Here is a 107,191-nt window from a genome sequence, read left to right as displayed (position 1 = left end):
CTGACTGCCATTCTGGGGTCAATAAGGAATTTTTTGTCCTAGCTTGTTGCAAAATTGTGCTTCAAACTGGGGTTTTTTTTTTTTTTTTTTTTCTCTTTTGGATCAACAGCAAAAAACAGGTGTGAGGAAGGCTGAACTTGATGGACGCAAGTCTCTTTTCAGCTATCTAACTATGTAACTATGTAACTATATATAAAAAGGAAGAAATAAATGTATCTGAATCAAACATACAGAGTAGTGAAATATAGTAAATATATGTGCAACATTATTTCGCGTAGAAAACATAATTTCTAAAATCAATAACCTTCAATATGTAATCATAAATAGGTAATCGGGGGGTATATTAGAAGGATATATGGAATGCATAAAAAATAAATAAATAAAACTTAAATCCCAAAGCTAGGAGAAAAAACAAGAGAGTTGGGTAATAATAAACAATACGGCGGCAATATTCATATTCAAAGTTGTTGAGGATAGTGGAACCTGAGTAGTGCAAGATAAAGAAGTTCATGAATAAACAAATATACATAATAGAAATGTATGATAAAAATCTATAAAAAATTATTATTATTATTATAAACAAATTTTAATGGAATCAATCCATAAAAACCAGAGTGTCCAGATCTGTATTTAAACCACTGAGGTTTTTAGTTTAGAAATCCATTCTGTTTCTTTCATGGCTACTCGTTTTTCAATATCGCCTTCTCTCCAATTGGTGGGGGGCTATATCGATACCGATGCAACTGAAATTTTCACATTTGAATTCTTTACAATTATTACAATGCCTTGGTACGCTATGCTTCATATTTTTTCTATTGTGTTCCAATAACCCTACGTGCAGTTTACGTATAGAGTAATGCCCTTCGGCTTATGTAATGCCCCTGGCATTCATGAACGATGTTCTTAGAGATTAGTTACAAATGTTCGTAATCGTTTATTTAGACCATCTACTAATCTATTCTAGGAACATCAAGGAACATCACAACCATGTTAGATTGGTCCTTTCTAAATTATTGGAGAATGGATTGGATTGGAGTCCTGAAGCTAGGAATGCTTTTGAGGAGTTAAAAAAAGGCTTTTTCATCAGCACCCGTATTGAGACATCCCGATCCCTCTCGCCCTTTCCTGTTAGAGGTGGATGCGTCTGAGACTGGTATAGGGGCAGTACAATCACAAAGACCCTCGGATGATCAACCTCTACATCCCTGTGGGTTTTGTTTTTTAAAAACTGACAAACTGAAAAAAGATATGACATAGGGGACAGAGAACACGGCCCTCAAAGAGTGGCGACATGTATTGGAGGGGTCTGTTATACCAGTCACCATACTTACCGACCATAAAAATCTTTCCTATTTCAGGGAGGCAAAGAGAATGACAGACAAGTTCGTTGGTCCTTGTTTTTAACACGCTTTAATTACATTGTGACATATAGACCTGGATCCAAAAATACTAAAGCTGATGCCTTATCCCGAGAATATGAACATCTATCCCCCACCTGTGACGGATCGACGGGCACCCCGCCTGAGTACCTCCGCCAATTGATGCGCCTAGTGCTCGCTGAGGACTCCAAGCACTCCAACCGACACCATCAGCACTGCAGACCCCACTTCCTGCGATACAGCTACGCCGGGGTCCTGCCGTCTCCACCCACCCTGGATCCACGACCAGGATCCAGCTCCCAGTGGGTAAACCTCTCCTAACTCCAGAGAGCGTAGCAAGAACAAATCAAGCTATTGCCAGAGCTTACTCTGGGGAGTAAGTGATTATAGCAATCCCCAGAGTGTAGGTATCCCTTCCCCCAAACATGAGCCAAGGCTTCAAGAAAGGTCCAAGATGATCTGATTTTAATGACCACACACTGGCTTTTATGCAAGTCCCCATGCAAGGGGACATCCCACAGGGTGGGACACAGTACAACCAATCACAGACAATACAAACAAAACACTCCCACAGTGACATCACAATCCCTCCTCTCTATCCTGGAGATAATTGGGAAGTAATCAAATTATCTCCCAGGACAGAGGCAAGACTCCATTAACCACATGGTTAAAAAAAGACATAAAATTACACAATGTTACAATTACTACATAAAACATATACATGCAACATATCCCCAGATAGCTTAGATCTGAGTGCACATTATTATTGAATGGCGCTCAGATCACATACATACAGTTCAACCGCCATGGAGCCAAAGTCTTTTCCATAGTCTTTCGTTACACGAATAGGCTCCATGGCATAGCTATCTGGGGTAGCACTACTCACATACTGAAAGTCAGAAATATGCAGAAATACACAAATAAACCTTTCTGCAGGGGAAAATACAGCTATCAGCACAGGGGCCATAGTCAGAAGGTAGGAGGCTAGCCAGTAGTCCCCTCCAGGCACAAGTGGCGAAGGGCACTTCGTTACACCACCGAAACTCAAATGTCCTCCATAATACCAGCCGATCACATTGTAGCCGCTGTTCATGCTAGGATCTATTCTGGTTTACTGGAAGAATTATCCAAACTCCAACACCACACTTCTTTACCCATCCCTCGGTGTAGATTATACGTACCTCTTGCTTACAGGGAAAAGGTCTTGTCCTTGATGCACATTTCGAAAATAGCAGGTTATCCCGGTATCCACAAAACTGAATCACTCCTTGAAAAACAATTCTGCTGGCCTTCTTACAAAAAGGATGTCAGGGAATTCGTTCTGGCCTGTAAAATCTGTTCATCCACTAAAATGCCTGTGTGGCTTTCTCATGCCGTTACCCATTCCCGAAAAACTAGTATTGCCATGGATTTTATAGTAGACCTACCTCCTTCCAGAAACCACTGTGTCATATTAACTATTATCAATAGATTTTCTAAAATGACACATCTTGTGCCTTTAAGTAAATTGCCGTCTTCCTCTGAATTGGCTACACAAATTATAAGAGAGGTAGTTCGATTACATGGCATTCCTAATGACATAACTTTGGATAGAGGTCCACAATTTGTCTCTCGGTTCTGGAAGGCATTTTGTAACCATTTAGGTATTCACCTGAATCTTTCTTCTTTATACCATCCTCAATCTAATAGCGTTACCAAAAGGATGAATCAGTCACTTGAACAATATATATGCTGTTTTATTTCCGATCATCAAGATGATTGGGTAGAATTACTTCCTTAGGCTGAATTAGCCCACAATAACGTGGTTCACGAGTCTACGCAACACAGTCCCTTTTTTTTTCAATTATGGCTTTGACCCTACTGCTCTTCCAAGTTCCCTTTCTTCCACTGGGGTGCCAAGTGTTGACAGCACTATGAACAGTATTAAAGGGACACTCCAGTGCCAGGAAAACAAATTGTTTTCTTTGCAATGCAGGTCCACCCTTCCTCACCACCCCCCATCCCATGTTGCTGATATCATGTTGGTGATATGTTAGTAGCATCCATTCGAAAGGTGATATGCCGGATCCTGTGCATGGACTCTGTTCCCATCTGACTCCTCGCCTGCATTGTGGGATTTCTATCCTCCTCCATTTGGGCGATTTATCCCGGCCATCTGCACTACAAGGCTATGCCACGTTTGACAGCAAGGTGTTTACGCTCTGTTTGGTCCTACGACCACTGGATGCTCCTCTCAGCTGAAGTATGGGTGGAACTCCACAGCTGGCTGCTTCAGATGCAAGCCTGGAATGGCAAGGCAATATTTGTCCCTTCACTGGATTTTGTGGAATCAGACACTAGCCTCAGGGGCTTGGGAAGTCACAGCACAGATTGCTCCACGGAAGACTGCTGACAAGACTGCTCAATTTCCAAGGCATTGCAGTCCCTCAGGGGCCCACTGCATGTGGATCTACTTGCCTCCAGGACCAACCGACAACTAGGTATTTCAGTTAGCTCCCGGATCTGGACTGCAAGGCGGTGGATGTGTTCCTTCTACTTTTAGTGAGCTAAGAGGCCTCCGCCTTTCCACCATTCTCCATGCTGGCGAGAGTACACACGCTTTCACAGAGTGTCTTTCCTTCTCATTTTTCCCCTCTGGCAGAGCCAAGAGTGGATTCCATAACTGTTAGAACTGTCACATGACCATTGTCTCCTCTTACAATCATTTCCCCTCCTACTGACAGAACCTTGTATGGAGTGGCACCCTATTGTGATAAAGCAGAGGCTGGATCTAGTGGCTCCGACACTTTTTCTGGGGATCCTGGTCGGTGCACGGATTATCGACTAAGGATCTTTTATAGGACTCATGGCCTCTCAACACCAAACAATGATACATCTCGGCTTGGAATTCTTTGAGTAGTTGGTGTTGGGAGAGGGGTTAAGATCCCTTTACAACAACTGTTTCTGTCATCCTGAACTATCTGTCCCGTCTCTTTTCGCTGGTTGTTCATTTCGGTTTATCAACGTGGTGCGCTCGGCAATCTCAGCGGCAGGCGTTCCCATTCAAGGTATCCCAGTGGGTCAGCATCTCTACTATGTCTCATTTCCTTCCGACACGTTTCAGACGTTCAGGCTTTCGACATGGATGGTTTTTCCTTCTCTCTATTCGGTCTCCTATTCTATCTCGTGCCGTATTTAATCAGACTCTACGCCCTTTTTTTCCTTTATCTATCCATACTTTCTGTGACAAAAGCAACTTCGCCACTGGTTTATGGAGAGGACTAATGGTCAGCCTTTTGCCTTGTGATTATGGCCCTTGTGACTTGTTTGGCTCTAAGGCACTGTTTCTGCCTCTTTAAATACTGTTGGAACTGATCTACACTTTTGAAGTGGCTGCCATTCGACATTCGAACATGTGGCGGCGGCGGCCATTTTATTCATTTGAACGAGATTAGTGGTGTTTTGTCGTTAATGGAACTCAAATCGGACACGCGACGGCACGAACACCGCTGAAATTTTTACCTTCTCTGGACTTTGACTCTTCAACTGGAGTCGAACGGCGTTCGACAATTTGAACGGCACTTCAACATGGACTTTGTGCACGAATGGCACCCATTTGTGTGTTCAAAGTGAACTTAAACATTGAAAATAGACTGGCCGCACAGCCTAATCCTCTGGAACTGTTTTTGGCATGAAAATGTGCGTGCGGTCGGTCAAAAGAGACTTCCAGGAATTTCCTGAACCCCTGCTCTGATCTGGGTGATTTTGGGGTATGTTGTTTACCCAGATCAGGGCTATCAGGGGATGTAAGATTTATCAAGAGATATGTTTTTCTGCCTGTAGATAATTAGGTTATTGTATTAGCTACTTTAATTATATCACAGAACAGGTGTTCGAGCAAATTGGAAAAGCTGCAAATCGGGGTAACACGTTAATTATTGGAGATTTTAATTACCCAGACATAAATTGGGACAGGGGGACTAGTACTTCAGCTAGGGGAATCAGGTTTTTGAATGTGTTAAATGACACCTTTATGTCACAACTGGTACAAGCACCAATTAGAAAGGATGTTTGTCTGGATCTCGTTATAACAAACAATGTTAATCTTTTGACAAACATTCAAGTAGGGGAGCATTTGGGAAATAGTGATCACAATATGGTAATTTTTGAAATAAACTCAAAAAAGAAAAAGCACGTGGGGTATACTAAACCGTATTATTTTTAAAAAGCTAATTTCAATGAGATTAGGGCAGCTCTACAACATATCGACTGGCATAAACTCCTTAGTGGAAAAAACACTGAGGATAAATGGAAACTATTCAAACAAATATTAGAATGGTACATTTCTCAGTATGTCCCATTAGGTAATAAATATAAAAGCAACTGTGACGAGACCAATCTCGCCACTGTGCATTGTAGGAGCCTGGTTGCCCGCCTGCTGCCTTTAGACTATGGCCCCATGTTGAAACGGCTTGATTTTCCCCTGCAGAGACACAAAAGCCGGGTCATTAGGTACTTGCTCTATTTGAACAGTGATACCCCATATAGCTATGCCATGGAGCCCATTCGTATAACGAAAGACTTTAGCTCCATGGCAATTGAACTGTATGTATGTGATCTGAGCGCCATTCAGTAATAATGTGCACTCAGATCTAAGCTATCTGGAGATATGTTGAATGTACCTGTTTTATGCAATGGCTGCACAGTTATATATTTTTATGTATTTTATTGTCTTTTGCTACCATGTGGCTAATGGAGTTTTCCCTCTGTCCTTGGAGATAATTGGATTACTTCCCAATTATCTCCAGGATAGAAGACTCTGTGGAACTGGTTTTGGGCAGAAAAGCCATGCTTCATTTGGTCACAAAGGACTTCGATCTAACTTTTGACCCACTGGACCAATTTGTATGATTTTGACGTATGTTTGTATTTGGAGTATGCTGAATCTGAAAATGTAAGTGTGAATGTGATGCATACTTTTAAAGTTATGAATATTGTGTAAAACTGTGTATTTTCCTGCCTGTGATAATTACATTACCTATTGTGTAAGATAATTGTATCACAGGCAGAGGGGAGGATTTTGTGTGGGAGTGTCTGAGTGTATTGTACGTGTTTATTGGTTGTTTTACAAAACCCTGTGGGTGGTACTAATATGTAAGAATGTGTATATAAGAACAATAAACCCACAGCTCTGTCTGTTCCTGCTTGACCCTCAAAACGGAGCCTTGTCTCGTTCTTGGGGGGATTTATTGTATGCTGTTCCAGTTCGACTGCTAGGAGTGTAAACCTTTCGCATGGTTTTTCCTATTTGGCTGTTTACAGCATTCGTATGGTTCCGGTTCGGCTGTTTACAGCATTCCTATGGCTTCCTGTTCGGGTGATTGCTGTCTTCAGTAGCTGCCTGCATATCTGCAAGGGAATATCTCTTGAACAGCGGTTTAGCCCCTTTCATGCCTGGGGGTGCCATTACAGAAACAAATTAAAACCAATGTGGCTTAATAGAGAAGTAAAACAAGCGATTAAAAATAAGAAAAAGGCATTTAAAGCATTCAAATCGGACAAATCAGAGGCATTCTATTTGAGATATAAGGAAGCCAATAAAAGGCTTGCAAAAAGGCAATTAAAGTGGCTAAACTAGAAAATGAGAAATTGATAGCCAAAGAATGCAAAACCAACCCTAAAAAGTTTTTCAAGTACATCAATTCTAAAAAAGCAAAAAATGAAAGTGTAGGTACACTGGGAACAGGGATGGGTCTGTTAGTTAATGAAGAACAGGAAAAGGCAGAAATTTTAAAAAACTATATTTCTTCAGTATATATTAATGAGGATCCTATGGCAAAAGATATGCAAACGATTGCTGCAAAAAAGTTGCAGATAACTTGTGATTGGATAACTCGAGACAAGGTGGTACAGCTATTAAAGAAAATTAATGTAAATAAAGCCCCGGGGCCTGACGGTATTCACCCACGAGTACTTAAGGAGCTAAGTAGGGAAATAATTGAACCTCTGTATTTAATCTTTCAAGATTCTTTTGTTTCAGGTATTGTACTGGAGGATTGGAGGAATGCAGATGTTGGTCCTATATTTCAAAATCCTTGCCTGGAAATTATAGACCTGTGAGCTTCTGTGACTGGTAAAATATTTTTAGGGCTATTAAGGGATAATATTCAGGAATTCATTGGGAAGAACTTTGTTATTAGCAATAATCAGCATGGTTTTATAAAGCATAGGTCATGTCAAACTAACCTAATTGCATTCTACAAAGAAGTAAGTAGAAGTATAGATCAGGGTGTTGCAGTGGATGTGATCGACTTGGATTTTGCCACGGCATTTGATACGGTTCCTTACAATAGGTTAGTCTTCAAACTAAAAGAAATTGGTCTGGATGATTATTCTTGGGTAGAACATAAGGATAGGATACAACGAGTTGACATAAATGGTAAATTTTCAGGCTGGACAAAAGTGGTAAGGGTTCTGTTTTAGGACCGCTTCTTTTTAACATATTTATAAATGATCTTGAAATGGACATTGAACGCCATGTTTCCGTGTTTGCAGATCACACAAAACTTTGTAAAGTAATAAAATGTGAACAGGATATTGCTTTGCTGCAGAGGGATTTGGATAGATTGGGGGATTGGGCACTAAAATGGCAGATGAAATTTAACGTAGAGAAATGCAAAGTTATGCACTTCGGGGGCAAGAATGCACAAGCAACTTATACGCTAAATGGTAGTGAATTAGGGATAATAATGGAGCATTTTAGTTACGAAGAAAGGTTAAAAAACTTAAATCTCTTTAGTTTGGAAAAACGGCGCCTCAGAGCGGATATGATAAAATTACACAAATATATTCGGGGCCAGTACAAACCATTATCTGGAAATCTATTTATAAACAGGGCTATACATAGGACACAAGGTCACACATTTAGGCTTGAAGAAAGAAGATTTCATCTAAGGCAAAGAAAAGGTTTTTTTACAGTAAGAGCAATAAGGATATGGAATTCTTTGCCTGAAGAGGTGGTTTTATCAGAGTCCATACAGATGTTTAAACCGCAATTGGGTAAATACTTGCAGAAACATAACATACAGGGATATCATTTCTAATAAGTGGGGAAATAGCTGCTTGATCCAAGGAGACATCTGACTGCTATTTTGGGGTCAAGAAGGAATTTTTCCCTAGTTTGTTGCAAAATTGAAAGCGCTACAGACTAGGTTTTCTGCCTTCTCTTGGATCAACAGCAAAAACATAACAGCAAAAACATATGCCTCGGTACCCAACTAGGTCCACCTGGGCGGCACCTTTGCTGTAAAACTTGTATAAAAGACCAGTGTGTGCCATTAAACCTTCTGTTCCTGTTTGACCCTCAACACATAGTCTTGTCTCGTGATTGGAGGGGAACTGCTGTAATCACCCTGGGGATTGCTATGCTTTGTATACTCCTGTGGCAAATCCAGCCACTGTTCATTGTCCTTTTATGTATATGTAATGTTATGCATACGTGTATACCTTTAAGAACCAAGCGTATGTATTCTGTGTAACATGGTTCAAAGGAATCCTAGCGTTCATATGCTGCCGGCATACGAAAACCGCCAGCATTCATGTAATCGTTTCACGAACGGTGAATTTCAATACCCTTCGTGAAACGAACAAACTACCGAATGGAGACCACACACAGGAGGTCGTGTGGCGCCCATTAAGGATTGCAACATTGTTGCAATCGGCAATTAAGAGGAACACCGAATACCCTGGCAGAAACGCACGAATATGCCTTTCTGCAGGGAAAATAAAAGGTTTAACCTGCAGGGCCATAGTCACAGGGCAGGAGGCTAACAACCAGGCTTCTCCAGGTCACAGTGGCGAGGTTGGTTTCGCCACACTTCTCCCCTTTACCAACTAGACTAACAGGGTACCTGACCTCCTGCCGGTCAGTGCCCTTGTTAGTCCAGCAGCCCACCCACAAGACAGAAACAGCAGTACAGCCCACCCACAATAAATGGTTACTACACCTGGGTAAGGGAGAATCTTGTCCATGTCCAGGTGCCTTACCACAGCTGGTAGGCTGCCTTGGTGGGTTGCTGAGGGGGCAGAGACCAGCAGTACTCTGTCCTGGTGCCAGCACTACAACGGGAGTAGTCTGGTTGGAGCCTGGTTGCTGGAGACTGACTGTCTCCCCTTTAGGTGCATAGCTCTGCTGCCGGAGGGGGAGACCGACTGTCTCCCCTTTGGATACACCGCTCAGTGGCTGGGGGACAGGACCGACCGTCCCTACCCCTTGTGCTGTAAGTGCAGAGACTACGGTCCCATCTGCACAGTTGTGGGGCTTAACATCTCCCCTTGGTGGGTTAGGCTGCCGCTGGAGAGAGGGTGTAACAAGCTCCTCTCTCTGAACTGTAAACTGCCGCTGGAGAGAGGGGTTAGCAGGCTCCTCTCCCTGGCACTCTCTCTGGTGGAAAGGGGGACCAGCTGTCTCCCCTTTCATTCTCTTGTCCTCCTGCTGGGGTGCGAGACTGACGGTCTCTGTTCCCTGCAGGACACTCAGTCGCTGAGGAGGAAGGACGGCACCTTCAGCTCCCTGGGATACACACTGCCGCTGGGGAGGACGTACGACACCATCAGCTCACTGGGGTACACACTGCCGCTGGGGAGGAAGGACGGTACCTTCAGCTCCCTGGGGTACACACTGCCGCTGGGGAGGACGGACGACACCATCAGCTCCCTGGGGTACACACTGCCGCTGGGGAGGAAGGACGGCACCTTCTGCTCCCTGGGGTACACACTGCCGCTGGGGAGGAAGGACGGCACCTTCTGATCCCTGGGACACACACTGCTGCTGGGGAGGAAGGACGACACCTTCAGCTCCCTGGGGATACACACTGCCGCTGGGGAGGAAGGATTGCACCTTCTGCTCCCTGGGACACACACTGCCGCTGGGGAGGACGGACGACACCATCAGCTCCCTGGGGTACACACTGCCGCTGGGGAGGAAGGACGGCACCTTCAGCTGCCTGGGACACACACTGCTGCTGGGGCAGAAGGCCGGCACCTCCGGCTCTCCGGAACGCACTCTGCAGCTGGGGAGGGCGGACGATACCCCTGGCTCGGTCTGCCAGGAACTGCAGGTATTCCGCTGCCAACTTTCTCACGAACTGTACGTATTTCTCCTCTGGGTTGGGGCCAGCCGCATGGGAACCTCTCTGTCAAACTCCTCCTGAGTGTAGTCAGACGCCATGCTTGCTCTGCCGACGTTGGTTCCTTTGTAGATAGGGGCGCTGTACGGGTACTGGCATTGCCCTCACTTTGTAATCCAGGAATGGTGTTGCCCTATAGCTGTCCTTCTGGGCTGTGGAAATGATCCCGCCGCTTGCCACCAATTGTAACGGACCGTTTTGCACACAAGAGGATAAAAACCAGTTTAGGCGATAATCCCCTTTCAGATAGACCAGCAGCTACTGCAATCACCAACCTCCCGAACTCCAAACTGCACGTATTCACCAACTCTCGAACAGCAGACACACGAACCCTGGAAGCAGCCGAACAGGAAAAGCAATACGAACAGCTTACACTCCTGGCAATCGACATACAGTCAAATTCCCCCCAAGAAAGAGACAACACTTCAGCTTCAGGGTTAAACAGCAACAACACTGATTTATTCACACAACAGGCTATAAAGGCTTCTCCCATGCAAGGGAGGGATTTACAACAATTACACAATACACCAATCACACATGAGTTACCTCCCACAATGCCTCACAGGGACCCCTCTGGCCTGGAGATAATTGGGGAAGGAATCTAATTATCTCCCAGGACAGAGGCAAAACTCCATTACCCACATGGGACACAAAATACAGTGAAACACCTTAAAATACACAAAGTTACCTTTTATACATAAAACACAGACATGTCACACATCCCCAGATAGCTCAGGTCTGAATGCACATTATTAGGTGAATGGCACTCAGACCACACAAATACAGTTTAATCGCCATGGAGCCAAAGTCTTTAATCCCACGAATAGGCTCCATGGCATGGCTATCTGGGTTAACACATATTCTCATATACAAAATACCGAATGCCGGTGTTCAGTTAAACTTGTACGAATAGGAACCAGGCGACAGATGGCTCAGCGGTGTTCGTGCAAATAAGTGTCCGTTTTTAGTTCTATAGAATCCTCGCCGAACACCGCTGGTCTTTCGCACGATCAAAATGGCCGCCGCCTCGTGGTTGGCAACCGAACAAAGACCACCCTGGATTCGTCAATTAAGCTGCGGTTAACCGCAGCTTCAGGGAGGTAAATTGAAGGCACACTCCAACTCCCAGGCGGTCACGCATTCCTCAGTTTGTTCGGTAGATCGCACGAATATGCCTTTCTGCAGGGAAAATAAAAGGTTTAACCTGCAGGGCCATAGTCACAGGGCAGGAGGCTAACAACCAGGCTTCTCCAGGTCACAGTGGCGAGGTTGGTTTCGCCACAAAAATCACCCAATATTCCACGAGTAGAAATATCCCTGGGATCGCCAAATAATCCACACATGAGCCAAAGCTTAATGCTGGAACAAGACTGACTTTTAATGACACACACTCTGCTTTTATGCAATTCTCCCCTGCAAGAGAGACGCCCACAGACAATTATGAATTACCCAATCACACAATGGTTACATCCCACACATCTCCTCCCCTTAGCCTGAGAGGTAACCCAATTATACGTACAGTTTAAAACATACTTTTCACCTAACATTCATAACTCTAAAACCATACATCACATTCACATAAAAATTACATATTCAATCCATCCATTCAGGGGAACAACATATTAAAACATGGCATGAATCAGACCAGGGGTTCAAAAGTTAGTAAAAGTATATTTTGGTCCCTGGCTGGCAGCATGGCAATCTGGTTTAAACAGGTTTTACAGAGGCCTCTATCCTGGAGACAATGGGGAAAGTAATCCAATTATCCAGGGCTAGAGGCAGACTCCATTGAGCACATGGTTGTAAAAAGACATAAAACACTTTAAAATACATAAAGTCACCTTTTACACATAACACACAGACATTTCACATATCCCCAGATAGCTGGGATCTGAGCGCACAAAACTACCGAATAGCTCTCAGATCCTATTCACACAGTTCAATTGCCATGGAGCTAAAGTCTTTCCCATAGTCTTTCATTATATGAATGGGCTCCAAGGCATAGCTATCTGGGGTATCACCGTTCACACAGGGCAAGTACCGAATGACCCCACTGTATTTAAAGGGCCAGAATGAGTGACATACACTCTGGTATGGCCGAATACTGTTTTTAAAGGGCCCAATCTCCCAGGGCCATAGTCCAAAGGCAGCAGGCGGGCAGCCAGGCTTCTCCAATGCAATGTGGCGAGATTGCTCTCGTCACAGATACCTGTCTGGAAGGAGAGCTGCAGAGGAATAGTCAGAGGGGGCGATACCTGCCTGGAAGAAGGGCTGCAGCAGGGGCGGATCAGCGGGTGGCTGCAATCAGTAGGTTAAAGTCAGCGGGTGCGGGTCACTAGGCGGGTACAGTCAGTAGGTTAGTCAGTGGGTGGGTGCAGTCAGTATGTTAGTCAGCAGGGTGGACGTGTGCAGTCAGTAGGTTAAAGTGAGCGGGGGCTGGTACGTGGGTGCAGTCAGTGGGTTAGTCAGCAGGGGATGGTCAGTGCGCGGGTGCAGTCAGTATGTTAGTCAGTGAGGGGCGGGTCGGTGGACGGGTGCAGTCAGTGAGTGAGTCAGTGTGGGGCGGGTCAGTGGGCGGGTGCAGTCAGTAGGTAAGGCAGCGGCGCGGGTTAGTGGGCGGGTGCAGTCAGTAGGTTGGGCAGCGGCGCGGGTCAGTGGGCGGGTGCAGTCAGTGGGTGAGTCAGTGAGGGGCAGGTCAGTGCGCGGGTGCAGTCAGTGGGCGGGTGCAGTCAGGTTAGACAGCGGAGCGGGTCAGTGGGCGGGTGCATTCAGTGGGTTAGTCAGCGAGGGGCGGGTGCATTCAGTGGGTGAGTCAGTGAGGGGCGGGTCAATGGGCGGGTGCAGTCAGTAGGTTAGTCAGCGGGGCGGGTCAGTGGGCGGGTGCAGTCAGTAGGTTAGTCACTGAGGGGCGGGTCACTGGGCGGTTCATTCAGTGAGTGAGTCAGTGAGGGGCGGGTCAGTGGGCGGGTGCAGTCAGTAGGTGAGTCAGCGAGTGGCGGGTCAGTGGGCGGGTGCAGTCAGTAGGTTAGTCAGTGGGCAGGTGCAGTCAGTAGGTTAGGCAGCGGGGCGGGTCAGTGGGCAAGTGCATTCAGTGGGTGAGTCAGAGAGGGGCGGGTCAGTGGGCGGGTGCAGTCAGTAGGTTAGTCAGTGAGGGGCGGGTCAGTGGGTGGGTGCAGTCAGTAGGATAGTCAGCGGGGCGGGTGCAGTGAGTGGGTGAGTCAGTGAGGGGCGGGTCAGTGGGCGGGTGCAGTCAGTAGGTTAGTCAGCGGGGCAGGTCAGTGGGCGGGTGCAGTGAGTGGGTGAGTCAGTGAGGGGCGGGTCAGTGGGTGGGTGCATTCAGTGGGTGAGTCAGTGAGGGGCAGGTCAGTGGGTGGGTGCATTCAGTGGGTGCATTCAGTAGGTTAGTCAGTGAGGGGCGGGTCAGTGGGCGGGTGCAGTCAGTAGGTTAGTCAGTGAGGGGCGGGTCAGTGGGCGGGTGCAGTCAGTAGGTTAGTCAGTGAGGGGCGGGTGCATTCAGTGGGTGAGTCACTGAGGGGCGGGTCAGTGGGCGGTTGCAGTCAGTAGGTTAGTCAGTGAAGGGCGGGTGCATTCAGTGGGTGAGTCAGTGAGGGGCGGGTCAGTGGGTGGGTGCATTCAGTGGGTGAGTCAGTGAGGGGCGGGTCAGTGGGCGGGTGCATTCAGTGGGTGAGTCAGTGAGGGGCGGTCAGTGGGCGGGTGCAGTCAGTAGGTTAGTCAGTGAGGGGCGGGTCAGTGGGCGGGTGCAGTCAGTAGGTTACTCAGCGAGTGGCGGGTCAGTGGGCGGGTGCAGTCAGTAGGTTAGTCAGTGAGGGGCGGGTCAGTGGGCGGGTGCAGTCAGTAGGTTAGTCAGTGAGGGGCGGGTCAGTGGGCGGGTCCAGTCAGTAGGTTACTCAGCGAGTGGCGGGTCAGTGGGCGGGTGCATTCAGTGGGTGAGTCAGTGAGGGGCGGGTCAGTGGGCGGGTGCAGTCAGTAGGTTAGTCAGTGAGGGGCGGGTCAGTGGGCGGGTGCAGTCAGTAGGTTAGTCAGTGAGGGGCGGGTCAGTGGGCGGGTGCATTCAGTGGGTGAGTCAGTGAGGGGCGGGTCAGTGGGCGGGTGCAGTCAGTAGGTTAGTCAGTGAGGGGCGGGTGCATTCAGTGGGTGAGTCAGTGGGTGGGTGCATTCAGTGGGTGAGTCAGTGAGGGGCGGTCAGTGGGCGGGTGCAGTCAGTAGGTTAGTCAGTGAGGGGCGGGTCAGTGGGCGGGTGCAGTCAGTAGGTTACTCAGCGAGTGGCGGGTCAGTGGGCGGGTGCAGTCAGTAGGTTAGTCAGTGAGGGGCGGGTCAGTGGGCGGGTGCAGTCAGTAGGTTAGTAAGTGAGGGGCGGGTCAGTGGGAGGGTGCAGTCAGTAGGTTACTCAGCGAGTGGCGGGTCAGTGGGCGGGTGCATTCAGTGGGTGAGTCAGTGAGGGGAGGGTCAGTGGGCGGGTGCAGTCAGTAGGTTAGTCAGTGAGGGGCGGGTCAGTGGGCGGGTGCAGTCAGTAGGTTAGTCAGTGAGGGGCGGGTCAGTGGGCGGGTGCAGTCAGTAGGTTACTCAGCGAGTGGCGGGTCAGTGGGCGGGTGCAGTCAGTAGGTTAGTCAGTGAGGGGCGGGTCAGTGGGCGGGTGCAGTCAGTAGGTTAGTCAGTGAGGGGCGGGTCAGTGGGCGGGTCCAGTCAGTAGGTTACTCAGCGAGTGGCGGGTCAGTGGGCGGGTGCATTCAGTGGGTGAGTCAGTGAGGGGCGGGTCAGTGGGCGGGTGCAGTCAGTAGGTTAGTCAGTGAGGGGCGGGTCAGTGGGCGGGTGCAGTCAGTAGGTTAGTCAGTGAGGGGTGGGTCAGTGGGCGGGTGCAGTCAGTAGGTTAGTCAGTGAGGGGCGGGTCAGTGGGCGGGTGCATTCAGTGGGTGAGTCAGTGAGGGGCGGGTCAGTGGGCGGGTGCAGTCAGTAGGTTAGTCAGTGAGGGGCGGGTGCATTCAGTGGGTGAGTCAGTGGGTGGGTGCATTCAGTGGGTGAGTCAGTGAGGGGCGGTCAGTGGGCGGGTGCAGTCAGTAGGTTAGTCAGTGAGGGGCGGGTCAGTGGGCGGGTGCAGTCAGTAGGTTACTCAGCGAGTGGCGGGTCAGTGGGCGGGTGCAGTCAGTAGGTTAGTCAGTGAGGGGCGGGTCAGTGGGCGGGTGCAGTCAGTAGGTTAGTAAGTGAGGGGCGGGTCAGTGGGAGGGTGCAGTCAGTAGGTTACTCAGCGAGTGGCGGGTCAGTGGGCGGGTGCATTCAGTGGGTGAGTCAGTGAGGGGAGGGTCAGTGGGCGGGTGCAGTCAGTAGGTTAGTCAGTGAGGGGCGGGTCAGTGGGCGGGTGCAGCCAGTAGGTTAGTCAGTGAGGGGCGGGTCAGCGGGCGGGTGCAGTCAGTAGGTTAGTCAGTGAGGGGCGGGTCAGTTGGCGGGTGCAGTCAGTAGGTTAGTCAGTGAGGGGCGGGTCAGTGGGCGGGTGCATTCAGTGGCTGAGTCAGTGAGGGGTGCGTCAGTGGGCGGGTGCAGTCAGTAGGTTAGTCAGTGAGGGGCGGGTCAGTGGGCGGGTGCAGTCAGTAGGTTAGTCAGTGAGGGGCGGATCAGTGGGCGGGTGCAGTCAGTAGGTTACTCAGCGAGTGGTGGGTCAGTGAGGGGCGGGTGCATTCAGTGGGTTAGTCAGTGAGGGGCGGGTGCAGTCAGTAGGTTAGTCAGTGAGGGGCGGGTGCATTCAGTGGGTGAGTCAGTGAGGGGCGGGTCAGTGGGCGGTTGCAGTCAGTAGGTTAGTCAGTGAGGGGCGGGTGCATTCAGTGGGTGAGTCAGTGAGGGGCGGGTCAGTGGGTGAGTCAGTGAGGGGCGGGTCAGTGGGTGAGTCAGTGAGGGGCGGGTCAGTGGGCGGGTGCATTCAGTTGGTGAGTCAGTGAGGGGCGGGTCAGTGGGCGGGTGCAGTCAGTAGGTTAGTCAGTGAGGGGCGGGTCAGTGGGCGGTTGCAATCAGTAGGTTAGTCAGTGAGGGGCGGGTGCATTCAGTGGGTGAGTCAGTGAGGGGCGGGTCAGTGGGTGGGTGCATTCAGTGGGTGAGTCAGTGAAGGGCGGGTCAGTGGGCGGGTGCATTCAGTGGGTGAGTCAGTGAGGGGCGGTCAGTGGGCGGGTGCAGTCAGTAGGTTAGTCAGTGAGGGGCGGGTTAGTGGGCGGGTACAGTCAGTAGGTTACTCAGCGAGTGGCGGGTCAGTGGGCGGGTGCATTCAGTGGGTGAGTCAGTGAAGGGCGGGTCAGTGGGCGGGTGCATTCAGTAGGTTACTCAGTGAGGGGCGGGTCAGTGGGCAGGTGCATTAAGTGGGTGAGTCAGTGAGAGGCGGGTCAGTGGGTGGGTGCATTCAGTGGGTGAGTCAGTGAGGGGCGGGTCAGTGGGCGGGTGCAGTCAGTAGGTTAGTCAGTGAGGGGTGGGTCAGTGGGCGGGTGCAGTCAGTAGGTTAGTCAGTGAGGGGCGGGTCAGTGGGCGGGTGCAGTCAGTAGGTTAGTCAGTGAGGGGCGGGTCAGTGGGCGGGTGCAGTCAGTAGGTTAGTCAGTGAGGGGCGGTTCAGTGGGCGGGTGCAGTCAGTAGGTTAGTCAGTGAGGGGTGGGTCAGTGGGCGGGTGCAGTCAGTAGGTTAGTCAGTGAGGGGCGGGTCAGTGGGCGGGTGCAGTCAGTAGGTTAGTCAGTGAGGGGCGGGTCAGTGGGCGGGTGCAGTCAGTAGGTTAGTCAGTGAGGGGCGGGTCAGTGGGCGGGTGCAGTCAGTAGGTTACTCAGCGAGTGGCGGGTCAGTGGGCGGGTGCAGTCAGTAGGGAAGTCAGTGAGGGGCGGGTCAGTGGGTGGGTGCATTCAGTGGGTGAGTCAGTGAGGGGCGGGTCAGTGGGCGGGTGCAGTCAGTAGGTTAGTCAGTGAGGGGTGGGTCAGTGGGCGGATGCAGTCAGTAGGTTAGTCAGTGAGGGGCGGGTCAGTGGGCGGGTGCAGTCAGTAGGTTAGTCAGTGAGTGGCGGGTCAGTGGGCGGGTGCAGTCAGTAGGTTAGTCAGTGAGTGGCGGGTCAGTGGGCGGGTGCAGTCAGTAGGTTAGTCAGTGAGGGGCGGGTCAGTGGGCGGGTGCAGTCAGTAGGTTAGTCAGTGAGTGGCGGGTCAGTGGGCGGGTGCAGTCAGTAGGTTAGTCAGTGAGGGGCGGGTCAGTGGGCGGGTGCAGTCAGTAGGTTACTCAGCGAGTGGCGGGTCAGTGGGCGAGTGCAGTCAGTAGGTTACTCAGCGAGGGGCGGGTCAGTGGGCGGGTGCAGTCAGTAGGTTAGTCAGTGAGGGGCGGGTCAATGGGCGGGTGCAGTCAGTAGGTTAGTCAGTGAGGGGCGGGTCAGTGGGCGGGTGCAGTCAGTAGGTTACTCAGCGAGTGGCGGGTCAGTGGGCGGGTGCAGTCAGTAGGTTGGGCTGTGGAGATTGGCTCAGTGGGTTTAATAGGAAATGGTTTATTGCCAGAGTGGGCGTGGCGAACTAGTAGGGAGTGGTTTATTGCCAGTGGGGGCGTGTCTCTGCGTCAGTGGGTATTCTTTCACTCGGTTTTCGATTTGTCCTTAGAAAATGGCCGTCGCACTACATTTCCCGGCATGCTGTGCTTTTGGCTCCGCCTACGGCTTGACGTGCTGCGTCACCGCCCCCTGACGCCATTTTGCGCAGTGAGCGCCGGCTCCGGTTTCGCTCTTTCCGGAGTCTCGTCACCAGCGGATTCTCCGTAAATACTGCGGGATTCTTACTCCATCTATCGGACCGCGCCCGATCCCGCACCGGCAGCCGCTCCCGCACCCACCCCGGCCTCGGATGGCGCCGGATTGCAGCCGCTGACCCACAGCAGGTAATCCAGAAACAAGATGGCGGAGCGGGGCTCGGATATACCGGGCCCCCCCTGCTCCCCTCTACCGGGCCCCCCCTGCTCCCCTCTACCGGGCCCCCCCTGCTCCCCCTCTACCGGGGCCCCCTGCCCCCCCCCTACCGCCCCCCCCTCCTGCTCCCCCTCTACCGCCCCCCCCCCTGCTCCCCCTCTACCGGGGCCCCCCCTGCTCCTACACGGATACACTGACTGGGACTGGATGGGGGTTATTACACGGAGAGGATACACTGACTGGGACTGGATGGGGGTTATTACACGGAGAGGATACACTGACTGGGACTGGATGGGGGTTATTACACGGAGAGGATACACTGACTGGGACTGGATGGGGGTTATTACACGGAGAGGATACACTGACTGGGACTGGATGGGGGGTTATTACACGGAGAGGATACACTGACTGGGACTGGATGGGGGTTATTACACGGAGAGGATACACTGACTGGGACTGGATGGGGGGTTATTACACGGAGAGGATACACTGACTGGGACTGGATGGGGGTTATTACACGGAGAGGATACACTGACTGGGACTGGATGGGGGTTATTACACTGAGAGGATACACTGACTGGGACTGGATGGGGGTTATTACACGGATACACTGACTGGGACTGGATGGGGGTTATTACACGGAGAGGATACACTGACTGGGACTGGATGGGGGGTTATTACACGGAGAGGATACACTGACTGGGACTGGATGGGGGGTTATTACACGGAGAGGATACACTGACTGGGACTGGATGGGGGGTTATTACACGGAGAGGATACACTGACTGGGACTGGATGGGGGTTATTACACGGAGAGGATACACTGACTGGGACTGGATGGGGGTTATTACACGGAGAGGATACACTGACTGGGACTGGATGGGGGTTATTACACGGAGAGGATACACTGACTGGGACTGGATGGGGGTTATTACACGGAGAGGATACACTGACTGGGACTGGATGGGGGTTATTACACGGAGAGGATACACTGACTGGGACTGGATGGGGGTTATTACACGGAGAGGATACACTGACTGGGACTGGATGGGGGGTTATTACACGGAGAGGATACACTGACTGGGACTGGATGGGGGTTATTACACGGAGAGGATACACTGACTGGGACTGGATGGGGGTTATTACACGGAGAGGATACACTGACTGGGACTGGATGGGGGTTATTACACGGAGAGGATACACTGACTGGGACTGGATGGGGGTTATTACACGGAGAGGATACACTGACTGGGACTGGATGGGGGTTATTACACGGAGAGGATACACTGACTGGGACTGGATGGGGGTTATTACACGGAGAGGATACACTGACTGGGACTGGATGGGGGTTATTACACGGAGAGGATACACTGACTGGGACTGGATGGGGGGTTATTACACGGAGAGGATACACTGACTGGGACTGGATGGGGGTTATTACACGGAGAGGATACACTGACTGGGACTGGATGGGGGGTTATTACACGGAGAGGATACACTGACTGGGACTGGATGGGGGGTTATTACACTGAGAGGATACACTGACTGGGACTGGATGGGGGGTTATTACACGGAGAGGATACACTGACTGGGACTGGATGGGGGTTATTACACGGAGAGGATACACTGACTGGGACTGGATGGGGGTTATTACACGGAGAGGATACACTGACTGGGACTGGATGGGGGGTTATTACACTGAGAGGATACACTGACTGGGACTGGATGGGGGTTATTACACGGAGAGGATACACTGACTGGGACTGGATGGGGGTTATTACACGGAGAGACTGACTGGGACTGGATGGGGGTTATTACACGGAGAGGATACACTGACTGGGACTGGATGGGGGTTATTACACGGAGAGGATACACTGACTGGGACTGGATGGGGGTTATTACACGGAGAGGATACACTGACTGGGACTGGATGGGGGGTTATTACACGGAGAGGATACACTGACTGGGACTGGATGGGGGGTTATTACACTGAGAGGATACACTGACTGGGACTAGATGGGGGTTATTACACTGAGAGGATACACTGACTGGGACTGGATGGGGGTTATTACACTGAGAGGATACACTGACTGGGACTGGATGGGGGTTATTACACGGAGAGACTGACTGGGACTGGATGGGGGTTATTACACGGAGAGGATACACTGACTGGGACTGGATGGGGGTTATTACACGGAGAGGATACACTGACTGGGACTGGATGGGGGTTATTACACGGAGAGGATACACTGACTGGGACTGGATGGGGGTTATTACACGGAGAGGATACACTGACTGGGACTGGATGGGGGGTTATTACACGGAGAGGATACACTGACTGGGACTGGATGGGGGTTATTACACGGAGAGGATACACTGACTGGGACTGGATGGGGGTTATTACACGGAGAGGATACACTGACTGGGACTGGATGGGGGTTATTACACGGAGAGGATACACTGACTGGGACTGGATGGGGGGTTATTACACGGAGAGGATACACTGACTGGGACTGGATGGGGGTTATTACACGGAGAGGATACACTGACTGGGACCGGATGGGGGGTTATTACACGGAGAGGATACACTGACTGGGACTGGATGGGGGGTTATTACACGGAGAGGATACACTGACTGGGACTGGATGGGGGTTATTACACGGAGAGGATACACTGACTGGGACTGGATGGGGGTTATTACACGGAGAGGATACACTGACTGGGACTGGATGGGGGTTATTACACGGAGAGGATACACTGACTGGGACTGGATGGGGGTTATTACACGGAGAGGATACACTGACTGGGACTGGATGGGGGTTATTACACGGAGAGGATACACTGACTGGGACTGGATGGGGGTTATTACACGGAGAGGATACACTGACTGGGACTGGATGGGGGTTATTACACGGAGAGGATACACTGACTAGGACTGGATGGGGGTTATTACACGGAGAGGATACACTGACTGGGACTGGATGGGGGGTTATTACACGGAGAGGATACACTGGATGGGGGTTATTACACGGAGAGGATACACTGACTGGGACTGGATGGGGGGTTATTACACGGAGAGACTGACTGGGACTGGATGGGGGGTTATTACACGGAGAGGATACACTGACTGGGACTGGATGGGGGGTATTACACTGAGAGGATACACTGACTGGGACTGGATGGGGGTTATTACACGGAGAGGATACACTGACTGGGACTGGATGGGGGTTATTACACGGAGAGGATACACTGACTGGGACTGGATGGGGGTTATTACACGGAGAGGATACACTGACTGGGACTGGATGGGGGGTTATTACACGGAGAGGATACACTGACTGGGACTGGATGGGGGGTTATTACACGGAGAGACTGACTGGGACTGGATGGGGGGTTATTACACGGATACACTGACTGGGACTGGATGGGGGTTATTACACGGACAGGATACACTGACTGGGACTGGATGGGGGTTATTACACGGAGAGGATACACTGACTGGGACTGGATGGGGGTTATTACACGGAGAGGATACACTGACTGGGACTGGATGGGGGTTATTACACGGAGAGGATACACTGACTGGGACTGGATGGGGGTTATTACACGGAGAGGATACACTGACTGGGACTGGATGGGGGTTATTACACGGAGAGGATACACTGACTGGGACTGGATGGGGGTTATTACACGGAGAGGATACACTGACTGGGACTGGATGGGGGTTATTACACGGAGAGGATACACTGACTGGGACTGGATGGGGGTTATTACACGGAGAGGATACACTGACTGGGACTGGATGGGGGTTATTACACGGAGAGGATACACTGACTGGGACTGGATGGGGGTTATTACACGGAGAGGATACACTGACTGGGACTGGATGGGGGTTATTACACGGAGAGGATACACTGACTGGGACTGGATGGGGGGTTATTACACGGAGAGGATACACTGACTGGGACTGGATGGGGGTTATTACACGGAGAGGATACACTGACTGGGACTGGATGGGGGTTATTACACGGAGAGGATACACTGACTGGGACTGGATGGGGGTTATTACACGGAGAGGATACACTGACTGGGACTGGATGGGGGTTATTACACGGAGAGGATACACTGACTGGGACTGGATGGGGGGTAATTACACGGAGAGGATACACTGACTGGGACTGGATGGGGGTTATTACACGGAGAGGATACACTGACTGGGACTGGATGGGGGTTATTACACGGAGAGGATACACTGACTGGGACTGGATGGGGGTTATTACACGGAGAGGATACACTGACTGGGACTGGATGGGGGTTATTACACGGAGAGGATACACTGACTGGGACTGGATGGGGGTTATTACACGGAGAGGATACACTGACTGGGACTGGATGGGGGTTATTACACGGAGAGGATACACTGACTGGGACTGGATGGGGGTTATTACACGGAGAGGATACACTGACTGGGACTGGATGGGGGTTATTACACGGAGAGGATACACTGACTGGGACTGGATGGGGGTTATTACACGGAGAGGATACACTGACTGGGACTGGATGGGGGTTATTACACGGAGAGGATACACTGACTGGGACTGGATGGGGGGTTATTACACGGAGAGGATACACTGACTGGGACTGGATGGGGGTTATTACACGGAGAGGATACACTGACTGGGACTGGATGGGGGTTATTACACGGAGAGGATACACTGACTGGGACTGGATGGGGGGTTATTACACGGAGAGGATACACTGACTGGGACTGGATGGGGGTTATTACACGGAGAGGATACACTGACTGGGACTGGATGGGGGTTATTACACTGAGAGGATACACTGACTGGGACTGGATGGGGGGTTATTACACGGAGAGGATACACTGACTGGGACTGGATGGGGGGTTATTACACGGAGAGGATACACTGACTGGGACTGGATGGGGGGTTATTACACGGAGAGGATACACTGACTGGGACTGGATGGGGGTTATTACACGGAGAGGATACACTGACTGGGACTGGATGGGGGGTTATTACACGGAGAGGATACACTGACTGGGACTGGATGGGGGTTATTACACGGAGAGGATACACTGACTGGGACTGGATGGGGGGTTATTACACGGAGAGACTGACTGGGACTGGATGGGGGGTTATTACACGGAGAGACTGACTGGGACTGGATGGGGGGTTATTACACGGAGAGGATACACTGACTGGGACTGGATGGGGGTTATTACACGGAGAGGATACACTGACTGGGACTGGATGGGGGGTTATTACACGGAGAGGATACACTGGATGGGGGTTATTACACGGAGAGGATACACTGACTGGGACTGGATGGGGGGTTATTACACGGAGAGACTGACTGGGACTGGATGGGGGGTTATTACACGGAGAGGATACACTGACTGGGACTGGATGGGGGGTATTACACGGAGAGGATACACTGACTGGGACTGGATGGGGGTTATTACACGGAGAGGATACACTGACTGGGACTGGATGGGGGGTTATTACACGGAGAGGATACACTGACTGGGACTGGATGGGGGTTATTACACGGAGAGGATACACTGACTGGGACTGGATGGGGGTTATTACACGGAGAGGATACACTGACTGGGACTGGATGGGGGGTTATTACACGGAGAGGATACACTGACTGGGACTGGATGGGGGGTTATTACACGGAGAGGATACACTGACTGGGACTGGATGGGGGGTTATTACACGGAGAGGATACACTGACTGGGACTGGATGGGGGGTTATTACACGGAGAGGATACACTGACTGGGACTGGATGGGGGTTATTACACGGAGAGGATACACTGACTGGGACTGGATGGGGGTAATTACACAGAGAGACTGACTGGGACTGGATGGGGGTGCAGCACAGCTGCCGTATTAGTTTGGGGGGGTGCAGCACAGGCGCTGTATTAGTTTGGGGGGGATGAGGGGGGCAAGCACAGGCGCCGTATTAGTTTGTGGGTGGGGGGGGGGGCAGCACAGGCGCCGTATTAGTTTGTGGGGGAGGAGGGCAGCTCAGACCGTATTAGTTTGTGGGGGGTGGCGGCAGAACAGGCGCCGTATTAGTTTGTTGGGGGGGCCGCAGCACAGGCGCCGTATTAGTTTGTGGGGGGAGGGCAGCACAGGCGCCGTATTAGTTTGTGGGGGGAGGGCAGCACAGGCGCCGTATTAGTTTGTGGGGGGAGGGCAGCACAGGCGCCGTATTAGTTTGTGGGGGGAGGGCAGCACAGGCGCCGTATTAGTTTGTGGGGGGAGGGGCGGGCAGCGCAGGCGCCATATTAGTTTGTGGAGGGAGGGCAGCACAGGCGCCGTATTAGTTTGTGAGGGGAGGGCAGCGCAGGCGCCGTATTAGTTTGTGAGGGGAGGGCAGCAGGCGCCGTATTAGTTTGTGGGTGGGGGGCAGCGCAGGCACCGTAGTAATTTGGGGGGGCAGCACAGGCGCCGTGTTAGTTTGTGGGGGAGGAGGGAGCAGCTTAGGCGCCGTATTAGTTTGTGGGGTTGGAGGGGGCAGCACGGGGGAGGGGGGAGGAGGGGGGCCGTATTAGTTTGTGGGGGAGGAGGGGGCAGCACAGGCGCCGTATTAGTTTGTGGGGGAGGAGGGGGCAGCACAGGCGCCGTATTAGTTTGTGGGGGAGGAGGGGGCAGCACAGGCGCCGTATTAGTTTGTGGGGGAGGAGGGGGCAGCACAGGCGCCGTATTAGTTTGTGGGGGAGGAGGGGGCAGCACAGGCGCCGTATTAGTTTGTGGGGGAGGAGGGGGCAGCACAGGCGCCGTATTAGTTTGTGGGGAAGGATGGGGCAGCACAGGCGCCGTATTAGTGAGGGGGAGGGGGCGCTGCACAGGTGCCGTATTAGTTTGTGGGGGAGGAGGGGGGCAGCACAGGCGCCGTATTAGTTTGTGGGGGAGGAGGGGGCAGCACAGGCGCCGTATTAGTTTGTGGGGGAGGAGGGGGCAGCACAGGTGCCGTATTAGTTTGTGGGGGAGGAGGGGGCAGCACAGGCGCCGTATTAGTTTGTGGGGGAGGAGGGGGCAGCACAGGCGCCGTATTAGTTTGTGGGGAAGGAGGGGGCAGCACAGGCGCCGTATTAGTGAGGGGGAGGGGGCGCTGCACAGGTGCCGTATTAGTTTGTGGGGGAGGAGGGGGCAGCACAGGCGCCGTATTAGTTTGTGGGGGAGGAGGGGGCAGCACAGGCGCCGTATTAGTTTGTGGGGGAGGAGGGGGCAGCACAGGTGCCGTATTAGTTTGTGGGGGAGGAGGGGGCAGCACAGGCGCCGTATTAGTTTGTGGGGGAGGAGGGGGCAGCACAGGCGCCGTATTAGTTTGTGGGGAAGGAGGGGGCAGCACAGGCGCCGTATTAGTGAGGGGGAGGGGGCGCTGCACAGGTGCCGTATTAGTTTGTGGGGGAGGAGGGGGCAGCACAGGCGCCGTATTAGTTTGTGGGGGAGGAGGGGGCAGCACAGGCGCCGTATTAGTTTGTGGGGGAGGAGGGGGCAGCACAGGCGCCGTATTAGTTTGTGGGGGAGGAGGGGGCAGCACAGGCGCCGTATTAGTTTGTGGGGGAGGAGGGGGCAGCACAGGCGCCGTATTAGTTTGTGGGGGAGGAGGGGGCAGCACAGGCGCCGTATTAGTTTGTGGGGAAGGAGGGGGCAGCACAGGCGCCGTATTAGTTTGTGGGGAAGGAGGGGGCAGCACAGGCGCCGTATTAGTGAGGGGGAGGGGGCGCTGCACAGGTGCCGTATTAGTTTTGGGTAATATAAATGCTCTGCTGTGGTATTGGTGTGGGGGGGAGGGGGAGGGGTGTATAATCTAGGTATCTCACAGCAGTTATGGCTAAAGATTTTGACTGCAGTATTCTTTCTCTGTCTTTGTATATTGCCAGGTGACATGTATGGTATAAGGAGGTGGTTTGGTTTCCAGATTCTGATTTCCGTTGCACCAGATTTCGATCCTGGCTGAAAATAGTATGTTTTGTTTCATAATGTACATTTTATTACCTATTCTATCTTTCTAGGACCTGAGACAGGAACAACGTGGGTGTTACTTGTCTGGTATTCTGGACTGGAGACTGGACAGCCTGGCTCAGAATGAGGCAGCATCCCAGCATGCACTGCAGCAAATCTGGAGTCCTACGGTGGAACAGAAACATAGCAGTAGAGAGGAGCCATCTGGAAAAATCAATATGCAGGTGAGAAACAAGTTTTGGGGATTGGGGTGGATTGCATTAGTGGAGATTATCGTGGGGCTATGGCAGGGGTGTAGAATAATTTATTTATATATATTTTTTCTTTTCTTTTAAAATCTACTTGTCAAAAACAATAAAATGTGGTGGTTGTCCAATCTAGTTCTGACACAAAATAATTTCCAGTACATATTGGTGGGGCACAGAGCCCTGGACATGGACAGGGATATTTGCTAAGCTAAATGTAAGCAAAAACATTGGATCTGGAAATATTCGATGGCGGCAAGCAACGCTCGTGTTGCATGTCCAGGGAGTTGGACGATTAAAGTTCCACATACCTGTCTGGAAGGGGGGGGGGGGGGGGGGTGTGTGTGTTTGTTTCTCTGTATAGTGCTGAGCAGTCAGTAAGACTATCTACTGTCTTTATAACCCCTCCTCTCTGCTTCCACAGACATCTGACAGAATGACTGGCAGTAACCCTGTGTCTCCTGGCTCCAGTGGAGAGGTATCCCCCTTTGACCTTTCCGGTGAAATGGGGGACATTGCTCCGGGCTCCCCCATATATGACATAGCTGATGGTTCTCAGCAGGATCCTTCATCTGGCCAGAAATGGGACAGTAATGCGGAGATGGCGGAGCAAGCCAAACATGTGAGTTATACTGTGCTGGTATTGGTATCGTATAGCACCAACATAGATTGCAACGCTGTATAATTCTAGAAAGGCGATATTTAACAATGGTTAAAGATTGAAGCTAGGAGGATATACTTCATTTGGTGCCTTGCCCTGACTTCATGCAGATGGGAAGCATGTCTTCTCCAATCGATTCTGACTATTTCCCAAGCAACATAAAATATTTGTGAAAAGGCGATCAGAGATCCCAGTCACCTAATACTGTAAATGTACCTACGTCCATTGAATTCTCCATCTTGTCAGCCTGTCATATAGGGCTGAGTGGGGGAGGTCTCTTACCCCAGTCTTAAAATGTGCTCTTCCAGGATTTTCTGGACTTAATGTTATTCCAGCCAATGATATATATTTCAATTAATACATTTTTATATGTCCAGCGTTATGGTGCTTAAAGTTTCAAGACCCCATAGCCAGTGCAGTCTACTGAATATCTCTGGAAAGAGTTATTACATGGTACTGGCAGTTCTTTGTTGCGTCTCTTAAAGGATCACTATAGGGTCAGGCACGTAAACATGTATTCCTGACCCTATAGTGTTAAAACCACCAGCTAGCCCCCCTGGGCCCCTCATGCCTCCATAATTACTGTATTCAAACCTGAAGCTGTAACTCTGCATGCTGTTAGACTCAGAAAAACAAGCAGTGTGCTGACATCATCAGAAGTGGTAGCCTGATCCAATCACAATCACCCCATAGGATTGGCTGAGACTGACAAAGAGGCATATCAGGGGCAGAGCCAGCACAATTCAAACACAGCCCTGGCCAATCAGCCTCTCCTCATAGAGATGAACTGAATCAATGATAGCCGAGGTTAAGGCAACCAGTAGAAGTTTAATAGAGATATTTTTTTTTTTTTTTTAAGAGGTGAAGAGTAAGCATTTAGGACCAGTGGCAAGTCTCAGGTAGGCGACCATATTCTTAATGGAGGTCTGGCTTTCATGACGGACTTCAGAAATTAAGCCACCACAGGCTCCAATACCCAACGGATTCCTGTAAGGGCATATAATGCTGAGATCTGAAGGCGAAGAGTGTGTAGATTTAACCCCAGATCTAGGCCTCCTTGGAGAAAATCCGAAATCTCAGGACGAATCTCGTGCTGCAAATTTGTCCAAATCCTATGATAGGTTGCTGATGTAGATCTTTATGTGCTTGAAAGGTGGTCACTACTGCCTCTGGTAGACCCAAGTTTCATAAGGAATGCCTCTCAATTTCCATGCCCTCAAACGTAGTCTGTGTGGTTCACGATGAAACTAAAAGTCCTGAGCAAGTAAAAATTTGTTGATCACAAGCTCCCAAGGATCTTCTGTTGATTGGTGTAGAAGCAGAGGAAACCAGGGCTTTTTGGGCCAGAAGGGAATGATTGAAATCATCTCCACTTGTTCCTTCTTGATCATTCTGAAATCACACTAGATTGGAAGAAACACATAGCCTTGGTGAAACATCCATTTCACCAGCAGGGCATCTGTCCCAAATGAAAGGGGATCAAATCTCATTGAAAGGAGAGCTGGCACTTGATGGTTCTGAACTGTGGCCATGAGATTGAAGGTCAACCACATTTTTTTTCATTATCCTGTTGAAAATCCTGGGATTCAACTCCATTCTGAATTGTCTTTTACTCTGCTCAGAAAGTTCACTTGCTCATTTTCTGTTGCTTGGTAGATCTATTGCTGAGTTTTCTAGAACACCAGTATTGGGTGTGATTTCCATCATCCAAGACCTGCTCCTGGTGCCTTCCTGCTTGTAGGTTTAAGTTGCTGCCACCTGGTTGTCTATACAAATCCAAAGCCAGTGATTCTTTAGAAGGTATTGGAAATGTACAAGGGCTTGATAAACAGCACTCTGCTCTAGAAAATGTGAAATTCCTGTTCTGTGGCCATTTTCCCTGAGCACAAATGTGTTCCAGGTGAGCACCCCAACCATTGCTGCTCACATCTGTGGTGAGTATTGAAGTGAAACTATAGTTACCAGAACTACTGAGCTTAATGTACAGTTACAGAAAATGTCCCTGCAGGCCTCTTCAGAGGGCCAATGTAGGTGCTTCCTGGGGCAGTGCTACATAGCATTTCAAAGTACCCACGCTCTGCATGGAGACACTGAATTTTCCTCATAGTGATGCATTAAATCCATGCACGTCTATGTTGAAGTGCTGATTGACCAAGCCAGCATTTGGCCCTGCCCTGTCTTCTTGCTGATCAATTTTGATGTCTGCCAAGGAGGCGAATCAGGGGCGGGGCCAGCGCAGGCGGACCCGCCTTGCCCTAAAAATAAGGTATTGCGTGTTTTTTGTTTTTTTAGGGTGGAAGAGCATGGACAAGCCACCTACATTGTGGTTTTAACACTATGGTGATAAATACATGTTGTGTTCTTTTAACCACTGAACATTCTCCAGAGGTAAACCTGTGTTGATGAATTCATGAGCTCCTCCATTTCCATTCTAGATCTAGGTGGATTGGAATTATAAGTTTTTGGCACCACTTTTCCAATTCTTGCTTGAATTGGTATAGGAATGTTTGAAATGGGCGGAGATTACATGCATATCTCATATCTCATTATGTGCATATCTCACCAGCCCTATGGTAGAGGCTAACAATCATATCAGACTGCTCTTTTGCAGACACAGAATATCTCCCTCTGATTAGATTGATCTTTAAGATTATTCTAACTATCCAATCTTCCAAAAGAGTGAGTTTTTCAGTGTTTACAAATGCACTCAGAAAAACTGATGCGTAGGCACAAGTTGACTTTTTGCAAAGTTGACAGTCCAAATCTTAAGAAAATTTGGAGCATTCGGGAATTTCTTTAAGACCAACATTCTGTTGACCAAATTGAAAATAGTCTCCATTTGCCGTAAGACTTGGGGAAACCGGAACCGTGCAGAGTAAATTCCTGCGAACAACTCGCTTCTGGGAACCTTTTTGATGGCACCATCTTTTAAGAGTTTCTGTAGATCTAATATTAATGCTTTTCTTTTGGCTGGGTCTGCTGGAATGCGTTGTGGTACGAAAACCTTTTTTCATGGAAACCGGTGGAATTCTAATCTGTATCTACAGAAAGGATTGATTAGATCCACTTGTCTGGTTCTAAATTTGCTCAGGTATCCTAAAACTTTAGTAGGCGCCCTCCTACTCTCAGGTCCTGGTCCATGAAAGGAAACTGCTTTTTCCTGGCATATGGTGGCAGTACAATAGGGATGTACTCTTCCCTTAGGGCAAGCATCTGAAAGAAATAATTAATTAGCATAAAATGTTCCTCCCCATACCAGGTATAAGAGACCCTGCAGCCTTAGGACCTCCGTTCTCTTTCTTGTTCCAACAGGAACGGACGGCATCTGGAAGTTGGAGAGATTGGTGAGGCACATGGGTTGCTGCCAGGGGGATTTGGCCTGATAGCCTCCCGGGTGGAGCGCTGAGTGTTCATGGGACATACTGCAGTTACGGAGGCAGGTATGAAAGCCTGCTTTTATGCTGCGTGAGGTTACCAGCTACGCAAGGAGGTGGTCCATTAGGGCAGCGAATCCCTGTCCGTCGGAGGAGCATGCACACAGCGGTGGAACGCACGCCCGGGTGGTTTTGCGTTCCACCGGAGTTCCGACCGCGCTATCGCGCATGCGCGGGCTGAACTCCCCAGAAATGGCGCAAGATTTAAAGTGATCTGCCTATATATGCTGTGCAGATCTTTCTGTCAGCATGGATGCTGGGCAGTGAAGATCTCCTGTGTCACCAGCCCCCCACACGGGTCAGAGGTTTTAGAGGTAGGATCCTGCTGGTTTCTATTCTGTAAAACTCTCTAGGTATTTCAATTATTTTTCGAATACAAATATTGTTCATATTTTGTGTATTACAGATGTCTAGCCCTGTTTCTACTGACAATATGGATAAAGACAACGTTCCTACTCCTGCTTCGAAAAAAGCTAGTTCCAAGTCTAAGCATCTCTGTTGTAGTGAATGCTCCACTCCTTTGCCATATGGGTTTAAGAGGAAAATCTGTAATATTTGCTCCTCATTATTGCTAGAAAAATCCAAGGAACAAGAAATTAAGTATTTTTTTGTCTTGGTTTCAGGATAATCTAGCCCAGACCTTTGAGTCTTTTAAAGAAACAGCTTACACTTCTCCAGTTAAAGCTACTAAGCAGAGAGCTAAAAGGACACCATCGGGCTCAGAACTCTCTTCAGGGGAATGTTCCTTTTCGGATTCAGAATCCTCTAGCGACTGATAACGAGGTGGGGTTTCCTCGTGACGAGCTGAGGAAATTTATTAAAGAGGTGTCTATGGTCCTTTCTGATGAGACGGTAGTTCAAACCAGGAGTAAAGCTCTTCCAATCCAACAAAATATGCTGGATTTAATTTCCAGGGAATGGAAGAACCCAGAAAAAAGGGCCTTTATCTCCAGTCATTTTAAAAGTATTGTTAAAATACAGGAGGAAGATAAATTGGAAGATTTACCGGTAGTTGATGTACAAGTTGCTCAATTGTCTAAAAATCTACCTTGCCTATTAGGGAAATTTCGGGTCTGAAAGAAAAATTTTAGGTTGTCCAATGAGTACCTTATGGATATTGTTACGGAGGTGATTAAACTATCAGCTCGTGTCATGGGTTTGTCGTCAGTAACCCGAAGGGCACTGTGGCTTAAGGCCTGGGCAGCAGACACTGCTTCAAAATCTGCATTATGTGAACTTCCCTTGGAGAAGAAAAAGTTGTTTGGTTCTCCCCTAGAAGAGTTAGTCCGACAGATGTCTGACACTAAAAAGGCCTTGCCTCAAGACAGAAAGTATTCCTTGAAGCCCAGGTACAGAAATTTCCAATTTAGGCATCGGAGGGGTTTTCAAGACAAACCCAGGGGTTTTCGTCAACAAAGAAGAAATCCGAAGTTTGACACACAAAAAGATAAAACTGACAGAAACAAACGTTTCTGACGCCATCAGAGTGGGCGGAAGGTTGCAGAATTTTGTTCACAAATGGAGAGAGACGACTACAAATCCATGGGTTTTGAATCTAGTCCAAAAAGGTTACCGAATACATTTCTTGGATGCTCCAAGGTTAACTTGCTCCAAGGTTAACTCCTTGTCTCCTCCTACTGGTCAAAGTTAAAAAGCCAAGCCCTTTTTTCCGCCACTGTTTCCCTTTTAAGAAAGGGTGTTATAGAAAAGGTTGCAAATTCCCAAGTTTATCAAGGGGTATACTCCCGTTTGTTCCTTGTTCCAAAACCAGACTTGTCTTTTCGCCCAATCTTAGATTTAAAATCCCTAAACAAACTAGTTCCTTATCAACTTTTCAGAATTGAGACAATAGAGTCTGTCACACATATCCTTCGAAAAGGAGATTTTATGGCCACCTTGGATCCGAAGGATGCCTATCTGCATGTTCCTATGGATGTGAACTCAAGAAGATACCTCAGGTTTGCTATAAAGAAAGGGAAAAGCATCCATCATTTCCAGTTCAAAGCTCTCCGGTTCGGGCTAGCCTCGGCACCCAGGATTTTTACAAAGATCCTCACGCCTATCACAGCACTCTTAAGGCTACAAGGTATCACAATCGTGCCCTATTTGGACGACTGGTGGATAAAAGCAGATTCAAGAGCCACGCTGAAATCAGATATGACCTACACTCTAAAAGTCCTGGAAGAACATGGTTGGATTATTAATATAGAAAAGTCACACTGTGACGAAGTGCCCTTCGCCACTTTGTCCTGGAGAGGCATGCTTGCCTGCCTCCTCCCCTGCGACTATGGTCCTGGACTATATTGCACTGTAAACCCTATATTCGGGCATATGGATTTGTATTAGGCTGTCTCTAGCCCTTTAACTATGCTGTAGGTCTGGACTGCTAATATAACCGAACAGCCAGGGGATTTAGACGAATATATTGCATAGGAATACCATTACTGGAGAATACAGCCGTTCGTATGATTTCATACGAATTCTTTGTGCTCTGAATAGGTGGCCGCCATTTCGGGACTTTTACACGTGTTCGCGGCCATCTTGCGTACGAACAGCGGTGTTTGCCTGTGAACGCATGGAACTGAAATCGGAAGCGCAAACAGGCGAATACCGCTAAGACCTCCAGACATCCAGAACTGCGTACGGAAACTACCGAACGACCGGCCGTTCGGTAGTTATACTTAACTTAGTATGGGGATTCTAGCGATCACGAAGATGCGAATGGATGGCAAGAATTTCGTCTATTTTACCGTGCGAACGGAGACCGACCGCAAGGCCAAAACTCATGGAACCATTTTCGGCTAGTTGGTCTGTGCGGTCGGTCAAAACTTTGGAGCTCTGTATCTCCCGAACCATTCATCCGAATGGGCTGATTTTTGGACAGACTGTTCCCCTGAACCAGGGCTATTTGGGGATACCAGACTTAAAGCTGTACCCCCTGTTTTTGGGGTACATCCAGAACTTAGGTAAAATAATGTACGTTTTAATTGGGTTATGTGTTTATCTGAGGGGAGGAGACGTGGGGGTGTTACCATGCATGTGATTGGTCAATTTCATCCTCCCCCTGGGAGTGTCCTGTGTGTATCCTATCCTAATAAAAAGCAGGCTGGGTGTTCCAGTCCTCAGACCTCTTCTGACCCTCAATACGTAGCCGTGTCTCGTTATTGGAGGGAACTGCTATATCACACTGGGGATTGCTATGCTCTGCATATTCCCCTGAGCTCTTAATCACTTAGCTCTTTTAAGAGCTTGTTCCAGATACGCTCTCCTGGAGGAGAGGTCTTCCCCACACGGTCCTGGAGGACAGAAGCCGATCCAGGGTGGAAGGAAGACGGCGCGGCTCCAGTTAAGCTACGGCGGTTGTGGAGTCTGCGGTGGTTGTGGTGTCGTCTGCAGTGCTTGGAGTCCTCTGAGAGCGCTAGGAGCATCCATCAACGGAGGGTACTCGGTCGGGGTACACGGAGCTCCGTTACACACACCTTACCCCTTCAAAGTCCATCCTGTTTTTAGGGTTTTTGATCAAGTCAGACACTCTGTCAATTCATCTTTCAAGCAAGAAGAAGAAAAAGATAAAAAATTTGATAACGAAACTACTTCGAGTGTCGGAATGTTCCGTAAGAAAAGCCATGCAGGTTTTGGGTCATCTGACCTCTACGATTCCAGCAGTAAAATGGGCCAGAGCGGAATCAAGGCCCTTACAATGGGAAATCCTTGCGCAGTGGTCAAAAAAGGAAGAAGACTTAGATGCAATCATGTGTATATCAGATCAGACAAAAGAGAGAATCTCTTGGTGGCTGGAGGAAAAATTCCTTACAAAAGGCCGGTCCTTGGGTAGTAATTTCGACAGACGCCTCAAACACAGGTTGGGGAGCTCACCTAGGATATCACTTAAGGCAGGGTGTTTGGTCAAAAGACGAAACAAAGGAATCTTCAAATTTCAGGGAAATGCTATCAGTCTTCTACGCCCTTCAACAGTTCATAGTTTTCATTTTGGGGAAAGCTGTAAAGATCCAGTCGGACAATCAGACTACTGTGTCCTACCTGAACAAACAAGGCGGTACAAAAGTAAAAAAATTGTATCTCCTTTGCTCATGGATCATGTCTTGGGCTCAGTACCATCTGGACGACATTTCAGCAGTTCACATTTGTGGTGTAGACAACGTGGTTGCAGACAATTTGAGCAGATCAAAATGGTCCCAGAAAGAGTGGTCTCTCAATCAAGTAGTTTTTGCTCTGCTGGTGGAGAGATTCGGTCTTCCAGTTATAGACCTTATGGCAAGAAGATCCAATGCAAAAGTGAGCTTGTTTGCCTCCCTCTTCAAGGTGGACAGGCCTCTGGTAATAGATGGTCTTTCAATCCGGTGGGAATTTCCCCTTGCCTACATCTTTCCCCCGGTAAGCTTAATCCTGAGAATTCTGCAAAAAGTGGCATCAGATCAGACACGTCTCCTGGCCATACTGCCGTGCTGGCCAAATCGCAGCTGGTTCTCGGTTTTGAAGAATATGACTTTAGAGTACTGGACTCTTCCGGTTGCGCCGGATCTCCTGGAAAACGCGGAGGTCCCAGTGGGAGTGTTGAAGATGTTCAAATTGACAGCTTGGCTGCTGCAAGGCTGATTCTGCATCATAAGGGTATTAAGAAAGAGAGGCTTCATTTGCTTTTAAATTCCACCAGGAGCTCTACCTCTTCTATATACTTGAAGATTTGGACAAGATTTCTTCACTGGTGCATTGCTAAAGGTTGCATTAGATCCCATCCGTCTGCTGACACAATCCTTCATTTTTTTGCAAGATGGTCTTGAACAGGGTTTTAGTCTTTCTACCCTCAAGGTTCAAGTTTCTACTTTAAGTCATTTTTGGGTGAAAAATTGGGCTTCTAATCCTCTCATTAGGTGGTTTTTTTTAAAGCAGTTAGGCTTTTAATGCCTCCTATTAAAATCCGTTTTCCCTCTTGGGATTTGTCCTTAGTTTTAAAATTTCTGTTTTCTCAGCCATTTGAGCCTTTAGAAAAGGCCTTGTTGAAGAGTGTGTCCCTAAAATCCGTGTTTTTGGTAGCAATTACTTCAGCTAAGAGAGTTGGGGAACTAGAGGCACTGTCCTCCTCGCCTGACTTTACTAAGTTTTATCCGGATAAAGTGGTTATGTTCCCTAAGCCTTCCTTTCTTCCGAAAGTCATCTCCTCCAAAGTTATCAACCAACCTATTTGTCTGCCTTCCTTCATTGGTTCGGCTAAGCCTGATTGGGAGTTTGATTGGAAACTACTAGATGTAGGGAGGTCGCTTAAAATCTACTTAGAACGCTCCTCTGCATATACGAAGACGGATCATCTTTTCGTAATTTTTTTTTGGAAAATTCAAAGGTCAAGTGGCATCCAAAGCCACTTTGGCAAGATGGCTGGTAGAGGTTATAAAGTTGGCTTATTCTTCATCGAACCTTCCTATACCTGCTTCCTTGGAAGCACATTCCACTAGAGCCATGGCTACGTCGTGGGCCGAAAAAGCATGTGCAACTCCGGAAGAGATATGTAAAGCAGCTACCTGGTCTTCTTTCAACACCTTTGTGAAGCATTACAGACTAGACGTATTCTCTGCCTCTGACGCTGATTTCGGGCACAGGGTGTTACAATCTGTTATGGCCTAAATTCCCACCCTTAGTCTGGGATCTCGATATATCCCTATTCTACTGCCACCATATGCCAGGAAAAACTGCAATTTTACTCACCGTAAATTCCTTTTTTCTTAATATGGTGGCAGTACAGCACACCCTCCCTTTATCTAATTAATAAAAAGTTTTCTGAGGTTTGTTTTTCCGCTGTGGTTTTCTTGATTCATACTGAGGTCCTAAGGCTGCAGGGTCTCCTATACCTGGTAAGGGGAGGAACTTTTTATGTTAATTAATTTCTTTCAGATGCTTGCCCTAAGGGAAGAGTACATCCCTATTGTACTGCCACCATATTAAGGAAAAAGGAATTTACGGTGAGTAAAATTGCAGTTTGCCTCTGGATCCACCAGACTGACCCGCCTTTCGAATTTGAGAACGGTAATATTCACGCCCTAGGTGCTATTGCCTGTTGTTTCTGAGATTAGGATGATCTTTGAAGGTGTGTCTTATCTGACCAGAAGTTTCTTGACCTCCATTCTCTTCTTTCTTGTGTAAGGAAAACTTATTGCCTTTGGCTGCTCTCTTTATTGCTTAAAGTGGTTTACCAAAGAGTAGATCACCTTGAAAAGGTAAATTCACTAAATTGCTTTTTGAAAAAAGGTCCGCAAACCACGGTTTCAGCCACAAGGACCTTGTAACAGCTATGGATAGTGCCATATTCCTGCCTAGAATTCTGATTACATCTACAGAGGCTTCCACAATATGCCAGACCTGAGCATCTGGGAGACAAACTGGCCGAGATGGCAGATTACACTATCTACTTTCTTAATAGAGTCCCTTACCTCCACAACCCATCTAGCCTTTCTTTCTCTCAGCCCCATCTGTACTAGAGGTCTGTTCCCTTCGCTGTTAAAAGGAACCGTTTCCTCCAGTGCTGATGCTCCCAACATCTTCACTCAAACGTGCAAATCTGCTAGGTTCTAAAAAGTTATTACTGGCAAGCCCCCTCCCGCCCCTACCACCTCGGGGTCTTTGCATAGTTTGCAGAACATTGGTCATGATGATTGATCTGAAAAATTGACTAGTTGTCTAGGTTTTTAAAAAGACTAAAGACCATTAAGTTCAACCTTGAATTCCATTTGTTTATGCTGTTCATCCGAAAGAAGGCAAAAAACCTAACTGTAGCCATTTCAAATGATGCCACAATAAATCCTCCTTGACTGCATAAATGACGTTTCTCTTTGCATCAGCAACTTATTTAGATACATATAAATTATATCCTTGAATACTCTGTTTAAACCCCCTCCCATAAAAAAAAATCCAAGCCTTTTCTTAAAGTTATCTATAGAATCTGATAAGAACCTCTTCAGGCAGAACATTCCACATATTTATTGTTTACTGTAGAGAACCCTTTTCTCTGCTGTAAGTGAAAATCGCCTTTCTTCCAGTGTCTCAATGTGTAACCCCTTGTCTGTTGTATATTCCTGCTAATAAGCAGGTTGCTATTCTGAATATAATATCTTCATCTCGTTTCAGATATTGCATATTATCAAGAATGATTGATTTATTGACCAGTGAGTTAAAATTAAATCCACTTTTTTTTTTTTTTTTTGTTAGGAAGCAGAGATTGAAAACCGGATTGCAGAACTGCGCAAAGAGGGCTTCTGGACTCCGCGCCGCCTCTCCAAAGTACCTGAGCCAAGTCGTCCTAAGGTCCATTGGGACTACCTGTGTGAGGAGATGCAGTGGCTTTCTGCAGATTTTGGGCAAGAACGGCGTTGGAAGAGAGGGGTAGCAAGGAAGGTGAGCTGGGATTCAAGACTTTCCAGCCTTATGGATACACATACATGAAGCACACTGTCTTATGTGCAAGTCGTTAGTTTGGATTTAGTACTAATGGTTGCATTGTATCAGCTCTGTTATGTTCTGCATGGGTGGCACAAGAACCATGGGAGCTTGCATTCGTTGCAAGTCCTCGCCCTGGTATATAATGTTGGCACACTGTTTTTATTTTTTAGGTCATGGTAGATGGGTTTTTTGTTTTGTTTTTTTTTAGCACTTTCAGAATGTTGCTGCCTTTTTCATGTGTTAGATGATCTGTGCTGAGATACAAAGCTCCACCTGCCCAAACACGTGTGGTGCAGTTAGTGGAGAATTGGTGTGTCCCATAAACTCCTATATTCTTGTTAATTTTCCAGGTTGTTCGAATGGTAGTGCGTCACCATGAAGAGCTAAAACAGAAAGAAGAGAGGGCTCGACGGGAGGAACAAGCCAAGCTCAGGCGTATTGCAACCTCGATTGCAAAGGAAGTGCGCCAGTTCTGGAGTAACGTGGAGAAGGTGAAAAAAGTCTCCTTATGTTAATAGGTTTCAGTTGTGAAAGGCTCTAGTCATTGTCCTCCCTCTTTATAGGTTTACATGTAGACAGTATGATAAAATATTGCTGTACAAAAGACTAGTGTAATACAGTGTAGTTAATCTCCTGGCAAATCTGTACTGTTGTCTGCCGTCTTGCGTATTGGACAATATGTTGTGTAGTTTACGTTTTTGGGATATTCCTGTTAAAACTTATCATTTGTGACTAATTGGAATTATAGCTAAATAATGGTGTGTGTGTGTGTGTGATTTCACATTTAGAAACAAAAAATAATTTTAAATGTATATTTATATTAATAATCCTGTATTGGGGAGCTGTTTGACAACGCAGGCAGAAATACGATGATTTAACTTGCAAGCCCTATATTTGACCCTGTAACTTTCCAAAACACTATAAAACTTGTACAAAGGGGGCTCTGTTGAACTCGTCAGACATCGCTGAACAGAAATGTCAGTGTTTTACAGCAGTAAAACGAACAGTATTCTAACATTCTGATAATATTCCATGCAGAACTTTTTTTTTTTTAGATTTTATTCCTATTATATCATGTTTCATGTATAAATATTTGATGTGAGATTAAAGGGATTCTATAGTGCCAGGAAAACAAAGCAGTTTTGCTTGCACTATAGAATCCTTCAGTCACTTACCTGAATCCAGCATGATGTCCCTCGGTATTTCGCTGCACTTCTCCCCCGCTAACGTCCGCCTCGCATTAGGATTAGCATTGTGCTGTGTGATAAAACTGCACATTTTAGAGTGGCCTTTTATTGTGGCCAGCTTAAGACACACCTTTGCAATAATCGTGCTGCCTAATCGGCATCTTCATATGGATTGGGATGGATTATCTCTGCAAAGGAGAAGTGCTCACTAACACAGATTTAGAGAGATTTGTGAACAATATTTGAGATAAATAGGCCTTTTGTGTACATAGAAAAAGTCTTAGATCTTTGAGTTCAGCTCATGAAAAATGGGGCAAAAACAAGTGTTGTGTTTATCATTTTGTTCAGTGTGTGTGTGTATATGTATTCAGAACTTGCCTTCGTTCTAAAGGTGTTTAACCCCTTAAGGACACATGACATGTGTGACATGTCAGGATTCCCTTTTATTCCAGAAGTTTGGTCCTTAAGGGGTTAAATAAGTGTCTAAGTAAGTCTAATGCCATTAATTTAGCACAACATAAACCAGTCTGGATTATCCAGAATGGACTTGAGCGAAGATCATTGCGCTAGTGGACTCTGAGGAGATTAGACAGGGCCCATTATTCCCATTTTAAGTAGCTGCTCTCCCAGCCGTCCTGACTCTTAAATAAGTACTAGGAGTGCATTATGGCACAGTACCAAAAAGCAAAATAGTTTAACCTAGTGCAGCTGCTGTAGCCCCAGCAGCAAGAAAAATCTAGCTGTTCAAAGTATTCATCCACAAAGCACAGCTCTGTTATAGGGGCCACTGGTGAAGCCCCTGTCCCTTTAGCAATGATAAATCCCCTCATATAACTTAAAGGGACTCTCCAGTGCCAGGAAAACCTATCCTGCAGTGCCACTCCCCCCCCCCCCCCCCCCGATGTGCATGTGTGGCAATGGCCGCGCACGCATTCGACATCCTCATAGGAAAGCATTATTTTTTATTCTTTATTTTTGTTGTGCAGTTGAGTACAAAACATAGTCATGTGCCACAACAGCGTGGAGTAATATGGAAAACATAGATATGTAGAGCAGTGGCTCTGAGAACTTGCACATTTTTTTTTTAAAGTTATATTAGTTACATAGGTATGTCTAATGAACTAGGCAGGTCTCATGTTAAGAAAAGTAGAAGATAATAAACAGGTTTGCGCTGCCCCATCATCTGGTGCAAGACGAACATATATACATCATTATAACACTTGTGGGGCATAGATAAATAACAATGCACATTTTTGTTTGACATAAAGATTATGTGGCGAATTGGTTAGAAAACATTGAAAACGCTTATTACAGGCTAGCTTAGTATGACTGCAGTAATGGGTCATTGTGGGGTCTCCTTGTTAAAAACAGTGTACATATGTCGGTTCTAGCGTTGATTAACAGTTACTGTAGTGTGTGTGTGTGGGGGGGCGAGGTAAGTTTGTGCTTCTGTGTACTACCGCTGCATATTAGAGGCTTGGGTATATTAGACTGGGCGAAAAACAGGACTGGCTGAGCAGTCACAGGGTACAGCAGGCCTATGAAGTGTTAAATGCGTCTGTTAGGCAGACAGGTGATTAGTTAACAAAACTAAATGACTAGTATAACGAGCCCCCCATGTTTTCCTCTCTCAATAAAGCTACAATTTGTGTAGGATCGGTATGGTAAGCAGTATGAGAGGTCTGAGAAAAGGTAAAATACAATAAGAAATCAATGGAGAGCGACATGCCTGTGAGCTAACAATAAAATAAACTAAGATAACATAAAATAACGAAATACAGAGGCCCTACCAGGAATAATCACACAATTGTTATAAAGCAGAAGCGATATGCATAGCGTGGGTCTGTGAGTATACGGCATAGTGACCTTGTTGATCTAACTGTGCCAACAATAGGAGGTACAGGTAATAGTCACTTAATAGCTGGTGCATTGCAAAATGTAAGTTCTGAAACTGTTTGAGATTAGTCGCTTATTTTTTAACTATGTTTGGTCTATCTGTTCTAACAATAGGAAGAACAGGCAATAATCGCTTAACGGCAAGTACATAAGATATGAGACTGTTAGAGATTAGTCACACATTTTTGTAGTTACATGATCTCTAAAAAACAATGTAGACAGGTGGAGTCAGCGGCTAATGCTTAGGTTGTAAAGGCAAATAGGACATGTTACTGCCTCTCTATCTACATGAAGTGAGGTTCCACTGGGCGGCCTGGTAGGTGATCTGCTATTGCTAAAGTGGGATCTAAAGTGGGATCTAAAGGTACAGGGTGTAAGCGTATATTATTGAGCATGTGGTCGTGGGGAGGGGGGGTGCGTGCACCACCGCTTTGGGCCCAATCTGGGGGCTTAGTTATGCAGTCCAGGAATCCCTCAACCTATGCCTGTTACGGGCATCGATGGCAGATACTTGCTGTGTCCATGTAAAGCTCGCTGCTCAGTGTGGCCCCCTGGTTTAGTTCCATCTGTGGTGTTTCTGCATGAGGCGTCCTCCTGTACAGCCACGTGGTGCTCAGCCATCTTAGTTGTGATTAGGTGATGTGGCTGCAGTGTGTCTGGGAGCGAGTGCGTGGGCACCATGGTCTGCCATGACGGATCCTGGCGCCTTCGTGGCCGCTTAGAGGGCCTGTTGGCTTGGAGTGGGTATCTGTAATGGCATCTGCGGGTCACAGGGCGGATCCATAAGGCGATCGTTTTGGGTGCTGGACACTCCGCGGTGACGAAGTAGCGTCCAGAGGCCCTTGCAGAGCCTGTCAAAGCCCTCCATGCAGCGAGCTGGTAGTGTGGCGTGTGCGCCCGCCAATCTGGGCTCCTGCTGGGCGGCCATCTTGTGTGTACCTTGGTGGTCTAGCTGGCGATGTAGCCAGGGGACTGATCAGCTTGCCTGGTCTCTCTGCCCAGTGGGGACCGGGATATCCCCCGCCGGTCCGGTGGGGTGGGGTTGGAGACCTGCTTGGTTGCTTTGAGGGTCCGGTGTCGGCGAGAGCGGCCGTCTCTCCCCGGCTCCGGCTGCTGTAGGCCGCGTTTGGTGTCCTGCTTTTATAGCTCCTACGGGCTCCAAAAAGGCATCTATCGGTTCAGGGGTGCACCCCCGATGTGGGTGATGCACCCTGGCAGGTCTTCGGGCTATTTGGCCCTCGTTCATTCCTCTTTTTCTGCCCGTCGAGCAGGAGCTCGTGTCCCCTGCTTCTGCTCCGCTCGGCGGTCAGGCTCCGCCCCCAGGAAAGCATTATTTAATGCTTTCCTATGGGTGTTCCAGCGACGCTGGAGGTTCTCGTGCATAGCGTGAGGGCGTCCAGCATAGTTTAAAACACCCTTTTGTGTTCTAAGAACACTGATGTCCCTCTAGTTGCTAGAGGAGGACGTATCCCTGCAAGGTAATTATTGCAGTTTATAAAAACTGCAATAATTACACCTGCTGGATTAAGGATGATGGGAGTTGGCACCCAGACCACTCCAATGGGCAGAAGTGTTCTGGGTGCCTGGAGTGTCCCTTTAAGCTCACTTAGGCTATCGGATGTCTTATGTTAGATCTGCTATTGAGTTTCAGGACTAATTGAAATAGACGGATCTCTTCCGAAGTATGTTTGCAGCTGGTCATGTTTTTATCAGACAACTCAGACTCCCTTATTGTTATGGTTGTGATTTTTAACTCTTCCTGTTATTTTATTGTTCAGCATGGTTTTAGAAAGTGAGGGACTTTGTTGTTTTGCTGGTGTGCTAGGTGATTGCATGAGCCAGGGTTATAACTGTCGTTCTCGCTCTGATTATCAACTAACTGACTATCCAAATAAATATAGTACAAAACCAGTGGTTCAGGCTCCATTATTGGGAAGATGTCCTTGAATATCCAGTAGCCGTGACAGTCCCCTTTAGTCTGGAGAAGGTTAGGCTTTACTCCAAATACTGCGTCCACCTGAGATTACTTAACCTCCTTAATTTGTTACCCAATCTGTCAGTCCAGACACACACTTTATTTTTCAATGTTATTTTCTACATTAGAATTACCAGACTTATGTGTACTCGCTAACCCTACTACTCTTATAGATCCACAGACTGAGTAAGGTAATTCCTTTCTTATTGTCAGGAAAAAATAAATAAACTTGTGCTTAAAAATGAAGTAATAATTCTGTCGCTTAAAATGCAACCATTAAAGGGACACTCCACTGCCCATATACATAAAATAATGTTTAGTAGATATACTCCAAATGAAAACTTGCATGCATTTAGCACTATAGGGTCAGGAACACAAACATGTATTTCTGACCCTATAGGGTCAAAACTACTATCTAGCCCCCCTGGCCCACTCATGCCTCCCTAAATATAGTAAAATCTTACTTGTATTCAAGCCTGAAGCTGCTGGTTTTGTCCCGGTTTCCTTTAGATCTGCCTGCTGACATCAGAAGTGGTAGCCCGATCCAGTCACAATGCTTCCCCATAGGATTGGCTGAGACTGACAAGGAGGCAGATCAGGGGCAGAACCAGCACAAGTCAAACACGGCCAATCCTCATCTCTTCATAGAGATGTATTGAATCAATGAATCTCTATGAGGAAAGTTCAGTGTCTGCATGCAGAGGGAGGAGATACTGAATGTTTGGATGCATTTTAGGCAGCCATGACCCAGGAAGGATCTCTAGCAGCCATCTGAGGAGTGGCCAGTGAAATTATCACTAGGCTGTAATGTAAACACTGCATTTTCTCTGAAAAGACAGTGTTTACAGCAAAAAGCCTGAAGGGACTGATTCTACTCACCAGAACAAATTCAATAAGCTGTAGTTGTTCTGGTGACTATAGTGTCCCTTTAACTATGCTTTTTGTCATTGAGGATATATCTAAAATCAGTTTGCAAAACCTGCAGATTTCTTGTCTGCTTCCTTTGCAAGTTCTCCCATTATAACCCCACCCAGACTTTGTGACTGTCCAATCACAGACTTCTCAATGAGAAGTGTTGGCAAGGCAGGTGCTCTGGGGAATTGCTTTCACTTGAGGTGAGCTGCATTGAGCTAACCAACGCAAGAAGTAACATAAACAGTTGTCTGCTTGAGAGCCAAGGGGGTGTAACCAGGTTAATTTATAAAAAGGTCGCTTTTTCTATTGAAATCTGAACTTCTTGCAAAATGAAAGAGGACCCACTCTTCACACATAAAGCTTTTCAGCTAGCAAAAGTTGTTTAGTATCCAAATAATTGATCAATTGAATAGTGACTGTAACGGACCGTTTCACTTACAAGAGGATAAAACCCAGTTTAGGCGATATCCCCCTTTCCCATAGACCAGCAGCTACTGCAAGCACCAATCTTCCCGACTGCAAACTGTACAAATCTTCCAACTCCCGAACTGGAAACACACGAACCCTGGAATAGCTGAACAGGAAAAGCATATAATCCGCTTACACTCCTGGCAGTCAGCATACAATCCAATTCCCCCAAAAACGAGACGACACATCGGTTTGAGGGTCAAGCAGAATCTGAGGTGCTGGCAAGTCTAGTTTTTATTACAGTTGTTGCAAATACAGGTCCGCCCACAGGGAGGGATAAAACAACCAATCAAGCAACAGTACAACCCACACATCCCCTCCCATCAGATAAGCAATTAACATAATTATTACATACAGTAAAAATACAGTTTCCACACATACTCTGTAACTTTAAAAGCATACATCACATTCACATAAAAATACATATCCACAATCAATCCATTCAGGGGAACAACATATTAAAAATTGGCATGAATCAGACCAGGGGTTCAAACGTTAGTAAAAGTATCTTTTGGGCCCTGGCTGGCAGCATGGCAAAATCTGGCTCAAACAGTAAAAGTAAAACATCCCCACAATGCATCCTGGCTTCCTCCCTTCTGCCCTGGAGATAATTGGAGAAGTAATCCAATTATCTCCCAGGTCAAAGACAAAACTCCATTACACATGTGGGGACCTAAATACAGGATTATGTTTTAAAATATATAAAGTTACTTTTTATACATTAAACACAGACATGTAACATAGCTCAGGTCTGCGTGCACATTATTAGGCACGCAGACCACACAAATACAGTTTAATTGCCATGGAGCCAAAGTCTGTCCCATAGTCTTTCATGATATGAATAGGCTCCATGGCATAGCTATCTGGGGGTATCACTGCTCACACAGGGCAAGTACCGAATGGCCCCACTGTGTTTAAAGGGCCAGAATGAGTGACATGCACTCTGTTAGGGCCGAATACGTTTTGTAAAAGGGCCCAATCTCCCAGGGCCATAGTCCAAAGGCAAGAGGCGGGCAAGCAGCCCCCTCCAAGGACACGTGGCGAGGTTGTTTTCGCCACAGTGACCATTTCCTATTATCATTAAACTAGTTTGATGCGTCTCCTTGCTCATACGTTAGAGGATGCAGAAAATGATCAGATTTTATTAGTGATGTTTCCTGCCACGGTGAGCGTGGCATTGGAGCTGAAATTAATGGTGTGTATGCCAACTGTTCCTCCGTGAAATCAAGACGAAAGGAGAGATGATGCAAATAGAAGTGCACTCACTAGTATTAATAAACACACTTAGTATTTCCCTAATTTAACCTCTTTCTGTCTTACAGGTGGTCCAGTTCAAACAGCAGTCACGTCTAGAAGAGAAACGAAAGAAAGCTCTAGATCTGCAGCTGGATTTCATTGTTGGACAGACTGAGAAATATTCAGACCTACTGAGCCAAAGTCTTAGTGAGGCACTAACTGCAAGCAAGACCAGTTCCTCTTGTATTGGGTCCTCCCAAGGGGGGTCTTTAGGGACCAGCCCTACTCCCTCTGTGGGTCCAAGAGAGGGTGAGTGTTTCATTACCATTGACCTGTAACAGATTGTCATGTAGGGTGGCTTTGCACTGTATAACAGATCCCTGCCTGGTTTGTAGGCTTGGATTTGGTAGCTGGTGCTACAGCAGGTTCTCTGTACATTGGCACCATACAGTGTTTTATACTGTATTTCAGTGTCATGCGAAGAGAGACACCAAAATGAAAACATTGCGCTTTATATATTTATATCCTAGAACAGGGGTGCCTAAAAGGTAGAGCCCAAGATTTTTTGAACTACAACAACCATGGTGCTTTGCAAGCCTATGGAGTGACAAAGCATCATGGCAGCTGTAGTTTTAAAACCTCTGGGGAACTATCTTTTGGGCACCCCTTCCTAGAATGAGACATGGCAACATCCCTGCCTCCCCCTCTCACAACAAAAAATAACTCAATTTGAGTCAGTTGAAATCAAAGTAAATGTGATAAAAATCAGACCGTCACAGCTGTTTTAGTGTTTTCTTGTATTTTTTTTATTGCTCGCATTTCCCCATTCAGATTTCATTGCATTACAATTGGAAGTTTAATTATTAGCCCTTATTGAGACCATGCAAGCTTAATTCTGTCGTTATATACTAGATCTCCATGACAGCTGATTTTAAAGGGATTCTGTAGGGACTGCAACTGCTTCATCTCATTGAAGTGGTTTGAATGGAAAGACGGCACCAGGGGACTCCAGACACCAGATATTATCTGTTTTAATGTTTTATTGCTAAACGAGAGTCCTCAGCAGCCAATCAGTTCTGTGCTCTTAAGACTTATGAAATATTAGCCTAAGCAGTAATGATTGGCTGGGAGGTCAGCTGACCCCCCCTGAGTTTATCACAGCGCCTATTGTCATGAATCGAAATGACTAGAAGGAAGAGTGTCATCTCTGCGCTGAGTAACACTGCAAAGCTGTATTCGGAACACCCTCTGCCACCCTTTTTCCAGCACTGAGATCCCTTGGTTCTGGCTCCACCTCCTTTGACATCATCGCGAGGGGAACTCAATGTGCGTGTATGTGTAGCGAAGCATGCATTAAATCAAGCAAATCTTTGTGCAAAGCTTGAGGGCGTCCAGTGTAGTCTGAGTTAAACTCAATTAAATGGCAGGGTTCAGTGGACCAGGATACTGCTCCCGGACCGTTGTTAGGTGCTTATCTTGTCCATTTTAGTCACACCTCTAGTGGTTGCAGAGCTATGCGTGGCCAAGGATCCATAGTTTGTGTTAAACTGCTCAAAAAAGTTACACCGAATGGAGGGACTGTGGCATTGAACTCGAGACACTATAGCCACTTGAGTTCGATGGAATGCTTCTAGTGTCTACTGTGTCTCTTTAATTCTTGGCTGTTGAGGAATTTAACTCAGTGGCCAGGTATCATTGCATGCAAAACATTTTTCACCTCTTAGGAATATTGTGGTCCTGCATAAAGGAACACTATATGTTGGGAATACACACACGTATGTTTGAGACAGATCCCACCGCCCACATTTGTTTGCTTATTAAAGGTGTACATTTGGTCTTTCTCTCCATATTGAATGCTTGAGATGTCAGGTGTTGTTCTTTCCAACAGATGAAGAGTTCCTTCCCCAGGAAGAGGAGGACGAGGAGGAGGATGATGAGGAGACCATTGAAATGGAAGAGCGTCAGGACGGTCATGATGCTGAGAGCCACAGGCTAGAAATCGAACTGCTAAAACGGGAAAGTGAGGTTCCTTTGGAGGAGCTGCTGCAAAGTCTGGCCCCTGAAATTGTGCAGGTATCTCATCTCTGCCCAACCACACAATGAAAAGGAACAGCAGAGTGGTGGCTGATGGTGTCTTTGTTCCATGCCACAGTCTAAGGGCTGTTTCTAGAGTACCTGGGAGGCCATCATTGCACTATATAACAGATCCCTGCCTGGTTTGTAGGCTTGGATTTGGTAGCTGGTGCTACAGCAGGTTCTCTGTACAGTAACACAGGATCCCGTGCCATGATTCTGTGTCCTGTAAAGAGAGACATCCTACTGTTGGCTATTTAAGTGTGACGTGCTGAACTCAGACAATCTTGATTGCTTTGATCACTTGGTTGGCTCTGTATGAAGTGTGGCCTTCAGATCTCTATTCTTTACTCTTACCACATAATCTAAATGTCACGGAACAATGGGATTCTAGGTTTTGGGAAACCTGTGCAACAGCTGGTGGGAAAAAGCAGCATCTTTGGACACACTACTGAACAAAGATGGAAACAAATCACTGTTTTGTTAATATACTCCTAATGCATGCATTAAATTATGCAAATTTTAGTCATATCTAAAAACAGCTTGCAGAAGCTGCCGATCTCTTGTCTGCAGCCTTTGCAAGCCTGTTCCTCCTTCCCAGTCTAGACTTTAAATCTGTGCCGTGAAAATGACCAGTCAGAGGCTTCTTGCTGAGAAGCTTCTGATTTTGAGCCTCAACCAGATGCGGCAAGCCAGGCATGATGCAAAGACCACCCAGAGTCAAAGGGTCACAGAGGTAAAATAAGCCCTGTGGACAGCTCATGGTGACTTTGTTCAGAAAGAGGGCCCCCAATAGGTGCCACTACAGTTATTGTAGAGATCCGCACATCCTCGTACATAATGCATGTCGGCAAGCTTGGTGTGGTCTAGAAGCCAGCAACAATCCCTTCTGGGCTTGGATCCTCGGATTCAGAAGGTTTGCAGGCATGCTTTGATTTTCAAATACCATTTGTGGCTTTACCTATTTTCGGGAATGATAAATGTTCTTGCTCTAGCCTCAGTCTCTGTGGAACTGCCCCAGCCCTTCAAATCCCTCTTTTGTTCTGTAACAGAAACCAGTTTCCAATCACTTGACAAAGGAAGGAGAGGATGACGATGATGAATTCACAGCAAATGAGGAAGAAGGTGTGTGATGGCCTCATCGGGCTTAAGTGATCTGAGCGCTTTCCTGCCCGCAGGGCGAAAGGCACATATTTCTCTTTCCCTGTATGCTGGATATGTGGTGATTGTATTCTTCCATGTATTTGCTGTGTGCTGGACGTGGGCCACGTGGGGGTAACTATTCCCTCTATAACACTGTATTCACTCTGTATTTCACTGTGTGAGGGGTGACTGTATTCCCTCTCTGTACTGCTGTGAGGCACGTGGGATGACTGTATTCACACTCTCTCCATACTGCTGTGAGCCCCGTGGGGTGACTGTATTCCCTCTCTATACTGCTGTGAGCCCCGTGGGGTGACTGTATTCACACTCTCTCTATACTGCTGTGAGGCACGTGGGATGACTATTCACACTCTCTCCATACTGCTGTGAGCCCCGTGGGGTGACTGTATTCCCTCTCTATACTGCTGTGAGCCACGTGGGGTGACTGTATTCCTTCTCTCTATACTGCTGTGAGCCACGTGGGGTGACTGTATTCACACTCTCTCATACTGCTGTGAGGCACGTGGGGTGACTGTATTCCTTCTCTCTGTACTGCTGTGAGCCACGTGAGGTGACTGTATTCACACTCTCTCCATACTGCTGTGAGCCACGTGAGGTGACTGTATTCACACTCTCTCCATACTGCTGTGAGCCACGTGAGGTGACTGTATTCACACTCTCTCCATACTGCTGTGAGCCACGTGGGGTGACTGTATTCCTTCTCTCTGTACTGCTGTGAGCCACGTGAGGTGACTGTATTTCTTCTCTCTATACTGCTGTGAGCCACGTGAGGTGACTGTATTCACACTCTCTCCATACTGCTGTGAGCCACGTGGGGTGACTGTATTCACACTCTCTCCATACTGCTGTGAGCCACGTGAGGTGACTGTATTCCTTCTCTCCGTACTGCTGTGAGCCACGTGGGGTGACTGTATTCCTTCTCTCCGTACTGCTGTGAGCCACGTGGGGTGACTGTATTCACACTCTCTCCATACTGCTGTGAGCCACGTGAGGTGACTGTATTCCTTCTCTCCGTACTGCTGTGAGCCACGTGGGGTGACTGTATTCCTTCTCTCTATACTGCTGTGAGCCCCGTGGGGTGACTGTATTCCCTCTCTATACTGCTGTGAGCCCCGTGGGGTGACTGTATTCACACTCTCTCCATACTGCTGTGAGGCACGTGGGGTGACTGTATTCCTTCTCTCTACTGCTGTGAGCCACGTGAGGTGACTGTATTCCTTCTCTCTGTACTGCTGTGAGCCACGTGAGGTGACTGTATTCCTTCTCTCTGTACTGCTGTGAGCCACGTGAGGTGACTGTATTCACACTCTCTCCATACTGCTGTGAGCCACATGAGGTGACTGTATTCACACTCTCTCCATACTGCTGTGAGCCACGTGAGGTGACTGTATTCACACTCTCTCCATACTGCTGTGAGCCACGTGAGGTGACTGTATTCCTTCTCTCCGTACTGCTGTGAGCCACGTGGGGTGACTGTATTCCTTCTCTCCGTACTGCTGTGAGCCACGTGGGGTGACTGTATTCACACTCTCTCCATACTGCTGTGAGCCACGTGGGGTGACTGTATTCCTTCTCTCTATACTGCTGTGAGCCACGTGGGGTGACTGTATTCCCTCTCTCTATACTGCTGTGAGCCACGTGGGGTGACTGTATTCCTTCTCTCTATACTGCTGTGAGCCACGTGAGGTGACTGTATTCCCTCTCTCTATACTGCTGTGAGCCACGTGGGGTGACTGTATTCCCTCTCTCTATACTGCTGTGAGCCACGTGGGGTGACTGTATTCCTTCTCTCTATACTGCTGTGAGCCACGTGGGGTTGACTGTATTCCCTCTCTCTATACTGTTGTGAGCCACGTGGGGTGACTGTATTCCTTCTCTCTATACTGCTGTGAGCCACGTGAGGTGACTGTATTCCTTCTCTCTATACTGCTGTGAGCCACGTGGGGTGACTGTATTCCCTCTCTCTATACTGCTGTGAGCCACGTGAGGTGACTGTATTCCCTCTCTCTATACTGCTGTGAGCCACGTGGGGTGACTGTATTCCTTCTCTCTATACTGCTGTGAGCCACGTGGGGTGACTGTATTCCTTCTCTCTATACTGTTGTGAGCCACGTGGGGTGACTGTATTCCTTCTCTCTATACTGCTGTGAGCCACGTGAGGTGACTGTATTCCCTCTCTCTATACTGCTGTGAGCCACGTGGGGTGACTGTATTCACACTCTCTCCATACTGCTGTGAGCCACGTGGGGTGACTGTATTCACACTCTCTCCATACTGCTGTGAGCCACGTGGGGTGACTGTAATTTCTCCCTATATGCTGCTGTGAGCCACGTGAGGTGACTGTATTCCCTCTCTCTATACTGCTGTGAGCCACGTGGGGTGACTGTATTCCCTCTCTCTATACTGCTGTGAGCCACGTGGGGTGACTGTATTCCTTCTCTCTATACTGCTGTGAGCCACGTGGGGTGACTGTATTCCCTCTCTCTATACTGCTGTGAGCCACGTGGGGTGACTGTATTCCTTCTCTCTATACTGCTGTGAGCCACGTGGGGTGACTGTATTCCCTCTCTCTATACTGCTGTGAGCCACGTGGGGTAACTGTATTCCCTCTCTCTATACTGCTGTGAGCCACGTGGGGTGACTGTATTCCCTCTCTCTATACTGCTGTGAGCCACGTGGGGTGACTGTATTCCCTCTCTCTATACTGTTGTGAGCCACGTGGGGTGACTGTATTCCTTCTCTCTATACTGTTGTGAGCCACGTGGGGTGACTGTATTCCTTCTCTCTATACTGCTGTGAGCCACGTGGGGTGACTGTATTCCCTCTCTCTATACTGCTGTGAGCCACGTGGGGTCTCAATTTTCCATTGCTTGCCAGGAGGAAGTCCCATAGGCTCTCTATTCTTCTGCGTGATAGACTGTCTGTATTGCGGTGGCTACATTACCTCACTCTCTGTCTGTTCCCGTGTTGGCTGTGTGGGAGCTACATGGTTTTAATCCAGTGTACTTTGCAGAGCTATGTGTTCTGAGCATCTTTATTCTGTCCCTCTAGCGGAAGATGAGGAAGAGACTATTGCTGCAGAGGAGGAACTGGAGGGACAGCAGGACCACGCAGAGGAACTCAGTGAACTGACTAGAGAAGGTGAGCGTAGAACACAACTTGTGCGGGGGATTGGTGTGATGAGCTATATATATATTATATTGCATCCAAAAGCCGGCTATCTAGAATAATAATTTTTCTATCCGGCTGATGCTCAGTTACTCAGCATGCACCTGGCCTCCTCTCCCTGACTGGCTGCTCATTCATTGTCTCTTTGTAATTCTGTTTTAGACCTGGTGCATGACTCAGGAGAGAGGAGGAAGGTTACATGTCACTAGAATAATGAATCATGAACCCATGGCAGGTAGGGCTATGTGGTGGGGTGTTATTTTTTTTATTTATTTCATCCCCCTCTCTCTGGGAACATGCAGCTTGTTGGCACCAGCACATCTATCTTGCATTTTGGCTAGCTATATAAAAAAAATGTCCCTTTTTTTTTTAAATAGATTTTTTTCTTACTCCATTTTGTTTGGTTTTTGCAGACTCTGTGACTTGACTCCCCCCCCCCCCCTCCCCAATACTGAAACCTTCCTTCTGACTGGTCCCGGTACGCTTACATTCCCAGTTACACTGTATTACAGTCACTAGCACATAGAGAAGAACACGCAACTATAATTCAGCGCTTGGGTAAAATAACAGTCCAATGCCTGTTTAAACGCCTTGCACAGCACCTAAATAGTCCTTATTGGGGTATATGTAATGACAAGAAGAAAAACTAGAGTGTAGTATATTAAAACTAGTTGGTGTAAATAAAAAATGAAAATGTGCACTCACTTTTTTGGAGCTTCAGAGCAGCTCTAACGTGTGCGCCCTGGTCTGAATAATCCCCGCCTATGGATAAAGTGCAGAGTTGATTCTTCCTATTGTTGTGGTAAAAAAAAAAAATGTATTTAGTGTTGTATATTGAGCCATGGAGCAGGGGAGGTATTAATATAAAAGGTGTACTCGCATGTAATGGAGCCGTAGGTATGGCTCAAAGGACAGTGTGTGAAGTGGTATGATAAAGCTCACAGATTTTTCTGACATATGGTGGCAGTACGTATGGGTTGTGCTTCCTAATTGGGACAAGCATCTGCAAGATAGGTAATGAAGAAAAGTCCCCCTCCCCTTTGCCCTATAAAGGGCTTCCCCCAGCAAACCTGTTCTTCCTTGTCCCAGAACGGGACCGATCACGCATCTGTTAAAGAGGTGAGGCACACAGGTTGATGTCTGGGGGATGCGGCCCGATAGCTGTCAGGGTGGCATTCTGAGCGGCCAGGCTCCTTCCACGTAGGTTACGGAACTTCATACAGGATCTCTATATGCCGAGTAAGTACCGGCAGTGGGAAGAAAAACATGGCCCGAGGACGCAGTGAGTACATGGCAGGCATGCGCAGAGCAGTGGAACGCACGCCCGGGTGGTGTTGCGTTCCACCGAAGTTCGGGGTGCGCATGCGCCAACCGGAACTTCCTGGAAAAGGCAGAGTACAGATCGCTGTGCAGTTCCCTCCGGCAGCAGGTGGCTTGTCAGTAGGGTTCTCCGTGTCACCAGCCCCCCACATGGCTAATAGGTTTTCAAGGTAAAACTAGTTCATCTTTACTTTGAAAATCTGTTATGATATGGAATAAAATAAAAAAAAATGTAATTGTTTAGCACGAGTATATGTGCCTTGGAATGCCGCTGCTATAAACAGGCTTTAACTTGTTGTGCCTGTGCTACTCCCCTTCATATGGTACTGGGGTACATAAATGTAACCAAGGGGGCTGCAATTTCTTGGTATGCAATAGTTTCTATCTTTGGATTTTTTTTTTTTTTTTTTTTTTTTACACAATTCATCTTTATTAAATATTTTAAAATTATATAAATAGGCATACAGTCAAATTCTCATCATACAATCAACATAGTCTGCAATTATTTATACAATCAGTATGTATTAACAAATATAATCTTACAACAAAACAAGCATAAGTTTTGTAATTCAGATTTCTCCCTTTCTTCTTCCCTCACCATCTCTCGAGGCTCTGTATAGGAGGGCAATCTTGGGGGTAGATCATTCACAGGGTGGGTTTGTGGCAAAACTAGCCACTTCTGGACTGTAGCTATTCAAGGTTGTCCGTAGGCTGAATATGTACTGTGTATTTTAACCTGTGTATGTACCGTATTGTGGCCGTTCGCATGCTGGCAGCCGTATGCTGCCAGCACACCAAGCATTCATACGACGAAACACGGCTATCCTGGCCGTTCGCCGTACGAATACGGGCTCCCCAGGTCGACCACACATTCCCAAGTCGTGTGGCACCAATTCACCGGTTGCAACATTGTTGCAATCGGTAATTAAGGGCTCTCCGAGGTGGCCGTCGATCCACTACCGATCGCGGTCGGCCATCTTGGATCCTTTGTCTCTGCAGCGGTGTTCGGTCGTCGAGAGCCTGGAACTGGAAACGGCTACTCAATGATCCGAACACCGCTGGACTTCTAGAGCGTTCGGGAGTTCCGCGTTCGGTACATTATGTGTCCCGTACTTATTCGGTACTTTTAAACCCACTTTAATGTTTAACTGTATTATGTGCGGCGTTCGGTCAATTCAGCTGGGATCAGAGCGCTATTCTCACAAAGTGGGCGCTCCGACCCCAGCTATCTACCGAACGTTCGGTTATTCCGAAGTACCGAATATTGTGTGAATTATAGATTTTAATGTCAATTGTCGGTTTTGCTGCACGAGGGGATAATCCACTTAATCGTCCATTTTAGTGGGAGTATCCTTCTCGTGCAGCAATGCCTGTTGGGAAAGTCACAGTGCATGTTGGGAGAAATCCCCTGGAATTACTGTATGGAAACCCCTTGCATGGGGAACTGTATAAATATGCTGCCTGTGAATAAACCGAGTTAGTTGACTCCCAAACTGTGTTTCGTCCGGTTATTGGGAGGATTGGGAATATTGCCTTGCTTTCTACTCTGACTGTGGATTTCCTAGATGTACCAACGGATATCGTATGCTGATACATTGCATTCCGTTACAATTGGTGGCAAGCGACGGGATCCGAACCTTACAGCCGAAAAAGCAGCGTTCGTGGAAACTGGAACGACCGAACAAGGAAAGCAAGGGCAATTCGTATGGAGATTGATTATACCATACTAAAGCGACAAACTTTAAAAGAGCTACTGGAAGCCAGGGGTAAGATAGCCAGCAACAAGTCTAAGGCTGTGCTGATCGCTGAACTGATGGAGGGAGACCGAGCCCGCAGCGCTACACCCCCACCAGCCAAGGAAGAGACCCCATTCCAAAAAGAGCTGCGAACCAGGTTGGAGTTTTTACCGCAACCAGTACCGCTGGAAATACTGACTGTAATGGTATCAGATGTACAGGATTATCTGATGGCGACCAGCACACCAGCAACCCCGCCTAGGGCAGAGTCTGTTACTGCCTCCACCTACGGACAGGTAAAGCCCAAAGTCCCACATCACGCCTTTAAAGCGTTTTGTGAAGAAAAGGACGAAATCGATGGGTATTTGCAGGACTTTGAGCGGCTGTGCGATCTGCACGATTTGGAGCCCGCAGTATGGGTGCCGCTGCTGGCAGGCAAATTATCGGGTAGGGCAGCTGAGGCCTACCGTGCTGTACCCCGAGAGGACAGTAAGGATTACCCTAAAGTAAAGAGGGCAATCTTGGAGAGGTATGCTATTACCCCAGAGGCATACCGGCGGAAATTCCGGGGCTTGCGCAAGCCTGAGAAAGATTCTCATGCAGAATGGGCGCACAAGCTGGACCAAGCATCGCTAGGCTGGATACAGGCCAGCAACGCCACTAACATGGAGGAGTTGAGGCAGTTAATGCTGCTGGAACAATTTTTTAATGGTTTGTCCCCAGAAGCACAAGAATGGGTGAGAGACCGGAAACCCCTCACCCTACCCGAAGCCGCTAAATTGGCGGATCAACATTTTGATGCCAGGAGACATCACGGGGCCCAAAATAAGGCTCTCCCTCGGATTACAGGACCACCTAATAATTTTACCCCTACCGGCCCCACCGCACCCCTACACAGGCCGACACTGAATACTCCACCAGCCCCCTCCCGATACAACGGCAGGGCTAACATTCAGTGTCACACCTGCAAGCAGTGGGGGCACATTTCTCGAGAGTGCACCCAAAACCGGAGCCGGCAAGCTTGGAATCAGGTGCGACAAAATTTGGCACCCAGGGCTGCTGCGCACCATTATCAGGTAGCACCCGCCACCCAAGACGTGCTGAGCGCTCAAATTGAGGAGCCTCTGGGGGTGCTGCACGAAGTAATGTCAGTCCGAGCCACCGACAACCGACAGCACCATCGGCAGTTAGTGACCCTGGAGGGAAAGGAGGTGCAAGGGCTCCGGGATTCGGGAGCCACTTTAACTTTGGTTGCACCACATTTGGTACCAGGCGCAACACACACTGGCGGCTCCGTGGCAGTACGGGTGGCCGGGGGAGCAGTATACCGGCTACCTACTGCCAAAGTTCATTTGGATTGGGGTGTGGGAGAGGGGACCGTAGAAGTAGGGCTGATGCAGAATTTACCTGCCGATGTTGTACTGGGGAATGACTTGGGCCAAATGACTTCCGCTTTTATCCCCCAGACTCCGTACCAGGAGGCCCTGCCCGTAACCACCCGGCAACAGGCTCGCACCACGGCTACACCAACGCACTCTGAGGCTCAGGTAAGAGACCATGTTCCCCAACTGACCCCCATGTCCTGGGATACCCCGACTACCTTTGCGACCGAAGTCCAGACCGATCCCACTCTCCAAGTATATAGGGACCGGGCACAAACCGACCAAGCAGGGTTAGAGGGGGAGCGGTTCATCTGGGAGAGAGAGCTGCTATACCGTGTCACGGCCAAAGATGTGGGGGGGTCTGTCACCTTAACTAATAAACAACTAGTGGTACCCCAGAAGTATAGACAGGAGCTGCTGCGAATTTCTCATGACATCCCCTTGTCAGGACACTTAGGGATGACCCGTACCCGATACCGTTTGACCCATGCCTTCTTCTGGCCCGGGATCTCTCAGGACGTGCGCCAATATTGCACCTCCTGCGACGTCTGCCAGCGGGTAGGTAAACGAGGGGATCGCCACAAAGCCAGACTATGCCCCCTGCCCATCATAGCCGAACCCTTCAGCCGAGTAGCAGTGGATATCGTAGGTCCCCTGCCAAAACCCAGCCCCTCTGGCAAAAGGTATATCCTAACGGTAGTGGACTACGCCACCAGATACCCCGAAGCCGTGGCCCTCTCTAATATTCACGCTGAGACCGTAGCCGAAGCATTAATGAAGGTATTTTCCCGGGTAGGTTTTCCCCAAGAGATAATCTCGGACCGAGGTACCCAATTTACGGCCGAAGTTACTCAACATATGTGGAAGGTGTGTGGCATTAAGCCAATCGTTAATTCCGCCTACCATCCCCAGTCCAATGGACTATGTGAGCGGTTCAACGGGACGCTGAAGCAGATGCTTCGGACGTTCGGGGAAACCCACAAGGACTGGGAGAGGTTTCTGCCTCACCTACTCTTTGCCTATAGAGAGGTCCCCCAGGAGTCGACAGGCTTCTCCCCGTTTGAGCTACTGTTTGGGAGGAGGGTGCGAGGACCCTTGAACTTGATTAGGGAACACTGGGAGGGAGAGAGTACCGCTAATGAAACCCCTATCGTATCATACGTCCTGGAGTTCCGGGACCGTCTGGAGGCGCTGACTCAGGCTGTACACACCAACCTCCAGGCGGCCCAGCAACGCCAGCGACGCTGGTACGATAGAGGAGCCAGGGACCGCAGCTTTCAGGTGGGACAGAAGGTTTTGATCTTAAAACCCGTCCGCACAGATAAGCTGCAGGCCATCTGGCAAGGCCCATACCAGGTAGTGGAGCAGCGATGCGACACTACCTATGTGATCGGCCCCTGCTCAGGGGTAGGGAAGAGACGCATGCTTCACGTAAACATGCTCAAGCCCTACCATGAGAGGATAGAGGATGTGACGGCAATCTGTGCCTCCTCCTTAGAGGATCAGGAAAATTTACCCTTACCGACCTACTAGAACCCGAGGAGCAGATAGAGCCTTCCCGAGGAGTTCCGCTGGGGGAGCGGCTAAGCCCCCAGGAGCGTGCCCAGGTACAGGCGCTGATTGTCGCCAAGGGGACTACCTTCTCCAATTTACCTGGATACACTCCGCTAGCCACCCACCGAGTGGAGACCCCGGGGCAGCTCCCTATGCGCCAGGCTCCATATCGGGTTCCAGAATCCGTCCGTACCCATATGAAAGCCGAGCTAGACGAAATGTTGCAGCTAGGGGTTATCGAACCCTCCGATAGCCCCTGGGCATCGCCGGTAGTCCTGGTACCCAAAAAGGATGGCACCACCCGATTCTGTGTTGACTACCGGAGGCTAAATGACAAGACGGTGTCTGACGCCTACCCGATGCCCCGGATAGACGAGCTGTTAGACAAGATGGCACGGGGCCAGTATCTCACTACCATTGACTTGTGTAAGGGATACTGGCAAATTCCCCTAGCCGATGATGCCATCCCCAAGTCGGCGTTTGTCACTCCGTTTGGCCTGTACCAGTTCAAGGTCATGCCTTTCGGAATGAAAAACGCTCCGGCTACCTTTCAGCGGATGGTAGATCGGCTACTGGATGGTTTTCAGGAGTATGCCTGTGCCTATCTAGATGATATAGCCATTTTTAGTCAGACCTGGGAAGACCACATACACCACATAGGGGCGATCCTAGATCGCATTGGGGAGGCTGGGTTAACCCTAAAACCTAGCAAGTGCCACATAGGTATGGCCGAGGTACAGTATCTAGGCCACCGTGTAGGGTGTGGGCAGCAGAGACCCGAGCCAGCAAAGATTGAGGCCGTAGCCAAGTGGCCTACCCCCAGGACTAAGACCCAGGTGTTGGCATTCTTAGGGACAGCCGGCTATTACAGAAAATTTGTCCCTGGCTATAGCACCCTCGCCAAACCCCTAACCGACCTGACGAAAAAGAACCTTCCTCGACTGGTTGTCTGGGCCCCAGAGTGTGAGCAGGCATTCCAACAACTCAAGACTGCTCTCACCAATGCTCCTGTGTTAACTGCTCCTGATCCAACTAAAAGATTTCTTGTTCACACAGACGCTTCAATGTTTGGATTGGGGGCAGTACTGAGCCAAGTGGGAGCCGATGGCGGAGAACACCCCGTAGCATATTTAAGCCGCAAATTGCTGCCTCGTGAAGTGAGCTACGCCGCCATCGAGAAAGAATGCCTGGCCGTGGTGTGGGCCCTTAAAAAGTTACAGCCCTATTTGTACGGACAACCTTTTTCCTTACTCACAGATCACAACCCGTTAGTGTGGCTAAACCGTGTATCTGGAGACAATGCCAGGCTGCGCTGGAGCTTGGCGCTGCAGCCCTTTGACTTTACTATTCATTACCGGCCAGGAAAACAAAACGGTAACGCTGACGGGTTATCCAGACAGACTGAACTCGAGAAGTGATCTGTGAGTACTCTCCCGGACATCCCCAAGCCGATCCGTTGGGATCAGACTGTGTATGCCGGCTTGGTTCTGGGGGAGCATTGTGGCAAAACTAGCCACTTCTGGACTGTAGCTATTCAAGGTTGTCCGTAGGCTGAATATGTACTGTGTATTTTAACCTGTGTATGTACCGTATTGTGGCCGTTCGCATGCTGGCAGCCGTATGCTGCCAGCACACCAAGCATTCATACGACGAAACACGGCTATCCTGGCCGTTCGCCGTACGTATACGGGCTCCCCAGGTCGACCACACATTCCCAAGTCGTGTGGCACCAATTCACCGGTTGCAACATTGTTGCAATCGGTAATTAAGGGCTCTCCGAGGTGGCCGTCGATCCACTACCGACCATGCGGCGGTCGGCCATCTTGGATCCTTTGTCTCTGCAGCGGTGTTCGGTCGTCGAGAGCCTGGAACTGGAAACGGCTACTCAATGATCCGAACACCGCTGGACTTCTAGAGCGTTCGGGAGTTCCGCGTTCGGTACATTATGTGTCCCGTACTTATTCGGTACTTTTAAACCCACTTTAATGTTTAACTGTATTATGTGCGGCGTTCGGTCAATTCAGCTGGGATCAGAGCGCTATTCTCACAAAGTGGGCGCTCCGACCCCAGCTATCTACCGAACGTTCGGTTATTCCGAAGTACCGAATATTGTGTGAATTATAGATTTTAATGTCAATTGTCGGTTTTGCTGCACGAGGGGATAATCCACTTAATCGTCCATTTTAGTGGGAGTATCTCTCTCGTGCAGCGAGGCCTGTTGGGAAAGTCACAGTGCATGGTGGGAGAAATCCCCTGGAATTACTGTCTGGAAACCCCTTGCATGGGGAACTGTATAAATATGCTGCCTGTGAATAAACCGAGTTAGTTGACTCCCAAACTGTGTTTCGTCCGGTTATTGGGAGGATTGGGAATATTGCCTTGCTTTCTAGCGCTGACTGTGGATTTCCTAGATGTACCAACGGATATCGTATGCTGATACATTGCATTCCGTTACAGGGTTAGTTCAAAAGATCACTGGCTTGGCTTGAAACTTTCTATATAGTATAAAATCCACGGATCTCATATTGTTTTGTATTTATTTAGTGTCTTTATATATTAAAGTATAACTTTTCTGCCTCTCTCTGGAAATGTATTTTTTTTATTTTGATCCCTGTTGGAGTGGTTGTATTTCTCCAATACCCTTTCTCTGCCACGAGATGTTAACACACAGATTTTCATTGTATCTTCCTGTAACAGGTAAATCAATTTGAAACAGGAAAGCCTGTGGCGTAAGGCTATATTCTAATGAGAAGGTTATTGGTTGTTCTTCAATACATAAATTTGTTTGATAGGAGCCAGTCTCACCAGATGTGAATTTGTGTGCTTGGATAGTTTTGGCAATGCCAACAAAACTTATCTAAATTTGTATCAAAATTTGCAAGGCGTGTAGGAACCATATACAATCTTTGTATTAACTTGAAGTATTGTTCATGTAGACTGATGCAATGCATGGCGGTTCTCGTGACTCACCAAGGCATTGTTCCAAATCTCTAAAGAAACCGTAAAAGCACAGGCTCTCTCCCAAGTGGAAACGGCTTTAGATTTAAGACCTTTAAGTAGAGAATATGCAATCATTCCGATCTTTGGATTCTTATAGAGAATCATAAAGTGTATTAGCTTCTGTGCCTGAGATCGTCCCCAGAGATAGAGAAGCGGGCCTTTTGATTACTTCTAATGTGGCTTCTGGCGAATGTTTATATACCTCATCTTAAGAGTTAAATGTTTGGAGTTGGTTCCCACCTGATGTACTAAAAAGGTTCATTAGGAATGAATCGGTTATGGGGCAGGATGAATCTGCTAAACTTCTATAAGGGTTATCTGTTCCTCAAATCCCATGTCTTTCTTATATGCAGAAAATGGGGAAAACTCTGTGTAACAAGCCTTTCTTGCCTGGCGTTTAATATGTTCACCATCAAATGGGTAAATATTGCACCCCCAGGTACACTGGGAATCCAGAAAATTCTGTATTTCTCTTTCATAACTCCATAGGTGAAGTAGCTGCTTTAAAAATCCTGCCGTTAAGAAGGCCAAGTCCTCTTGCAGATGATCTTTCCAGATAGCTGGGTTTCGGTATAAGGCTTTGCTGGCAGGTGCAGCGGTGCCCAGAACTTATAACTCTGATTGTTACTGGAGGTTATTGAAGTCTCCAGATAAGCAGGTTGTCAGTTTACTGCTATATTTGTTATTGTCACATACTTTATATGGATAAGACTAATAAAATGTGAAAATGGGTTGATCTGCTATTGCCCTTATATCCTTGTGACTTAGACTTGGACGGCAGATCAGCATCCCTTTTGGCCCTCTGTTTACTTCTATTAGGAAAAGTAGTATCTTGTTACCAATGTTGAAAACGCAAAAAAGCTCTGCTTTACGACAAGTCGTTTTTGGGGGGAAGGAGACCTGGTTGGGGAAACTCTTTCTGCACAGCCGTTCGGTAGATTCTATCTACCGAACAAACAGCCCTTTCTTAGCCTCCCCAGAGCCGTGAGAAGCTGGCGTGTGTCCTCCATCTACCTCCCTGAAGCCGAGGTTAACCGCGGCTTAACGAGCGTGTGCCGGCAATTGACCACCCAGCAATTGACTGTTACTGGGTGGTCGTGGTTACACCTAGCCGCCACACAATGGTGGTGTTCTGGAGCTCCCCGGGCAGCCAGCGCTGTTCTGCCCGGCTTTCATGCGCCAAACCCGGACACTGTGTCAGCTAAGCACCGCTGAGCCTCCAGCCCCCGGTTCCAATTCGTACCGATCTAACAAATGTATGTAAACTCGGTATTTTATGTTGGGGGAATGTTTTAACCCAGATAGCTATGCCATGGAGCCTATTCGTGTAATTAAAGACTTTGGCTCCATGGCAATTAAACTGTATTCGTGTGATCTGAGTGCCATTCACCTAATAATGTGCACTCAGACCTGAGCTATCTGGGGATATTTAGAAATGTGTTTTATGTACTAAATGTATCAGTATGTAATTTTATGTCTTTTACTGTCTTTTTGTCTGCCATGTGGGTAATGGAGTTTTGCCTCTGTCCTGGGAGATAATTAGATTCCTTCCCCAATTATCTCCAGGGCAGAGAGGAGGGATGAGGAGGGATTGTGGGAGGTAACTCATGTGTGATTGGTGTATTGTGTAATTGTTGTAAATCCCTCCCTTGCATGGGAGAATCCCACCCATATAAGCCTGTTGTGTGAATAAATCAGTGAGTTCCTGCTTAGCCCTCAAAGTGAAGTGTTGTCTCATTCTTGGGGGGAATTTGACTTATGCCGATTGCCAGGAGTGTAAGCTGTTCGTATTGCTTTTCCTTCGGCTGCTTCCAGGGTTCATGTGTCTCTTGTTTGGGAGTTGGTGACTTTGTGCAGTTTGCAGTTCGGGAGGTTGGTGATTGCAGTAGCTGCTGGTCTATCTGGAAAGGGGATTATCGCCTAAACGGTTTTTATCCTCTTGTGAGCGAAACGGTCAGTTACAAGAGGTTCACCCACTGGAACCTGGAGCCTTGTCGGAGGTCCAGGGTGGGTAGGAGATGGCGAGACCCCAACCAAGCTGCGGCGGTTCGTGGGTTCTACGGTGGTTATGGTGTCTGGCGGAGGACTTGGAGCCCTCTGTAAGCGCTAGGAGCATCCTTTAACGGAGGTACCCAGTCGGGGTGCCAGGTGATCCGTTACACTCAGACTTCTTTGAACACAAATATTAGTGTTTCAAAACAGTAAACTGTATTACAATTAGGATATTGTCAGCAAAAGTGACTCTTTTTTTTGCCCTTTTCACACACAAATGGCACTTACACTGACTATATTGTTGTGATACGTTTTACTGTTTTGAAACACTAATATTTGTGTTCGCCGAAGTCTCCCGAGTATAACAGTACCCCCCCCCCCATGTACAGGTTTTATGGTGTTTTCAAAAGTTGGTGTCAAATATAAGGCTTGCGTTTCAGTTTTTTCACATTGAAATTCTCCAGATTGGTTACGTTGCCTTTGAGACTGTATGTGGTAGCCCAGGAATGAGAATTACCCCCATGATGGCATACCATTTGCAATAGTAGACAACCCAAGGTATTGCAAGTGGGGTATGTCCAGTCTTTTTTAGTAGCCACTTAAATTTAAACGCCAATTTTGCCAAGTGTTTGTGACTGTTTTTTGCATTTATTTCACACACAAATATGAACACTAACTTTGGCCAGTGTTTGTGGCTACTTAAAAAGACTGGACATACCCCGTTTGGAATACCTTTTGGTTGTCTACTATTGCAAATGGTATGCCATCATTAAGGTAAATCTTATTCCTGGGCTACCATACGCTCTCAAAGGCAATGTAACCAATCTGGCAAATTTCAATGTGAAAAAAATGAAAAATGTAACGTGCTATATTTGATCCTATAACTTTCCAAAACACCATAAAACCTGTACATAGGGGGTACTGTTTTACACGTGAGACATCGCTGAATACAAATGTGTTTTATTGCAGTAAAAGCAAATCGTATTATGACATTCAGTTAAAATGTCATGCTAAACCAAACATATTTTAAAAATATTCTATTCATATTGAATTGTTTCATAGCAAAATAATTTGATGTTAAATGAAAGCCCTGTTTCCCCTGAATAAAATGATATATGATAAGTGTGGGCGCCCTTAATATGAAAGAGGTGAATTACGGTTGAACAGACATATAGTCAACTTCCATGGTTTTTGTTTACGTTTTATTTTGATCAAAAAATTTACATTTGGCTCAGTCCTTAAGGGGTTAAGAAAAATAATAATTTACGTTGAGTAAAAATTTTTTTTTTTAATTTTTTTTTTTTAAATGCTATATTTTTTCCATGCATTTATGTTGAAACATGCAAACTTATGATGCTACAATAGCGTAGCCAGTAAATTCATAAGCCATTACAGTGGCTTAGGTCATGGCTTGTTTACACATTGATAAAGAGTAGAACTAAGTGATGGGAAACAAGCATCATATGATTGTCCAGCTGCCAGGTTTAATGCTCAATGTTAGAAAGAAACTGCATGTATTAAGTCAGTCGGGAGTGTGTGTGCACCTTCTCCATTTCAAGGTGGTGGGGGAGCTTAAAGTGTAATGTAGGCTTTGCGTCATATTTGAGGCCTAGGAACTTTGCTAGATTTTTAGCAGAGGTTGTGTGCAGTGCGTGGAGTGGTGTAGTGTACCTAACCTAAGGGGATCACGGGAGGGGGGTTCGTCACGGCCTGTTTTAGTGGTCGGATTACTCAGCGGTCAGTCAAGGAGGAACCGTAGCTAAACTTTGAGTAAAAAGAACATCCGGCTTAGAGAGGAGAACAAAAGATCATGGAAACATATCGTAAGCATTTTGTGGCGTGTTCAGGTCACTGCCTCTTGTCTCCTATTACTCCTGGGGATCAATAGAACTGTTCTGTATAGATTTCATTCATGGGAGGTTGATGGTGTTTCTGGCGTTGGGGTGTTCAGTGATAGTCCCAGTTTTTGGAGGAGGGCTGGGTCCTCTGACAGTGGAGATTTTCAGGATGTCCTCACCTCTGATAACTACCAGTGTTCTTGGTAGTGGCCGTCTGTATTCTACCTTCCCTTGCCGTAGTTGAGCAGTCACTTCTCCCAAGGACTTTCTCCAGAGTACGGTGTTCCAGGTAATGTCTTGGTAGAAGGTGAGTTGCGATGATTCAAAGTCTAATGGGGTCTTGCCCCTTACCACTGCCAGGATGCGGCGTTTGTCGGGTGTGGAGTGGCAGCGGACTGTGATGTCTCTTGGTGATGTTGTGAGTGCCCGTTTGGCCTTGTTTATGCGGAAATGGCCGCCGAACTCTAGCTTCTTCATCTGGATGTGCAGCAGGTTTGCTGCTGTTAGTCTTCTGAGGAACTGTGGCAATACGGTTGGCCCTATCGATGTGCGCGTGCCTACTGCGGTGTTTTATGGCGTCTAGTGTGTTTTGAAATACTGTTTGCAGACTGTATGTGTCTCTCATGTGCTTCACTTCTTGTCTGAGGTCTAATATGTACTCTTGGGAGGCCTTCACCCGTGCTGTCACTGCCTGCGTTTCTGTTCTTACCAGGTTCATGTCAGCATTAATCATCTGCTTCATTTCCTGAAGTAGCTGCCAGATTTCCCCTTTTGTGGCTGGGGCCGAGTCATCACCTTCTGCTCGTTGGCTGCTGGGTGACTTAGTTCGTTCTGCCCTGTGTGCCTCCAACTGCTGCTCCGAGCATGTGGAGCATTTCACCGGATTCTGTTCGGCCGCCATCTTGTGGCTTGCGGTGTGTTGCAGCAGGGCCCCTATATCTCGGTAATCCCTGGATGTACCTCCCTGTGGCTTCTGTGTGCATTTCCTCATATTGGTGCGGGGGGGTCGTTGTGGGTCTACCGGCTGTTGGGCCTAGTCTTCAAGCCCCGGGAAGAATGCCACTGGCAAGTGCGGTATTGCAGGTAGGGCAAGGTAGGCCGAGATTTGCGGCGGATTTCTTGTCCATTTGTGGATCCAAGAAGGGCATCGGTGGGTAGCTCTCTGTGCCCGGTTGCCATGGCAGTCTGTCTCACGGGTCGATGGCCACCCGCGCCGTCGATTTTTCGTGGATTTGCAGTCAACTGTGGGGAGCCGTGGTGAATGGCGACCATTCAGCTCCATGGTTAAGCTCCGCCGCGTTTTTTTTTACGTAATCTAGGCAAAAATAATAGTGGTTTAGTTACATTGTGATCATACAAGGATGTAGCCCAAAGATCCAGCAGCAATAGAAACCGGTCCAATAAGGTATTTTAATGTTTTAGGTTTTGTTTTTGTGAAGAAAAAAAAAACGTATGCATAGTACACTTAACGTGTTTCCCCTAAACATAGACTTTCTCAAAAGTGTTTTTGAGAGCCTGTTTGGTGAAACGTGTTAAGTGTACAGTTATTTTTTTTTTTTGTTTGTTTGTTTTTCGTAAGGCTTATTGCTGGAAAAGGATAACATTTCATACAAAAATTAATTTGTATTTTATATGGCAAACGTGTCTCTCTTGTGTGGAATTATGGACACTGGTGTTTGGAATACACAATACTTCAATTATATAATCCACTTCTATATAGCCCATGTGTCTGAATCTCTTCTTTGAGTTTAATACCTCAGTTCCCTAATACTTAAGGATACACTCCTACATTACTACCAATTTCCAGCCTACAAATACATCGACCTTATACAGTAGTGCCACCATAGAAAATCCAAAGCACACTCTGGCTGATGGGGAGGGGTTGGATCTATTTTTACCAGATTCAGAGTTCGATTTCCTTTCTGCTCTGTGGGACGTAACACCATAGGTAAATGCTGCCATGTTGGATTTCTTACATGTCCTAGCCCATTTTTGCATAGTTTCTCTCTTTGCCCTCCAGACGTTGATGGACTCCAACTACAAGAATTCTTTGAATGCTGTAGGTGGTTAGAGAATCGTGGGACTTGTAGTTCAGCGACATCTGAGTTTTCTGTTTTAATTGTAGCGTACAGTAGTATTAAATATTACATGCTGTTCATGGTTTTTTTTCTTCTCAGGTGAGATGTCTCTGGAAGATCTGTTAAAGAAGTACTCTGGACCACTGAAGGAAGAGGAAAACCGGGGTGAAAGTGAGGAGAGTGAGCTGTCTGGTAAGAAGCCTCAGCCTGACCAATTGGCATTCTGTATCCCATACTTTACAGGGACACGCTAAGTATATTAATTAAGTAGTAATAGTGCAGAAATGTTGTCCCTTTTTAATTGACAATGCAAAACAGTCTGAGAAAGTTAAAACGCGCTTCTAATGTCTCTTATTATGCTTTAGAGGGAATTAGCTCATCTGTATATCTGTCCGATCCTGACCGCATCATTAATAAACAGTTTTCTGCACTGACCCTGAATCACCACTCTCCCTGATGCTCAGTCATTTTATTGGTTTGCTGGCTGACCGTCTTGAAAAGTAAATACACATGTGCACCAGTCACAGAGTTTAGTTATGGATTTTGATGCAGAGATTGGTGTCATATAAACACTGTAATTTCATCCCACTTCACGTTCTCCCTCTAGGAGGTCACTCATTCACTACACTAGATATTTACAGAGCTTACAATTTCCACTCACAAAGAGTATTGAAATACAGCCAATTGGAAACAGTCTCTGCATGTGCTGTCCAGGAGGGAAGGGGAGCCACCATTCATTCCAACACTGACTCAACCTGCAAGGAACCTATGCTTAGAATTCAGTGGCTTACTGAGTGTGAGGAAACTATGCCTAGAGCCTGCTAAAATTCCAGCTCCCCTGCAGTTGCATTACTCTGCTGGACATCAGGGAAGAGGTCAGCAAGCCAGCAGGAGTGGACCTCATGTTGAATAAGAAATAGGCTAGACAGGGACCTAAATGGGGACACAGGGAGAGACTTGGTAGGAAGGACAGGATCAGTGACCTCCATGAAAACTGGAAGAGGTGATGTGGATGGGAAGAGAAGTAGACATCGGGATTAGTGACGAAACATGTTTAAGAAGAAAATGTATGACAACGGGGAAGGGAAGGTGCAAAGCAAAATATTTAGGAGATAAGTGTTTTGTTGATAGTGTCATAGGAATGAGACAAAACTGCACATCCTGTTACACAAATACAGGATATACTGGCATTTAGATATGCCCCTGTGTATAATAAAACAAAAATGTGTATTGTGTGGTGGCAAGTAAATTTTATGCCTGGCTAGTAATTGAGGTAAAAGTTTGAGACCTGGATAACCTAGCAGCCATTCAGAAATGAAATATCTCCCATTGAACTAAATCCAGACTTTGTTCTCCAGATGATTTTGAGTCACGTTGAACGATCTGTTAGGGATGTCGTTTTAAGTGCCTTCATTTATGAGGGAAAAGTGAGTTTGATTTGTGTTCTTTGGGCAGGCTCATCCGACTGTGAATCTTCAGACACTGATTCTGAAGGAGTGGAGTTTCTCGTAAAGCCGGAGAATGGTTCAGGGACTGATCACCTGCATCAGGATCACCCTGAGCCCAAGAAGGAAATAACAGATATTGCCGCCACAGCAGAGTCGCTACAGCCCAAAGGGTACACTCTTGCTACAACACAGGTACTACAAAAGTGTTCTATGTTCCCTCTCTCAAAGTTCCTTCTCTTGAATTCATTTTTTTTTTTTTTCCTTCTCTGACCTTACCTGCCATTCCTACATCCTCTTTCCCTCCTCCCCAGGTCAAAACGACTGTTCCTTTTCTTTTGCGGGGGGATCTTCGGGAGTACCAGCACATTGGGCTGGAATGGATGGTGACCATGTATGAGAAGAAACTGAATGGTATTTTGGCAGATGAGATGGGTCTTGGGAAAACCATTCAGACAATTTCTTTGCTGGCACACCTTGCCTGTGATAAAGGTAAGGATCTTTTCTGGAATGGCATTGCTGGTAACTAAAGCTCAGCTGCTTCATAAAAACTTTGTGTGTCTGCAGGAAACTGGGGACCTCATCTGATTATTGTTCCAACTAGCGTCATCCTGAACTGGGAGATGGAGCTGAAGCGGTGGTGTCCAAGCTTCAAGATTCTCACTTACTATGGCTCCCAGAAAGAACGCAAGCTTAAAAGACAGGTGAGATATGGAGTCCACCCCTCATTAAATCTATACCTATTGATGAGTAGATTCCATACATACATACTACTGGACCTGCTCTCTCTAGGAGAGTCACAGAGTTTGGGAATCCGTGGCCTGATCGGTCTGTCCCCCTCAGGGCTGGACGAAGGTTAACGCTTTCCATGTCTGCATCACCTCCTACAAGCTGGTGCTGCAAGATCACCAGGCCTTCCGCCGGAAGAACTGGAAGTATCTCATTCTGGACGAGGCCCAAAACATCAAGAACTTCAAGTCTCAGCGCTGGCAGAGCCTCCTGAACTTTAATAGGTGAGCAAGAAAGTCGAATTGGTGATTAGAGCAGGATTTCCAGTGTGCCCATGTAACAAGTCTTTTCCCTCTAGTCAGAGGCGGCTGTTGCTCACCGGGACACCTCTGCAGAACTCACTCATGGAGCTGTGGTCTCTTATGCACTTCCTGATGCCTCATGTCTTCCAGTCCCACCGTGAGTTCAAAGAATGGTTCTCCAACCCCTTAACTGGCATGATTGAGGGCAGCCAGGAGTACAATGAGGGCTTGGTTCGTCGGCTGCATAAGGTGAGATGGTTGAACAGTGGCGTAGTTAAGGATTGGGTTTAAAGGGGTACTTAAAGCACTCCATATCCCATTGGTATTTACATAGTGCCAATATATTCTGCAGCAAATTAACGTTATACGTTGGGAATATCAAACAAGCATTCACATACAAAGTAATGTTAACAAGAGACCAGAGCTAAAAAAGTCACTGCTCGAATATGAGTTCACAATCTTTGATGTTTTATGAGACTATTTCTAAGCTGTTTTGGTGGAGTGCTTAGTAAATTATTGTAAAAAACAGATAAAGGCAGCTCGTGGTGGCTTCTGTCTAATAGGCATGTGAAAGTTAGGTCATTACTTTGTGATATGATTAATGCTTTGTCCATTTATTTTATGTATTGATTATATTGTGTGTGTGTGTGTGTGTTAACCCTCTCCTGATTGGACTTCCCAAAAGCCGTACTGCACCGCTACAGTCCACAATGAATGCTGCCGCCAGACTGATTTTACTCTCTCACCCCTCTCAGTACCTTGAATTGACTCCTAAAGGATATAGGAAGCCAATGCAAGGACTAAAGCACTGAACAAATCTAGCCCCTTTTATATCTCCTCACAGATCCATAGATATGTCCCTTCTTGGTCTCTCTGCTCTGCCCGTGACCACCTCCTGTCCGTTCGCACCCGTACGACTAACTCACGCTTGCAGGACTTCTCGCGGCGGCTCCCTTCCTATGGAATATCCTGCATACCGCCAACAGACTCTCCCCTAGTCTTGCATCTTTTAAGAAGTGCCTTAAAATCCATCTCTTTAGGAAAGCTTATGGCCTCCCAGAGTAACCTCTACCTTACATACCTGTCTCTTGCTCTCTCCTAAAGGGCAGCACTCTACTCTCTCCTCCAGCTCTGCCTCACTCCCACTTTATTTGATTGTGAATTCCTGCTCTATTGTTTTACACCCCACCTCCTATAGAATGTAAGCTCGTTTGAGCAGGGTCCTCTTCAACCTATTGTTGCTGCAAGTTTTCTTGTAATTGTCCTATTTATAGTTAAATCCCCCCTCTCATAATATTGTAAAGCGCTACTGAATCTGTTGGCGCTATATAAATGGCGATAATAATATGTATGTGTGCGTGCAAATATCTGCACACCAGTCAAGCCATAGGACTTGCTTTTCCCACAGAAATCACAAATCTGCAGTGATGTTACTACTGCAAAGGATTCTGGGTGGGCATATGCAAATTAGTTCAACAAAGAATAAAAGTTTTCTCATTCCATTTTAAACATGGATTTATTTGAGTCTGTTTGCTGTATACAACAGCTTTGAAACACAACTTAGGAAAAGATGCAAAGCCAGTAAACCACTCATGGACAGCTGTCTCGTTGTTAAGGCAAATCATCAGCATGAGGTTGGTTACTGGTTTGCTTATTGAGGCCTGGTAGTGCTTGGGAAGCAAAAACCCAACCCTATAAATATAAAAAATGACCTTTAATTCACCTATATTGGTGTCCGTTAAAATGTATTTAAATATCTGTCTTTGGTTATTTAGATTATTTAACCAAAGACAGATTTGGTCATTTCTATCCTATCTAATCCTGTATAAATAATTGACAAATATATTAATCTATATGAAAATCAAATTGTGTCCGACCGGACCAGGAACAGGAATATACAAGGCAATTTGTTGCACAATTTAACAGTGTTGTTTTAAACAGGTTGGTCCTAGGAGGTCTGTCATGTTTGGGCACATGGCTTCAATACAGTCCTCCATGTGTAAATGATAAAGTTTGAGCTTACAAAACCACGCTGTAGTACTTTTTTTTTTTTTTTAGTAAACACGCCAGTGCTAGTCCACCCCCATCCCTTGCTCATTACATTGATGTTTTGTGATTCGACGTGGAAGTTTTGCAGCCACAAACTCTTCCAATGCATTATGCATGGTCATAAGAAGTTTAACTGGGATGGGGGCCAGTACTGTGCAGAGAGCGTACAATAATGTTGGGATGTCGTTCATCTTTACAGTTGCTCCAACCCCCGCAATTTGCATAAGTCTTCTTTAATAGATTTCAATTTGGCTTCCTGATAAAGGGGCACAATTTGTGATTGGTCTTTAGAGAGATTTGTTTGTGCGTTCAAAGTAAGAGGTTCTCCTGTCACATGGAAATGATTGCGTTGATGGACCCTTTCGTCAGGAATGCCTAAGGGGTGAATTTAAGATTTAAAAACAGTTTTGATTTTGTGAAGTATAAGGTTTCTAAATTCCCCAAATGTTTGAAGGTTGGGGAAGGTGGTCAGAGGTTCCGTTATAGACCACATAATAATATCTGCGAACATATCCCGTTTGGCAAGAGGATTCCGGAGAATAGTGTACCCCCTTGATATGCACATTATTCCATATATGTGTTGCTAGAGGCTCTAATGTGTTCTGGTGTCTATATACTGTCCCTGCAGGCCTTTTGCTGCAAACACTGCGTTTCAGACAAAAAGCAATAGAAGTGCTGACATTACAGACTAGGAACACCTCTAGTGACTGTCACCAGAGGTGCTTCCTACATTCAGCATTTCCACATTCTGCATCGAGGCACTGAATTTTCCCCATAGAGATTAATTGATTCAATGCATCTTTGCAAAGATGCTATGTTTTACCTCTCCTATGCAATATAACACGCGGGCAGGATCGAGCAGGCAAGTAGTGGGGCGAGAGGAAAGGAGAAGCGCAGCCACCTCTTGTTCAGTACCCGGGGAGAAAGTCTGAAGGGTAGGAAAGGCATGATCTATGTGTGGTTGAGAAAGAGAATGGCAAGGTGCCCTCTCAATGCTTTGGCTTGGCTGAGATCATACCATGAAGGTGGAGGGAGGCGGAGCAAGGCACGGCTAGCCACTGGACGATGTGGGAGAAAAGGTTAAACACCTTATTTCTCCAGAGTGAGCGGACACCTAAATGGCTATTGTAACACTAGTGTCGGGAATACATGTTTGTGTTCCTTTATGTAGGGATTCAAGCATATATTGCCAGTGTAACGAGGGACGAGTTTGTGACACCGGCAAAAGCTTCGTGCCCTTTTCTGATGTGGTAGCTTCCTTCAATACGTGGGCAATTTTCCATAATATGTCTGACACAAGCCTTTTCTAATATTCTGTGAGTTCATTAGGTTTGTATCTGAGAAGCGCTGCTGGTACGATCAGTAGATAAAACAATTTTGATCTTCCCTCAGGTGTTGCGGCCCTTCCTTCTGCGCAGAATTAAGGCAGATGTGGAAAAACAGATGCCCAAGAAATATGAGCATGTCATCTACTGCCGACTTTCCAAGAGGCAGCGCTTTCTGTATGACGACTTCATGTCACAGGCTGCGTGAGTATGGATTTAATGACCTACACTGAGATGAAATGGGACTGAAGAGCCACAAATGAAGTTATGTTGCCAGATCAGGATAACAACTGTGGCTATGGTTGGGTTGTTAGTTTGATTTATTAATACAACCTGCAATGCTGCTGCAATAATTATCTTTTTGTGGGATTTATTTCAGCCAATCGAAAAACTGCCCAACCACAACTCTTAATTCCCTGCTGGGCCCATAATGCAATGCTTGTAGGGAATAAAAGGCACTAGGAAATATAACCACCCGAGTTTGTCACTTAATACACTTAAATGGAAACTTTATATTAGTGAAGCAGCCTTAGTATATCGATCATACCCCTGTAACCTTGTTGCTCAGTTCTCTGCAATTTAGGAGTTAAATCACTTCCCTGCGTGTGATTTACACAGCCTTCCTAATCACTTCCTGTAAATTATACTTCCTTTATTGCAAATTCTGTTTAATTTAGAATTTCTAATTTCCTGATCTGTTAATTGCTTGCTAGACCATGCAGGAGCCTATTGTAAGGATTTCAAGTTTAATTTACTTGGCAGGAGATAAACGTTTACATCTGGTTACATCTGATTGAAATCGATGATTTAGTGGGAAAGGAGTTAGAAACAGCAGAATGGTCACATATAGCAATGGCCTTAAAATGTATTTCTCAATGTGCTTCTCATAGTAAAATTCTCCACAGGTGTGGCACCTCACTCCATCTAAGTTATTCAAATTAAAATGATCTCACACTAATAAATGTTGGAGGGAGTGGGGTCTCACATACTATGGTCTTGTCCTAAATTGTGAAATTATTGGGAATCTATACATTCTCTGATCAAACTCTTAGATCAATCGATAATGGACTTCTACACTTTGCCTTTTCAAAAAAACCTCCCAAATAACCTACATAAACCAAAACAAATAATATGAGGACCTATATTAATAGCAGCCACTATGGCTATCCCCAGAAATAGGAAATCAACCATCATTCCAGACATAAAGGACGTGTTAAAGTATGAATGGGAAAAGTGGGAAAGAAAGGTCAGAAGACTATATAATTTGTATGCCTTGTCTCACCTGACCAAATATAAAGAATTGGTCATATTCAGCTTATGACATTTGAAGATATGTGGTCTGGGTGCCAGGTCCATCTAGGGATAACCCTGCAGTTGTAAACATAGCAGTTTCAGAGAAACGCTATGTTTGCGTTAGGGTTAATCTGTGAAAATCTCTGTTAGAAGATGCCAGCGTACATAGGGAAAGCATTACGTGATTAACCCTTTACTCCCCTTTCAGCCCTGCGAGTGGGGGACCTTGAGGGTGGGGAGGACTCAAAGCCCCCATAGAGCCAGGAAAAATAGTTTGTTTTCCTGGCACTATAGTGGTCCTTTAATCTCCTTTCACTTGGGCAGCACTGATAAACTTGGAGCATCAGCTAAAACTCTATCACTGGCTGCTCAACACAAATAATGCTGCAGAAGAGCACACTTTGGCGGACTCCTCTTTAACCCCTTAAGGACACGTGACCTGTCATGATTCCCTTTTATTCCAGAAGTTTGGTCCTTAAGGGGTTAAAGGAATTCTCCAAATACCATAACCACTACAGTGCACAGGACTGCCCCATTGTAAGAAATCAACTGTTTTTTAGACTGATTTGACTGGATGTTGTCTCTACTACAGCCTACAGAGCCGGAACCTTTTATTTGAGCCTCCGTTGGCTCTCCAGTGTATGGCTTGCTCGTTGCCTGAAACTCGGCTGCTTGGTTGAGAACAGTGAGATAAGCCCTGCACTGTTAGTTTGGCTCAAACAGAGATATTCCAACTCCATGTGTATTAGTGGAGGTGAGGAGTTGCGTTCGGCGTACCCCAGATGACTAGTGCAACCGTTCTAAAGTGAATTGGCTATTTACAAGGGAGGAACACCTGGACACTCCTGGTACCGTAAACGCAACTGTAGTAGTTATGGTAGTTGCATGTAAGTGTTCCACTGCTTGGAAATTGTTTAACGCTTCAAGGATAAACATGCTGGTCCACTTTGGGTACCATAACAGCCTTTTGTCCTTTAATCCATTAACGGTTATTCCCATCGTGCCCTCACCAGGAAAGTTAATAGCATTTTGCACTTTTGTGCGTGGTAATCAGCGTCTTTTGTCTGCTGCAAGCTTATAATTAATTACCCGACCTAGGAACTTCTCCCTAGGATGGTATTTATAGAAGCACTTGGTCAGATCGTCGTCTGTCATTTGACCACTGTATTTACTAATTCCTGCTTGATTCTCTATTTTCCATACATTGTCCAATGCTCCTTTTTCTTGCAGGACACGAGACACTCTGGCAAGTGGTCATTTTATGAGTGTTATTAACATCCTCATGCAGCTGCGGAAGGTGTGTAATCATCCCAACTTGTTTGATCCACGTCCGATCCACTCGCCCTTCATAACCAGCGCTATTTGCTACAGAGTTCCATCCTTGGTACTGCACCCTCTGCATCTCCACCCACTCCAGGCAGGTACAGGGGCTGGTGCCATGAGGAATTGGCCATAGACAACTTTATTGACATAGGAAATCTAAATGTACATTACAGTGAAAAGCATCTATTTTTAAAGGCACACATTCAGATCGGTCAAAAAGAGTCTTTGTTGCATGACAACTGGAGAGGGTTCAACTTGGCACCTTTATAAAAGTGTTGATTTCTCTTTAAATTGTCACTCTGATAAAATGCCTAAATCTCATTAGTAAGCTGATGTGTTTTAAGGGGTGTGGAGTGATCTCTTAACTGGCCATGAGGAATAGCTAGGGGTACCTGAGCTACATCTTATATTCCCTATTCAGTCAATGGAACGGTTATCAAGGGAACGGCTTATGATTGCAATCCCTGTGACATCTGTGTTAAAGCGCCACTGTCATGCCGAATCCCGTTTTGGTTTTTTTAACCCGCCTACACTACATCCAATTGACCCCTAAGCCCCCCATATTACCTATTTATTAATCTTTATTTTCTGCCCCGATCTTTATTCAGGGCGCCGCCATCTTTGTGTGGGTAGATGAAGTCCCTGTGGGTCTCCCCCCCCACCTTATGTTTATGGCCCCCACCTGCTGAGGGGGGGGACACAATAGGTCTCTCCCCTTTTACTTTATGGCCCCACCCGTCGTTTAGGGGTGGGGGCCAATAATAATATTTATTTTTTTACAGTGAGCAGCCACTGTTTACTAGACATGCCCCTACCCGCGAGTAGGGGCAGAATTTACTAATACTAAGTAATCTTTACTTAGTATTAGTAAATGTGGCTGAAAGACCAATTTAGGTCTTTCAGCTTTTAAGTAGCTAGCTCCCTAATACCGTGGGAATTAGGGAGTTATCTTCTAAGCGGCTGCAAGATGCAGCCACCGCACGAATAGGATCGGAGTTTCATTCATTCGAATGAAATTCCGACACGAACAAAGTGCCGAATTGAGTTCTAAAACAAACGAACATACTGTTCTCATTCAGTTAGAACGCAATTCGGCAGTTTCGGCTAAAATAACAGGAAGCATCGTGGGAACAGGGAGGAAAGGTAAGAATTATGGGAAAATTGCTCTGACCAGCGGAAATGAAGCACACTTTGTTCCTCCGCTGGTCAAGCGGAGGAAACCTCCATAAGACAAAGAGTCCCTACTTTGGCTTATGATTTTAAAGAAAACTATAGCAGTTAGGAAGAAACAGAGAACAGATCTTGAGAGAGGGGGGGAAGAGGAAGAGATTGAGGAAAGGCAAGTTCGGCATGACAGTGCCGCTTTAAGCACCCGTCAGAACGGCAGGGCCAAGATGCTACATCACAGAAATGCCTTGTATGTCATGAACCGCTTCTTGGGAGGATATGTGATGTAACATTTGATGAATTGGAGTTTGTGTGTTTGGCAGCAAACTCCAGGTTTTTGGAGAGAGAGATAAAATTGGAAGCTTAAATTGTAGCTTAGATATGGTGTTCACTGGTTGACGAGATTCTCTAATGTACTGTACTCATTCCAGCATGTGGACATGTCACGTTTTGATCTGATCAACATGGAGGGCCACATGAGTCGTTATGAAAGTGAGGTTTTCTTGCCACAGAACAAGCCCACACGTTCACTCATTCAGGAAATTGCGGATTCCCCCGATCTTCCTCCGCGACCTAGGCCTCTCAAGATGAAGGTTAACAGGTAGGTGGTGGGCATTTAACATACAATAGTCTGGTTCCTCTCCTCTCCCACCAATATCAGTTTAATAAGTCATTCAGCAAGCTCAGTCACCTCATAGACAGCTTAACATTCTTCTCTCTCTACCATAGAATGCTCCAGCCTGTTGCTAAACCTGATCCACGAACTCTAGTTGTGGTGAACAATTCTCGCACTGTGCAGAGACCTCAAGACAACCCTTCCTCCACTTCCGCTCTTATCATGCCTCCTGTTCCTCAAGTTCCACCACCTCTAAATTCTATGTCAGGAGTCATAGGACCAATTCAGCAGATGGCACCAGCACAGGGTAAGGACAAAAAATAGCCTTTTGGTGTCTATTTTACCCCACACCACTTCATCTTTTTTGTCTTAAACCTTTGCCAATTAGGATACAGCTTTGACCCTCACTCACCTCCACCATCTTCAGCCTCTACCATCTGTAACAACTCACCTCGCCCTTGTTGTCTCAAACCTCGCCCTTGTTGTCTCAACCCTCGCCCTTGTTGTCTCAACCCTCGCCCTTGTTGTCTCAACCCTCGCCCTTGTTGTCTCAACCCTCGCCCTTGTTGTCTCAACCCTCGCCCTTGTTGTCTCAACCCTCGCCCTTGTTGTCTCAACCCTCGCCCTTGTTGTCTCAACCCTCGCCCTTGTTGTCTCAACCCTCGCCCTTGTTGTCTCAACCCTCGCCCTTGTTGTCTCAACCCTCGCCCTTGTTGTCTCAACCCTCGCCCTTGTTGTCTCAACCCTCGCCCTTGTTGTCTCAACCCTCGCCCTTGTTGTCTCAACCCTCGCCCTTGTTGTCTCAACCCTCGCCCTTGTTGCCTCAACCCTCGCCCTTGTTGCCTCAACCCTCGCCCTTGTTGCCTCTCCCCTCGCCCTTGTTGCCTCTCCCCTCGCCCTTGTTGCCTCTCCCCTCGCCCTTGTTGCCTCTCCCCTCGCCCTTGTTGCCTCTCCCCTCGCCCTTGTTGCCTCTCCCCTCGCCCTTGTTGCCTCTCCCCTCGCCCTTGTTGCCTCTCCCCTCGCCCTTGTTGCCTCTCCCCTCGCCCTTGTTGCCTCTCCCCTCGCCCTTGTTGCCTCTCCCCTCGCCCTTGTTGCCTCTCCCCTCGCCCTTGTTGCCTCTCCCCTCGCCCTTGTTGCCTCTCCCCTCGCCCTTGTTGCCTCTCCCCTCGCCCTTGTTGCCTCTCCCCTCGCCCTTGTTGCCTCTCCCCTCGCCCTTGTTGCCTCTCCCCTCGCCCTTGTTGCCTCTCCCCTCGCCCTTGTTGCCTCTCCCCTCGCCCTTGTTGCCTCTCCCCTCGCCCTTGTTGTCGTCGTTGACCTCCGCTCTTGTATTCAGTCTGCTTCTTTTTTTTTTTTTTTTCTTAATGAAACCCTGAAATGTAATTGCATAGGATTTCATTGTTCTCTGATGTTGATAAACTTGACCATTCTGTCTCCATCCAGTGGTGGCTCCCATGATCCAGTCCCTTCCTGGACCAGTGCCTGTGGCTCCTTTAAATATTGGCATGGTGAAACCAGTCTCAATGCCAGCACCTCAGCCTGGAAGCATCACCCCCCAAAGGCTCATCCTGAGTCCAGATATGCAGGCAAGGTTACCCTGTAAGTATATTTCATATTTAAATGTTAAATGTCTTGATGAAGAAATCCTGATCTTGTCTTCTCCTTTAATATTAATAAACAAATTAATAATTATATATACACACACACACACACACACATTCTGCAGGCTCTGCTTTTCTGGATTTCATAGCTCATTCTTTTGCTGTGAGTGCTTAAGCTTTGCTTTCCTAAATGAAAATGATCTGTGCTTCCAACCAAGTACACAGTATAGTGCCGTAATGCCAGTTCTGCGGTGAAAACGCGGAGTTGATGGCACTTTGCCTCTCCATGGTAATCCAAGTAAAATGCCTGCCTTTATGGCAAGAGATCCAGCATCCATTTATACCTGAATATACCTATATTCAGTCTATACAGCTCTTTTCCAGCAGGGCTTCCCCATGTTGCTGTAGCGGCAAGGGGCATCAAACTAAGGGTGTCATTTTTATGTCCTTGACAAAACACATACTATGTCCAACCTAAAGCCGAAACTGTTCTTTGACTCACATTCTGACCCCAGATACTTGCGTCAAGGCTCGTGCCATGCTGTATTAACCCTGCTGCAGGTTATTAACAGAGCAGGAGATAAACTCTCAAACAGACCTGCAATAATGGATTAAAACTATTTCGACTGTTTCAGGTGGTGTTTGAGGAAGCTGTGTAAGTCCCATGGAGGTGTGACTAGAGCTGTATAAATAGTGATTTTAACTCTTAAATGGCAAAGAACTGAGCATTGAGACTGCCGATTGCATGGTCTATACACCAAAACTGCTTCATTATGCTAAAGTTGTTTTGGTGCTTAGTTTCCCTTAAGTCCGATAAGCAGGGCTAATTTGCATAAAAAACAATAAGTTTAAATAGTGATGGCGTTAATTTAAAATGTTCTGATTTTAAACTATTCTCTGAATGGCTAAATTTTATTTATTTTTCTGTGCAATTCTCCACTAATCCCAATTTGTTTTTTTTGTTTATCTTGAGTGACCGGCGTCGGCAAGAGCTAACCAGCTTGTTTTTGTATATATTAAATGTTTGCCTTAAGCAGTTATCTGTGAAATCTCCTAATTCAAGTGAAAGAACATGAAACTAATGTTCTTTATTGATGTATTGAGCCCATGTGTGTTCCTTCTCAGCCGGGGAAGTTATCACGCTCTCACAATTGGCTTCCCTGAGTGGGCGCCCTCTTCATGCTCCTGCGGTCACAAAGCCTCTTACTCTGCAGCTTCATGGGGCCAAACTCACTTTGAGTGGAACTCAGGTCCGACAGCTAGGGGTGGGTCAGACCCGACCGCTGCAAGGTGAGTTCCGTCCCCTCCTCTTTTCTTTTGTATGAAGCTGTCTGCCTTCACGTCTTTAGTTTGTTAATAATTTTGCAGTAAATGAACTTTCCTTATCTGTAGAATGGGAGAATGTGGTAATATGGACAACACATACATTCCTGAGGGTTCTGCTGCTTGCTTGCTTAAACTGGCTACTAGTGCACAAATAGCAGTGCTAGATTGTGTCAATTTGTGAGTCTTGCTACTGGCTCTGAACATACTCAAAGAAAGTCTGTAAGGCTCCTTCCAGCTCTCAATGTAGTTTATATAAAGGTTGGAAGTTAAGCTCTGGATGTATCGTGGTGCTACCATACAATGGTTGACATATCTCATTCACAGGTAATGTACTCCACCTTGTATCATCTGGAGGTCAGCACCACTTGTTAAGCCAGCCTGCCCAACTCGCCCTGATACAGGCTTTGGCACAGCAGACTGCCACACCAGCCCAGTCTGTTCCTTCTGCTGCTTTGGCGCCAGGCAGTGGCCAAGCCCAGCTTGGTGTTCAGACCGTTTCCTTGCAGTCAGTTCCACACACGCTCCTTGCTGCTGCCAACCTCCCTGCACCTACCGCACCTGGACAAGGTAAGTGTGTACCTATACTGAGGTTCTTTCTCTATAAACTTGATGGATAGAAGCAGGCCTCGCTCTGTTTATACACTATATAAATCCATGGATAGATAGATAGAAGCAGGGCTCGCTCTGTTTATACACTATATAAATCCATAGATAGAAGCAGGACTCGCTCTGTTTATACACTATATAAATCCATAGATAGAAGCAGGGCTCGCTCTGTTTATACACTATATAAATCCATAGATAGAAGCAGGGCTCGCTCTGTTTATACACTATATAAATCCATGGATAGATAGATAGAAGCAGGGCTCGCTCTGTTTATACACTATATAAATCCATAGATAGAAGCAGGACTCGCTCTGTTTATACACTATATAAATCCATAGATAGATAGAAGCAGGGCTCGCTCTGTTTATACACTATATAAATCCATAGATAGATAGAAGCAGGGCTCGCTCTGTTTATACACTATATAAATCCATAGATAGAAGCAGGGCTCGCTCTGTTTATACACTATATAAATCCATAGATAGAAGCAGGGCTCGCTCTGTTTATACACTATATAAATCCATAGATAGAAGCAGGGCTCGCTCTGTTTATACACTATATAAATCCATAGATAGATAGAAGCAGGGCTCGCTCTGTTTATACACTATATAAATCCATAGATAGATAGAAGCAGGACTCGCTCTGTTTATACGCTATATAAAGCCATAGATAGAAGCAGGGCTCGCTCTGTTTATACACTATATAAATCCATAGATAGAAGCAGGACTCGCTCTGTTTATACGCTATATAAAGCCATAGATAGAAGCAGGGCTCGCTCTGTTTATACACTATATAAATCCATAGATATAGATAGAAGCAGGGCTCGCTCTGTTTATACACTATATAAATCCATAGATAGAAGCAGGGCTCGCTCTGTTTATACACTATATAAATCCATAGATAGAAGCAGGGCTCGCTCTGTTTATACACTATATAAAGCCATAGATAGATAGAAGCAGGGCTCGCTCTGTTTATACACTATATAAATCCATAGATAGATAGAAGCAGGGCTCGCTCTGTTTATACACTATATAAATCCATAGATAGATAGAAGCAGGGCTCGCTCTGTTTATACACTATATAAATCCATAGATAGATAGAAGCAGGGCTCGCTCTGTTTATACACTATATAAATCCATAGATAGAAGCAGGGCTCGCTCTGTTTATACACTATATAAATCCATAGATAGATAGAAGCAGGGCTCGCTCTGTTTATACACTATATAAATCCATAGATAGAAGCAGGGTTCGCTCTGTTTATACACTATATAAATCCATAGATAGAAGCAGGGTTCGCTCTGTTTATACACTATATAAATCCATAGATAGAAGCAGGGCTCGCTCTGTTTATACACTATATAAAACCATAGATAGATAGAAGCAGGGCTCGCTCCGTTTATACACTATATACATCCATAGATAGAAGCAGGACTCGCTCTGTTTATACACTATATAAATCCATAGATAGATAGAAGCAGGGCTCGCTCTGTTTATACACTATATAAATCCATAGATAGATAGAAGCAGGGCTCGCTCTGTTTATACACTATATAAATCCATAGATAGATAGAAGCAGGGCTCGCTCTGTTTATACACTATATAAATCCATAGATAGAAGCAGGACTCGCTCTCTGTACACACTAGTGAGGGAAAATAGTATTTGATCCCCTGCTGATTTTGAATGTTTGCCCACTGACAAAAAAAAAATGATCAGTCTACAATTTTAACAGTAGGTGTATTTTAACAGTGAGAGACAGAATAACAAAAAAAAGAAACCAGAAAAACATATGTCAAAGTTATAAATTGATTTGCATGTTAATGAGTATTTGACCCCTTCGACTTGCACTTGGTGGCAAAACCCTTTTTGGCAATCACAGAGGTCAGACGTTTCTTGAAGTTGGCCACCAGTTTTACACACATCTCAGGGATTTTGTCCCACTCCTCTTTGCAGATCCTCTCCAAGTCATTATGGTTTCGAGACTGACGTTTAGCAAATCGAACCTTCAGCTCCCTCCACAAATTTTCTATGGGATTAAGGTCTGGAGACTGGCTAGGCCACTCCAGGACCATGACGTGCTTCTTTTTGAGCCACTCCTTTGTTGCCTTGGCTGTTTGTTTTGGGTCATTGTCATGCTGGAATACCCATCCACGACCCATTTTCAATGCCCTGGCTGAGGGAAGGAGGTTCTCAACGAAGATATGTCCATCGTCTATTTGATGCGGTGCAGTTGTCCTGTCCCCTTAGCAGACAAACACACCCAAAGCATAATGTTTTCACCTTCATGTTTGACGGTGGGGATAGTGTTCTTGGGGTCACAGGCAGCATTCCTCCTCCTCCAAACACGGCGGATTGAGTTAATGCCAAAGAGTTTTGTTGTAGAATTATTAACCCCTTATAACTTATATCCATTATTAGGCCCCTTATAAACTATATAATCCTTACTGGGCCCCTTTAATACTATATTCTCATATTCAGCTCTCATGCCTCGTAGTTTAAACTTTACAAGATTCCTTTGTTCGTAGAAACAGCATGTCAGCAGAAAATGCTAGAATCTTCTGATTCAAAGAACACACTGTAGCAGATAGTATTGATAGAGTGTATAATTGCCAAAGAGGCCTTGAGAATACTGAGGATACTAACCTTGAAAGACTAAAGGTACCAGCTACTCTTTATGGAAAGCTGCCAAAATGCCCCCTCCCATCGAAAGAACTCCTCGTGCTAGCAAGATGGCGCTGAAATCTGGAGGAGAACTTTATGACGTCAGTTATGATGTAAGACGTAACACCCAACAGGGAGGGCATTTAACTAACCACTTCTTCTCTTAGCCAATTGACAATGTTTCCTCACTTCTTATCTGATATTCAATGATGATGTCATTTTGCATTTAAAAAGGCCTGCATAACTGTTTTCCAACCAGATTGCATTAAATTTTCTGAAGTGCTTTTAACCTGAACTCCATGTGTCAGTGTGAGCTTACTTCTGCGTATACGCAATTTAATCATCTCAGATTTGGACAGGAACAGATAGACATTTAAACATATTTGTTTATTTCTAAATTAATCTACATCAGTTTGATTTCGGTCTCCTCTGACCACAACACTTTCACCCAGTTCTCCTCTGAATCATTCAAATGTTCATTGGCAAACTTCAGACGGGCTTGTACATGTGCTTTCTTGAGCAGGGGGGGGACATTGCGGGCGCTGCAGGATTTCAGTCCTTCATGGTGTAGTATGTTACCAATTGTTTTCTTGGTGACTATGGTCCCAGCTGCCTTGAGATCATTAACAAGATCCTCCATTTAGTTCTGGGCTGATTCCTCACATTTCTCATGATCATTGAAACTCCACCAGGTAAGATCTTGCATGGAGCACCAAACCGAGGGAGACTGACAGTTTTGTTTCTTCCATTTGCGAATAATCGCACCAAGCTGCATAGCGATGGTGTTGTAGCCCATTCCAGCCTTGTGTAGATCTACAATCTTGCCCTCTGACCTCCTTGGACAGCTTTTTGGTCTTGGCCATGGTGGTGAGTTTAGAATCCGATTGCTTCTGTGGACAGGTGTCTTTTATACAGGTAACAAGCTGAGATTAGGAGCATTCCCTTTAAGAGTGTTGCTGATGGGGTATCAAATACTTATTTCACTCATTGACATGCAAATCAATTTTATGTTTTTTTTACATGCGCTTTTCTGGGGAAAAAAATGTTGTTCTGTCTCTGAAGGTTAAAATACACCTACCATTAAAATTATAGACTGATTACTTTGTCGGAGGACAACTGTTCAAAATCATCAGAGGATCAAATACTTTTTTTCCCTCACTGTTTATAGAAGAACTTAAGACCACCTAACTATTTCTTGGGTAAAAAGTGTGTGGGGTAGAGGTAGAGGTAGAGGTAGTATGTTCCAGCTGACATCTCCACAACAAGATTGACGGGTTGCTTCTTAATTAATTGTTGCATAAAACTACATTCTTGTAGCTCTGATCTCAGAATAACGACCCATTCCAGTCATACAATGTGTTTTTTGAATAGAACAGGACTCGACAAAGGTGCCATGTTGGCTAAGAGTTTTTCCCTGACGCTTGGGATTGGTCAACCCATTCCCTCCTTAATACCCGTGCAGCTCTCGGTGTGCTAGTGTACCAGGAGGAAGTGAAGGGACCGGTCCCCTTCCCCCCCCCCCCCCTCCCTTTTGTTTCTGTATATGCAGCCCTTGCCACACCTCCCCTGGCTATGATTGACAGAGCCTGCATGAAGAAAACTGTTTCACTTTCAAACAGATGTAATTTACCACCTTAAACAAATATATCTCTCTGTAAATTGAACTTTAATCATACAGGGTCTAGCAAGCTATCATAGCAGGGGATAAGAAAATCTAAATTAAACAGAACTTGCAGTAATGGTAGGATAATTTGTAGACGACTCTTTACAGGAAGTTTTTAGGGAGGCTGTGCAAGTCACATGCAGGGAGGTGTGACTAGGGTTCATAAACAAAGTGATTTAACTCCTAAATGGCAGAGGATTGAGCAGGGAGGCTGCAGGGGCATGTTCTATACACCAAAACTGCTTCATTAAACTAAAGTTGTTTTGGTGAAGAAGAAATAGGTATACAGTAAGAAAAAAGTGTGTGGTAGCTAAACCGCTACAAACCACCTAAGTGGGAACCCCTTCTTATAAGAAATACAAATGATACATACAATAGGTGGAGCACACATCTGTAGATTCTAGAAAAAAAACAAAGCATCATAGTATAGTCTGTGTAAGATGAAATAAAATAAACCGTAGCAGAGCAATACTACTCACAAGCCTGGAGCCAGTATGACATATGGCTCTTATGTGCAGCGCAGTGGGACTCTTATTAGGATGTCCCCATCCCTCTTGATATTCCTCCTTGGGAAATTGGAAGGCAGTAGTGAAGGAAATGGCACTATTCCAATATGTTAATCCAAACAGTAGACTTTATTTTGAATGGAAAAAATCTTCCCAATAAAATAAAATATTGGAATAGTGCCATTTCCTTCACTACTGCCTTCCAATTTCCCAAGGAGAAATATCAAGAGGGATGGGGACATCCTAATAAGAGTCCCACTGCGCTGCACATAAGAGCCATATGTCATACTGGCTCCAGGCTTGTGAGTAGTATTGCTCTGCTACGGTTTATTTTATTTCATCTTACACAGACTATACTATGATGCTTTGTTTTTTTTTCTAGAATCTACAGACGATGTGTGCTCCACCTATTGTATGTATCATTTAAAGTTGTTTTGGTGACTATAGTGTCTCTTTAACGTTGAAAAACTTGAGGTTCTGGTACATAGTGACGATTAAAGCACTGTTTTTTAAATACAAATTGTGTTAATTTAGGAAAAGTAGAGCTGCATAAACAGTGATTTGCGCAGTGAGACTGCTTAGTGCCCCTTTTTAAGATGAGTGGTTTTGGTTCTTAAACTGCCCATTTTAGTATCTGACTTTTTATAAATTATTTGGCTTCAAAACTTTACCAGACAGGAATTTGTGTATATATTATGCATTTTGGAACAGATAATGTATTTTCATTTAACAAGGATTGAGTGCAGTTCCATACTGTTGATTTTAGCAAGTATTTTAATTTTATGACTAACATCAATTGAAGATGTTGTGTCTTATATTTTATTTTATTTCAGTTGTGCTTGTGTTTATTTCCATGGCAATAACATGCAGAAGTTGCATAACTTTTCTGTACCATTCAGTTTTGTGTTGGGATGTTTGAAGACAATGTCTACACATGAGTGTAAGCCATGATGTTTCAACTTGTCATTGGCTTCTGGATAGAGTGGGCCATGGAGTGCCACCTACAGGCTTTTAATTCAAACTGAGAAATGTTCTATTCTTGATGCACACACTATTTAAAGAGAGATGTGCTACTGCTATGGTTATAATGTACCACGGAACATTTTATAGTGACCGCTATTGTGGTACTTTTTGCAGGTGTGGTAAAGATCTTGGTGAGACAGGCCCCACGAGAAACTCCAATGTCTTCACCCCGTCCTACTCTTGGTTCCCCGTTACATTTGCCTCAAAACTCAACTCGTCCACTTTTACGTGTCCTGCCAAGCACGCTTTCAGACAATGCCAACCCTAGAGCTGGGACTGGGGAAAGATCAGGTATGTGATGGGCATCGATTTATGTATTCGTTGGTCCAAAGGTCTGGTTTCCTGCACCACAAATAAGTTATTTCCAATGTCGGCTTACAGGTAGTTCCATATATTTGAGCGGTAGCACGTTTTAATCCTCAAAAATAAGTGTTAACTTTTTTTTTTTCTCTCTCTTTTCTAGCCCTTCCTGTTTTTTCTACTGCAGCTTGTGCGGTTGCTACATCTTCCATCACATTAGCCGCAAGCCCACTTCTTATGGTCTCCAGTCCTACACTGACTTCAAGACTCCCAGCCCCAAACCCTGTTCCCAGCCTTCATAACCACAATGTACCAATCAATGCAGAGGGCTCCCCAGGTGTTTCTGGTGTGGCACTTCGGCTACTTGCTAGTGGAACTTCAGCTACCCTCCAGCTCACCAACCATCACTCGTCACCACCAAGACATTCTCAGAGTCCTGCCCTCCAAAGCTGCCCAGCACAAAGCCCAATCTTTACCAACTGCTCTCCTTGTCCAGTACAGATACCTGGCTTTGCTAATTGTTCCCCTGGCCAAATTGTATCTTCTGAATCTAAGACATGTGCTGTCTTGCAAAAGGTTTCTCTGTCAGACACAGGTTCTAACAGCCAGGGCCTGTCCTTATCCACAGTCTCTAATGGCAATGGATTTGGGCAAAATAAAGCTCAAGAGCATAAAGATTCTCTTATCCCCCAAACTCTAACTCAGCCAATGTCCTCTCAGTGTGCTTCTGGCCCAACCACAGACCATATCCAGTTTGTCAGTAGCCTTAACCCAACCCCTGCCTCACCCCCCGCCCATTGCAATTCTAACCATGCCCCAGCAATTCCCAAACTGGCCCCTTCCAGTTACAACATTAATCTAGTTCCTGCCCTTCTCACAAACTCTTCTCCTTCCACCGTCTCCAGTTATAGCCCTGTCCCTGCACGCTTCCTCACTAGCCCTGTGTCTCTCCTAGCCCTTTCTCCTTTACCCTCTACCAATAGTAGCACTGCTCCCATCTTGTACACACATGCCAATGCAAACACACTTTCCTCTCTTGGTGCATCTGCAGTGAGTCACCAAACAACCATTCCTTTGCCCACAATTCAGACATCTGCTTCTCTGCCCTTGCTGTCAACTTCTATTCCTCTGGCTTCTCCTGTACCTCCTCTTTCTGCCATGACTTCCCAGGCACCTGGCCCCACTCCTCCTCCTTCTGCCCCGGCACCTGGCCGCCGCCCTCCTGCCCCGGCACCTGGCCGCCCTCCTCCTCCTTCAGCCCCGGCACCTGGCTGCCCTCCTCCTCCTTCAGCCCCGGCACCTGGCCGCCCTCCTCCTCCTTCAGCCCCGGCACCTGGCCGCCCTCCTCCTCCTTCAGCCCCGGCACCTGGCCGCCCTCCTCCTCCTTCAGCCCCGGCACCTGGCCGCCCTCCTCCACCTTCTGCCCCGGCACCTGGCCGCCCTCCTCCTCCTTCTGCCCCGGCACCTGGCCGCCCTCCTCCCCTTTCTGCCCCGGCACCTGGCCCAGCTCCTCCTCCCCTTTCTGCCCCGGCACCTGGCCCAGCTCCTCCTCCCCTTTCTGCCCCGGCACCTGGCCCAGCTCCTCCTCCCCTTTCTGCCCCGGCACCTGGCCCAGCTCCTCCTTCCCTTTCTGCCCCGGCACCTGGCCCAGCTCCTCCTCCTCCTTCAGGCCCAGCACCTGTCCCAGCTCCTCCTTCAGGCCCAGCACCTGGCCCAGCTCCTCCTCCTTCAGGCCCAGCACCTGGCCCAGCTCCTCCTCCTCCTCCTTCAGGCCCAGCACCTGGCCCAGCTCCTCCTCCTTCAGGCCCAGCACCTGGCCCAGCTCCTCCTCCTTCAGGCCCAGCACCTGGCCCAGCTCCTGGCCCAGCTCCTCCTCCTCCTCCTTCAGGCCCAGCACCTGGCCCAGCTCCTCCTCCTCCTCCTTCAGGCCCAGCACCTGGCCCAGCTCCTCCTCCTTCAGGCCCAGCACCTGGCCCAGCTCCTCCTCCTTCAGGCCCAGCACCTGGCCCAGCTCCTCCTCCTCCTCCTTCAGGCCCAGCACCTGGCCCAGCTCCTCCTTCAGGCCCAGCTCCTCCTTCTGGCCCAGCTCCTCTTCCTCCTTCAGGCCCGGCACCTGGCCCAGCTCCTCTTCCTCCTTCAGGCCCGGCACCTGGCCCAGCTCCTCTACCTCCTTCAGGCTCAGCACCTGGCCCAGCTCCTCTTCCTCCTTCTGCCCCGGCACCTGGCCCAGCCCCTCCTCCTCCCTCTGGCCCGGCCCCTCCTCCTCCCTCTGGCCCGGCCCCTCCTCCTCCCTCTGGCCCAGCCCCTCCTCCTCCCTCTGGCCCGGCCCCTCCTCCTCCCTCTGGCCCGGCCCCTCCTCCTCCCTCTGGCCCGGCCCCTCCTCCTCCCTATGGCCCGGCCCCTCCTCCTCCCTCTGGCCCGGCCCCCCCTCTTCCCTCTGCCCTGGCACCTGGCCCGGCTCCTCCTCCCCCCTCTGGCCCGGCTCCTCCTCCCCCCTCTGGCCCGGCTCCTCCTCCCCCCTCTGGCCCGGCTCCTCCTCCCCCCTCTGGCCCGGCTCCTCCTCCCCCCTCTGGCCCGGCTCCTCCTCCCCCCTCTGGCCCGGCTCCTCCTCCCCCCTCTGGCCCGGCACCTGGCCCGGCTCCTCCTCCCTCTGGCCCGGCTCCTCCTCCTCCTCCCTCTGGCCTGGCACCTGGCCCGGCTCCTCCTCCTCTTCCCTCTGCCCCGGCACCTGGGCCGGCTCCTCCTCCTCTTCCCTCTGCCCCGGCACCTGGGCCGGCTCCTCTTCCCTCTGCCCCGGCACCTGGGCCGGCTCCTCCTCCTCCTCCCTCTGCCCCGGCACATGGGCCGGCTCCTCCTACTCCTCCCTCTTCCCCGGCACCTGGCCCGGCTCCTCCTCCCTCTGGCCCGGCTGCTGCTCCTCCCTCTGCCCCGGCACCTGGCCCGGCTGCTGCTCCTCCCTCTGCCCCGGCACCTCCTCCAGCTCCCCCTCCCTCTGCCCCGGCCCCTGGCCCTGCTCCTCCTCCTCCCTCTGGCTGCCCTCCTCCCTCTGCCCCGGCCCCTGGCCCTGCTCCTCCTCCTCCCTCTGGCTGCCCTCCTCCCTCTGTCCCGGCCCCTGGCTGCCCTCATCTGCCTTCCCCGGCTACTCCAACCTCTGCTCCTCTTCCTGTTCTGGCTGTTTCTTCTCCCACAACTGCTTTTGGAGGCACTGTCCCAGTGACCACACAAACCGCTTCTGTTCCTGCCTCTGTGGCTGCATTGGCAACTCATGCCCCTTCCTCCTTGCCATCTATTCAGCCCCTTCTTGCGCATGCTCCTGCCCCCCTGGCCGCTCCTGTATCTGCTTTGACCTCTCCTCCCTCTGGGCCTGTGGCCGCCCTGGCCGCACTGACTCCTACCCTTGATACCAATCTGGCTGCTCTGGGAACTCAAGTTTCCGCTCCCCTAGCTGTGCTTACATCTCCCACACCACTGCAAACCATGGCAGGTTCCATATCTGTTCCTTTCTCTTTACTTGCTGCTTCGGTGTCTGAGACTCTGCCTTCCCTGGTTTTGTCAACCCAGTTACCTCTAGTAACCACCTCAGGAACAGAGCCTGTGCCATCTTTTTCAGCTAGTGCTGCTCTGCTCCCATCAGTGGCAGCTGCTGCGTCACTTCCCTTGATAACTTGTTCAGATATGAATGCTCTTCCATCTGTCCCCATGCTTTCTACTAGCCTCCCTTCATCTGTCTCATTACCTGTGCTGGCTGTAAAGAGTACATCGAATGTCCTAGCACGTGGCCCTGTCCCTCAAACCTCTACACAAGCTTCCCATTCTTCACTTCTCTCCTGCCCCTCTCCATCTTCATCCTCTGTATCTGGTTCCTTTCCTGCAACTTGGACAGCTGGCTCCTCCGCAAGGGCAATTACTTGTCTGCCATCTCCTTCTGTCACCATATCTACCCGGCTGCCTTCTGCAGTCTCATCACTAACTCATCTCCCAATGTTAGCAGCTTCTGCCCACTTACCCTCAGTGGTGTCTTCTACCCCTGCATCTGCCTCCTTGCCGGTTTTGTCATCCCCCGAACACGTTACCCTTCCCTTGCTGGCTTCTCCGGCATCTAACTTACTGCCTTCACTTGACTTTCCTGTGAGTACAACTCGGAGTGCTCCTGTGAACCCCTTAGCTACTACCCACTCTTTAATCACATCTCCTTTAGTTTGTCCATCATCACAAGCCCCATCTTCTGTACCGCTCTCATCAGTCCCTTCATCCTCTTCTGCTCCTGTGTCCACTCTGTCTTTTTGTATCTCTAGCACAGTGTCTTCCCCCTTGTCCAATTTTAATGACTCTATTTCTGCCCCAGTTTCTGACTCCATTCCACCTATGGCTTCTGCTACTCCTACTAGTGTGCCCAGTACACCTATGATAGGCCCAGATCCCCCTTTGTCTCTATCAGTTGCTGGCCCCCCGTCAGTCAGCGTTACTCTAAGCACAGCTACAGAGTCTGATATGCTGCTGGACGGGGATGGCCTCCGCTCCACACATCCCTCTATGGTATCGGGCTCGTCAAGGCCCAGAAGACAGCCACCACCTCCACCACGATCACCATTTTATCTGGTAAGTGCTTTTTCACTGTCATTGTATGTAGAGCTCCGTGTGGAGCAGATCCCTTTACATGTCAGTTCCTCATGCATGGGTAGGGTAGGATCCCTTTCTATATTGGTCTATAATGGTGGGGTGTTTTGGATCATGAAGTAGGGGGGGGGGGGGGGGCGCATGAAGGGGAAAGATTAGGTCCCTATGGAATTTGTACTTGGATTAGTTGGAAAAACCCTTGATTTTGGGTTGAATCATTTTTCTTGGAGGATGAACCCTTTTATATTCTGGAGATTTCAGGGAGTAGGGAATTTGTTATAGTTTTTTTTTTGTATTGAAGAAAGCTTAATGATGGTGAGATGTGTATGTTCATTTATTGAGCATAGGTCTATAATTGTCTCTTCTCCTTGATCTTCCTTTAAGGAACCGTTAGAAGAGCGGAGACGTAAACACAAAGTGGAACGGCTGGAGAGGATCTTCCGCCTAAATGAGCAGCGTTGTGGGCTTACTCCAGTTTATGGCACAGAGGTCATACAGTTCTGCACCCTCTCTGATAAAGCCACCATTGCATGGCCCAATTCATGTCCTCTTGCTCCAAATCTACAGGATTACTGGCTCCAGACCAATGCTTTCAAAAACTGCATCTTTACCCCACAGCAACGCCTGGAGCAGCTAGGCCCACTTATAGAGCGGTACGTAGTATCCAGATTGTTCACATCTGGTAAGATTAGATTTTGTAGAGAAGGAACATGTCTATTTCTATTTATTTTTTAACATTTAGGTGGATCCCACAATAAAGTTTAGTACTGACATGATTAGGGATTAAAGTACAATGCCCCTTCATATTGCTTATTACCTCTGTACTTTGTTTTTTGGCAGATTTATCTTTGCAATGCCTCCTGTGGAGGCCCCACCAATCAATATGCACACCTCGCACCCTCCTCCATCGCTTCTTCTACAAGAGTCTCTTTTCAAGGAGACGCTAAGCAGGGATCTGAGGCCGCACACTCGCTCTCTGCACCGCATTGTTTCCAACATGAGGACACAGTTTCCTGATCTGCGACTTATTCAGTATGACTGTGGTAAGTTCATAGGGCTCATATCCTCTGCAGACTTTTATTCGAGCCAACAAGGCAACATCAAGTCTCTGCTAACAGACTTTGTTCACATCATCACATTTTTCTCTTTTTTTTTTATAGGAAAGCTGCAGACCTTGGACCGATTGCTACGGCAGTTAAAATCTGGAGGACATCGGGTTTTGATCTTTACTCAGATGACACGCATGTTGGACATTTTGGAGCAATTCCTCAACTACCACGGGCACATTTACCTGCGACTGGATGGATCAACTCGTGTGGAACAGAGACAGGTAGATAAGGGCTAAAGTGGCTAAAGGGTTAAAGTGCACAAAACCAGGGCAAATGTTTTTACAAGCATCATAAATGTATTTTACAGATCTGTCCAACATGTTGTTTACTGAACGCTTTCCTTAACATCAGACTGGATTATTTTCACAGCAGCTGCTATGTGGCTGGTGCTGCACAATCAGTCTAACAGGACCTGTCTCTCAGGATGCTGCCATGTGTTCATATCATGTGCACAGCCTTTCAAAGAGACCACACAACATTTACTGTACTTCTAGCTACGTGTCTCTGCTCTCTCTGTCTGTAACCGATCTAGCCACGTGTCTCTGCTCTTTCTGTCTGTAACCGATCTAGCCACGTGTCTCTGCTCTTTCTGTTCTATAACCGATCTAGCCACGTGTCTCTGCTCTTTCTGTCTGTAACCGATCTAGCCACGTGTCTCTGCTCTTTCTGTCTGTAACCGATCTAGCCACGTGTCTCTGCTCTTTCTGTCTGTAACCGATCTAGCCACGTGTCTCTGCTCTTTCTGTCTGTAACCGATCTAGCCACGTGTCTCTGCTCTTTCTGTCTGTAACCGATCTAGCCACGTGTCTCTGCTCTTTCTGTTCTATAACCGATCTAGCCACGTGTCTCTGCTCTTTCTGTCTGTAACTGGTCTAGCCACGTGTCTCTGCTCTTTCTGTCTGTAACCGATCTAGCCACGTGTGTCTGCTCTTTCTGTTCCATAACCGATCTAGCCACGTGTCTCTGCTCTTTCTGTCTGTAACCGATCTAGCCACGTGTCTCTGCTCTTTCTGTTCCATAACCGATCTAGCCACGTGTCTCTGCTCTTTCTGTTCTATAACCGATCTAGCCACGTGTCTCTGCTCTCTCTGTCTGTAACCGATCTAGCCACGTGTCTCTGCTCTTTCTGTTCTATAACCGATCTAGCCACGTGTCTCTGCTCTTTCTGTCTGTAACCGATCTAGCCACGTGTCTCTGCTCTTTCTGTTCCATAACCGATCTAGCCACGTGTCTCTGCTCTTTCTGTTCTATAACCGATCTAGTCACGTGTCTCTGCTCTTTCTGTTCCATAACCGATCTAGCCACGTGTCTCTGCTCTTTCTGTTCTATAACCGATCTAGCCACGTGTCTCTGCTCTTTCTGTTCTATAACCGATCTAGCCACGTGTCTCTGCTCTTTCTGTTCTATAACCGATCTAGCTTAGTTTCTTGGCCTTTAGCAGGTGCAGTAGGCATGCAGGCTCTGCCATAGGTTTCTGTATAGCTTAGGAAAGTGAAGAATAGTTGTGATATCTCTACCGTAGGGGACACTGGGCATTGGGTGAGGGAGAAAGCTGTTCTCTCTGAACCTGCTGGTTGGTCTCGCACATAAAGAGAGAAAGGCAAGTAGCGTATTTACCTGAAGGTCTGTTTCTCAGGGGCACTAGAAAAATCTCAAGGTGGTGTAATTTGATTTGCTACCACTCTGATACATAACACTGTTATAAACTCTTAGGCTTGGTCTGATTGTTCATATATCGTATACCATAGTAGGGCCCTTCAAATTTTGCAGTCATTTAACCCCTTAAGGACACATGACATGTCCTGATTCCCTTTTATTCCAGAAGCTTGGTCCTTAAGGGATTGAATTTTGTGTGCTCTTAAAGAAGAGTGATTGAAACAATCAATTATTTAAATGTCTGCTACAGCCAGCTAATTATGCAGCTGAAAATGGATTACCTAATGTACAACTAGGAGCATATTGCAGTGGCTAGGGCTCTGGAGACTTTCCCTTGTAAAGCAGTGATTATAGATATTTTCCCCACACATTAGCCGAGACTAAATGTAGGTGAGTAGAATGAACCTTTATTCAACACAACACAGCAATTTATTTAGAAAAAAGTGCATTCCTAAACCAGGGGATCCTTCATGCAATGGCCTTTACAATAGTCTTACCCTGGCGCCATTCTGTGGGGGGTTCTGATTGCAACATCGACAGACAGATATCTGGTAAAAGGTTTACCGGATCATAGCACAGTCCCAATCCAGCAAACCGTTCCAGAGCATTTCCGGTTATCTCCCAGTAAGGCGGTCAATATGCAGGATGGGTCCACGCAATCCCCATAGGTCCCCAATTCCGGCTGAGAGGCCGACTAGGCATCCATGCTCCTTCCCTTTTTAGTGGATTTTGAGAACAGGTCCATAGTCTGTGGGCAGGCGACACATCTCCAAAAGGCCATGGCACCGGAGCTTCCGTCACAATCGTCATATTGTTCATGTTTGAAAATATGACTGATATTCTGTGATATGTTTGAATTACAATCTTAAAGGACCACTCTAGGCACCCAGACCACTTCAGCTTAATGAAGTGGTCTGGGTGCCAGGTCCAGCTAGGATTCACTCTTTCTTCTATAAACATAGCAGTTTCAGAGAAACTGCTATGTTTATACTGAGGGTTAAGCCAGCCTCCAGAGCCTCTAGTGGCTGTCTCATTGACAGCTGCTAGAGGCGCTTGCGTGCTTCTCACTGTGAAAATCACAGTGAGAGCACGCAAGCGTCCATAGGAAAGCATTATGAATGATGACGTCGCGAGGAAGAAGAGGAGGAGGAGGAGGAGGAGGAAAGCTCCCCGCCCGGCGCTGGAGAAAGAGGTACGTTTAACCCCTTCCTCCCCCCAGAGCCCGGCGGGAGTGGGTCCCTGACACACGTTTGGCTCTTTTGATATGCACACGTTTGGCTCTTTTGATATTTGGAAATTGTTGTATCCTGCAAAGCTAGCTTTTATCTTTCTAGTGTCCACTTTTCTTATTCACATATTGATAAAGTTTGAGGTCATTCTGTATCTCATGAAAAACAGAGATAAGATTCAAAATGAGACAATACATGTTCAGATCACAATGTTATTACATGGCGGGTGAATGGTTACTTATTTTGTAATCCATCCAAAAAACCAAACTGATTAAACAACCCAAAACGATACCTCTTACGTCAGTAACTGATGGGCTTTCAAATCAAAGGCAATTTCATAAGTGTGAATGCGTAGTTCAAGAAAACTAGGAGTGTACACTTGATAACACTTTGAATAAATCCACACCCTCTAAAATTAATTTGGCTTCCATGATTGTCATCCAAAAACAATATTAAAAATACTAGAAAATAAAGATAAGGAGCAATTAACAACTGGGAATTAAGTAAAGGTAATCGAAGGGATAAGATGCTAATGCGGAGGTTGAGACACTAAATTGACTAGTATAATGGGTGATAGATGTGCATAGTAAGCTGTATATATACATACTTGGATATATCTGCTTTCGCGAAAGGGGCACTCACACTGCATCCACTACACAAAAATACACTGCATCCACTACACAAAAATACACTGCATCCACTACACAAACACACACTGCATCCACTACACGCACGCACACTGCATCCACTACACGCACGCACACTGCATCCACTACACGCACGCACACTGCATCCACTACACGCACGCACACTGCATCCACTACACGCACGCACACTGCATCCACTACACGCACGCACACTGCATCCACTACACGCACGCACACTGCATCCACTACACGCACGCACACTGCATCCACTACACGCACGCACACTGCATCCACTACACGCACGCACACTGCATCCACTACACGCACGCACACTGCATCCACTACACGCACGCACACTGCATCCACTACACGCACGCACACTGCATCCACTACACGCACGCACACTGCATCCACTACACGCACGCACACTGCATCCACTACACGCACGCACACTGCATCCACTACACGCACGCACACTGCATCCACTACACGCACGCACACTGCATCCACTACACGCACGCACACTGCATCCACTACACGCACGCACACTGCATCCACTACACGCACGCACACTGCATCCACTACACGCACGCACACTGCATCCACTACACGCACGCACACTGCATCCACTACACGCACGCACACTGCATCCACTACACGCACGCACACTGCATCCACTACACACACGCACACTGCATCCACTACACAAATATTCTCACTGCACACACACACTGCATCCACTGCACAAACACACACACTGCACAAACACACACACTGCATCCACTGCACAAACACACACACTGCATCCACTGCACAAACACACACACTGCATCCACTGCACAAACACACACACTGCATCCACTACACACCCATATATTCTTGAAAACATAGGCAATTCTGACTGGCATGTATATTTTGTGCATTTACCTTAATAAAAAAAATTGCAAAAAAAAATAAACATGTTCAGTTAACAGTATATTTGTGTAGAAATATATATATATATTTTTTTTCAAAATGGTAAATGTACAGAATATTGGTAAGTTATCGGCCTGAAGGTTCACAAATTATCGGCTCTAAAAAAAAATCAATATCGCCCGATACCTACTTTTATATATCTCAATCATTATTTATAGGGTGTTTGCATCAAGTCAGATTTCCTTTATCCATTCACTGGGCTCATGGTTCTTTGTAACACAGCCTTCTTTCACTCATTGGCTTTTCTTCCTTTGCGTTTTGATGTGTGGGGACCGCTGCTGTTTGATTTCTGCCATTTTGTGTTTTCTCTCTAGGTCCTGATGGAGCGTTTTAACATGGATAAGCGCATCTTCTGCTTCATTCTGTCCACTCGCAGCGGAGGAGTTGGAGTCAATCTCACTGGGGCTGATACGGTTATCTTCTATGACAGTGATTGGAACCCAACCATGGATGCACAGGCGCAGGATCGATGCCACCGTATTGGACAGACTCGTGATGTGCACATATACAGGTCAATTACATGATCACAATAGAAATGTCACAAAATTCAACACTTTTACATTATCTCACATTATAAGTTTCATTTCATGTATAAGAATTGAGTAGTGAGCTAAGCAGCGATGCTAATGAAAAACCAAATGTAATAAAGGAGTCTTCCTTGTGACAATATTGCGAAATTTCGCCGATAGAACCACGCTGAACACTACTCTTACCCAGGATCCGTTCTCATACAATTTCCAATAACCGGCCCGCTTTGACACTGCACATTGATTCCACGAGGTCTTCCTTACACAGCAAGCCACTTATAAAGCATCTCCTAGGCCCATTACCCACAGCCTCCGTCCCACGCCTTTCAGGTACAGAGATATGTGGAGAAGCAGAGTCCATCTGTAAGTTAATTTTAGGGGGGGAATTACAGCTGTTCAGTCAAGCATGCAATAGCCCCCCACTGTACAGACTTACAGACTTTGAGGTCGGTTTCATCTATGCTTCACGGTTACTCTGTGGAGGAGGCTGTGCTCTTTGCTGCTTTACAAGATAGGAACTCCATAAAGATGTGGTCCAGCACAGTGAAGTCATAATAGACGTCACTCTGTAGTCTCCAGTGGGAGGGGCTGATGTACTAGATCTGATAATCCAACTGAATAACATGGCAAATGCGATATCTCTAGATTCATCGAGGTGCCCTTTGGTAGGTAAGTGGCTTTTATGCAGCAAAATTAGAAGCTTCACTGAATTTATTTCTCCAATGCCTGTGCTGATCTTGGGAGCTCATGTCACGTAACCACTCTGTTTGGCAGTTAGTCTTCGCCCTCACACCAGACATTTATACAGTGCATGGTAAGGAGCTTGGTAGAGTCTGCCAAGTGCTTGCTTTAGTGAACGCTTTCCTTAACATCAGACTGGATTATTTTCACAGCAGCTGCTATGTGGCTGGTGCTGCACAATCAGTCTAACAGGACCTGTCTCTCAGGATGCTGCCATGTGTTCATATCATGTGCACAGCCTTTCAAAGAGACCACACAACATTTACTGTACTTCTAGCTACGTGTCTCTGCTCTCTCTGTCTGTAACCGATCTAGCCACGTGTCTCTGCTCTTTCTGTCTGTAACCGATCTAGCCACGTGTCTCTGCTCTTTCTGTTCTATAACCGATCTAGCCACGTGTGTCTGCTCTTTCTGTTCTATAACCGATCTAGCCACGTGTCTCTGTTCTATAACCGATCTAGCCACGTGTGTCTGCTCTTTCTGTTCTATAACCGATCTAGCCACGTGTCTCTGCTCTTTCTGTTCTATAACCGATCTAGCCACGTGTCTCTGCTCTTTCTGTTCTATAACCGATCTAGCCACGTGTCTCTGCTCTTTCTGTTCTATAACCGATCTAGCCACGTGTCTCTGTTCTATAACCGATCTAGCCACGTGTCTCTGCTCTTTCTGTTCTATAACCGATCTAGCCACGTGTCTCTGCTCTTTCTGTCTGTAACTGATCCTGCCGTGTGTTTTAGTTCTGTCTGTCTCTCTTTATTTAATCCTGTATTTTCTTTTGGGAGTATCTGTACCTAATTATGCTGTGTCTCTGTCCTGTCTGTCTGTATTCGATCCTGATATTTATTTTGGCACGATCTGTAACTAATCATGCTGTTTCTCAGTCCTGTTTGTCTCTATCCCTGCCATGTCTTTGAGCGATGTCTACCATATTCCTCCACTTCTCATGTTTGTGCCAATTCCTGACAGCTCTCCACTGTATCTATCTTGTATTGCACCAGGTCTCCCAGCTGTATCCATTCCATTTTCTATGAAAACTGTGCTTTTTACAGACTTTGTTATTTCCTGTTTTGTGCCCGGTATCGTTTTTCTAATCCTCCATTTGGTGTTTGTCGGTTCTAGGCTGGTGAGTGAACGCACAGTGGAGGAAAACATTCTGAAAAAAGCTCAGCAGAAGCGCATGCTTGGAGACATGGCCATTGAAGGCGGAAACTTCACTACTGCATACTTCAAACAGGTAACCTTGTCACACAGAGACAGAGTCCCTGGCCGCCTTCTGTTAGTTCCTTTCTCATGTTCTGTGAATTCATGAATAAATTCCTCCATTACGCAGAATGGACTTTTGTACTATTGGTTCAGTGTCCTAAATACGCAGCTGTAATAGATATTACTCTGCATGAGATCCCAGCCCATGGGAATCCTATTTTTCTGCTCCTCGAATGGCAGCCATTTTGCTCCTTTCTTGGTTAGTATTTGAATACTCTGCTTTTTCTTCTGCGCCCATAGTTTTCCATTTGTTAAAACTGGTCTCTTTCAGCAAACAATCCGTGAGCTGTTTGAGATGGAAGACGTTTCACGCAGAGAGGTGGAGACTCGAGCCGCATCTCCTGACCAAAATCTAGAAGATGGCACCGCCAGCCGAGACTCTCACATCCTGGAGCAGGTAACTGGGCATGACCCAACATTTATGTAGTCAAGGGTTGTAGCGCTTGACTCAGGATGTTAATCAGAATATGAACCTGGTAAATACAGCTTGGTCTTTGTCTTGTAGGCTTTGTGCGGAGCTGAAGATGAGGAAGACACATTGGCTGCTTCTCTTGTTCGTGCAGAGCAAGTGGCAGATCTAGCAGAATTTAATGAAAATGCTCCATTAGAGCCAGAAGAGGAGGAACAAAGCCGAGCTGAGCAGGAGATATCTGCTTTGGTTGAGCAGGTAAACCTCCTGATATGTAATGGACCATGTGTGTTTGGTTCGCTTTAGTGTGTGCTGATCTCTTCAGGAAAAGTTGTCCTCTACAGAGCTGTGCCTGGGGCTACAATCCATCTTGTGTGTTTTTATATGGAGCTCTTCCCCTCGTGCTCTTGACGGTTCCATTGCCGACTGCTGCAGTTGAAATTAAGAATTTTAGCTGGACATATTTTGTCAACTGAAAAATAAACTGACATTGTGGTTCTCTCTCTGCAGCTTACTCCCATTGAACGTTACGCTATGTATTTTTTGGAGGCTTCGCTGGAAGATGTTAGCAGAGAAGAACTAAAGCAGGCTGAGGTGTGCATAGTCTTTATTTTACATTATTTGTAGGATTTCTTATCTAATCCATGTTCTTTCTCCCTCCTCCTTCCCCTTCCATACTACCCCATGACCTTGTTTTCCCTTACTGGCTACATACTGTTATCCCCAGTGCATTCACTTCCCTCTTACTTCTGGAACTCATACCATGTTTTGTGGGTTTTTGTTTTCATTAGGAGCAAGTAGAAGCTGCTCGCAAGGATCTGTTTCTGGCCAAGGATGATGTTGGACAGTGTGAAGAGCGTTGGGAAGAGGAATGCAGAAAAATTCGGAAGGCTCGGCCCACTCCTCCAACCAGATCTCCAGGAGAGCGCATTGCTGTCCGTATGAGTGAGAGATTGCGTGGAGGTAGAGCTAATGAAGGTGCAGACATTGACAACCTAGCAGTGCCTGAGAATGCAACTTTAGTTGAAACTGCCACTCCAGTTGAAGAGACTGCCATCCCAGTTCAAGAGACATTACAAGACCAGCAGTCACTAGAGCATCTGACAAAGTTACCCATAACAGATCTGCTGGACAGGAATCACAGCGCAAAACCTGATGACGATATTCCTGTCCTTCCAGCACATACAATATCCTCTTCAGCACCTCTGGCAACTCCTCCACAGGAGATCCTAGAACAAGGAGAGTTTTCTAATCAAGAGGAGTTTGATGAGGTGACTGTACATGTCGATGATGAAAAGCTGCCTGTGCCAAAAACGGATACTTCCTTGAGTAGTCCTTCCACATGTGCATCACAAGAAGAGGAAAATAGTGCGCCACGTACTCCACGGAGGAAAGTGACTGCAGACTGTGAGATCCTTTTGTCTGGGGTTGGAGATAGCTCCCCTACTGCTAAAGTGCTCAGACGATTGCCAGGACGTCTGATTACTGTAGTACAAGACCGGCCTCTTGTCCACCGACGGAGTCGGAGAAGACAGAGTTCTACAACAGAGAAGGGATCTCAGAGTCCACACACATCTGATCATCAAAGCCCTACACGTGGCCTCCAGTCAGATGAAAACTCAGAGACTGGAATTCCCCCACCAAAGAGGAAAAGAGGGAGACCCCCTAAGATCAGAACAGACCATTCCCCTCCTGGAATTTCTCGTGATATGCTCCCTGTGATATCATCTCCTGAGCTAGGAAACTCTCCTTTGTGTACCAGAGTTCCCGGCAGTTCTAGTTCATGCTCTAGATTTAACTCAGAAAGTGAAAGTAGTTCCCCTGCTGAGAAGAGAAAAAGGGGGCGCCCTCCTAAAAGAAGGGAAAGCAAAGGCACTTCTCAATTTACTATTTCATCAGACATTCGTTCCCCCTCAGACACTACACAAGACAATCCCACCTTAAACATCATTCACAGTAGACTTGATCCAAAAGCTGATCCTGAGTTTATGACATCTGTAGCGCGTGATCCAATCATTCCCAGTACTGTTTCTGACATTCCTCAGGTGGGTGGTTGTGTAGAGGGTGCAAGCAGCAGTGGTGTGGATGATCCCCTCACTCCTCCAAAGCGTAAACGTGGCCGCCCACCCAAGTCCCTGGCAATGTCCTGCCCTTCATTGCACAATGAAAAAGTGGACAGTTCTCCAGAGAGGTCCCCCAGCCCACAAATCACAAGAACTCCATTCCGGAGAAAGAAGAAACCAACGAAGACTATAACACAGGAGGAGCGGAGGCGTTCTTCTCCCACTCCTGACACAGATGACTCTTCAGGAGAAGAGGAAACTCCCATTAGGACTCCCTTTACCCGCAGTGCCTGTACACGGCTACAGCCCAATCAGGTGCCGCTTGAAACCACTCCAGCCACTGGCTCTGCTTCCAAACCACCACGAGGACGTTCTCTTCGAGCTGTCCCAATTTTAGATAAGCCTTCCACTAAAAGGCGGAAGGCCCCAAGTGTGAGCTCCCCAAGCCCCCCCTCTTCTCCCCAGTGCAGCTCAAGTGAAAGGCAGGTCACAGGGAGCAGAAAGCGTCATTGTCCTCCTGCAGAACGCATTCTGCGCAGCTCTCTCACAGCAAACCCAGCAAGTAACACTCGCTCCTCACGTCCCACTCCCCAGCTTCCTATTTCTCCTGGCAGCCACAGAGGCAGGAAGGCAAAGACGTGAGTGAACAATGTTTGTCAGCTGGCTGTGTTTCACCCCATGTGGGGAACCGCCTCTTACAGTGACTAAAGAGGCGTGAGAAACTCTTACTGGCTGTCCCAAGAGCACTGAAACTGCCCCTGGTAGAGGTTGGGGCAGGCTCTCTGTGGAGAGTGCTCTGCAGGACCACAGCCCCTTCTCTGAGAAATAACCACAATCTATGCAAAGAGGATGGAGCAAGCCTAAAATCTGATTTTTAGAGGGGCTTTCTGGTGGTCCGTGCCAGATAGGGAGTTGCAGGTATTTTGGGATGTTGGGCCCTGTAGTATTAGAAAGCTGCAGGCCCCTGGATCTGTTGTTGGCATGTCAGGGGTCTCTGGATCTGCAGTCTCACGTCTCAGCACATAGAGCCCTGAGTCTTTGGATCTTGATCTTTCTACACAAGTCCTTGTAATTCTCTTTCATGAAAATAAAGTGTTCGGTAAAATGTGTGCTAACTTTTCACAAGTCTCTTACTGGAGCATGTTTAATACTGTACCTGAAGGATCTCATGCTGGCCTGTGAATTTCCATATGTCTAAATGTATTGCTTTTACTCAGATGACATTGTCCTGGGTGTGTGTAGGTGGGGGGCGTCTCCGACTGTAGTGTGTGACTTGTGACTGTTGGGCCGGGGGGAGGGGGAGGGAGGGGAGGGGAGAGGAGAGGAGAGGAGGAGTCTGCAGTGCGTGATTTGTGACTGGGGGGGTACCTATGCCGTGTGTGACTTCTGGCTGTTGGAGAGGTATCCTTAGAAGTTTGGTGCTGTGGGTGGGGGGGAGGATCTTCTGCAGTGTGTGAATTGTGGTGGGTCCTTTGCAGTGTGTGACTATTTTGGGGGGAGAGGGTGGTTCTCTGCAGTGTGTAGCTATGGGGGGGGGGGGGTGGTTCTCTGCAGTGTGTAGCTATGGGTGGGGGGGTTCTCTGCAGTGTGTGGCTATGGGGGTGTTCTCTGCAGTGTGTGGCTATGGGGGGGGGGGGTTCTCTGCAGTGTGTGGCTATTGGGGAGGGGATCCTCTGCTGTGAGGGGGAACCCTCTGCAGTGTCTGACTTGTAGTTATTGAAGAGGGGATCCTCTGTAATGGATGACTCAAGGCTATTGAGGGGGGGGGAGGGGGACTCAAGCTCTGCAGTCTGTGACTTGTAGTTGGTGGACATGGGGAAAAGATGCTCTGTTGTGGTGTCTACCTGAGGAGCTGTTAAAAGATAAAGTAAGTAATGTGTATCAGTTGGCTCTAAACTGCCTCAGATGGCATTACAAGTCCAAACCTGGTTGCAATTTTACGCACGCACGCATAATATCAAGGAGCTCGGGACCAGAGTATGGTCTTCTTTGTTTCAATATCAGAGTAGAGTCATTTATAGCAGTGAATATAGCCCACTGCACCATACACTAATCGAGACTTAGTTCTAAGAGTCCTCCTTCTGCCGAGTCCTTTCCTGACACGGGAAATCTAAACCCAAAGCTGGCACTCAAACAACCTCAGTGTTCCTGGACTGCTAGCTCCAGGCCAAAAAGTGCCCTGAGTGGATGGTTTTCAATCAGCACTCTGGTAAAGGGGTGACTGCATATTTACGATATGGCCAAAAGTTTAAGGAAGGCTGACTACCTTCCTGGCTCTTCTACAAGTCAACCCTGAGCACAAGGAAAAGGGGTTCTGGAGTGGCTTTTGCCTGTGGTTGAGGTTGCTCGTCTTCAAGTTTTATTGATTTATTATTTATTTATTTTGATTGGCGCTTAAGTTCTGTTTTAAGTTGACCATCAAATTTGCCTACAATCCATTAGCAAAATCTAACCCATGGCAAAGAAGATCAAAATGGGTGTAGCCAGGTATTGATATCCAGCACAAGGAAGAAATCTTGTCACTGTGGGGGTGTAATTATTACAAGACGTGCTACATAAGGAAAGCCAAAATAAGAAAAACTGACCCTTTTCCTACCCCTCTAACTTGGGAAGGGAGTTGAATCTGCATAGTACATATGCGCATACAGTTGGAATCTAAATATTCAGGCCCCGAACTTGTCCTGTTCTGTGACTAATTGAAAATAGGGCATTAGTGAAAAGCATTTGATGTGCACTACAGTTTAACAGATCATCTATTTAGGTCTGAGCAATTAGCCAGATTCTAGCTGTGTAACCAGTTTTCTAGGTTGTGGTATTATATAAAGTAATATATTTTAACTTCCAGTATTTCTAGGAAATTACTGGGTGTTTAAAAATAAAAAAATATTCCCCCTAGTTGCGATATCCCTCCCCCTCAGTTTTTAAAAAAAAAAAAAATCTGACACCACAAAATTTCCAATTTGTCTGCAGTCTGCATTTGGAAGAGGTAGGCTCATTCCAGGAGTGAGGTGATGGTACTGGTGGGCCACGCTTTCCCTTGGCTTACAGATTGGGGTTTGGTTCAGGAATGCACACTTGCAGTGGCGTTTGGCTTGGCAGATTGTGAAACTCTCTGTGCGCATGCAATGTGATCTCAGTGCTTGGTGCCAAAACTCAAAAGCCCAACAGAAACTACCTGGCTGCATGTTGCTCAACATATCTCACAGCTGTCCAGCTCAGGCTTTGGTTTTCAAAAAGCACAATAAAAAAATCTTAATGGCAAAACAAGTATAAATATAATCGACAGGCGACTACATATTCACAATATGCAATTCGAATAGAAATCAAACAAAGCATTAGAGTAAGTCAACCAAACACGGGACTAAAGGTCGAATAAACATTGATTATAAATGTAATACACAAAGACAAAAATAAGAGGCAAGTTGGACACGAACTGAGTAGAGAGAGAAATTGGTCTGGAAGTGAACCAGGTAAGAAAATCTGGAGAGTTCCCACAGAACAAAATACAAGCAATTTTCTAATGGTTTGACTACTTACCTGGGCACAGTTCTGACACTATCCATGAGGACCTGTGCCCAGTAAGCCCAAGTTAAGTAGCTTTCTGAGCTAAGCCCTGCATTATCTCATGAAATGTGCACAGGAGTAGAAAGTAAAAAGTATCTTCTGAGTACAAAAGATTCTTCTGCTGAATTTTCATTTGTCTTATACTTGAAAATATCAATATACACAATTTGTAGCGCAGCCAGGGCACATAATCAGAGAAGGAAAATATCGGGAGGTATGCATTTACTCTCTTCATGGCAGCAGTACAACTGGGTCAAAAACAAGCCAAAAACAGGTGGGGAAATAAGGCCATAAAAGTAAAGACTGCTTAATTTATTTAGTTATGGCAAAATGGGGTAATGCTAGGGAATGGAAAGCACTGCTGCTTTCACCTTGTAGGCCCTTGGTCTCCACATGGATTAGTTTGCTATGACAACCATGCTCCGAGAGCCATCTTCCTGAAGATGACCCCAGAAGTCAGTTTTGAGTGTTAAAAGAATACCCCAAATTTCGATAATGTCTCAGAGGGTGGGTTTTGTAGACAAAGCCCATAAGAACAAAAGGATTCCATGGGGGAACTCTGGACTTAAGTTTAGGCTTAATCTGAAGAATGGCGCTCATGAATCTAACACAATGACCACTTAAGTGTGGTTCATGGAGTCTGCATGTGCAGCGTTTCTCATTGAGATTCTGCAGAAAATGTCCCCTCTGCTGGCTAATATAAATAACAAGCAAATATCTAATATCTAAATAACATTTGGTTACTGCCATGAATCCAGGCAAGTGGACAAACCATTGCAATATGGTTTGTTCTATTACTGTATAATGGGGCGTGTATTCCTATCATCAACTTCTACCCGGAGGGCACCCCTTCTAGCTTGGCCTTATCTTTGTTTCCATGCTCTCATTTGGATATGATGAGGGGATGGGTGCAGCAGTCTTTGTAGACTCCTCAGTAGAGAAAACCACAGACTGCAAGGCCAAAATTGGATTACAGCCAACATCTCTTTGGTGGAACTTCTATAGGAATGATATGCCCTCTTGCATTTAACGTGAAAGTTAGGACATATGAATCCCTGTAAAAGGATGCCGATAATAGAATATAAGTAGTGTCACTTGTTGAAGCATGATGCCTTGAAATCCAGATATAGTTGACCATACCTCTTGACCGTTTTTCTGAATGCTGGTTTGCACAGTTTCCATTCCTCTGAATGTAAGCTGGTTTTGCTTACAAAGCCTTCACTTT

At 47.1% G+C, this 107,191-nt stretch overlaps 1 protein-coding gene across 1 annotated transcript; it reads left to right on the top strand.

Annotated features, from left to right (window-relative positions):
* The first annotated feature begins 18,236 nt into the window (after positions 1 to 18,236).
* SRCAP (Snf2 related CREBBP activator protein) lies at positions 18,237 to 103,511 on the top strand. The gene is made up of 35 exons (XM_063429616.1): positions 18,237 to 18,436; positions 26,516 to 26,689; positions 27,135 to 27,332; positions 38,024 to 38,209; positions 38,605 to 38,745; positions 46,018 to 46,240; positions 47,820 to 48,004; positions 49,057 to 49,129; positions 52,220 to 52,309; positions 67,336 to 67,428; positions 68,692 to 68,876; positions 68,996 to 69,173; positions 69,249 to 69,385; positions 69,525 to 69,694; positions 69,769 to 69,961; positions 73,154 to 73,290; positions 75,610 to 75,796; positions 77,301 to 77,470; positions 77,599 to 77,792; positions 78,926 to 79,081; positions 80,209 to 80,373; positions 80,734 to 80,976; positions 86,981 to 87,157; positions 87,330 to 88,844; positions 88,908 to 89,582; positions 89,952 to 91,765; positions 92,168 to 92,436; positions 92,624 to 92,826; positions 92,944 to 93,113; positions 97,714 to 97,910; positions 99,787 to 99,901; positions 100,202 to 100,327; positions 100,436 to 100,597; positions 100,850 to 100,933; positions 101,131 to 103,511. Exons 2-35 carry the CDS (start codon positions 26,684 to 26,686, stop codon positions 103,042 to 103,044), a joined length of 10,731 nt encoding a protein of 3,576 aa, XP_063285686.1. The 5' UTR covers positions 18,237 to 18,436; positions 26,516 to 26,683; the 3' UTR covers positions 103,045 to 103,511.
* Positions 103,512 to 107,191: the final 3,680 nt, after the last annotated feature.

The sequence above is a fragment of the Pelobates fuscus genome, chromosome 8, assembly GCF_036172605.1.
Source record: "Pelobates fuscus isolate aPelFus1 chromosome 8, aPelFus1.pri, whole genome shotgun sequence".
NCBI lineage: Eukaryota > Metazoa > Chordata > Amphibia > Anura > Pelobatidae > Pelobates > Pelobates fuscus.
The sequence above is the reverse complement of the archived record's forward strand: the minus strand, read 5'-3'. Positions and strand labels throughout refer to the sequence as shown.

Excerpts from the sequence above, each read along its gene's own strand:
- SRCAP (XM_063429616.1), top strand. Across the intron at positions 92,437-92,623 it reads CTAGGCCCACTTATAGAGCG|ATTTATCTTTGCAATGCCTC; the intron begins GTACGTAGTATC and ends GTTTTTTGGCAG. Across the intron at positions 100,328-100,435 it reads ACTCTCACATCCTGGAGCAG|GCTTTGTGCGGAGCTGAAGA; the intron begins GTAACTGGGCAT and ends TTTGTCTTGTAG.